Source organism: Anopheles gambiae, chromosome X, assembly GCF_943734735.2.
Source record: "Anopheles gambiae chromosome X, idAnoGambNW_F1_1, whole genome shotgun sequence".
NCBI lineage: Eukaryota > Metazoa > Arthropoda > Insecta > Diptera > Culicidae > Anopheles > Anopheles gambiae.
In genome coordinates, this window is record NC_064600.1 from 18,450,126 (window position 1) to 18,594,304 (window position 144,179).

A 144,179-nucleotide genomic window follows, 5' to 3' on the forward strand; every position below is an offset into this window, starting at 1 on the left:
CCTGCTTTGGGTTACATACTGTTCCTGCTTATGTTGTGCGTTTCGGTTGTTTTTGATAAGTGTGTCACATCTGTTATTTGTTTGAATGGACGGCCTGAACTCTTCCGGTTGCGTTGCTATGGTATGATCTGATTTGCTGAATGAGTTATAATGAATGTGTTACAATGGTGTGGTTTGGCTTTCCAAAGTGTGTTACAATGTGTCTATAGCTGATAGTGTGTATTATAATAAGTTTTGTATAGCAGATATGCTACAAGTGTTTTTATGCACGGGTGATTCAGTTGCTCACAGTGGCGGATCAAACGGAACGCGGACTAGGCGGTCGCCTGGGGTCCCGCCGATTTAGGGGCCCGGCTGGCGATTCATTAGCAACCCAACCCCCCCCCCCCCCCTCCGTCAGCCCAAATTTTTGAGCCTGTGACTGATGCTCTGCAATGGGATGGGATCCGAAGCCCTCCGAGGGATAATAAAGGCTCTCCCATCCAACTCCTATTCCGACACGTCCTCGTCGTGCTGAGTGGTAACATGTGCCTCCATATATCCTAGCTTGGGTACACGGGCTAGATCCAAACCCTTGGGCGGATGGTGGCATATGGCGAACCAGGAGGGGGGTGGGTATCCCGGGAAACTGGATGCCTGAACGTCGGGGGGGGGGGGGGGGGCAACCCGACGCTAAATAAAACGGCCACGCGAGCGCAGGGCCAGTCACCCAGTCTCACGGAACAATCGACTACGGAAAGCAACATGAAGTTATGAAACGGACCTAACGATACCGACCCAACGCAATGCCCCCGGACAACGATCAAAATGGGCTCATGGAACGTACGCACTCTTAGCAAAGCCGGAGCCTTGAAACAACTTGATAAAGCCCTAGCCACACTGAGCATGGACCTCGTAGCTCTAAAAGAGATTCGGTGGCTAGGGAACGGTGTGCAGAACAGGCATTGCTACGACATTTACTATAGCTGCCACGACCGCCACCGCGTGCTCGGAACGTGTTTCGCCGTAGGTCCTAGGGTGAAATCCATAATCATAGATTTCAAGGCTATAATCGATAGGCTATGCACCCTGCGCATGCGAGGCAAATTCTTTAATATAAGCCTCATAAACTTTCACGCCCCTACCGAAGAGAAAGAGGAAGAGGAGAAGGACCTTTTTTACGGCCGCCTCGCTAGAATCGTTGATGCGTGTCCCAGGCATGACCTCATAATCATCCTGGGGGACTTCAACGCAAAAGTCGGTAGGGAGCCAATGTACCGCCAATACACACAGGCTGTCACAGTCTGCATGAGCACAGTAACGATAATGGTTTGGTTGGTCCAGTTCGCCGCAGCGAACAATCTGGTTGTAGGAAGTACCAAATTTGCGCGAAGGGACATCCACAAAATGACGTGGGCGCACCCGGATGGCGAGTCCTTCAACCAGGTCGATCACGTGTTAATAAGCCACCGACGACAGTCGAGCCTGTTAAACGTCAGAACTTATCGAGGAGCCAATATCGATTCCGATCACTACTTGGTTGGCTTAGTGATACGTTCTAGAATCGCCCGCCACCACGACGATGGGGGCGGAGAAAACACGCAGCCTCGGCTCAACACGGACTCTCTAAGGGACATTACTGTCCAACAGGAATTCAAAGCCGCTTTAGAAGAGTCCCTACTACCAGAAAACAGATATGAAACTACGAGCGAGAGGTGGAACGCTCTAAAACAAAAATAATAAACTGTGCAAGAAACATACTCCCACCACGTCGTGGCAACACCAAATCTGGCTGGTTCGACGATGAATACAGACAAGTGACCGAACGTAAGAATACTGCATACCGAGCAATGCAGCAACGGCATAGAACGCGGGCATGCGCAGAGGAATATTCACGGCTCAGACGCGAAGAGAAACGTGTTCACCGCTCCATGAAGCATGCTTTGGAAGAGCAAAACATGCGGGAACTCGAGCAAACCAGAGAGGCGTACGGACCGACACGAAAGTTTTACCAAACGATAGCAGGTCACCGAAACAACGTTGTACCTAAGGTTACCTGCTGTCGCAACAAGGATGGAGATCTGGTCAGTAACCAGCCAGAGGTCCACTCGCGGTGGGCTCAGTACTTTGATGAATTACTCAATGACCAGTTAAACGAACAGCTAGAAGCGCCACTAGCAGATAGTGTCATGCTACTGACACCTAGCATAGAAGAAACACGGAAAGGCTATCCGTCGGCTGAAAAATAACAAGGCACCCAGAACCGACGGAATTGCAGCCGAACTGGTCAAGAATGGAGGTGCACGACTAGAAAACGAGATTCATCAAATTGTTACTGAGGTGTGGGATAGCGAATCGATACCTTGTAATTGGAATCTCGGCATCACCTACCCCATATACAAGAAGGGAGATAGGTTGGACTGCAACAACTACAGGGGTATTACGGTGTTGAATACCGTCTATAAAATTCTCCCTGATCCTTCAAGATCGCCTTGTCCCGCACGTCGAAGAGATCTCTTCATTGACTTCAAAGCCGCATACGATAGCATAGCCAGGGTAAAACTGTACGACGCCATGAGCTCATTTGGAATCCCGGCCAAACTGATAAGGCTAGTTAGAATGACTATGACCAACGTCACATGCCAGGTGAGGGTGGATGGAAAACTCTCAGGACCTTTTGCTACCACCAAAGGTCTGCGCCAGGGAGACGGGCTTGCCTGTCTCCTATTCAACCTGGCACTAGAGAGGGCCATCCGCAAGGGATCGAGCAGGCGGCAGAGAGCCTTGGATTGCAGATAAACGAGGCAAAGACCAAACTGATGGTGGCAACATCAGCGAGCCTACCAATAAATAATCAGAATCTACGTAGGCGTGATGTACAGATAGGTGAACGCACGTTTGAAGTCGTCCCACAATTCACCTATCTTGGATCAAAGGTCAGCAACGACAATAGCATGGAAGCTGAGTTGCGCGTGATGCTGGCTGCCAACCGGTCATTCTACAGCCTGAAAAAGCAGTTCACCTTAAAGAACCTGTCGCGACGGACGAAACTGGGACTATATAGTACCTATATAGTTCTGGTACTCACATACGCCTCTGAGACATGGACACTGTCCAAATCTGACGAAACCCTCCTAGCCGCGTTCGAGAGGAAGATGCTCAGAAGGATACTTGGTCCCGTATGTGTGGAAGGACAATGGAGGAGCCGCTATAATGACGAGCTATTGTACGCATGGAAACGGACGACCCAGCTCGTAAATTCTTTTTAGGCCGTTCACAAGGACAGAGGAGGCGTGGTAGGCCCAAACTGAGGTGGCAAGATGGCGTGGAGGCGTCCGCCATTAAGGCGAGATGCACGGTTAATGGGGACTGAAAACGGCCGCTAAATACCGCGTATCTTTAATTTTCCCGTAAGTCGAATCTCGTGATTTCCTGCTAAAATATCACTAATTTTCGTGTAATTTTGCAAGAAGTGGGCGGTTTTAGTCACTTTGTTAACAATTTGATATGATTCTGGCTGAATATAACAGTTTTAAACCTTTTGAAATAGTTTTTAACATTCTATCAAAACGGAAATTATTCGGCAATTTACAATGGATGTGTCAAATCAGTAAAATTTTCTCAAAGAGCTGTCATATTTGGAAAACCGCGTATCTCCGTATCTGCGTATAAGAGGTACAGTGTATCTCGAGGACCGCCTGTATATATTAATAATATTGCCGAAGTTATGCTCTGATGTAAGTGAATGTGTTAAAGTAATCGATGTGTTAAAATCATGTTCAGCATGTTGACCTTAGTCCACACTTGATCCATCTTTTTCTCGTCAACATGTTTCGAAAAGGTGGGGCAAGCGTGGGCAAGGTCAATACATCTTATTAGAACTGACAGCTCCAATTTTTCTAAAATTTGGTGGGTTAACGACTGAATCGACCACCACTAACCCACGTGGGTTTGAAGTGGCTTTACAGTGAGTTAAGGCCGATTTGGTTATTTGGGATAGTTTTCATTTTATTGACCTAACTTCCCTAAGCTTAATAAAACCACGAAATTCGGATACAATCAAAACTACTTCATTCGTTTGTTTTGAGTTTAAAACTTTATTTGTAATAAAATTGTCTCTGTTAGCATAGTTCAAACTGCACGAAACTAGCTATTACTGTTTATTTTGCTTCATAAACTGCGATCTGGACAAACTGTGTGTGTTTGATGCGAAAAAGAATGTGTATGTGTTTGTTTTTGTGAGTGTGTATGCGTGTGTATGTGTGTGCGATCGAAGGTGTTCAATGGGAGGCTGCATACAACAGTCCTGCGCTGCTAATATGATTTTGTTCTATTTCCGCTATGTAAGTGTTGGTATGGAATTTGATATCTCAATACAGTTCAGTGATGGGATACGAATTTATCCCTAAGAAGATGATTCCATCAGCAGGGTTTGTAAACATAAATTGATAGTGTTTCAGTATAGTAATTTATATTCATACTGCCGTTCTATCATAAACAATGCGAAACGCCTGCTTTATATTCGTGCTAAAGTGGCACCTGGATGGTCCTGCTCGAAACGAAAGTCACCAGATCGCATTAATAAATTTGCCCGCGGTCGGCTGTCGTCGCTTAGCATTACTTTTTCTATCCAGCGATCGTGTTTGCTTCGTGTATTCTTGTAGCTTAATTTTAAAACACCATTATTAAACCCTTTTGGTAATCCTTTCATGAAACATGGAATTGCACCCTGAACTGCAGACCGCTTCTGGACGATCCGAACGACTGTGTGAAGAGGTTGTTTAATAGCTCCTGCTGTCCAAAATCGGTATTTTCTTTTCGTGCTTCTCGGTTTGTAAACACTAAATACAAATTTGCAACGTTCAAACTTTCTTAATTTAACACAGCAATGGTATGAAACTGCCCGCAATGCTCGTCTGCAGATGAGAAGGACCTTTTACTCACTAGGCTATAGCATAGAGTTGTTGCATTTAGAAATGAGGTCCCATTTTGCTGAATGCCCTTTATGCCTTTGCAATCTTGGTTGTCGGTAGGTGTTGATTCCTGCATCTACTCAGTTTCTATTTCTAGTTATCAAACTACGACTACGTTTATGTTTGACATTGATCTATTGCCTATCTTGTGTTTGTTTGTGTTTGTGTTAGAGATGGAGTTAATCAATCTGGTGCGGTAACGGAACTGCGCCTTTAGGCAAACATTATTGATATTTGGCAAACATTTGTCCGAAGGAAGATAACCCAGGAGACAGCACTAGGAGGTTGGGGTACGATCCAATAAATCCTTACGTACTCGTCTGCAATTTTAGATATTCACTGCTTGAACTTCGCCCACTTACATACTCAATCAGCAGTTCCGTTCGACTTGGCCTTGCTATATTCTCTGGGACACTGATGCCTTTATATTCATACTGCCTCTGCAACACTCTCTTGAAGACCGTTTTTAAAACATACCAGTAGACACATACCAAGCAGATATGCGGAGGGTGACGAACCCGCTACTAGAAGTGCCATCTTTAGCCAAGAATTTTCTTAATGTACGCCCCATGGTTGTTGTGCACCTCAGGTTTGGTTAGCGCACGGTGACGGTTCGGTTTGTAGGGCTGATAATTTTCTACGTTGGAGAAGCTATTGTGCAGCTCGGAGTGCTCCTCGTGCTCGTCTTCTTCCTCTTCATGCTCCTCGTGCGTACGGTCGTTGTGGTGGTCTTCTATCCCATCCATCTGCTGCTTCACTCCCGAAGCCTCTCCAGCAGGCTGTTCTGAAGGTTCAAGTTTTGGACTAGTGGATGGCATCGCCGTTGTCACATCGTGCGATGAACTGTCTTCCACTCCCGGTGTTGTATTTGGATCGCTTGAGCTTGAAAAAAATTCCTGATCGGGCGTGGATACCATCGTAGATGGAGCAACGGTTGCTGGAGGCGACACAGAGGGATTGGTTTTACTGCTCACATTTGCTTCCACTGTTTCTGGCGCGACGGTTGTAATGTCTAGATCTTCCGTACTCGAAGTAAACGACATCTTCGGAGCTGCTGAAGAGTGCACAATTGTATCCAGCTCTGGAACGGCCGTACTGGTGATGGAGTCCGAATACTGCGTTAACTGTATGGTTGCCACTAGCGCAGCCGACTGAGGTGCAGAAGGATCCACCACCAGCGGTGCATGTGTCGTGTCCACCGCTGAGAACGGCCGGGTAGTTATGGTGAGCGATCCGGCCGATTCGGAACGTCCCGATTCACTCGATTCAAATACAACCTGAACAACGTGATGCGCGTCTGTAGAAGCAATGGGCGTTGTCTCTGCAGCGCTTTCAGTTGCAATTGAAGCTGACGATGGGGATGGTTCCAGCTTCGTTTCATCCTCCGTGAGCGACAATTCCGACGTGACAAGCCCGGTTATTGTTGGGTCAGATACATCCAGATCCACTGGCAGGCTGGTGGAGGATGCAGTTGGCAGTACCGTCGTCGGGGGTGCCTCGGTTTGTGGCCGAGCAGAGATGAACCGGGCCTTGACGAGCAGCATTGGAGGAATGAAGTGGTCCCCAGTAATGACTTCCTTCTTGGGTGTCGTTGGCAGGATGTGACTGGCGGCCGTAGTGCGGGTAGTTAGCAGTGCCGCCGGTGTGCTAGTAACTGTCGGTGACAGAGAAGGCACTGCAGTTGGAGCAGCGGTCGATGACGTTGTCGTTACTTCGGTAACGCCAGATGCAGTACTGCTGCTTGAAACTGATTCTGTCATCTTAGTCACCGTATCTTCCTCCCGGTCCGAATCGGTTCCACGTCGCAAGCGTGAATCGGGCGTGGTACCTGTTTCCGGGGTCGTCACACCAACAACACCCGCCGGCTCCTCATTTCCTATTTTTGCTCCACCGCTCACCACTGCCGAGTCAGCATAGTCTCCGTCCGATGTCGGTTTCACCGCTTGCTGAATGATGTCGATCGGTTGCGTCTCCGTCTCGTCCGGCAGCGGTTGATCTCCAAGCATCGGTTCGTCTTCATCCTCCTCCTCCTCATCGGCGCTCTCGTTCCGTTCCGATCCGTTGACATTCTTCTTCGCGTAATGGTTCTTCTTCTCATACAAGGGTGAGTACTTCTTGGCGTAGACTGACTTACGCACACTCTCAGCACCGTGACCGTCCACCTCTTCGCTGTGCAAGGCGGCCGCCTGCTCGCTGCGCATCAGGTCCTGCAGGTTAAACTTGTTGATCACGTTCTTTACCGTGTCCTCGATTTGGTTCGGGTTGACCTCGATCTTGTTGTTGCTTTCTTCGTCGTTGTTCGACACTACCGTCAGTATATCATGCTCCAGTATAGGCTGCTGTTGCGGGCGACGCGTCGAGCTAGCCGTGGCCGCACTTTCGACACCCGGCAGCTGGTTGTTGTTCTCGGTCGCGAGCACCGACGCCAGGTCCTCCTCATCGCTACACTGCAGTTGCTCGATAATGCTGTCCCGGTCCTGTTTCCCCTGGCAGGAGATGTGTTTCGTGCCTGATTCGCCACAGTCCCGTGACAGCTGCACGGTACCACTGTCCGACATATACTGCACAGTCAGTGATGGAATTGACGTGACGGTACAGTCCACCGCCCACGTTGGAACTGCGCGGATGAGAGGAAACAAAACACACATTACATGACATTATTGCCGGAAGGTTCAGCTCAGGGTTAACAAACTCCAATGTCTTACCCGGTAGTTCACACAGAAAAGCGGCCGTTTCCGGACCACCGCAACGGAGTGCATGCCAGCGGAAGTCACGCACTGGGTCCACTACCGCGCACAGGGGCTGCTCCATGGCTGGAATTGCCTCCGCCCAATATCCGCTCGATGGATCCAGTGCCTTGGAGCTCCTGCGCAAAGGAAAGGAATATTTAATAGAATGTATCTTGAAGTCCCACTAAAGTCTGCCATCTGGAGGTCTACCACAGTGGGTCACATTTTAAACCTCTCCCAAAATTGTAGAACAACAAGGCACTTTGGAAGAGTAGGTTAGAAAACGGTAACAGTTGTAAGCAAAACAAAGCAGCCGCTCGTTTGGGCGAACGTGAAGTTCCAGTTTCAACTCACGTTTCTCTCCCCAGAAAGGCTCGAGCAAAGGTACCCGCGATGTCCTACAGACAACAGGAGACCACTGCATCTGACATCGCCTAGTAGAGCATAAAAACACCCAAACCCTCCCAAAACACCGAAAGGTCCTCTCCTACCACTGGCTGCGTTTAACTTTGCTGGTTTTGCCGTGCAAATGTTGACACAACAAATACGGAAAAGGACAACAGTCCGACGGGTCTCCGGGCCTGGATCTGGGAAGTCTACTGGAAGAATATGTACATCATGCTTTGCATGCTGGCCCTGGAATACCCTGCCCAGAGTTGACTTTGAAAAAAGGGGGTTAGAGAATTTCGGAAAAATCTAAACCAGACCCTTTTTTGTATTTGAAGGATAGCATCAGGTTCCTGATGCCTTCCGGGTCGGGGTAAATGCGGAACAAACAGAGCGTTTAGGGTAAACGGCAAACTTTTGTCATAGCTACTCCCGCCTTAGGCGTAACTGGCCACAGCAGGCCGCAGGGTGGTGGCGAAACACTTGTGTAAAATTCAGGACAGAGAGTTTCCATTAGACAAACGAGTTGCAACTTACGTCCAGGTGAAGCGGGCTGAGTTTTCGGGACGCATCAGTCCGATCCATACTGCGCTGGTGACATCCAGCTCCTTCAGGAAGGCCCGCGTCGCATCGAATTGTACACCATTGTCCACTGTCGAACAAAAAGGGAGAAAAGAACGAAATATCGTAACATTAAACCATTTTTCTTAGGCGTAATTGATTAATGCGTTTCCTTATTAAAACCTAATTGCCATTTCATTTAAATGTCCAATAGAGGCAGTAGTTCATTTATATCATTTATATCGTCGACTACAACTGTCAAACCAAAGGACACACAAACAATTACAAATCACTTAAACCCTATTTCCGCGGGCCGCATCTTCGGGAAGAAAGGCTGAGAAATAAATCCTTCCTTTTTTGCACTTATTAAATTTAAAGCGAGAGATAATGTGTCATAAATCTTCATCCCGTTTCAGCAACATTGAAGTATCTCCACAAGCATTTGACAGGGAATATTCATTACCTCGGCTGATAGCCGGTCGCACGAGCGGCATCTAACATTTCCATAACGCCTTCCATGCCCGACACGCCTATTCATCACCTTACCAAGATAGATATATTTTTTTGCTCAGCCTGTCAACAAGACGGTTAAACTTGATTGTCTTTGGTAACAACAGCAGAGCGATACGTCATTGATTTGGATTTTAACCGTTTCAATTTTGAAGCTGTTTTCCTGAACAACGTTTAAACAACCGGGTTTTCCAGCATTCCTGGACAGACTAACAGTCGATTAGATCACAGATAGCTAAACTTGAGACAATCCTTTCGTGTGCCATCTTTGCTTCAGGCATTTTGGATTCTAAAGAGCAGCTTTTGGATTTTTTTGGAAGATCTGTTTAACGTACTTTAATGTTTCTACAGCACTAGAACTGGCAACTGGGCCAGTTTGACAATGGATACGAAAATATTAGGAAGCTTGTCAGAGAAGCAACCCACACTAGTTTGACTGCACCCTTTCAATCTATTGTCACCATCCAGGTAGTCGTATCACAATGTGCATCCAGCTATTCTTTATGTGCTCGGGTCCGCTTTCCTACCGACTTCCAGCTAGCATCAGTAGCCTACCCTAAAGTGCCGTTGCCATTGACTCAACCAAAACTATTCTAGAATAGAATATTGCAGTATCGTTGGCGTGTGCTGGGTAACCCAACGCTCGAAAATAAGCCGATAAGACCGCAACCGCGCGCGCCTAGCCGAGAACTAATTAATGATGGAAGGTAATTAAAATCTATAATTATCGTACCGCAGCGCGTCCGGCGCACAGGACATCACACGCTACTTGTTTTACCACCCCTTTCCCACAAAATGGAGGCCAGTATTTTTGGCTATTACGGTTGTTGATGCGCGTGTGTGCGTTTGAGTTTTTAGGTCTTCTACAAATGGGATTTCGTTTGATCAAGCATTTCAAATCAAAGCGCACTCGAAGCTCGCAATCCCTTTTCGAACACTGATTGATGTACGTACGATGGCCAATTGGAAAATGTGTTTTCCTTTTGTTCCTCTTTTTTTCATTTTTAAGGAGAAAATAAAAATGTTATCGTTTGGTCGCTGAAATTTCATACTAAATTTATTCCCTGCGCGTGTGTGTATGTGTTTTTTTTGCTTTCCAAGAGCACACAAAAAATACACCCTCTAGCTGTAGCCAGAGCAACGTACCGTTTAATCCTGGATAATATCCAATTTGTAGTGATTATGCAAATCAATTCAGCATCCTGAGGCGTTGATTGGGCGCATGATGGAAATGATAATGGCGACCTGCTAAATGTTTGCCATCAAAAGCACTAGTGGGAATGGTGGACACAATATTACTTGCAAAAAACTGGATCACCCTATATGTTTTTTGTTTGTTGCGACGTGTTGGGTCATGATAATGCGTCAATTAGGTATGTGGAAAATAGTGTGCGAAGGATCATAAACAATTGAAATATTAAATTACCACCAGATTCAGTAGTTTGGGGCCGTATGTTGAAGCATCAAACCGACAGTAAAACCATGTGCTTCCCTGAGCATTTTAGTGATGTGCTTGCTGACTAAAAATAAGTGAGCGAATGCCATATTTTCTATGAACGCGTTTTGTATTAGTCAAGAATACTCGTTTACGATTTATTTCTTCATCCCGTCTCATAACTCACTCGCTACGATCATTCCTACGTTAAATAAGCTTTCCAAGCGTTAAATATGAATGAATATTCTTGACAGATAGTAATTCACAGTTATATCATTTATAAGTATTTATAAGAGTTATTTTTCTTTCGGAAGATACATTTCCAATTTTTGATTCACATTAATATCTAACTCGCTCAAAGTTAATTGAATAATTAATGAGTTAAATAAGTTTACCGAACGCTACACCTTTATTAGTGATGTGCTGGTCGGGTCGGAGCCAACCATAAGCGACTTGGAGTTGTTCGGATCGACTCGTAAGGTGCAAGTAGGTTCCGTAGGTGCAATAAATCATAAGCTATTCCGACCTGTTGGTGCAGATAGTACGCCAAAGTAGGTTCAGGCCCCGAACTCGCGTCATCAACGGGCCTGAGTCGCTGGCACGCACGAGTCGATCTGAACCTACTGTAGCCCGACCTGATTCGAACTCGTTGCACCACCATGTCACTTATTCTTTCCTGCATCTACTGATCTTCTTCTATTTGGGGTAACGTCCTACGCGGTCATACTGGCCTATAAAGGCTTTCGAGACTTATAGAGGTTTTGAGAATTTTAGCTCAATTTAGGCATCAATTTGTGCCTCTAAGGCAGCGATCGGTAAAGTCCGGCCCGCGGGCCAAATGCGGCCCGCCGCAACATTCAATCCAGCCCGCGAAAGGTTTTGACTGATTTTGAAAGATGCAAAGTACCTATTCATATACAAATTACTGAATATCTTTTAGAATAACATTTTATACCATCGTACTCTTTCAACTTTAATTAAAGAACTATGGAATGACGGATCGTTTGGTATGTTCGAACTCGTGATCAACATCCCCGTAACGTTTACATGGAAACAATTTACTTTTTTTCGGCTGGCTGTAAACTAGGAGACATAATCTCTCCAAAAACTAGGAGAGATAATTTCTTTACATGTACATCATTTGAAAGGTAATTATTTAAGCTTCCTTGGACAAATAAATCTAAGAAATTGGGAGCTGCTTTTCATCAGTTATTCGGAATTTTGGCCACGATGGACGAAGACATTCCTATAACCATCCTAAGTTTTCGCGACAAAATTGTTAGAGTAGAGCTTTTGGATCATGTTGAACCAGAAAAAACCGATGGAACACGTGTGACGGATGTTGTATCAGTTTGCGGACTGTCATGTCGAAATTTTGCTGAAACTCGCCTAATATGAACGCATTGAGTTTTGGCGTCATTGTTTGTCATTGCGAAACCAGTGGACGCGATTTCTGCTTCCTGATATATGTGTTTATGTTTCCCAAGTACTATTTCATTGTTTTGCGGATTGCATCGATCTCCCGGCCCAGATAACCCAGTAATGTAGCCACTTGTACCTCTGTCTTCATTTTTGCTTTTTTGGAACCTCAAAAATGAACCTGGGATCTCTTGCGATGCTTTGATGGTTGCCAAATAGTGTCAAGATGTTGGTGACCAAAATGCAAAAACGTTCTCATGCGACGCAAAACGTCTGTACGCAGTCCATTTAAGACGCTACGGGGTGTCAATCGTTGATCGCGCACGCTTCTAAGTTGGTTGGTTTACTTGTTTGGTCGTCATGGTTAGAGTTTGACTGATAGAGGTGTCAAGGTGAAGTGACTGATAGAGGTTGCCTGTTGTCTCATGGGATACTACTATTCAAAGTGCAATTAACGATTTGTTAGCACGGGTGAAGATAATCCTATGATAAACCCATGAATTTGTCAATTTTGTAAATGCAACCGTTAATTACATAACGGTTAACATTGTTTCAACACGACAATAAGACCTTCAGAATGAAGGAAATCGCACACGAAATTTTATATTGATGAGATGCACTAAAGACTGGTTGCAATAAATTTATTTTAGGTTTTGCATGCGACTTTACGATGGGAGAGCATTTGACTTACGCCAACGCAAAACATGCAATAAAATGGTTCAAATATAGTGAAACAGCTCCATACATTTTCACGAGATTTTTTTTGTTATGTTTTAATCGTTCATCTTAATTTCACACAAATCAGTTGGTTTCCCTATAAATTTGTTTACGGATATTTTCGATCGTATTTGAAAGCAAAAACAAATATTAAAGAAACCCTTGTTGTTTTAACGAGAACGGCGATTCCACACTGTTGCTGTTTACGAGTACAACGATTGTCAATGTGCTTTTTCATAAGGAATCAGTTATCAATTTTTCTGACATGGCATGTCCATAAAGCATTTTTATAATTACTGAATCTATGTTTGCTTCGATAATTTTTCAGCCTTTCAGATTTTTGTATCATTCCCGGAATATCTTCAATATTTTTTTATGGCGTTAGAGAATGGGGTTATCAAGAAACGATATTGATCCCTTTTTGTAGTTTATTGACTTTTCAAATGTTTGGCCATCTATTGCTGATTCTCAAATGATTGAAGATTAGTTAGACCGACCCGCTAGAAACCAGACTGCAAGCTGGCATTCCACACCGGCTACGAGCAGACGAAGATGTAACGCTACACCGGCCACGAGCGGACAACGGCGACATGCGCAAGTAATGCGACACGCAGACCGATCGTGAGAACGGACCAATGCAGCCAGCAACCAGCGGCTTCGTTAGAACATTAGCTCGTTAGGTTTAGTCAGTCGAAGTCGAAGTCTAGAGTCAGCCAGATATAGATCATAGTTTAGCTTTAGTCAGGAGTAATCCTGTTTGTGTAAAATAAAAATCTTTTTTTATGGCCAACCGGCCTAGATAAAGATTAACTGGCGCCCGAATAGGGACCTCTAGTGAAGTGAAAATCAAGTGACGAGTAGTGATCACGAAAGAGTGTAATCACACCGTGCTTAGAACATCTCCCGATCGCAGATTGCAGCCGTGTGTATGAGCACCTAAGTAGCCGGTAGCAGCCAATAACTCGTTGCCGGAGGAAAGGGACAACGCCGACACACCGAGAAGGAAAAATTCACCGGAGGCCCGAGCAACAGAAACCAACCCCGTCAGAGGAGGCGAAGCAACCAGCCCCGTAAGAAGGGTGAAGCATGAATTTATTAATGTAAGTAAAACTTTCAATCATAGTAAGTATAAACATTTATTAAAGCGACAAAAAATATTAAAACATTATAATCAGTGTTAAAGTGAGTGATTAGTGAGTGAAAAGAAAATTATTATCATAAAAGTTAAGTCAAACTGGAGGAATTAGTTCAATCACTACGACAATTCTCAGTCGCAGTAAAATCTATAGATAACGAAGAAAAACTAACAAACAAAGATATGGAGGCACTAGCTGGCAGAATTGTAGCTTTAGAAGCACGTTTTAGTGAAAGCAATGTTACAGATGATTTTCAAGACCCACCACTTTTTTTTACAAAACAAGATGGTAGTGCAGTAGATCCCGAATCTTTCGAAAAAAATCCCTGGAGTTGTAAAAGATCTCCCAATTTTCTGCGGTGACCCAAGTGAACTTAATAGCTGGATCAATGACGTAGATGGGATAATCCGACTATACCAAACTATATCTAGCCATAGTTTGGAAAAGCAAAATAAATTCCACATGATTTGTAAATTCATACGTAGAAAAATTAGAGGTGAAGCCAACGATGCTTTAGTAGCATCTAACGTAGGGATAAATTGGAATATGATGAGAAAAACTCTCATAACTTATTATGGAGAGAAGCGAGATTTGGAAACTCTCGATTTTCAACTTATGAGTGTCTACCAAAAAGGTCGAACTTTGGAAGTTTATTACGACGAGGTTAATAGACTTCTTTCACTTATTGCAAATCAGATACAGACAGACGATAGATTTAACCATCCGGAAGCTTCGAAAGCTATGATTGGAACATACAACAAGAAAGCAATCGATGCTTTTATCAGAGGTCTCGATGGGGACGTTTATAAATTTATTCGTAACTACGAACCAACATCCTTAGCAGCAGCCTACAGCTATTGCATTTCTTTTCAAAACCTAGAGTGCCGTAAGATGCTAACAAAACCAAAACATTTTAACACACCCCCGTCAGCCCCCAGAAACCAAATACCATTGCCCACACCTCATCTACCACCAAGAGTGTTCCAACACCAGCAAAGACCAATGATAGCGAACAACGTAAGACCTCATTTTGCGCACCACCCACCGATTCAAAATTTTGCAGGAAATTTTACGCAACGTTTTGTTTGGAATCAACCAAATCAGCAAAGACCAATTTTTCAGCGTTCAAATTTTAATCAACCAAATCAGATGAAAAATTTTACACAGCAGAGAAACAATTTTCGCCAAAATGGACCTGAACCGATGGAAATAGACCCATCAATTAGGTCACATCAAGTTAATTATGCGAACAGGCCGAACTCCTCAAACATTCGTCCATTGAAAAGACAAAGAGCTTTCAATATTGAAGCAGTTCCGCGACGTGAAATAGAACCGACTTCATATGAAGATAATCTCTACGATGATGATGTCGAAAGTCAGGCGTCATACGAACGATATATGAGAAATGTAGAAAAGCAAGAAAAACTAAATGAAAATTCTCATTACGACGAAATTTCTCGCGAAGCAGAATTAAATTTTTTAGGTTAAAATCAGCTTTACCATATTTTATATACCATGGTAAGGCAGGTCAACAAATTAAAATTCTAATCGACACTGGATCTAATAAAAATTTCATCAACCCTTTACATGCGAAAATTTCTCACGACGTTATAAAACCATTTTTTGTATCATCTGTGGGAGGAGATTTACTCATCACAAAATATTCACAAGCTCAAATATTTGCCCCTTATTCCGATGTAAATGTCAAATTTTATCATTTGCAGGGACTAAAATCATTCGACGCCATAATAGGTTATGATACCATCAAAGAAATGGGAGCATTTGTAGACGCTAAAAGAGACAATCTAGTTCTTGAAAATTTTATAATACCTCTCTCACTTCATCCATTACAGGAAGTTAACAGAATTGAAATAAGAGACACACATCTTAACCACCAAGAAAAAGAAAAATTACATTTATTTCTTAACAAGTTTCAAGATTTATTCCAGCCACCCGACGAAAAGTTGCCCTTTACAACAAAGGTAGAAGCAACCATAGCCACGAATGATACGGAACCAATTTACTGTAAGTCATACCCATACCCTTTGTCCCTCAAACAGGAAGTGGAAACACAGATAAAAAAATTATTAAATAATGGTATAATTCGACCATCTAGGTCACCATATAATTCACCTGTGTGGATAGTTCCCAAAAAGGTTGACGCATCTAACGAAAAAAAATATCGACTTGTGATCGATTACAGAAAAATAAACCTGAAAACTAAAAGCGATAGATATCCCATTCCCGATACTTCAACAGTACTTGCCAATCTAGGAAATAATAAATATTTTACAACACTCGATCTAGCATCGGGATTTCACCAGATTCGTTTAGCAGAAAAAGATATCGAAAAAACCGCCTTTTCCATCAATAATGGAAAATACGAATTTTTAAGATTACCTTTCGGTCTGAAAAATGCACCTTCGATTTTTCAGAGAGTCATGGACGATGTTCTTAGAGAACATATTGGAAAAATTTGTCACGTATACATAGACGATATAATAGTCTTTGGAAAAACATTCGACGAACATCTGAAAAACTTGGAAATTGTTTTGAATACATTACGAGAAGCCAATTTTAAAATACAGCCAGACAAATCAGAGTTTTTAAGAACAGAAGTTGAATTCTTAGGATTCATTGTTTCAGAATATGGCTTGAAACCAAATGAGAAAAAGATAGAAAGTATCTTAAAATACCCCGAACCTCAAACTATTCGAGAACTTAGATCATTTTTAGGATTGTCTGGATATTACAGAAGATTTGTTAAAAATTATGCAGCTTTAGCAAAACCTTTAACAAAACTTTTAAGAGGGGAGGATGGCCAAGGCCACTGCAAAATTACAAAAAATCAATCTAAAAATTTTCCGATAAAATTAGATGATGATGCCAAACGCGCTTTCAAAACTCTTAAAGAAGTTTTATCATCTGATGATGTTTTAGCATACCCCGATTTTGATCATGATTTTATTTTAACTACCGACGCTTCTGACAAAGCAATCGGAGCTGTTCTTTCCCAGAACGTTAATGGTGTTGAAAAACCAATAACATTCATATCTAGAACACTATCAAAAACAGAAGAGAATTATGCTACAAACGAAAAAGAAATGCTTGCTATAGTTTGGGCTTTACATTCTCTACGTAATTACATTTACGGTGCAAAAATAATAATATTAACAGATCACCAACCTTTAACATATGCAATGTCACCAAAAAATAACAATGCAAAATTAAAGCGATGGAAAGCATTCATAGAGGAACATAACTATGAGCTAAGTTACAAACCTGGAAAAACCAACGTGGTAGCTGATGCTCTTTCACGCATACAAATTAACTCACTAACTCCTACACAACACTCTGCCGAAGAAGATGATCTTTCTTTTATCCCTTCTACCGAAGCTCCAATTAATGTTTTCCGAAACCAATTAATTTTTCAAAAAGGTACTATTAGTTCCTACGAGTTTGTAAACCCCTTTCCTAAGTTTAAAAGGCACACTTTCATAGAACCACAATTTTCAATCGATTTTATAAAAGACAAACTTAAGAGATTCATGATACCTGGTATAATAAATGGCATATTCACTGATGAGCCAACTATGGGGATCATTCAAGAAACCTTTAAAAATCTATTCAATATATCAACCATGAAAGCAAGATTTTCACAAACTCAAGTTCAAGACATTTGTGATCAAGAACAACAGATAGAAGAAATTCGTAAAATACATAACTTTGCCCATAGAAACGCTAAGGAAAATTCATTACAAGCTATAAAAAAATTCTATTTCCCTTCCATGAGAAACAAGATAGAACAATATGTTAAAAACTGCGAAACTTGCAAAGTAGAAAAATACGAAAGAAGACCCCCTGAATACATACCAGTTAAAACACCAATCCCAAAATATCCAGGAGAAATTGTTCATGTTGATATATTTGCGTATAATGCAAATTTTTTATTTATCTCGTCAATGGACAAATTTTCGAAATATTTGAAATTAAAACCAATTAAATCAAAATCCATAGCAGACGTTAAGGAAGTACTGCTACAACTATTATACGATTGGAATTTGCCTAGACAAATTATATTTGATAACGAATGTACATTTGTATCGAACGTCATAGAGCAGTCCATACTAAATTTAGGTGTATCAATTTTTAAGACACCAGTGAATAGATCAGAGTCAAATGGACAAGTGGAACGTTGTCACTCCACGATCAGAGAAATCGCAAGATGTACAAAAGGTTTGAATCCAGACATGAGCTTAATTACCTTAATACAACAAGCCGTGTATAAGTATAATAATACTATTCATTCTTTTACAAAAGAGACTCCCAGAAAAGTATATATTGGAGAGCAATCAGAAGAACTTTCATTTAGAGATAGATCAAAATTAAAAGAAAAAATTGAGAGTAAAATTATAAAAATATTTGAAGAAAAAAATGAAAAGATTAAAGATGATAAGTACCAAGATTACGAACCGAATCAATTTGCATATGAAAAAAATAAAACTATGAATAAGCGTGACAGTCGTTATAAGACAGTGGTAGTTAAGGAAAATCATCCAACGTATATAATAGATTCGAACAATCGAAAAATCCACAAAATAAATTTAAGAAAAAATTAATGATATAATTATGATTTAATTAATTTTCTATTACAGAATCGCGTTTTTCACACTATATGGTGTTCTACAAGCTAGCATAAACATTTTCGACATAACAAACAACCCATTGGCTATTGTTCCGTTAGGACAAGCAAAAATTAGGATCGGATACTTGAGGACGATTCATCCAATTGATCTTACCGAGCTAGAAGAGATAATTTCTCGAGTTTTAGAAAATAGCACAAACAGTACAGGAAAATCCCCATTGCAAAGTTTAATTAATTTGAAGCTCGAAAAACTTAACGCCACAATTTCTAAGATTAGGCCACGTAGACTTCGAACGAAAAGATGGAACAGTATAGGTACCGCCTGGAAGTGGATAGCTGGCAGTCCCGACGCAGAAGATCTAACGATAATCAACACCACCCTGAATTCGCTCATCCTACAAAACAACGAGCAGCTATTAATCAATAATGGTCTCAGCAGAAGATTCCAAGAAACAACCAATATTGCTAATCATGTTATCGACCTTCAGAATAGGATCCAAAGGGAACATCAAACTGAGATACAACAGATCATTAAGATAGCAAACCTAGACGCATTACAAGCCCATATAAAAACACTCCAAGAAGCCATACTAGCCGCTAAGCATGGGATACCGAATAGCGAGCTACTATCAATAGAAGACTTAAACACCGTTGCAGAATTTCTGGCACAAAATGGCATTTACTATACATCAGTTGAAGAAATGTTAACACAAGCCACAGCACAAGTTACCATGAATTCAACACACGTGATATTTATGCTAAAGTTTCCACGTCTATCCTATGAAACTTATGAGTACAACTATATCGACTCTATCATACAAAATGATAAGAGAATCTTAATCAAGCATAACTACATAATCCGGAATCTAACACATATGTTCGAATTACCGCAGCCCTGTATCGATCAGAGCAGCCACCAGCTTTGCGAAAGTAAAGATCTGGAAGAGCCTTCACGCTGCATACGACAACTCGTACAAGGGGAGCATACAGAATGTATGTACGAAAAGGTGTATTCAACGGGATTAGTTAAACACATTAACAATGCGAATATTCTATTGAATGATGCCACTGCCGAAATTTCATCAAACTGCAGCAATATAAACCACATTCTTAATGGATCATATCTCATACAATTTCACAACTGCAATATCTTTATTAACGGAGAACTCTTTCCCAGCACAGAAGTTTCGATAACCGGTAAACCATATATATCAACCCTTGGCCTCATCGCTAAAGAAGACGGCATCAGAGACGAACCTTCAATTGAACATCTTCGAAACATAACATTGCAGCACAGAGAGAAACTACATACCATCAGCCTGGTTAATAATTCCCTCACATGGAAACTTCATATCTTTGGGTCAATTGGGCTAACGACAATTGTTCTGATAACAATAGCAATTTTATATTTCATTACCAGTATAAGAAGAACGAAAATAAGCCTCAACATTCCAACGAACAACACCAACCGACAGGATGTCCACCACATAGAAACCTTCGTGAAAAAACCCACAACATTCCATGCTCTCGGCAGACTTTGAGGGCAAAGTCATCTAAGAAGGGAGGAGTTAGACCGACCCGCTAGAAACCAGACTGCAAGCTGGCATTCCACACCGGCTACGAGCAGACGAAGATGTAACGCTACACCGGCCACGAGCGGACAACGGCGACATGCGCAAGTAATGCGACACGCAGACCGATCGTGAGAACGGACCAATGCAGCCAGCAACCAGCGGCTTCGTTAGAACATTAGCTCGTTAGGTTTAGTCAGTCGAAGTCGAAGTCTAGAGTCAGCCAGATATAGATTATAGTTTAGCTTTAGTCAGGAGTAATCCTGTTTGTGTAAAATAAAAATCTTTTTTTATGGCCAACCGGCCTAGATAAAGATTAACTGATTACAATCAGTTTTTAAAGAAGGTATCTTTAATTTTGAACTATGTTTGGATGATATAATTACAGAAAAACAACAATAATACCTGAAATGTTTCTAAAAGATTAAAATTATTACAGCATTAATAAAAAAACCGCATTCTCCTGGCCCGCGGCACTCGATCATTAACTAAAGTTGGCCCATTGCCTCAAAAGTTTGCCGACCGCTGCTCTAAGGTATTAATTTTTGACCGTGCGCATCAATTGTTGACTCTAACGCACCTATTTTTGTCTGTAAGTCATCAATTTTTTACTCTTGTCGGAATCATGATAATTTTTTAAGGTATTTGAGCATATTTTTGCCAATTGTAATTTTAAATCACATAAACAATATAAAAACCATGTAGTTTGATTGATTTGTGAGAAAAAATACAAAATTCTATAAATTCTAAAGCCATTGTTTACACGAGAAAATACATGCCAATTTGTTTCACTCCATTAAAACTTCTAAAATTGGCATCATTTTTGTTTTATTTCAATTTCTCTCAATCAAATTATTCACTACTAAATTTGGTTTCAATAATTTCAGGACACACAGTTTCAGTAATTACGTTAAATTGAGACAAAAATTGATGCCTTTGCGGCAAAAATTGTGACACGCTGTCAAAAATTGGTGCCTTTGAGACAAACGTTGGTGAGTTAGAGTCAAAATTTAGCGGCAACGACTATAAGTCATGCAAATCGACCACTGTACTCGAAACCGTTTGGGTCGACTCGAACTCGTTGCACCGGCGGGTCAGATTTGATTCCAACTCCGACCTAGCGCACCCGTTGTTGGACACATGGGTTGAAATCGGGTCGTGAAATGAATCATATGACCATCCCATAATCACCCTCATTTATATAACACTTCACGCCAACCAACAAAACAACTCTTTCTTATTACGTCTCGATTCATTGTTACCCTCTCCTCTGAGAATTTGTTTTTTATTCATTAGATGAAAACCAGATTATTATTCTTGTTAGTTTAATAACTATTACAAGAGTTAAATATCGACGAGCTAATTATTATTCCGTGTCAATTATTAGCCTATTAGCTATTCACTATTCACTAATTCAAGCTGTTGGATGGTTACTCCCATCACTACTGGTATTCAGCGCTACCCTTTTCGTTTTTGCTTCAGGGGAGATTAATTTAATCACCGTCCATCCACTCCGGGTTGTGGCACCAGCGAAGCAGCAGCAGCTAACAAATATTGACCAATTTAAATTCAATCAATTGATTTCATATCTCTCGGTTTAGTGAGGTGAGAAACAGGCGCGGTTTCTTCACCCAGTGGGAGTGAAATGTATTGAAATAGCCATTAAAGCACATAAAAAACTACATCCAGGTACATTGATTTGATCTCTAATGAAAACGTAAACCTTTAGCCAAAATCCCCTTCCCTCTAGCCCTTCTCTTTCCCTATCTTTCTCTCATTCTCTCTCTCTCTATATTTCATTCACTCTTGCTTTAACGCTCTGCCAATCGGATGAGTTGCAATTCGCAAACGAATCAAACGAGGAAACCGATACACTCGTCCGGAAATGGCGCAAAAAAAACCTGCGTTGCATCGGTGATAGCGCTTTTGCGAGATGCACACATACACACATACACACTGCACAAAAAAATAAACATCAAAGGATATGCTGATTGTCCGTGTGCACCGCCGGTGCAAAAGAAGCGATAACAATCAATGCGGCGCAAACCGGACGGTGCCACCACGGACATTGGTTCAATCTAGTACACCCCGCCTAGAACTTTAAAAGCGATTTTGCGGATTTTCTGCACCGCTGTTATTTGCGTTTGGAAATCGGCCCGTTCGTGAATACCTGAACACTCACATACAGCAACCGTAGATATTTATTTATTTAACACCAAACCCTTCCAGCAAGCTACTGCTGCGTTTATGATGCGACACCGGAGCAGGAAATGCGAAAAACGCCCTTGCTTAATGCAACTACAGCATCAAGATGATAGCTACTGCAATCCGGTCAGGTGCCGTTTTTTCCTTACCCTTTTATACCATCAATCAATCAGTTGCGTTTTGTGTGAGTGTGTCGACAGTAAATGGGTCCAAAAACCTATTGAATGTTCGAAGGGATTCGTGTCCGGCCCGTTCCGATGCACCGTTCGATCAATTGGAAATGTTTGCAAATCATTGAACTCCCGCTTCTCCCTTTTAGTGGGGAGCTATTAAACTCTTAACTCTGCAATATTGCTGTGGGCAAGTGCTTAGAGACTTGATTTATTTATTTTAGCTTTTTTGTGCTGCTGCTGCTGCTGCTGCTGCTTAGTGCCCCTACGCTCACTAGAAAACGTGAGCGGGAAAGCATTATGTAGCTTAGATAACCGTCCAGATTGTGAAGGGATGGGGGTTAGGAAGAGCTGGAAGCGTTGCCGAGCGCTCCTTTGGCGCAGAAATCTCAATGTTTTAAAAATACCCAGTAACCGCCCGGTAAGGCATGCCGGCTTCGCAATAGACGGTACTTGATCGTTAAATATTTATACAATTCCTCTCTCCACCTCGACCTCCTCTACTCCACTGGTTCCGATGTTGTAGCGGAATCAATATTGTGCCTTCGTCTCGCTTTCACCCAGCCGCGCACAGGAATCAGCGAGGTCTGGACAGGTTTCGTCGCTCAATGCTTCGATCAATATTGATACTGCTCCTACCCATCCCATGACCAGTACTTCCGGTTCGTCCCCTTCCGGAGCAGGCACCAGCTGGCACTACAACACGGTCACACGGGCTAAACGCGGGTCTAAGCGCGGTTGTCCTCCAGCCCTAACAGTTCCACCTTGGTGCCGGAAATCGAACGCCCGGCCGAAAGGTACCGCGCGCAAAGAATCCTTTTCGCCCCCACCTGCCCTTTTGCTCATCTGTCTTGAGAAGCCCGGCAGCTGTCGTTGTCGAAATTATGCGAAATAAATGAAGCCGGTTCGGTGGTATGGGGTTTCGGTGTTGCTGGTGGAAGAACGGAAGGCAATAAACGCACAAACCGAACATCGCGCTGTAAATGTAAATTACATCATTTAACCGTATCATTTTCAGCGTACACGTTTTGTCCCACTCCCTCCCCTCTCCCTCCTCTTCCGACATTAGAAGCGATATTAAACTTCATCTTGTTTTAATTGGGATGAACACACACATCGTTGCTGGTCACAGTCGTGCGACGCATGTCGGTTGTATTCCGCTGAGAGTTATCAGGCAAGCTTTAATTAAATTGCTCAACGTTGGCAGAACGAAAAGCGCCAAATTCTATCTCCTTACAAAAGGGTACACCATGCATCGATGGCAGCCCTAAAGAAGAGGGCTATTAGTGCGTCGTAGTCATAGTCGAGCATTATTAGAAACCACTGGACAAACTAAGACGACACAATAATAAGCTCGGGAAAATCAACGCCCATCTGGTCAGTAGATGTCAGCTTCCACGTGTTACATCGAGAAGCGGATAGTTGTTGTTCCTTCTCCCATTCGCATTCGCTTGATCCCTTCCGAGATAGATTCTGATGTCCGTTGCAACCACGTCTCCTCCTGGCACAACAAATCGTCTCGGGTAGTTGCGTCTCTCAGCAGATTCTTAGCATATTAACCGTCGTGTGCCGTCTGTACTAAAAGTTGTGCTACTGCTGGCGAGTTGCGAGCTTCGGCTGGGTAGCGGTGAGCTGCTTATATTCTTTATCATTCCATCCCGCATGAGTGATGATGATGGGCAACTCGTCTAATGAACTTCTTGGAACACTCAGAAACCAACTTTCCAGAAGCTTGAGGGCGTTACTACTTAAGGAAAGCGCACTTGCAAACGCATCACATCATGTGGGATTTATTTAAGAGCTAAGAATAAGAGCTCTAAGAAATAAATCATTCAAAGAATTCTATTGCAATTTTTTTTTCATATTCATATTAAATATTCATATTCATATTAAATACCATTAAAATCGTAGCCACTACCACCTTCGACAAAAAGTTCCCGCAACGGGGCTATGGCACGAAAAGTCGTTGCGTTTATTCCACAACCTCAGCAAATCGGCTGTGCGTCTCGCTCTTGTCTTTACCTGTTTAGAGGCGTATCCCTTGGCTAATAATTGGAAAGAGATGATAGGTAGGAAAAACAGCCGACATCAATTTACTGGTTCACTTGCAGTTCCGCTCAGGCATGTGGCAAAGCGAAGCAGCAAAAGCATAGTTATTGATCCAGTTCAAGCAATCAAGCTTGCGGAAGATCCGAAATTCAAAGAAAAAAAACAAATATTTTCAAATACTTGAAGCACTCCATTGCCGGGAGGTAAACCCATTTCTGCTATTGTGCTAAGCAATTTCTTTAATTACACCTTTCCCTGCCTGTTACCATGCTCCTTCCTTCGAATGGTTGAATTCTGGCTGCTTTTTTTGTGGTGCTCCATTTGCTCCGAAAACACGATTCCTTCATTGCTTGGCACTTTGACTACCCTGGGCTGCGCATACAGACCCATTCGATGCAATCTGTACAATAGAACAGTTCCCCTGACTCTTGAACTCCACCGGGCACCCCTAGCCCAAAATGAAACGGGACTCATAGCGACAACCCCGAAGATCGATTGGTTTTAATTGAAAAATCATTGCCTGTCCCTGGCCCGGGCATGTCGCCCGATGTCTAGCAAGCATCCCACCGTTGTACCGACATTGTTATGCTGATTGCGGCGTTTTTAGAGGCACGCCAAGGAAACCCATCAGACGATGCAATGAATAATGCACACTGTATGTGTGGGTGTATGTAAGTGTGTGTATGTAAGGGTGCGATGGTGCACAATTACAGAGCACCCGGACGACGGAGCAAACACCAGTAAATTACGACCGTGTCCACCGTTCCCCTGCCGGATACTGCCGGTTGCTCAACAACTTCGAGAGCTTTCGGAGGTTTTTGCGGAGATTCGCCCCGCTAGGGATGAATATTAATTGAAAGGATGCTCGAACTTACCTCGACCGACGGAACTATGTTCGCATCAGATTGCCGTAGATGCGCTTACCGCATGAACGGGATGCGTTGAGCAAAATAGTGAGGGACCCGTGTTTCATTTAATAATTTTACACACAAAGACTATTTGCGTTCAGCAACATTGAAGACCAGGAGGAGGTTATGTTTTCCAACAATAGAAATACTTCAGCCGGGTCGAAAAGGCAGAACCTTTGGGCAAGGCTCCGAATAAGTAATCGTAAGCGCTCAGAAAATGGCTGATGTCAATTGGCTTTGGCTTACAATGTACCGCAAACATTTTGGTAACGATTCACTATGCGTTCCTAGCTTTCACCAACATTCAACCCAAACCAAGTATCGCTAAAAGCTAAATTGCCAGCTGTCGACGGCGATAACATTATGCTACGGGTCGAGAAATTAGACGCCTAGCGTTCGACCACACCACAGCACAGTAAACGAGCCTTCTGAGTTTTGGCTCCGGTGGAAAGATGGAATGAAGCAAACTCTTCATTAATTTTTTGCACCGTGTCTTGGGCATGCTCGGCGATAAAAAAAACTTTATACTGAACCATGCCCCACACCTGTAGCACTTTGAAACTCTGAAAACAAAACCAGGCGAGAATTAAATCATTGCCAGTATGGCTTAGATGGCTATGTAAAGAGAGAGATATACAGAAAGAGAGCAAAAGCATATTACAAGAGAGAGAGAGAGAGAGAGAGAGAGACGAAACTCCAACGAAACGAAGGAATAACGGTTACACTTACCGGTGACTAGATTGGCGTGATGGAACTGACAGACGGCATCCGCTTCAAACCAGGAAATTTTGTCGCGAAAGTAGCGGTAGAACACGGAGAAGCCTTCCTGCGGTAGCGTCCACGTGTTGCTGATGTTTACCTGTAAATGAGGATGGAAAGAGCAGACAGATGTTGCAGGATTGAATAGTTGAGGCAGAGACTTTCAATTTCGCTAAGTAACGCCGGGTGTCCCGTAGAAGTTTACTGGCCCGGCTTTGGCTTTGGCGCTCGAGGACCTTGAGTCTACTGCTGAAGCGATTTGTGGATCAATTTTTGGGCTGGAGGATTATGGATTTGGATAACTGCCGGCGCACGCCAGTACAGTTCCTCAATTTGATTAGATTGCTACCAGCACGAAGCGACGAAACGATTGCTGGCAAGTTCTTGCTCGCGTAAGTGATTGTTTCAGTAGATTGAAATATGAACAAAATGTGCAAACATGTTACCTGCCGTGTGCTACCGTGCTTTGCCCGCTTTTATAGACTTGTGCTCCGGCCATCACATAGCACATTGTTTTCCCATTTCTTTTTTCTCTTTCCATCTCCACAAATAAACCTCGCTAGTTGTCACCATAAGGCACTTACAAGCACACCAGTAAGAGTTTGCGCGGATCCTATACACTTTATGTGGGGCTGTTCGTTTTCACCCGCATCGGGTTATTTCTCTGTTTCCAACTGGAATGCGCTAAGGGGTTTTAGAAATAGTTCAGGGAAAGCTATTTTTATACTTCTTTTGCTGTTGCTCCCTCGGGTTTCGCTCGAACCTGCTTTTACACGCTTATTGCTGAATAGTGCGATTGGTGTGGTGTGGCACCAGGGGTGAGCAAACTAATGCCATGTATGCCAACATACGGCTTTTAGAAAGGAACAGTAAAAAAAAACCTCAACTTCTTCAAAGCATTTCAGCATTCCGGAGCTCGTAGCTTCCGGTCTAGGATGGAAGCGTGTCCCCTAATGATTCATTATCACAGCTTAGCATCGTAAAAGTGTTACCTTTAACGGTGAAAAAAAGCAACCAGGTACCAACCGTGGGTACCTTACATTGCTTAAGCGACTATACTTTCTTTATGTACCTTCTTTTTTCTATTTAAAGCACGATTCTGTTTATCTCGGTACGTTTGGGTACCTTTCACCTGGCCAGAGCCATTCTGTTTTATACAAACAGAGCCGAACAGGGGGCCTCACTTTCATTTGCATGTCATTATCCTTAAACATTCTAAACTGCGCTCGAGCGCTAAGCGACAGTGAAGTGAAAGAAATAGCTTTTAATTTATCTCGTCCCGGGTCGACTAGGAAGGTGAGCACCTGCAAATAATACATGAGCGAAGGTAAGATAAACAAATAAATGCCCTCCACTCACATCAGCTTACAGCTGTAAATTATGTTTGTATTTATTTACTTTGTTCTATTCAACGGTGCTAGTAAGCGTACAGCGAACAATTGTAAAGAAGGAGAATTCGCAGTAAAAAATTGTGTGAAAAGTGTAACTAAAAGATGTCAACATTGCCATGTAAGGAGAACAAATGGGTTTGTATAGCTTTTATACAGATTTCCTCACTTATTACCTAGAATATTGACACATATTTTTAAGTGTCTAAGATCTGCTCTAGAATCTTTGAAGCCTAAATATCACACTTTACGAAGACTCAGAAACTGAAACGTCCTTCTCTTAGATAATGATTGTGTGAACTTTATTGGCACCCCTACGAATGCTATAAAGCTTTCCCATATCGTCGCGATATACAGGAAACAACCTAATTATGCGTGCTATGCCATTCCGGGTCCTGTTTAGTGAGCGAAATAACCCATCAAGCTCCAAAAAAAAAACCTTCAAGTGTAAAAGTTTGCCAACCTGACCGTTCCAACCGTCTGCCGAATGGTAGTTGAGCCATCCACAGCGTCCAGACAAAACTTGGCAGGAAAATGGCGAGAAGGACAGAGAGAAAGAGGGAAGGGGAGCGGGTGAAGTTTGCAATAAAATTGTAAAATATACACCACATTTGCTCATCTCTGATGCACGGGCTTGGGCACACAGTGCACCTCCCTTTTTTGTGGCGGGCGTACGGGCCGAGGGTAGCAAATAAACTTCTTTACGATAATCGTAGCACCACATGGTGCGGGTGCCCAGAAGTTTGCCAATTTTGTATGGAGCGCTGCCAACGAGGTATGGGTGGGTTGCGATACACCGAGGTCAGGAAGTGCCCCATAGATCGTCCGTACACCGACCGCGGTGAATCGGTGGTTTTTGGGGTTTTTGCCGCCAACCAGGGCTGTAAATAAACCACTACCGTGCCTCCGTCGCACGGACTCCCTGATACGTTTCGGGAAGCAATGCTGGCATAGTAAAGGATCCAGCACTCACACGACAACACTCTACCGCGTGGCTGTGTACACATAAAGCGACAAGGAGGGCTACGGTACGGTGAAAATATTTACTGTCCATTAAAATGATTGAACCGCGCGCATCCCTTTTTGCCACCTTTGGCAACCATCCCTACACGATACATGCACACACACACACATACCCGTATGGGCGAGTGCACCGTCGAAGATATGGGACGGGTGAGTGTATTTGCTTGGGATATTTTTATTCTCCCAGCAGCAGCGTCAACGTGTAAGTTTAGCCATTTTCAATCGATCGACCACAAATTTGCTGACCAACTGAGCAGTCGGCGGAACCGGAATCGAAGGCGAAACTGGCGAGCAGGTGGAATCTGATTGAAAACTATGTCTGGTGTGTCGGGTGCCCTTCTCTTGCTCTCTCTCTCTCTCTCTCTCTCTCTCTCTCTCTCTCTCTCTCTCTCTCTCTCTCTCGCACGCACTTGCAATCAAAGCACGTAACAAACCCTGCAAACTGTCGGGCGGGCATGTGGTAGTGAATGGAAGTGTGCTCGCCACGCTCGTTCGACAACATCCGCTCGAGATAGGGAAAGTGGAATTTTAATATTACGACGGGCGACATTGACATTTTCTTCTTGTTGCCAATGGTTTCCACCAAACCCACTCGACAGCATTGCCTTTTGATAGTCCTTGTACTGTCAATTTATCCGGGTTGGTTTGCACCGTACTGTTTTCTTTTCTTACTGTGTGAGCTTTCAAAAATCAACTCAACAAAATGCCAAATCTAGAGATTTTTGGGATTCTACGACCAGCTGGACCTTGGGCCTCGCACCAAAAATTAAGACACTTCTGGGTGCCACTCAGAACGATGCCCTTTTGTATTCAATCCGTTCTGCCTCATTCTTACCAAAAAGGGGCTTCGCTTTTGAATACCTACGCCACGGGTGTTCATACTCACATAAACACACACACACACACACACACACACACACACACACACACACACACACACACACACACACACACACACACACACACACACACACACACACACACATCTCTCATTCCGCTGCGCTGTTATGCGCACTTCCGACACAGCCACAAAGGATTTGTGTTGGTTTTCCGGACGGGCTTACTACCAATGAGGCCCAAAATCACGTTCCATACACACACATACACACACAAGCACACTCCGTTCTGACCGTTTTGTGTGTGGATAGGTGCTAAAGTGTAGATCGATTTGCCGAGATGAAGCTCGAGAGCAAACCAAACCAAGTTACCAATCAACTTCCTCTAGCAGCAGATGTGGAAGTCCTTCCACGCCAGCAGGAGGCAGACGGCAGAAAGGTTCGCAAATCGTATGATAACTTTTTATCATCGCTTCCAAATCGGCCTGATTTTTTCCCGCACGAGATTCCTGATTCTTTTAGAACCACTTTACGGGTACGCCGACGTGACTGACCCGCACCGGGAGGGAGTTGCCTGCATCCTTGCCCGTGATCGAACCGGCCCTGCAGTGGAATATCCGAAGCATCCTGAATAAATTGTTCTCGAAAATCCTCCTGCACCTCCTTTTCCAGCGCCATTATTCCGGCGCTTTTTTTTTTTTTTTGGTTAGTTTGATTCGTTTCGTTTGCTTCATTTGCCCTTTGCTCTAAATCGACCAAAATTAATCAGCCTTCGATCATTGTCGTTCGCACCTTCTTTTTTTTCGATTCATTCCTTCATCGGGATCGGTTTCATGTTCTACTTAGGAAATAGGATGAATGAAAAAGTTAGTGTGCAAAAAACATGCTGAAGTAAAAGCAGCACTAGAGCAGAACACATTCTGTTAGCCAACTTTTACGACAACCCAAAGACCCGGCCATCCAGCCGCCCCACCTCATTCTAATCAATGGGACTAATGTGAGCTTCCGACAGACTGTTTGCTTCATCGGAGGAAAAAGATATCCTTAATTGGATTCTTATTACATGCACGGCTGAGCATTTCGGAACAGTGCTCGCGTTTGCACGAAGAATGGATACAGTTTTTCCCCGCTTTTAGCAAACATTTTCGGTAGCGAAGGAAGTTGAAGTGGATTTATTCTTTTATTTGCTGATTAGTGTAATTTGTATTTCGCTCACGCACCGGTCACGGAGCACCAGCTTCGTGCTGATTTAGTACACATCACTATGAGCTGTTTAATTTAAATCGATTCGATCAAGGTTCGCTACTTAAGTGGTTGGATTGTTGATTGGTTGATACTTGTATCGAGACGAATGTCAATAGTGACGTCCAGTGGCGGGTTTAATGGTGGGCGGTCTGGGCGGACCGCCAGGGAATCCGTCAGCTTGGGGACCCCGTGGATGGTTAGTCCAGCATATATAATAGTAGGTAGAGTAGTCCCATGAGAGGCTCCGAGACCGAGAAGCCCTGAGACCTCACTCCCCCCCCCCCCTTCTATTAAAAAACCCTCGACTCGTCTAAACGCTTAGAGCTCCTGACATCCTGGATTCGCCACGCTGGGCATTTGCCGGGATGAAATTCAATAAACCTACTTTGTAATGTCGAGTCGAGACTTTCATTGTTTTGGAAAACTTTAAGCTTTTGTATTTTTTTTTATTTTGATGAATATATGCAATTTGAAAAGGATATTTAATCAAATCTATGAGCATATTTTTGTTTTTAGACATTTAGAAATTCTACAAAAACATATGAAAAAAAATTAAAAAAAAAACTCCTGAAAACTTTCATTTCGACTCAATGCCATCATGGAAGAGTCGTCGAGATGCGTCGTCTCATACATATCACATAATTGTGCTATATATAGATACTGTTTGTTGTTGAGCCAAAAGAAAAAGAATATACTATCAATCTGCGAAGGAACATTCGGCGAAAGGCAAACGCGAATTTTATTGAAGTTTTTTGATAGCAACTTTATCTAAAAACAGGCACGTACGTAACTGGGCGGCTCCATAGTTGACAACATGAGGACATCAGTAGCAAAACATAGAACATCAGTATTTTAGTTTTAATACCCGATTTTTAATAATAGAAGGCAGTAGAGGACTTTGAAAAGTTTTGAATGAACATCGGATGGTATCAATGTCTAAGAAAATGTGTAAGTCTTATCTTTTGAAAACAACAAATAAAAAAAAATGTCTTCCAGGACAAACAACGTGTACTGCGTTTCAGTGCGCTACATTTGGGAACAACTTTTTTTGAATGTACCTGCGCTATCTAATTATTTACATGCTGTTAATTTTTCTGACGATCAATGGGCGAAAATTCAATACCGTGAAACTATACTGGCGAAATTCAAATTTATTCTTTTGTCGTCAAATTGTTTTCACACATGCCTTTAGAAACAAGAACTAGACGTCAGGAGCTTGTAATAGCGTCCATCTAAAGTACGTATGTGTATTTTTAATATTCGTACTATCTGTAAGTAAAAGTGGTGAAAATTTGCTACAGTTATCCTATACAAAAGTAGAAAATGTTGTGTTTTTCAAATTTATTACATTTTTTTCTTATATTCTGTTAGATTACTGAAGAAGTTTTTAAATAGTATGTGCCATTATAAAAATGAAATATAAGAAAAAACATAAAAAAAATATAAAACTATTGGAAACTCCCTTTAAACGCTATCTTATGTACCTGCTGCTATGGATGCAAACTACATATCAAATGTAATGTACTATGACACTAGATTACAAGCAATAAAAACTAACAATTTCGGGGAAAAGACTGTTATCTCATTTTTTTTTTAAACTGCGCATTGTCCACTGGTGATGTATGCGAGTGAAAACATCGTGGTTCGTTTGCCCGAAAAATCGCTCAATGCCATTGATTGCTTGCTCTAGAACCGCGCTCACGTATTGGTCTTTTTTATGCATAGTGAAAGCTTCTTTCCAATGGTTGCACTAAACCTTGCGTACGTAAAATTTTATTTGCCAATTACCATTGTGCATGGTGCATCACGACTGATGTATGTCTGGTCCACTCTCGGTTACTACCAGAATGAAAGATCTTTGACATAAATTGCATTATTCCTGCACATCGTACCTATTTCCTCCTGTACCGGGTGATGCTCGCCAAGCAACAACTTAAACAAAATATGAAAGAACTAGTCATCTAGCGAGACAAAGTACTTTACAGAAGAAATGTTTGACCCGTCCACAAAGCGAACTAGAGGCATCGGCAAAGGTACGAGCGAAGCTCATATATCTTTGAGGAAAAAAGGGATCTGTGAGTGCCCGATCTAGGAAGGTGGAATTTTACACTACACCGTACATCCCTGCATCCCTTTTGGCAATAGGACAAAAAAGACCCACCCCTCAGACGTACAGACAAAGAACCACCGCCAAGTCCGAGCGTCCGCGCGGGAGTGCATATGCTTTTAACCGATCGACTGCACACGGCGACTGATTTTGAACTATTTTCTTTGCTGTTTTATTCATGCCCTTGCTCGCTCCCTCTCGTTCCCCTGCACAGTATTACAAAGCAAAATCGTCACAAGTAGGACGAGCAGGGGGGAGGGGGAAGTTGCCCATTTGTGCCACGTGAGGATCGACGTGCGCCACGTAAAACCGGAACCAGAAGAAACACACAAAGTGCAGCCCAACGCAAAAGCGTTGGCGCTCAGCAAAATAACTGCACATACACACAGGACCTTTCCAATAGAGACGGCACGACTGAGCGAAGCAGCGAGGGGTAAAACGGGATGAAAATTTATGTTTCCTTTTAAGGGCCGGAATTTATTTCCGGTTACAGTCGAAATTGCGCTGCTCCGTGCCCGTTCTGGAAATTATTCGTGGAATAAGTTTTCAATTTGCCTAATTGAAAGCCATTCGGTCAGCCCGTGTGGGGCTAGGAATTTCCCCCAGCGCACTTTACATTGTGTGTGTGTGTGTGTTTTTTTTTCCTTGAATCCCTTTTGGTACAGATTTTTGTTGGCGTACTTTTTCTACCCTTTCACTTTTTATTTGCCCTTAAATGTAAAAGCGTTCTTCTGCGTATTGAATTGAAGGATCGAGAGATGAAGGGCCTTGAGGATAAAGCGAGAGCATCTCGGCGTGGGTGGCTAAATTGGCAAATGTTATGCGCATAATTTACGATTCTGTTTTGCACACCCGAAAACCCTCCCCACTGCCAACGGCTAGTTTGGCTCGGTACAAATCGCTTTATTTATTTGGTTGCCTTTTTTCCGCAGCTTTCTGCAATTTACTTTTTTTTTGTTCTCCCTCCAGAAATCCATAGCCCAGAACGATCGGGTTCGGCAGCAGTGGTTTCGGTTAGGTTGATTTCAATTTGCGATGGCGAATTAAATGCACGAACAAAAAAAAACATCCGACCGCTTGAACAAACCATCTAATCACACATCCAGTAGGGAGGAGAAAAAGGGGAACGCTTCGGCTTCGCTGGTCACATACATCAATCAATTTTTTAGCAGCTTCTAAAACTTTCATCCCCGGGGCGCTCCGGACTGGGCGCATGTGGGGAAAAGGATTTAGTTTTTTTGTCCCGTCTATCTTGTGCATGGCTGGTCTGTGGTTTGCCATCGGCCGTTTGAATGCTGCTAGAGGAATTACGCTAGTGCACTATGGGAAAAATAGGTTCAAACGATGGTCACTAGGCCTTTGTACGCAGGAACTGCGCATACCGGGCCAAAAGGAGGTTGAGCTAAAATACGTCTCGGTTCTGTTTGCATATTTTGTTGGGCAAACGATTCTTCTAAGGACAGTTCCAACAGCGATAGCTTAGTAGTCGAACACAAGAATTGCCCCAAAAGCATCACAGATGTCCTCGTAAAACGTTGGGTAGAGCTGTTAGAGCTTATTCCCGAGTAGGCAGCGTCTATACTCTTCACTCTTCGGTACAGCAGTTATCAATTGCATCAAAGCGAGTGATAAAATATCCGTTTCTCAGCATACGACAAAAAAAATCCCCCCCGACCCCCCACCTCCAAAACCACTATCTATATGCAGTCCAAAGGCAGTTTCTTTCGCTGGTTTCACCGCAGAAAGAGCCGGGAATCGGGCGTCCGATTTGCCGGAGCGGGGTCGGGCTTTGATCGCACCACAATTGTGTCCATTATTTATCCTACTCCAAGCTGAGCTAACTCCGAACGGAGCGCACGGTTGGTTCGCGTTTGCGGTCGTGTCGACACCCAGCACATCCAGGACCAGACTGCTGCACGTGACGAGGCGATGTGTCATCGCGTTCTATTTCCAGAAAGCTTTTGCTTTCAAAGCCGACGATAAATTCATTTCGTATTTTGTACTTTTTTGTGAGCTTTCCGTTTTGCCAGGAGTTCCATAGACGACGAACGTAAAAATACCGCCAGGTCGGTGAATAGTTCGAGCGCACGCTCATCACGGCTATGTGTAAATAGAAAAACTGGCGTGTGTGTGTGTGTGTGTGTGCATGTGATTGTGTGTGCGTGTGTGTGTTTTTTTGTATGCGTTCTTGTCACATTTAGCTGCTGTATCCCAACGCTAGGCCTCATGTGGTCTCTGGGAGTGCTGTGGCACTTTGCAGATTGAATTGCAGCCGGTGGCCGCTTGCGACATATCAACCGATACGCCGGATAAAGCATTAATGTCGAATGTGGCAATGGTTTAGGGTTAAGAGCGGCCTGTGTTCGTCGCGCGTTTCAGCTTCGATAGGTAAATATTTACGCTCGGCAGCGAGGCCATCCTCCCGGTTAAACTGTTCGCCGTTGTACCTTTGCGTGTGATGCACCAAAATTATTGTCTAGCGATGTTTAGATGGTGCAAATGATGATATTGCTTTCTATTTTTCCCGAAAACATATTTCCTACCTTGTTTTTTTTCGTATTTGAACATTATTGCACCATTTCCACCTGCACCTTTGTGGGCCACGTGTAAATAATGTGCTTATGCATCGAGCAGCCTCACCACCCACCGGCTCCAAATTTCCAATCAGTTGTGATATTCAAATTATCAAAACAGCATACGGTAGGCTGTGCACACTGACACACACACACACACACACACACACTAGATCGAAACCGACGACTTGCCTGTTTTGCCCAAAGACCAATAAAACAGATGCTCTAACGAACCAGCCCAGCAGGGAGAGCAGGGATTAGTTGGGTGGGGATGGGAGGAGGGATTGAAGCGATAGATTAAATAGATCCGTTGGCACCGAAACAAAACAAACACATACGCACTGCGCCGCTCGCACCTGGTAAATGGCACTGTCCCTTTTGCCAAGGATTATCATTTCCGGCTGGCACAATACTGGAAATGCAATCAACGGAATCGTATCGGGCTAGCGCGTTAAACGTTTGTGCTGTAATAGGCACACACGCGTACTGTTGGTGCCCATAACATTTCTATTAATCTTTCCTCTCTTCTCACCCCTACCCCTCTCGCTCTCGTTCGTTTGTTTTCACCCCCTGTATGTTTTTGTGTGTGCGTGTGTGTGTGTGTGTGAGAGAGAGAGCCATTCTTCGACGAGTGCTATTTATTTATAAACCACTACCGCCTCCGATCGATAAATATGATTTTAATTTATTTATGTTTTATTCGCTGAGCCGCGTGAGACAAGGTGGAAGGGGTGCGCTCTCCGATCATCCTCTACCCCTGGCCGTTTGCGCCCAATGCAAGTATAAACTTGTCCGTTCGCATGGCACTGTTTGCGGTACACTCCTGTTCGCTACCTAAACATCCCGTGAGCTTGTGGAAAATGGCACAGGTAATTAACATAGAAACGATTCCCTCCCCCTTTGATGCTCCCCATTTGGTGGGTGAGCGAATGGGCCAGCCGCTATCGATCCGGAATCGGGCGCATCTCGTCGCTTTTGCAAGTGCATCCCCGAAATCGGGCTCGGAACATTGGCACAATCGCATAAATCATGCACCAATGTGTGTAGCGCGGAATGGAGTAGCATTAATCGGTCAATTTGCTTCGCTTGCGCATCATTAGCCATTTCGACAGTGTGACAGCCAGGACAAAAACAACAATAGCCACAGTAATGGAAAGTGGATAAAAATTTGTTTTCGCGGCATAATACTAACGCCTAACATTATTTAATACATGCGTTATACGCCTAAATTGCTGCAATTTTGTGCATTTGAGGGGTGAATGCACTACAGAAAATTTTAAATAAAATGACAGCATTCGATCATTTGTTAATAAATTAGTATAGAGTTGGCTGCCGATAAGGGCACCAATATAAATAAAATCGTTATAGTACAAGAGCCATTTTGAACGGCACTGAACATAAATATCTTATCCTTTTTTGGCACAACAACCGATGGCGGTCAAGGCCTGTCTGTATCACACACAAGTTTAGTGACTTATATATTACCCATGGCAGGATAGACAGTACAACGTATGGGAAACGTTCCTTTCGGGGCTTGAACCCATGACGGGTGTGTTGTTAAGTCGTGCGAGTTGACGACTGTATTACTGGAACATACATATAGTAATTCGAGAATAATATACGTATACGTTCAAAAACTTATCAGTAAACAAATTACACTCGGGAAAGTAAAAACAACATGTAAACTGTGTGGCTGGGTTATTTCAAATTTAGCGCTGGAAAGAAACGTCAAAATTTTACTAATGAAAACTATGGAAAACGTTAAATTTGGTCCTAGCGCGACAAAAGTGAAGACGAATCGTAATGAAGATGTGCTGGCTGAAATTATACAGCATTGGATTAAAATGTTTAACTAATGATCTTATTTATTTATGACTTGCAGATAAGATCATCCTCCCACTCCAATATGAAAAAAAATATTTAGAAAGATCGATAAAAAGTGTCGAATAGGTAGAATAAAAATGAAGAAAATAATTAAAAGTAAATAAAAGTAAAAGAAGAGCAATATTCATACAGAACATATCGCCAATTTAGCATTTGAAGAGGGCATAAGGTCGAGAATCATGGATAATTTAAATCCATTTCTATCTCGCCGTTTAGTTATTTTTATGAGTACCTGGGTATCTGAGAAACGCGATTACTACTTAAAATACTACTTACAAACCTAAGAACCATGCTAAGGCTCCGTGTATGCATCTAAAGCAACGACACATCCAATTCGTTTCCCAAACAGTATCGAATAGAGAACGATTGAAGTCATTCGGCCTCAGCACCATTTTTCGATCGAAAAAATTCGATAGGCGCTCACGTAAAACTGACAGTATAACTATTTCTTTCATACTCCTGCATGAAGTCGATTCCCATCGAGTTCAGTACTTAGTGTAGGCAAACCATTTTTTAAAATATTTAATAAATGATTTTTTATCACCTAAAATATTGAAAAAGAACCAGAACAATTACCAACTTGCTTTTACATAATGTTTTTCAAAACCATTAACCTTGATTTATGGCATTTTTCTGATATTCGAAAATTTCCGCAGCTCAATGAGTTGCAGATTTTTCGCCATACAAAGCGGAACGATTGAATTTTTGTAGCATAGTTCATTTTGCTCGTGAGTGTCATGGTATACCAGTTTTCAAAAAGACCAGTAAAATGAACACCTTGGCGGCGAAATGAGTGTCAAATGACACCAAAATGACAGCCGGATCGATCGAATTTTTTCGATCGAAAAATTGTGCTGAGGCCGATTATCATTCATTGAATTCCAATTTTATGGTTGAACGTTCAGTACTTAGAAATATATTTGATTTTTGGTTAGAGCAATTGAGTTTTAGTGTACTCAATTGTAAACCGATATTCGATCGAAAATCGATAGAACTACATATGGTCACTCTGAAAAAACTTGCTCAATCTAGTTTATGGTTAGGTCATGCCTGTGAAAATCTGTCAGATAAATTATCTCTTCTATCTTATTTTGTGAAAGATATATAGCAATAAAACAAATGCTTTAAACTAATGGGCGGATGAAATTAAATATTATCCACAGATTATTATTCAAGTCGATCTGTCACACCGAGTGTTATGAACGCGACGTTGTTAGGCTGTCATGCAGGAACCTGGTGAAATCAATTGCTCTTAGTCAATAAGTTCGTAATCAAAAATAGAGGATGCTAGTCAAGAATCTATTGCGACTATTCAAAAAAAGTATGCTGCTAGTCTAAAATCAATTAAAAAACCCTGTAAGAATACAGGACACTTTGGCACGGGCAATACATTTTGCAGCCGTTCCTCTTCGATCGCTTTTGGTAAACTAGGCAGACCCCAAGGCCGTCAATGAACGGCTGTTGAATTCAATTTTCACATCAAAATCACTTTAGGACAGTTAGAAACATGGGACATCGTCGAAACATGTCAAAAGAGATGCATACTGCGCAACCACTCTTATTAGTATTACAGTGGAACCCCGCATAACGACTTTAATCCGATTCAGTGAATCAAATGTTATACGCGAGACACTTTTCCATAGAATGTCTTTTGAAAGTAAAATAATAAGTACCAGGCATCGCAAGTGCGCTCGTTTGAAGACATATACTTATCTTACCAAAATTGAAAAAAAGTCTTTATAATACTAATACATTCGAAGATATGTGTTGGTCACTATTTTTTAAATTATTAATTATCAAACTTCTTGTATTATTGTTTCATTCACGTGGTTTGCATATAGACCGATAGCATAACCCATGACAGCAAGCATCAGATCATAAGAGGAAACATTTTCAGGTCAACGCTTTCATTGCTGCAAAATAAAAAGGATACACGATATTTTATAGCTATTTGTCTAGAAAAAGTTTGTTATTCAGCTGTTAGATATGTACTGTTAGGTTTTTCTCCCAAAATAAGCCAGTTTCATCGTAATTGAAAATTCGTTAGTGATATCCGAATTAAGATTCGCTAACTTTGTTGGGATCTAATCTACACCAGATCATGCGTTAATAAAATCTGAGTATCGAAAAGCAAAAAACACTCGTCAATGTACCACACACTTGTGTACATGACACATGTACATGTGTATATGACACTTCTCATTCTGGCAGTAGTTTATTGCTTGTTATACGAGATTATACTTGTTACGAGAGGTACTTATTGAGCATTTAGATATGCTTCACACACAAAGATATTCGTTAAACGCAGAGGTGGATTTCAGTCAATTTTTATTTATCTGTGAAACAGGAAATTACACAAACTTTGTGCAGTGGCTTTCACCTCTCATGTACATGATTGAGCAAATAAATTAATTGCAAAATCTTCTTTGCGCCTTGTAAAGAACAAATGAGTAAAATTCAGTTTATTGTTAGGCTTTCCAAATCTGCATTTTTAAGTGTCCAATTGTCAGGTTGTTACAGTGGTCAAATTGGTCAAGATCAGAGCCACTGAATCAAGGTAGACCAAATAGATTAATACTGAAATTTTGAATGTCTGGAGATTCAATAACGACAGTTTATCACTTCATTGTTTGATTCATTTCCATATAAAAGAGTCTTAGCCTAGAAAAATGACCAAATAAAACGACCAAATTGTTTTAAAGACATTTTTAGATAATGCAAATTCTATGATATCAAACACTGATAAGTATTTAAATATAGTTTTGACAAATTTGCGCTACTGCAAACCACGCTGATGCACAATAAAACATGTATGCCTGATTTCACGAAGACTATACATACCATTAAAAAAAAGTCATAACTACCATATAAAAGGACAGAAGAAAATTAATCCTTAAAGAATTCAGTATTATGTTTTCGGTATTTGTAACAGGATATTCATAAAAATACAAACAGTGTAATGTTTGTTGCTATTGTTACATTTAAGGGACTTTTAAGGATGCTAGGGGCCCCATTTCAATCCCCCGCTTAGGACACCGAGATAGATAAATCCGCCTCTGGTTGTACGGGATCCTCAGTATTAGGGATGTCAGTGTATTTGTCTACGGTGCTGTTGTCAAAACATTCAGCATAAACCCATCAGTATGTAAAAAACTTTTTGGGTTAACGCTTGTAAAGCGTAACGAAGCAGGCAATTTATTGCAGATAATTGTACCGTTCATCAAATTATAATTCATGCACAGACACTAGTTAGTATTTTTCAGTTTTGTTCACTTTTATTTAATTATCAAAAATGTTGACGAGCCAACCAAAGCAATGGCGCGGCAAGCTTAAATGGCTTCGATTGCAAAAGCAAAAAATAAATCTATGCTTTTAGCGGTAAATACACAAACGTATTTATAGGAAGAGGAAGAGTAACAGCAGAATCGAAAAGAACCTCTTTCCATTCGCTGAGCCAAACGGAACCAATTTAACATTTTAAAAAAATATGAAACATAAGTAGCGGCCTTATTTCTCGTCCGACGGGATTTTAATTTCAAAATCAGTTATCATTCCCAACCTCCGCCGCAGGGAATCGTGTCTTGCTTGCAAGCAAACTAAAAAATCTGCAGCAGCTACATTGAAGTACTGGTGCTCAACCCCGCTGGCCGTCGGAAACTAGGCCAACCCTGGGAGCCAACTGGGAGTGTCACATGCAGCTCATCGGTGCTTCATACATTTTGACGCAGTGGCTTCCAGTTTCGCTTCCACCGGGTGACTTGATCCTTTATCTATGTTTATCTATGACGAAAAAAAAAACGAACGGAAGCAGACAACGCAACCTTAGTAGCCTTGTGCCGTCTCTTCCCTAGCAGTGCTAAACTCAACTCAACGCAGCAAACGATGGAAATGGGGTCGAGTCGTAAAGGGGTTTTTCCCCTTTCAATTTTGCTATGAATCGGTAATGCTTGCACACGGCACGAATGTGGGGCAATGGGGTGAAGGGGGGAACGAACGAGACGCTACCGAAATGACGGACTGGTCGGGTGCCGGAGGTCCCCGAGATCAAACGCTGCAGCAGACGCTTGAAACGTTGGCGAAGCTTAAGTATTTGGTATTCACTCCGTGCAAGATCTGCGAGTTTTGCTTGAGTGTTGGTTGGTCTTGGATGCTGATTATCTGTGCAGTTTTGGATGAAAGAAGCATACCCAAAAGCAAGCTCACCTTTCGCCTCCATCCTCCCCGAAGCGTTCTCTTGGTTCTGTTAGTTTATTTCTCTTTAATCGTACCTCATACAGCAACTAAAACAATCTGTATGAAGAAACTCTTCTGAAGAAACGCATCCGTACCACCGTGCAGTTTGTTGTGTTGTTACGGACTTTTTTTTTGCGTGAATATGTAGCAACAGCAACGACAGTATGGTTTAACTGCATTTTAATGCTTCGTTTCTCAAACCGCTCCGAAATTTCACCAGATACCACAAAGACCTGCAATTAATTTCACTACAATTTCTTTTCACTTACACTCCTTCTCTTAGCAAATACACATACACACAAGGATTTAACTGTTCATCCCTTGAAATTTGCACAACGCTGTTTGGGGAATGGGCGAGGGAAACGCCCCAAATACACAAATTCACAACAAAAAAAGGTGAACGAGGAGAACAAACTTCCCAGGTCATCAACTACCGCACGCAACAAAAGCACACCGAGCTTGTTTTGTTGTTACTATCGTCAAACTTTTTGCCCCCCCCCCCCCCATACCCTGCAGCGAAATCACAACAGATGTGCTTTTCGGTCTCGTTTGATCGTGGACATGTTTTGTGTGTGTGCGTGTGTCTTCGTGTGGTGTGTCGCTCTTCTTTTTTCTTTAATCCCATTTCTTCTATTTTATCGATCGCTTCGGCTTTTGTCACGGGTTGCGGTTGCGAGACATCCATTCGAGCGTTCGGTTCAAGGACGAAAAGGATAATCGTTTCGGGGTCTTCAGGCACCCGACAATCCCAACCGTGAAGTCAAACACTGTACACACCCCACACCACTGTTCCCTCGCCCACTCTCCTTCATTCTCTCAACCTCACCCAGCATCATGACTATGTTGGTTTGGCAATTCGGGGAAAGTGTTGAGCCGAACGCTTTTTCGATACAAGTAAAGATTAAGTAGTTGAACTGATTTTGATGAGGGTCCATGGAGCTGCTATCTTCTCTTGCCCTGTCATTTGCGTCACAAAACAATACTCGTCCATACTTTTCCCCATCGACGAAACGCTTACGAAACCGGTGCAAGTGACCCAGGCGGGCAAAAAGCTAGCGTCACAGAACCGGCCAATGGCGATCGGATGGTTCGGGAACTACCAAGTTGTTGGCCCCCTAGCCGTAGCCCCACACGGTGGCTGCTGTTGGTGAAAGGTTAAGATGAGTTGCTGTTCGTAGGATTTATGGGCGTTTTTTGTTGCTTTTGAGTTCACCAAATCGGAGCCGATGTACAACAGCCGGAGGCTCAAATGTACGATCACCAATAGCAACCCTCCCGATGTTAAAAAGGGGCCCGATACTTTTTCCCGACGACAAAAAGTTTAGGTGCAGAAATATTAGCTACATTCTACTGGCTATACGAACTCCGAATAAAACCCGTATCCTTTCGTTACAGACACCTTTGAATTTCTCTGACGCGTGCCATCTTCACTAGTGGCGTGTTGGTGGGGTTGTGAAGAGCGACCACTGCAATCTCCAAAATTCCTCGTGAACCCTTTTTATAATTCCTAATAGCACTTCTACCATTCCGCTTGCTCTTTATCTATGAGCACAAAAACGGGACATTATGTCCCAGCTGTTGCGAGCCTTTCGGCGATGCTATATTTTAAACAGCGCAAATGCATTTACGTAAACATCATGCGAAGAGCAATGGCAAAGAGGCTATGTTTATACGGAGCGAAGCAGATACGCTTCTGATGACGCCCGAGGATGGGGTCGGTTTTAAACAGGGTTGCGGTCCAACAACTGCTCACGCCAGAAAACGCAAGCCGAGATATAGTCGTGTACCGTTGGTGAGCGACACGTTGCTACTACAAATGAGCCAGCAGCACGAACGGTTCGCTGTGGTACTTCTCGGCACGACCTCCTCGGATCCTGGTGACAATTCGTGGATTACTACAGCGATAACGCTTCCACTAGGCTCAGCTGGGAATCAAACCAAATGGTGTGTATTCAAATCGAAGCGATCACTATTACAAAAACCACTACTACTATCGGTACTGTGCTGTTGTGGTGCGAGTATAAGCATAAAATGAAGATAGAGCATTTGTTTATAAGCACCCGCAATGGAGAATCAATACCATCTTTCGTCGTGAGGGCCATGACCAGGATGCAACATTGAAATTTCACTGTAGCGGAGCAATGTTTTGCAATATGAATAATGCATAGCTGCCGATAATGTTAACACGAAAACCATTACAAATTCCCCACCCTGAGGAAATACGTACAATTCCTGCTGCTTATTTTCGTAAAAGCCTAACTGAACTCCTCGCCGTTGAGGGCTTTGATCCCGTGGGAAGGTGGGGTATTATTTCAGGTCCGTAGGAAAGCGCCGTTCATACTAATCTAATTCCACACCATCTTTATCCATGCTTGTGTTTCCCGACCCCCTATACCAAGAACAACACTCAACGCATTCCTCTCAACATCTTAAGAACACTCACATACACATACACACACACTTGAACGTATGCCACTTCTCAAGAGCTTGATCCTCATCCTAACACACCCGACCATGATGGAACGCTGCAAAACTGTTTATAATGCACTCAATAATAATTAGCAAGAAATAACAACACGGAAGACAAATTCACTACCCTTCGCCTTGTTCGCACACATACGCACGCTACACAATGGACAAGAGATGTCTCCCCAGCAAGAGCAGGGGCCAACTAGTAACAATAAATTTCCTCCCCATCCTCCATTTTCCTCGCGACGACACGGCTTTACGGAGCTCTGCTCTTTCCGGGTCCGATCTCGCTAATGAAACGTTACATCGGTACCACACACACACACGCATACAGATGATACACCCTCAGGACAAACACACATACACACACACATAGCTGGACTTCTATGTGGTTTCTCTCGGTTTGTCAACCGCTTTGTAGCACCAGATTGCAAACATCGCCCATTGAGGTTGACTAGTGTCAATTCCCCAGGAAAACCCCTTTTGTTTTGAGCGCGTTGATGAGCCTGGACCTGTGGGGAATGGGTTGAAGACAACAGTAAGCCTTCTTCACCCACCCACACACAAGCACACTTACGTCCTCGATGAAGATTAATGCGATTCGGGAGGTGATTTGTTGACGGAACGAATTGAAATGGATGCCGCTTGGCGCAGTGTGTGCTGGGGCTTAATATCTATCACCATTTCGGAGGCGAGACCGCGGGCTCGCCAAAAACCGCCCCCTAGCACTGCGGTAATGCCGCTGGCTCTGGTGACGTTAATCTTTCTGCACTCGTCGGCAACTGCTCGTCCGCCTGTAGCTCAGGGCGATCGATTTATGAAGGCGCTTCAGCTTGAATGCGAACCCAGCACAGGAGGTGTCGGTAATAACCGGAATCTGCTGACGAATGATGAAGGCAAGAGTGGCTTTGGTGTCGTCCGGTCTTCTCGGGCGCATCCCTCGGACGTGTTGTCAACTTCAGCAAAAGGTGTCGATACGGCGAAGCGCCAGTAAAGGACCGTTGGTTTTAGGTCGCTCTGGGCTTGCACATTAACACCTACACCGACACCGGCGGAAGTAGTATTCCTCTTGTTCATACCGTGAATCTATTTACGATACCAATCTTTCAACTCTGGACGACGTTTCCAAGAATAGGCTTTCCGTAGCGGTTTTGCAAAGAGTAATATGATAACCGCAAACGCTATGCCTGTGCGAGGAGCGCTCAAGATACTTGAGTGGTTTGGGGGTGTTAGGGGAGTGCCAACCCCATCCCCACCGCCAACGAATTTTTGGAGAGAGGGAAGTGTCTCCAGAAAATCCGTTGGCGGCGTGCGCCAGAAACGTGTAGATAACAGATTAATTATGCAATTTGCCTTTTTCTGTCTGTTCCCACACAGTCCAACTTTTTGCCCATTAGTAGTGAACTGCTCCATTCAATGAACATGATAATACATCGTTTCCGGGCCAGTCTGGCTAGACATTGTTTCGAACCCGGAGCTCTCTTTGCCAAATCAAACGACAGGTTTCAGTACCTGAAACGGACGCTTCAAGTCGCTAAAGTAAAGTCATTCGCTCCGACATCAAATCCGGCAGCCCACCGATAGCGGCAATACACTGCCCGGAGGTGTTTTGGGTTCGCATGAGAATTCCACGGAACAGGTTTACACTACCCGCGTTTGGAAGTTGGCCTCACAAACTGGGTTTATAACACCTTCTGCATCCAAAATCTAACCCGAACCAAACTGGGCAGTGTTGCATTGACCGTGCGTAATCTGATTTCCGGTAGCCTCATTGCATGGTGGCGCATTCCAAACGACAACCCAGAGCATTCCAGCGAGCTGGCAGTCAGTGGGGGAGGTTACTACTAATGTACTGGATTTTGGTTTTGGCTACTTCGCCGGCAACTAACACGCGAACTTTTCCTTCCCATGACGGCCACTGCTTTACTGACCATCGTTTGCGGTCAGCACCAGCTGCAGATTAACCCTCGCGCACTCGCCCCGCACGGCCCGCGGGACACCCGCCAAAACCCGTCCGCTCATGAAAACTCGTTAAAGCACCACCGGCCGGCGGTCTAGTGTTTTCATCTCATTGGACGACTCAGCCATCCCAATCGCTTTCGGGTAAAACGTGAGCAAAAACGAAACACATACACACATCTCGACTCTGGAGATAGCCACAGTTGAGGGTTTTCGTCCGAAACGATGAAACGAAAAAGTTGTCACTAATGCAGGCAGGCGGGAGCTATTCCGACAGCACATCCGCGTTCCGTCGCTACCGCTTTTCGTTCCAACTTTGTTTCACTATTTTCCGCCCGGTTCTCCTTGCGCCGAGCTTGGACTGGGGATTTGCTTTGTTTTGTTCACTGCACAATCGCATTATCCTGCACGACGCGCACGAACACTGACACTGCAGCCCGGCTGCATTGCATTGCCACTATGGGATCGTGCGCGGACACGAAATTCGGTCGTAAGCGCGATTCAGTTTCCAATAAATTATATTACTGCATCGTTTATGGAGTTCGGGGAGCAGTTTTTACTCTCCTGAACGCTTACACATTTTCGCCTGACTGTCTGAAAACGAATCAACATCATCAGTTTATTTTATTGCTAGATGACGGTTCTTTTTATTTGTTGTGTTTTTTTTCTTTTTTTTTGCGCTAAACGACGAAACGCTGTCGATTGCAATTTGAAACACACATAAAAATAAAATGATCTCGTCGTGCACGACAGGCAAGGGATGGAATGAACAATAAACAAGCTTGTGAAACATCATCGCAGCGGCTCACAATGGCGAGCGGTTGCACATAAAAATTCCCAACCAATGGGTACAAAGGCAACACACTGTCAGCTCTCTGCTCGCTTCCACATTCGCTGTCGCGTCCCACCATTAAAGATCGCTTTTTTCTATGTAACGATAGTTAGAAATGAAACGATTGAACATTGCACTAGGACAAAATTGGTTTCAACCTGTGCTCGACAATTTGCACGTATTTTATCAAGCCATCACCAAAAGTGCATTAAACTTGCTCTCACCATATTATGGTGCTGCTTTTTTTATTTTATTTCTATTTTTTTTCTTGTTTGTTTGCACAATCATGTTTTCAAAAGCAATTTTCTACATCACAACAGCATCACGATTGTAGCAAATTAAACGTATAAAACGTGTGTGTACGTGTGTCCTTTTTTTGCACAAGCACACATTCGCAAGCGACAGGCAAGCTGCATAATCATGGTGCATGCGTGAGCTAGTGAATAGGTTTAATTAAAAACGTAAATCCTTTGAGACCGCACTGTTATTGACTGCGCGCGATTGTCCTGCATAACATGGTTTAGACAATTTATTTACGGGTTGCTTAATTTCAATAACTGCCTTTAGTCCCGCCAGAACTGGAATAGTGTGCTTGATAGTGATGCACCTTGGTGGGCCAGTCCCGACCAACATATGCTGTGTCCAATTAGTGATTACAGGTTCGTGACATTCGAAATGATGCCGCGGTGGAAATTATTTGCAAAGCGTAATTTGCTTCCCATACTACTGCTGCGTGTTAAAATGTGGTAGAAAGGTGAAAAAAACAATACTTTTACGAGCATAAATGACACAACGCATTAGCGAAACCTCCAAAGACGATGACAATCGAACCGAAAGCGACCGAATACACTCTCCTGTTCCGTGGTTCTTAGTACACTATAAAGAAACACGAGCAACAAAACATCCTTATCAACAAAATGATTTGCGATGTCTGACAGAGTCCAGCCGATGACAGGCTGTCTGTATGACAGGCGGCAGACACAAAAAATAACTTACACACAATGGAAGCTTTCGAGCTGAATACCGAGCGGGAGGACACACATATCTATCCGAATAATCTACCGCAAAACCTCTCCGTGTGTGTGTGTCACATTTTTGCTTTGTCACGGATTCCCGATAGGGGATGTAGAAGACGCTCTCCGACCTCTGGCAGCATTGCGCCATTTCATCGTCCCTGGTGCGCGACCAGTGGCACCAGCACGAGATGCAAATTAAATCGTAAGATATTAATGAAACTTAATGAGTTTCATACGCTCGAATGAGCGGTACCGGTTCGATGTGCTACCGGTGGTTGGTGTCACACACCCACACCACCGACTGCTAGTATTGCAGGGGCGCGCGAACCATTACACAGCCACAGCTGCCTGCTCACTCTAACACTCTCTAACAGTGTGCCGACGCATATCTTCCGATACAACGGTCGCACGGCAACTTCCGAAACGAGGCAAAGACGTTTTCCAACTTCAGACGTAGTGGCTGAACGTCAGACGGGGGCAAAAACTTCCCATTCGAAAGGTGATCCTTTGCGGGCACCGCAGCTCGGAAAGATGATGAGCGATGGCAACTCGGCGAGGATAGTTATTAAAATTTTACACCTTCATTTGTGTTCGCTTTAATGGAGTTCACCGATGACTTCCGCTCGTCCCGTACGGCAAATCTTTCGGACGAGCTGCGTTGCCCGGTTTGATTGATTGCGCAACGCTCCGGCCCTGTTACGGAACGGACAAGAACACGTACGGCTCATGGTGAGGAACACTGGGCAAATATGGGAGCAAAATTGCAACCGAGCATTCTTCATTTAATTAAGCAACCAACAAACTGACACAACGCTCTGTCAGACTACGTGCCCAAAGACAACGCTCTGCGTAGCCGGCTGTACCGCAGTACGATCCCAATCCTGCTCGTTTGTATTCAGCACGTTGTATGTATGTGTGTGTGTGTTTGAAACCCATGCGGGAGTTAACGAGCTCACACACACGCAGCCCTTATAATTACATTTCCTGCATAAGTTCTGTTTGGTCAGGCATGCGAGCGTTACCTTTGTGCTTGTCGGCAGGGGGCGCTCCGACGCCTGGAAAGGTCGAAATCGAATCGGATTAGTGGACGGGTTTTCGCTGCACATGCACAGATGGCACAAGTGCCACGAATGCGGTGCCGATACCGTTTCGTTTTTCTCTGGCACATTGTTTTCCGGGCTCTCATCCACGGAGAAAGATGACACATTGGCGCAACCGGCACGGAGCGTGAAAATCAAATTCAAAAACATCCTACCGCTAATCTGGCAGATTAGAGCGTGTTCCGTACCTACTGAAACGCCCCGTGGGGCTTGTGTGGGATTAGCGCTGCCTTTGGAATTGCTTGCCAGTGGGCATTCGGAGCAATTTACTGCGCTGGAATGGAGTTAAAATTGGTAGAGAGACCTAGGAGACAACCGAAGGTTAGCAACCTAGCTGAACTGGATGAGGTACACATTTACCCACAAATCGTCGGACGACTTCTGAGAATCATCGCTTCGTGGTCGAATGCTTAGTTTAGAATGCTGGGAAGAAGGAGATAAAAAAAACTATTGGAGAGAGCAACTCTTCGTACTATTCCTTCTTTTTTTCATCCTCCACAGTCCCTTGTGATACTAGTTAGCGCAAGCCATGTTACTATGTTTCAGCAAGTACAAAACAGAACAATGTCATTCGACACACGCACCTACCTACGAACAACGGTGACAAATCTCTGGGCACGCAAACGCGCGTGTTTTACATCGTCCTGCCAATTCCATCCAGTGCCGGCCGGATTGCACCGAATCAAACAAACAAAAAACCAAACAAACATGTTGTCGCAAAAGTCATTGCAGCGACGGCACAAACAGTATCATAATAGGAAATGCGACACCACTTATCACCACAATTCTCTTTTGGGGAGGGACACTATTCCCTTCTCACCCCTCACCAAGGCAAATGGGGCAGGTTTAGGTATTGATTCACAAATGTAATTTATTCCTCTCCGACGTTGCGCTTGAACTGGTTGTTCCTATTCCCGGTTACGGTTGTACCGGCCACACCAGAAGCTGTACGCGGGCAAAACAGTGTCGATCAAAACACACATATGCACACAACTGCATCAGATCATCAGGTGGAGCACCACTTGACAGTGTCGGCTCGTCTACTGGGAAACCGTACGGTACGGCAGCGATGGTTTCTCGATGGCGCAGCGCTATGACCAGAAACGTGTCCGTGTCCTAGCGCCATTTGCATTCGCACCGTTGCTACTGTTACAAAACAGCACACAAGTCAGAGTGCGTGCCGGAACAAAACGCACTGGCTAGAAGAATTGTCCAGCGTTTGTGTATCTATAGCAACTCGCAGCAACTCACATGCCTGACAGCTGAAATTCTATCGCAGCAGTAACGCAGCAACCATATTACAGCGACGGTTTCTCACCGACCTCGGATGCTCAACGCAGCTCAGCGGTATGAGAATAATTTAATTAATTTATATCTTAGCAAAGCCATTCCCTTCCTCTTCCTCAGAATAACAGTGCATCGCTAGCGCACCAGCCAGCAACTCTACGAGGAGTCGTTGGCTAGTTTAGACTATCAGCTTCAAACTATGTTTTTTGATATTTTAAGTTTAACGCAGCACATATCACTCACTTAATCTGCACACACATACACTTTTTGAAAACTTATTACAATCTTTCAAAAATCGGCTCTCGGAACGAGTTTTTAAGATGACTCATGAATTTGAATTTAAAACATAAGACTAGACTTAAGGACATTTAAAGGAATCATTTGTATTCATTTAACGAGAAATAAATAACAATCAACAATCCATCAAAAATTCATATTCGATGTGAAATGATTATTACGCGTAAAAAAAAAACAAGTTGTTTAAGATAATTTTTCAACGATTTGTTTTTCTTCAGTTTACTTATTATCTTTCTATCTTTATCTTAAATCAATATCTTTCAAATTTTTGCGCTCAGTGGACTACTGTGTCTATTTTTATTATCCAGTTCACCCAGTTGAATTAGTTCACGAACAATCTGATCGTGGTATCAAATGTTTGCGCATGGATATCCATTAGGTCCCGGTTGGGTTCACTTCCAACCAGATCGACCATGTGTTGGTAAGCCACGTACGGCAGTTGAGTCTGTTAAACGTTAGAGCATATCGCAACATCGTTTCCGATCACTGTTTGATTGGTCTAGTGCAGGGACCTCCAAACTGTTCAGCTCGCGGGCCGCATTACTTCAAACATAACTATGTTGAGGGCCATTTGATGCTACCTATAACTGATGAGTGAACGTTTAAGTCTCGTTTTTACAACAAAATACTAACGATATTTGTACAGTTTCGTGTTACCAAAGCTTGATTTTTGTCTAAGAAAAGTAAAATATACATTTTTATTTTACATTTTTAAAAAGTCAAAATAACGTAATATTTATAATAACTCTGGCAAAGTCATCTTGGGCCGCATTATAAGCTCTTGAGGGCCGCATGCGGCCCGCGGGCCGTAGTTTGGAGACCCCTGGTCTAGTGGTACGTTAAGGCGGTCTCGTGGTACAGTCGTCAACTTGTACGATTTAACAACATGCCCGTCATGTGTTTAAACCCCAAACAGACCGTGCCGCCATACGTAGGACTGACTATCCTGCTATGGGTCCATGGGAGGTTATCCAAAAGTCATTGAAATCCAACCCGACTAGTGGTACAGGCAGGCCTTGACCGACACCGGTTGTTGAGCCAAAAGAAGAAGAAGAAGAAGTAATACGTTGTAGAATAACCCGTATCTGTTGCTGTAGAATGTGAATGTCTTTTTTTTATTTCGTCGGACGCCGCATCCGATTTTATCTGTCAAACTAAATGTGTGGTGTTTTGTAGGAACAATCTCAACTTAATTTTTCATAATCGTTATATTATTAAAATCATCCAAATAATCGCAATATTAAACAAAAAAGCGTTTGACAGCACGTGTGATAAAATCGCATGCGATGAAGCACAGACACGGCCCTAAGAGAGAGCACAGGCGAAATATCGAGAGTAGACACGGTTCATCCCGAAGGAGCTTCGTGTGCAACGGTTGAACCTGCGCAAGTTGTTTATTTATTTTAAGAAGAGCTAATGGTATTATAAGTTTTACACAAGGAACAGATGTCCGTGTATCACGATATTGTTATGCAGACGAGAAGGCTGGACTAACATACACGGTATGGTAAAGACGCATAACAAACACACACATAACACATCGCACGTAACTGTAGCACTCACTCACTCACTAACACCAATAATAACAAAAATTACACATCTACAATTACATATTAGACTATAATTACATATTGTGTTAGAAATAAAATTATTATTCGAGTGACCACCAAGCGAGCAACAATCGCTCAAACCAATTCATTACGCACTACCCGAAAGTAGTGAAAGTAGCTAAAACAACCCCATAACTGGTGACTCCGATGGAACAAATATCCAAACCATTTGCCCGAAACGTAAAATAACATTCGCGAGTGATTATTTCACAGTGACCGTATTTCATTCGCATTTCGCTCGCCGCGTTTTTAAGTTCAATAATCGAACATTGACCATCAAGGTTCAACCGCGTGCGAAACAAAATGATGACCAACAACGAAGAGGAACAAAATGGTGCGCTGTTTGTGAAAAGTGAGGCAACTACAGTGATTGCCAAAATAATTTTCCCAGACTTCGACCAAGAGGATATTGAAATTTGGTTCATATGCCGCGAATCCTCTTTTCACGTCAACGGCATAAAACTGGACAAGTTTAAGTTTAACTCAGTGATCGTCGCTCTTGGTTCACGAGAATAATACATGCATTCGGTCATCAAGCAGTGGCAAACCGAAAATAACAGCAACAAGTACGAAACACTGAAGGAAGCTGTTATTGCTCATTTCTAACCATCGGAAACACAGTGACTGAGCAGTTTGCTGTCCTGCATGTTCCTTGGAGACCAGAAACCCAGCGTCTTGCTATCCGAGATGCACCGCTTAGGAGGAGCAGGTTGTACCGACAACGTTCTGACGAACTTATGGTTGCGAACCCTGCCCAACACAACTCGTGCCATCATCGCTGCCATGCCAACCACCAAGCAAAAGTTGCTGACAAGTTTCTGAAGGCACCTCGCGAGTAGATTTCTTCTATTCAGCATCGAGGAGAAGGAGCTACGTTAAATTCGCTGGAACAACGTATCGAAGCCCTTACGCAACGCTTAGATGAAGCACTAACAGGTAACCCCCACTGACGGAACCGTTTTACTCAAATACGTTCTCGATCTTGCAGCCGATGGGATGGAACGCCAGCCAGAAACAAACGTGGCTGGATCTGCTGGTTTCATTTCCAACACGGTTCTCATGCTCGCAAGTGTGAAAAACATAAATCTGACAACCCGAACGAACCGTGTATTTTTTTTTTTTTTTTTCGACGGGAAGATCGAAGGGTATTCTCCACCGCGACCGATGTAAACGCAGCTCCGGAAACCGCTCATGCCGCTGCTGCGAAGAACAAAGAACATAGAACTACATAAAAGGCACCTTCGTGAAGCTTTTCAACGCTTGAAACAGAATGGTCTCGTCATAAACGCAGCTAAACGCCGAATAGGCCAACAATCTGTCGATTTTCTCGGACACAGAGTCACAGCCGCGGGTATACAACCGAAACTGTTCAAAGTTCAAGCCATTATTCACATACCCAGACCCATTAACGCGAAGGAAATTAACCCCATAGCTCTTTCGTAATATGCATGAAAATTAACATAATAACAATGCCATAACACAGTGTGAGATTTTAGAAGTTCTAAATCAGAGATGTCAAACAAGTGGCTCGCGGCTCAAATGTGGTTTTACAGTGTGGCCCGCGACCGCTTGAAATTTGAAATAAATCCAAATTTATTTAACGATTTATTTGTCAATCCATTGTCGTGGAAAGAGGTGGGACTCATCATGCTCATTTGTAGAAGCATGTCAGTAAATTCCGAACGCCTGAAATATAAAAAAGATGTTCAACTTTAGTGTGTATCTACTAATTATCAGATCATGCAACGTTATAAAACCTTGTCGGTGTTCTATCGTACTTTCTTTCTAGGGATGCATGCAAAAAAATAAGAATTCCAAAAACTGTTTCTTTTGATAAAAATGAGCGTTCAATTCCAGACAATGTTATAGTCAAATGGTTAAAAAATGAATAAAATTCTGTTATACCCTTTCCTATGAAAAAATTTGTTAGCAACAAATATTTGATTCATAATTTTTAAAGAAACAACTCGCATTTTAGCTTCAATCTCATATACATATAACCCGGAATGTCCGGAAGTAAGTATCGGACATAATAATAGGGCGTTGGTTTTTTCAATGCACCATGCACCCGTTGGGCCAGCTTAATGTGTGGTTTGTATGTGTTTGTGTTTGTGTGTGTGTGTGTGTGTGTGCATGTGTGTGTATGTGTGTGTGCATGTGTGTGTGTGTGTATATGTATGTTTGAGTGTGTATTGGTGTGTGTGTTTGTTTCACAAGTATGTCGTTTCGAATAGATTTGTTAGTAGTTTTTTGTGTTTTGGGTAAGGTTTTTGATGTAATAAGCAGGACCTCCGCCCTCGCGATCAGTGTTTCTTCGATATATTAACAATTTTACGGTCTTCTTTCGCCGTGGTCTTCTAAGGACGTCCGGTTGACTTGCGCGTTTCGGTTGTCCAAGCGCGTTTCGGTTGTCCAAGCGCGTTTCGGTTGTCCAAGCACGTTTCGGTTGTCCGAAGCGCGTTTGCCACAAAAGTGCGCGATCGTTCCATCACGAACCCGATCGTTTTGCGCTTAATGCCAGCAGCCGCCATTCGCTTAATGATATGGCGCTGATAATCGGTACAATGTTTACCTCGACCCATTGTAATAAAAATTGCTTGCTTAGATCGTCAAGAACACACTGGTTAAAAACTTGGACACGACTGATGCCGTGCACTGCCTGCGTTCTGCTTTTATACGCCATGAATCACACCGTTGTCGAGCAGCAAAAAAGCGTATGGATAAAAACTATCAATGAGTAAGCGAGTGAGCATCTACCCATTCAAAACGAGAACAGAATACTGCCGCGCTCATGAAACAAAACGCCCATTTAAAAGAACACCTGCGCGCTTGCTCAATGCACACACAAAGTTTCCCATGCGCACACAACGTTCAACGCAGAGATGCACGGACCAATTGCATAATAATAACCTTTTTTAAAAATCACATCTTTCGCGGACCACGCTTGTTCACGCCACGGACCACAGGTTGGAGACCGCTGACCGAACTGACTTGAATCTAAAGAATGATTCGCTACGTTACGAAAATTAAATGTATTTATTTTTTCTGTATCTCATAAATAGTAAGTAAAACATTTGGCTTCCATTGGCCACTTTCCTATTCTGATTGAACTCCATTGAGTTCAGTAAAAGTGTGATTATACTCTACTGACCAACGTCCAGAGCAGTGCTTTGCGTGGCGTCATAAAACCACCCTCCAACGATTGGATACACTTTGTTAACCTGATGGTAAGCCATTATATAAAGATCGAGCCCCTTTTTCTCGCCCTAAACCATTCTTTTCTGCAGCTAACCGTTATCTAAACGCTACGCACTTAGTGCCACCTAGCATAGCTACATCTAATGCATTAGCTACTAAGCAACAGTAGAACCTGGAAAATACACCTACATTATGTCAAGTGGTGCTGCTGTGCGGCGCATCTTCACCGTTACCATTTAATATCGGTTTAGAGGCAGCCTCAAAACGCTAACGAGCTTTCACGATGGATGGCATACATGTGTGTGTGTGTGTGTGTGTGTGTGTGTGTGTGTGTGTGTGTGTGTGTGTGTGTGTGTGTGTGTGTGTGTGTGTGTGTGTGTGTGTGTGTGTGTGTGTGTGTGTGTGTGTGTGTGTGTGTGTGCGTGCAAGCACTCTCGGGTTCCTCGCAATCGTGCATCTGTGCCACCTTTTTAGGATCAACGGAAAGGGTGCTGCGCCGTCTTGAGATCCTGAAGCATCATTAAAAGTCTGCACATTCACACTTCCATACAAAAACACACACCACGTGGTGTGGGGGGGGGGGGGGTGTTGGTTACATCACTTCACGAAGGCGAAGCACAGCTTGGCAGGAAAAAAGGCACATACACTCACTATCTGTAAACACGCCGCGTGGCAGCAAGCGCGCTCCCAAAGCAAACGTTAAATGAAATGGGCGCTCGACGGAGGCGAATGAGTTGGAATAAATGGTTGATGTGCTTTTGATGCGATTATAATACCGCCAGTATTAATGAGTCGTAATAGTCCTGCGGTGGTAAGGTCGTGGTAGCGAGATGTGGCAATGGGATCATGAATACCCAAAAAAAAGCGAGAAGACGAAGACATTCGTTCTTTACAAGGCCGAAGGAACCGAGCAGCCTGAAAGCATGTGTGAATGGGGTGTAAAAGGTAGCCGCCCAACAGTCATCTGAGTGTGTTCTAGGGTATCCTTAGGTTGCACCATCTCCGACACAGCCGTAAAGATGCGGGCTGTGCATACATTTGGGCTAATTGATGAAAAAGTAGAGCAGCCGCAAAATGCTCGGGAACAGTTGTGCGAAAGGAGCGTCCTTGTGTATTAAAGCGTTAACCCGCTTCCAACCACCAGTCGCTGCAAGATAAAAGGATTATTTCCAGCAGTATGCCGATAAGAGGTTCACGCCCTCCTCGTGACCTTAGCTCGGGAGAACCGACCTTAGGCGAGCATTTACAACGGACAAGGGATGAGGAGAGAGGAAAGGAATTGGCAAGAAACCTTAACCACTACCGCCCGCAAAGCTCTAACCTACGCACACCAATTTGGTTTTTTATGCTCCCGTTTACTCCATTCAAAGAATCAACAAGAATTTTTCATCCGAACCCGACCCGTTCACCTCCGAGAGAAAGAAATAGAGAATGAGAGGGAAAGTAAGTTAGAGAGAGAGAAAGAGAGAGAGAGAGAGAGAGCGAGAGCGAGAGAAGAAGAGAGTTGAAACAGTTTCCAGCATAAAACACTATTACCGTAGCTGTTAGCGCTAATTAAAAAGGGACGCTCGCTTGCAATAACCTTTTCCCACATTATGCGGCCGAAAGGCGGCGGAGCAGGGTGTCGGTTGTTTTCGCTTAATTTTTGTTTTTTTTTACCCACCAACGACTCTCCACCACACCACGCAGCGCATGTACAAACCCGCTAGCTCAATCGCCGCTGCTCCACGATGCTGAGCGCGCCTACTCTAACAGCGAGATTACTCGTTCGTAATTAATTCATCAAGTGTGCCTTGCCTGCGGTGTGTGGCGTTCCTTTACAGTCTATATGGTATGAGGGAGGAAGGGAGGGGGTGGGTAGGGGTAGCCTGTTGGTAGCACCGAAGTGAGGCAGCGCCGTGTTGGCTTCATTCGTTTTAACATAAATTTAAAGTGCGAAAGTGTGCTGGCAACATTGCCCTCCAACGCGCAGCGCCTTCATCATCATCAACGTCCTCATCATGAAACTGCTCGTCAACGTTCGCCACTCATCACGGTAATGGAAAGAGCAAGCGATGACTAACAAAGAGGACAAGCAAAGCGAAAGAATGAAAAAGACTGGCAACTTCTAACAATTTTACCCCGGTGCCCTAATCCCTTTGCCCACCTGTAACACACGGGAAGTACCTTGGCGAATCAAACTTTGCATCCCAATTGGAAAGCATGTAACGGAAACGAAACCCCGCGCCAATTTGGTTTGTAGCTTTTGTTTTGTTTTGTGTTTTCTTTTCTTTTCTACTCGTTTCTGTTCTACTGTGTCGCTTTTCAGCTTCACACTCTACACAACCATTATTTTTTGAGAAACCATACGTGCTCACATGTATTCTCCAGGGAGCCTAAAGAGGATGATTGTTTATCTTGAAATGTTTTCTTGTCTTTTTTTTGCTTTTCTGTGTTAGCGACGTACGTTTGAGACTGTTAGTGATGAAATTATTCGCTTACATGTAAGTACTTAGTTCCCGCTGATCAGCTTGCTTTGCCAAATATTTCGTTTTCATCCTAAAGTTTTATTGACTTGTTCCAAGACGAATATTTACTCATTCTTCGAACCAGTAATTTCAAACCACTTACTTACTCCAATAATTGACGGGTTGTTTTGAGATACGTTACACTTTAAAAACAATAGAAATTGCCATGTTGTGCAATTAGGTACGAAGGTTTCAATAAATCCCAATGCCGATTGTGTGTAAGGAAGCTTAAATATTATCGTAATAGCAACACACACAGACACACACAAGAGAAAAAGTTTCCTAACCTTGCTAACGGCCGTCAGTCATTATCTGTATATGTATGCGAGTGTGTTGCTGCACGACAAAACTTTTGGATATTGAGGGACCCATCGGCCATGACATCTTTGCTCGAGTGATTGCGCAAACACTCCCAGCTGGAATCTGGTTCGCAGGACCAATACTTAAATACTTTTAACACTGCAGCACACAAAGGGAGACACGGAGTGATAGTGATGGAAGAAAGGTTCTTGCTTAGGACACGGTTGGCCGCCTGCCGAGCACTTACTTTTCCGCTCGTATAAAATTCATTTCAATTGTCTGCTAGTCATGCTTACTTTGTAATTCCGATTGCCTAACTTTGGGCGTCGGAACCTCCACTGCCTTGTCTGGCTTTGCCCTGCACAAGCTGGTGTATTTCGCTCACACGCACACCCTGCTTAGTATCGAAAGGTAAAGAAACTCGTTACCCGCAAAATGTCGAAGGTGTCAAAGTCAATCCACCTCCCGAACTTCAATCCAACCAACCAGTCCAACCAATTTGCACCACCTCCAGCGCCGATTCGTGCGAAATTACTTCCCGGCACAGCGTCCGTGGAGGGAATTGTGCGCAGATGATAAATAGCTTTTTCGGAAGCATCTTGGCTGGTAAATTCGATTTGTCGCCCGACCGCTCCGGCTATGGGTCGTCCCGGGGTAAAGCGCGACCCGGCGATAAGCGACGAACCCGACCGAAAAGGGAGGGCGCATAATGAGCTGCACAGGCTTCCCGGGGCGGAGCGGTATCCCCTAATCACGTATCGATTGATGGGAAAGTTTCACCTTCCCCGTTACCGATCGATTAGTTGCCGCTAATGAAACAATTTTAAAAGAACGGGTCCCGCGCAAATCGGGCGAAGAAGTAGAAGAATCTGTATTGTAATGGATGGTGGCATCGGCGGTTCCATCCCGCACGCAAACTCGCCTTCCTGTTTGCGGAGCGGAAGTAAGGAAGTATTAAATTTCAAACTCATTAACGTATCATGCTTACCCATGCTAGGTCGACAAAACCGCACGAGCGTTTCAGCAGAATAGTCCTAGCCGTTACGAATCCGCTCGGGTACGTGTGGGAAACCATGCTGTTCCACCTTGTGCGCGTTCAACGCTAAACGTCGGGTGTGATTAAAATTAATGTTTAATGAGCAATCCTCGGCTACCCCGGGAGCCGAAGAAACTTCACGCTTTCACGCCTTTCACCGTGCGGGCATTGTGTCCAAGGCCAGCAGGATGGGGCAAAACTTTCCGGTAGCCAGAGCCTGCAGCTGAAGGACTCCTTGACAGGAGTCTCTAAATCTTCCGACCCCCTCCCCCCCCCCTCCCATGATTCTGCTTTCACCTTACCCGCCACGCCAACTGTCACCTGCTGCCCGGAGGATTGTGCGAGTCCGGAATAATACAGACCGGAGCGGGTTTCTATCCGAAAAACCACAACACGGTACACGTAGTAGCCGATGTGTCGGTTTCCTTTTGCACACCTCGCCAAAAGAAAAACAACCCGGCCGGAAAGCGTGATATATAGATATGCTTATTTATGGATAAACTCACTACCATACCGTGGTACCCGGACACTGCCGAAAAACCGCAGCCCGGATTTCGCGAACGTTTCTTTACTTGAGGAATTATTCTCTGCTGACGCCTGTGTTTCGTTGGAATCGTTTGACAGTGGGGCAGACCATTCTGGAGTCATTGCTTTGGTACAATGCGCCGAAATCCTCGCCCGGTAAATGTTCTTCTGCTGTGATGGGGACTCAGCACATCTGTAATGTAAAATATACTTCACCGCGGGCAGGCACCGCAACTGCTTTGCCGAGGCTTCTTGTGTACACTTTTAAGTATGAGCTCATCAATTGAAACTTTACCTTACCTTCCCTTTCGGCAGCTCCGTAATGTATTAATAAAGAGCACACAGCCCACCCAGTCGGAACAATAAACAACTTTCCAACGGAGCGAGCGCAACGACCAGCCCCAACTGCAAAGTTGTGCTCTTGATGTGAACGATTCTTAAAACTTCTTGCAGCACGCAAAACGGCAAGTATTTAGCATCTCTCGCTCTCTACTGACTCCCACTGGAATTGTACACACACACACACACACACATTCGTAACTGCTGTGCTAAAAATTTAATTCCTGTTCCAACTCCACACGGCACAGTTCAAGTTGGTGCAACTCGTGCCGTTATTTCATTGGGCATTATTTTAAGGTCCTGCCGGTATGGAAAACTTCGACATCTTCTTACAGTAAATTGCTTTCACATTTCGGGCGAAGTTCTCACTGCCGAGGTAACTCATAGCTTGAACCTTCAAGTGCCCACGGAGGACGAGAAAGGAATGTAAAAGGAAGACACAAAGAGAGGGCGACAAAGCAGCTCCTGGTATCGCATCCCATGCACGCGAGCGATCCAATTACCACCCCTTTGGACTCGTACTTACACACACACACACTCACAGTCGCAGTCCAATAGAACTTTTCTCCGAGAACCAAGGTATGAGTGCGGAGTTCCTGCTGCAGCAAAGCTGCTTTATCATAAACTTCCTCTAACATGGTCCCGATTGGAAGCGTTATCCCCCACGCAGTCCAAACTTGGCTAACATTGCTTAGGTAGGTGTCAGCTCTTCCTGAGCAACGGTGCGGATCTACAGCGTCTTCCAAGCAATTACTTTACTACGCTGCTAGGCCGGACAGGGCCATCCCATAAATCGTAAAAGTGCCGAAACACCCCGAACCCAAAACCAAAACCTGAGGCACGCAATCAACCTGAGATTGGTCTCGCGTGGCATTTCTCATGCATGATATCTCACCCATCTCATCCCACCCCGCCCTCCACTCGTGGACTGATTGATGCCGGCCAGCAAGCCAAGCGGGGCTAACATTATGCTCCAATACCTTACCTTGGCTTAGCGTTTAGCTAGACGAGAATGAAATACTTGCTGGGAAGGAGACGCGAAACTACGTTAAAGTGGCTTAAGTGAGTCTCATGTCCCGTGTGGCATCCATCGTCAAAAGTTACTTTGCGCTGCTGCTGTGTCTGGATGTGTCTTGAAGACACATCCTCTATTCGCTTCTGGGCATATCCGGGAATTCAGGCACGATGCCGTGCCTACCCACCATGCCGGAACTTACGCGCCCAATGCTTCCGGTCCGAGCACGTGCCATACCGTCCCGACGGATGAGAAACGCCCGTACGGAGAGCAGCACAGACAATGTGCTACCGGAGCGCTCTCGCGTTTCCCAGCGTTCATCCTTTAATGCATTCCCCAACTCTTCAGACTCATACAACCAAACCCTCCCGGGTAAAATGATACCACACAAAAGCGCGTGTCGTGCAAACAAAGTTGATGGAAAAATAATGTACCACCCGGTTGCTGCCGTACACCTACGAGCGGAGGGAGCGAGTGAAAGATAGATAATGGTGGAGCGCCTAATGAAACGTCCAACCTACTGCACCAAAAAAAAGAAGAAAAAAAAACAATATAAAAGTAGTGTAAGTAGGGTACGGTGAGGTGATACGGTGCCAGCGTCAGTTTCACAGTGTTACAGATTCGGTAGCATGTAACATTTCGAAGGATATATGCCAACGATCGACACACAGACTGTCACGGCACTTCCGGCGTGGTACCCGTGTGTTGGGGCATGAGCCAAATCGCTAGAGTGAAGCAATGCCGAGGCAGCTGGGGTCAAAGAATACAGTCATGTAAGCACTTTCTCAGCTCAGTACCTCTTATTTTCCTGCCTGCTTTGCTCGCCGATAACAACGATCTCTCTCTCTCTCTCTCTCTCTCTCTCTCTCTCTCTCTCTCTCTCTCTCTCTCTCTCTCTCTCTCTCTCTATATCTCTCTCCGGTAGCCGTTAAATCCTTTCACCTCTCCCTGACGAAGAAACAATGTGCCGAATCTACCGATGCTGCGTGTATGTGTATTTCCGTCAGCCTTTTGTTGTCGCAGCTTAATGCTACACTCCATTTCTCTGAGTGTGTGAGTGTGAGTGTGTTTTTTTCTCTTTCATTATATTTTTTTATTAAAATAACTCGTAAGAAGCTTAGCATTTATTTTTTAAGTTTGCTGAAATGGACAAAGCATAGAAAGCAGCAATAGAACATGTCGCTCGAAAGAGCTTTTTCGTCCAATATGCCTTGTGAATTGATGATCTTGATAGGGTACCAGCAACGCTACATGGCAAGTACTGTAACTTGCACAACTAGTGACTACTTCTTTGGACCGCATCGAAAGTCAACGCAGGATCCTTTTTGTAGCGTAAACCTTCAATCCAAACAGACTCAGAAATTGATTAAAAAAAAACAATGCTATGTCGCTAAACTCCCCAAATTTACATGTTAGTAGGTTGGATTGTGTGTTTTCGCCACAACCGAAGCATGTATACGTTGTACCGCTAACCGCTAAAACACACGTGCACAACCAAATCGGTACCAAAAATTGTCACACTCTCTTATCGCCTTTTGTTTGGTTTCCCCTTCCAATGCTTTCAATACAGTCTGCCCGGTCCGTTTGGCAATTGACCTCTTCTCCTGCCTAAACCCCGCGCTCCTAAGTCAAGATGGAAAATTGTCCCTCGAAATTGCAAGCAACGCATAAAAATGAAATTGCTCGCCATGGAAAAAGACGAGCGAACTACAGCGAAAACATCGCAAACCCACGCAATATCACATACTAGTGTGTTTTTGCGTGCGTGTGTACTTCCTTATCAATCTAGTGGAATGGAATAGTGTATGTTCTTACTCCTGGCCAATGACCCGGAAAGGGACACGACCCTCGCCTTTAGATACACAAACACAGCGTAGCAGATTTGGAAACCGAAAGCGAAAGCAAAGGGTATCAACCGAGAGAAAGAGAGAGAACTTAGTTTCGGTCAAGCGGGAGAATTCACATACAAGTTGTCCAGATCCCTTTGCGGTCCAGGGGGACTATATGTGTCTTCAACGAACACTGGGCAACCAAGAACACTCTTCGTTTCCCAGTAGAGTGCAATTCGAGCATAAGTTCCTCCCACCGGAAAAAAAATATGTGCGTTCGTGTGTCACACAATTGAAATATTAGCGGGCAGAAAGAGGGATCGTTAGAGAAAGAAAGATTCGTTTAAAGAACCTGCAAATTCTTTACACATACATACTTACACATACTTTAAAATACTATTCTCCTCAGACCAAGGGTTATGAAAGCCGGAACGGAATAAGCCGTACAAAACGGTGCGGAGCGAAGAGCAGTGCCAACCCCGAAAGCATTGTCAAGTGGGTGAAGTTAAACGCATTTTCCCTCTCGTTCGCTCCCACTCGAGTGTGGCAAGATGAGCTGCAGCTAAAAGTGGAACAACGAAGAATGTTGATACCCCCTCCAGCATGCTCCTTCCCGGATCAAACTATATAGGTGGCAGTAGGGTTTGGCCTCTACAGCAAACAGTGGAACGTCGTCATGCCACTCCGTTTGAATCGGCCGAATGACAGGCTTTGATGGTGATCGCATTCGTCTCCAGTGTCGGATGGAATTTCGCCCAGCGAACGGTCATTTTACTTCGCTGCACGTCACGATTGTTAAAAAACAAAGCAATTTTCTGTTGTTGTTTTTTATGCTGTTTTGCCAGTCCCGAGAAAAACACTTCAGGAAAGGAAAGGTTCAAAGACTAAAAGCTACAGCGGGGATTGTATTGCGTTCGCCTTTTTCATGTCGCTTGGACATCCTTAGTCTCGTATCGGTTATGATTTTTGTTCCATTTTCGTTCTTTTACTTAGAACCAATCCCATTCCGTAGTGGTTAATGTTGCTTTTTTTTAAGAGTTTCCCGCTCTCTTTCTTTCTTGCTTTCAAAGCCTTTTTTCGCGTTTTTGATTATGACATCTCGAAGGCATCAACAATTATAACAGGAAAGAAAACGACCCCAAGGGTAAAAAGGCTTTGCCCTACTATTCCCTGCAAGAAGGTCTGTCTACCTGTTTTTTTCACCTCAAACTCTCTGTGCCTGCACAATATGTTGCAATATCCAGTGTTACACCAGCAAACAGCACAAAAAAAATATATTCCGTGATAATTCGTGACTTTCGTTAACCGTAACCCATCACGCAATGGTACGCTTTCGATCCTTTTTATCCAATTCTTTTTAAAGCATTTTTTTATTTCCTTTCATGTCCTGTTTCAAAGCTTGCTCGGTAGCCTTAACGCAAAAGTCGTTTATCTTTTCCTTTTCTTCCTGTTTCACCCAGACAAACGCACATAAACGGGATGTTTTTTTTTTTGTACTGCAAAAACTGTGACATTGGTGATGATATTCCACCTGCTTTTACTCCTGCCAAAGGGGCCCACAATGGGGAAAATTGCGCTTTTCGACACAAACACGCCACCTTGTCGCCGTGTCTGCCTATCTGGAAGGCCACTAGCTTGGTGTAGGTAGAGAGGAAACGGGATAGGGTAAAACATACACTCGCTTTTCAACCTCCGAACCCGGAAGGTCGAAGCAGGCACATAAAAAATAGATCCCGATACACATACATCAGCAAAAAAAATATAATCTAAAATAGCTACCAGCAACAGCGACAACCGAAAAAGCTTGTTCCGGTCTATGACTTGGTTGGAAACTCTTTTTCACCCCTCCGTGTATTTTTGTTTTCTTCTTCCCAGAACGTTTGAGTACCCGTGTACTTGTATCTGCGGGACAATGTGTGTGCTATCGCGATTCCTGATTTTTTTTGTTCCTTTTTCTCCTATTTCATCGTTACCCGTTTGCTCCGCCATTTGAGAAAAATAAATAACCACCACCCGGTTTTGTGCCACAACGCAGAGATGGCAAGCAGTTCGCGTCACAAAAAAAAAAGTTGCAAACCTCCCGGTAAACGTGTACCTTTTGTGTGAAACAGACAACCGTGAAGCTTAGAGGCATGTGTAAGCGTGTGTGTGTGTGTCGGTGTCCTACATGCGACACGGTAGGATTTTTCAACTCATCCCTTTTGCCTGCCAAAAAGGATTGCGGATGTGGGCGAAGGTTACGTTTTTTTGTCATTTTCCCTTACCCTAGCTCACACATTTTTGTTGTTGTCACTTGCGAGACGTTGTGATGTGCCACTTATAACGTTCTGCTAAAGAATACAAAAAAAACTGTCCCCGACCTTCTCCCACAACCAACCCGGTACAAGGTACCAGGCGTCTCCATGAGGGTGAGCGGGGAAAAGACATGACAGCAGAAAATGGCAAAGCGAAAAAACACACACATACAAGAAAGTATCTTTGAAATGACCTTTTAATGATGATGTTTTTCTGACTACTAAATTGTTGTCTTTTTTTACGTTCCGAGAACAACCGATGTTAAAGTGTTGGCGCGTATCAAATCGGAAGGAAGATCTCACCTGTATGTTTCACGGGGGCAAGATGTGTTTATGTGCATGCACTCACACGGTAAGTGTAGTATCATCTTAGATAATGGCTCAGTGTGCAAGCACACATACAAAAAAAAACTGCTATATTATCGACGTAAAAACCTATAGAGGCGCTAACGTCGACTCAGACCTGGTCTCCTGGTCATGGTAAAGCTGCGCCAGAAACTCTCCGTGGTTAACAACCAACAGAGTCAGCCAACCCCAAGGCTTCTTCAACGAAGAGTGCAGGCGAACACTGATTGCTCATACGAGAAGATTGCAGCGTGCGCACTCATGCTACGGCATAAAACACGTCAGAACGTCAGAATAGAGACGTCAGACGTCAGACGATTGAGGAACCTTGCTCTTCCAGATCAAGAAGCGCCGTTTTGAAGAATCAGAGTTAGAGCTTTCCCAGTCGGAGGACACGGGAATTTCTCCTGACAGACGTAGACAAAGGTGATCAAAAGGTGGAAGTGCTTCTTCGAAGAGCACCTTAATGGAAGAAGGCAAGGCAACCACCAGAGCAGCAGCACAGTAGTACAAACAGCAACTGTACAGACGATTAGATACCCCCGCCATCCATGAATGAGATTGCCAGCACTATCAAGCGGCTTAATAGCAATAAGTCTGGCTTATCGATCTCTTCAAGATGGGGCCAGAGAGGCTTACCGTCGAAAGGCATAAGCTGATCGTTAAAATCTGGGAGTGAGAAGCTACCAAGCTGAGTTTGTGATAATCCAGCAACGACCAAATTTTCGCTCTGCGGAATATCCTCCAGAAGTGTGGAGACCGCCAGATCTATATGAACCACCTGTTCCCTGGGAAGTTGATCCGGCTGTTATAGGCCACCATGAACGGGGTGCAGTGCAAGGTGAGAGTGTCGAAGTTGACGTCAGAATCGTTCGAACCTCACAGGGGTCTGAGGCAAGGTAACGGACTCTCCTGTCTGCTCTTCAACATCGCCCTGGAAGGTGTCATTCGAAGCGCGGGGTTGGACAACGACATCCGTGGCACGGTCCTCTACCGGTCTCTCTAATTTCTTGGTTTCGCGGATGACATCGACATCATCGACAGGACAACAGCGCAGGTGTGTGAGGCGTACATCCGACTCAAACGCGAAGCAGCAACATGTAGATTGAGAATCAATGCGACGAAGACGAACTACCTGCTTGCTGGAGGTTCAGTCCATCTGGGAAGCAGTGTATTATTCTACTATCTTGGGACGGTCGTTACTTCGTCGGTCGTTATCAACTGCGAAATACGGTAGCGCATTGTACAGAAAAATCGTGCATACTATTGGCTTCGCCATCTCCTGAGAGCCAGAAGACTTCAAGACCGCGCGAAATGTCAGATATATCGCACATTGATTCGCCCGATGGTCCTGTACAGACATGAGTCTTGGACCATCCGAACGGAGAATGCAAACGCTCTGGGCGTATTTGAGCGACGTCATCTTTGGCGGTCTGTTCGCGCATGGAGTGTGGAGGAGAAGGATGAACCACGAGATTGTCCAAGGAACATTTTTAATCTTATCATAGTTGTTGTTACAGTTACTCCATTAAGTCTTCATTTTTCATTTGAATGTCTTGTATGACCAAATACGACTATAATAAAACTTACTTAAGACAGAAAAAGCCCATCTATAACTCTGTTAAGACTAATAATGAAAACTATTTCTAGAACTTTAAGATGTGAGGCGCAAATTAATTATCAAAATTGCAGCTTATTGATATGGATCTGTTCTTGAGACGGCAATTTAATAATGCATATGAAGTCATAATAAAGGTTGCGAATTATTTAAGAATTATTATGCTGTCTTAATAATTTTTCTGATAAAATTGCTCGCGTTTGAACAGAAATCCATGCGAAGAAAATCCCATTGTTGAAATACATTATCATAATTTGAAAACTATCGAAGCGCCTATAGATCTTTTCAATTTAAAAATAAATGATTTAAAAAATATCTATTTGTTTAAAACGCTCTCAATTTGCACCGAAAGCTATTTCAAGGCTGTGCCATAATATACATGGCGCGAAAAGGGTTTTGAAAAGTGCCATTTTCTATTTGTCTTGTAAATGATTGAATTTGTTTATCGCAATATCAACATGGCTGACACATATTGCACACACAAATGAACAATCATATAAATAAAAATGGATTCCATTGGTTTAAGATCAGAAGGATTTTCCTGATCACAAGTGCAGTCGATTTGTAGTGCTATCTGTGTGGGTAAGAAAGTTTTAAACAGCACATTGCTTTAGGAAACACTTGTGCAGACTAACAAATTTTAAAACTCTCCACGTACAGATAGTGTCAGAGATACGCGGAACCTGGAATACGCATATTTATCCTATCGCAGTTTTCTGATTTGATACAATATCACTGCAAGCTAAAGGAAAAGAAACTTAAATAGGGTAAATGTACCAATAGTGGTGGAATTTGTAGTGGTACAGATGTGTTTTAATGGATTTAAAGTGTCAGGAAGGACAATTTCTGAATATTTTACACATAACATTTGGAATATGTTTTATCTTCGCAATCACATCATTTTTACCATAAAGCACATCAAATTTACGAAAAAATACATATTTTTGTGACTGATTCGTTGTACCTATAATAGTGGTATGGTTCCTATAGTCGTCTTATTGTGTTCCAATAGTGGTGGTAAACAAAAATACCACCAAAACCAATTGTATGTGTGCAATGTGTATAATATCAATGAAATGTAGTTTCGAAACTGTTTTTGTATGAATAGCAAGGATTACTGCCATTAGATTGATTTCTTGCGTAATTTAACCGTAAAAAATTTATAAATTTGATCGATGAAACTATTGACTAAAGTGTGATGCAGTACCTGTCGTTAACCCTCACCCAGAAGAGTACGCTTGATTTGAAGTCAATTTTTCATTCAGCCATATAAACGAATTTTGGCCTTTTTTGGTTAATGACCTTCATGAAACTCATTTCTGTTGCTTATTTTAGTGAAAACAGTACGACATGTCAAAAATATTCTCCACAAAAATCCAAAAAGGCCTGTTTTTATTGATTTTATAACTATAACCACTGTAGGAACATGCCTGTTTTGTGTACCTATAATGGCACTATGATAAAAAAACACTTAAAAATGTATAAATATGGTCAAAAGGCAAATAATTTTGGTAAAACAATAACATTTCATTACAGTTATGTTTGAAAAACTAGTAATTGTGTGGTTATATGGTCGTTTAGAACGTTAGCAGAAATATGAGTTTCGTTATGAATTTCTAAGGATTTTGGAAAAATGTTGGCACATTTCACAAAATAATGGGTTTTTCGGTCTCTAAGTAACGAAATGTACCCCATTTAACTTTCAAACCCTTTGTAAAAGGCTAAAGAACATTTCACACTAACATAAAAAAAACTTAATTACTTTAAATTTTCCGTATGTACCGCATTTTAGTACAATACCACCACTATTGGTACTACCACCACTATAGGTACATTTACCCTATATGATGGCAGAAAATAGCTTCTCTACGTTTAGCTTTAACAGCGTATCTCAGGTAAAGCCGGTACAGTTTTTTTCCAAGTTCCCTTCATCCAAGACATGCTATGCTTTCAATAAGATCAGTTGATCTTGGTGCCTCAGTCTCCAATAAGAAGTCTAGAAACGTATTTAAGAATGCGTTTACATATTGATTAAAGCTAGCCATCTTATAAGTCTTATAGGCCAGTCTTGTAAGTGAATCAGAACATTTCAAAGGTTTTAAAACTTTAAAAGCTGTTTAGCTTCTTCAAAACACACGTTAAAACTATGTGGCTTTGTACATTCATAGTTAAGCATTCTTTAGACACGTTTAAGTGTAAAAGGTATAGGAAATGTTTCTTGGGTGGTGATCTGACGGTGTATGAGGCGAAGCACTACCTTACGGAGATCAAGTGTCGGCATGGACTGCATGCAGGGACTAAGCATCCTATCGAATTATTGTTGTCAAGGCCATATCACGATAACGTGCTCATTTGTGATCAGACCCACGAGAGAGAGAGAGAGAGCGGGAGAGAGATAGAGAGAGAGAGAGAGATAGAGAGAGAGAGAGAGAGAGAGAGAGAGAGAGAGTATTTTCCTTTTACAACGTCGTAACGATACATATCAACCACGATTGAAAACGTTGGACAAAATGGGCATTGTACTAATCCATCGACAATTCTACTATGCAACGACCATTCTTACTTCAAAGCTAGCGGACAAGCAAAGGCGCAATGTTAAACAAACTTACTATTTTACAGAACAACTCCCAGCACACCATGTGTGTTGCAAAAGTTTTTCGGTCAGATCAAATAATAATTACAAAACACTTTTTCTTGGCTAAAGCAAACCTCTCCCCATCCACAAGTTCGCTTTGAAACTTCTTATCAGAACTAGCTGCAGGCAGGTTTCCCAATTTCTTGGGCTACTTCCTTCCACGTACCACACCAACAATGAACAAAACACAAAACACGCCCCGTGCGGAATTTATAACCCACATGCTGCTTGGGGGCAAACGGCGTCCCCAAGAGGATGTCCCACCGGGCTAGTGCCCTTCATCATCGGTAAAGCATTTGCTTTACCCTGTGTGGGTGTACCAGTTTCGAAAAAGATGAAATCCCTAGCGTGTGCACGGGTGTAGCCCTCGGGGCCTTCTTGGGGTAGATGGAAAAAATCTGGCAACTTCTACACGCTGGCCAATTTTCTTCTGCTCGGTCCCACAAAACTTCAACGCCCAATCTGGACCCCTTTTGGGAGCAGCCCTTCGCATCGCGAACCTCCGAGAAAGGGTTTCTGTAACAGCTACCGGCAACGGTGAAAATTTCAAACCAAAGCATGTTGTCAGTGTGTGCTACTGCTGTGTGGCGTGTTAGGAATTATTTAGCTAATCAGTTGAGCTGTTGAGCATCATCCATCATATGCAGCAACTTCATTAGCAACTTTGACTGGCCGAATGGAATGGTTGGCCGAACGCAAGCATTACAAAGGCCTCCCATTATCCCCGTAAGGGTTATTAAAATACGATTCCAAGTGAGAATGGGAGTTTTCAAATCTACCTTTTATCGTTTTCCAAACAAAAGAAGTGCGTGGCCCGCGGTAAACACCGAACATAAAACTCAAAACACAAACCTTTCCGCAAATTGACTTCTCTATGTGTGCTCGCTCAAAACGCCGACGAGACGTTGATGATGCCCCACGCGTGTAACAAACATCATCATTCACCTTTGACCCTGCCGCTCGCTTAGCATCGGTACGGGGTTCGTCCATCATGTGCGTACACCATTGGCAGTGACTTGATTAGCGTAACGATTCATCCCGCCGTGTCGTTAACCCTTGGGATGCAAACGAGCCTGAGATTAGCTGGATAGCGGGAAAGAGGTTCAACTAACGCAATTATCTCTTAATATCTATTGCTCTCAACATGACACTTTATTAATAAATTCAGACTCCCAGCAAGGGCACACGCTGTGCACTGAAGGGTTCAACGAGCATCCCATCCCCATTCGTGCGTAAAATATCCAATCATACGTTCCCTTCTACACACCCATTTTCCGGGTTTCCTGCCAAACCCGTCCCACCAAGCCGAGGTTTGTGCATCAATCTTTGACGTCGTTACGCTGCGTCTGGAAAATTGGGCAATCAACCGACGATACGATCCGATCCGGTCACACACACACACACTGTTGTTGATCTTTGATTGCGAATGGTTTGTGCTGTTTTCCATCGCGAAACAATCCGGGCTGAAGGTCTGCGTTTTTTTTCCTATTTGAAGCAAAAATTTCATTTTCGTTTTGCGAAAGCATTTGCATTGCCTACATTCATGCGTGCGTGAGCAATTGGCAATCGCCGAAGCGGACCAAGGGTGCAAACCAATGCCGAAAGTAGAGCGGAGTCTCTACGATTGCCAAATTCACCCTTTTCCGTACCTTGCTCAGTCCGCCAGCATTCCCGGTTTCTCACAACATACTTAAAAAGTTCGTAACATAAAGCGAACACAATGACGCAATGTGTGAGTGCGACAATCAGAGGCGCGGTGCGTGACAAATTAAGTTTTGACAGCGCGACACAAACAGTTAAAACGCATTACACAAATCATCGAAAATAAAACGTTCTTGCTCGCACCATTCCTCAGCTTCCATCCACCAGACCACCAGTTAAAGCGAAATTCATTTTCCCATACCCACTCCCCTTTTTTTTTTGTTAAGAAAAGAAAAACAGTCACCATCGACAATCGAGCATGAGCAAAAACAAATAAATGGTGTTTGTTCACATGTGTGCGGGTGTGAGTGTCTTGTCGCCGTTAAAACAGGTCCTGTGTTTTTGTTTTTTTTTCTTTTTTTTTCGTAACTTGCTTTCCCTTTTTTGGCTGCTGACTTTTCCAATTTTCGAAACATCCATACGCATCTCCCCCAAGCGGTTTCACGACGCGAATATGCCGAAAGCACATAAAAATAAACCATCAACCACCGTTGTGTTATACCCCCTGCACAGGTCCTCGACATTTCCCGGTTGCCCTGTTAAACGTCACATAAAAGACACTAACCCACATACTCACACTTATTTGGAAAATCTCGTCCTTAGGCTTCTGTGAATGCCTACTATATTACTAAGCGTTTTCGTTGTTTTTTTCTTCTTTTTCGCAGCACCAGATTACTCCTGTCCTACCCACTCCAGTTACCACTGTTTTGTTCGTTCGTGATTTTCGACGTACTCTGGCACTCCGAATCTGCCGCCCGCACGGAAAACAATAACAGCAGGTTTGGGAGAAGCAAAAACAGCACCAAGAAAGAAAAGACGACGCCCCACCTACAACCCTTAGGCGCGTCGTTATCAATTTAACCAACCCCCTAATGAACTTCTGGAAATTGATGCTACCGGTTGTTGTTTCCGCGCGCCTTTGTGCGTTCGCTTCCTTGTGCTTCATTACGTTGTGTATGTGTTTTTCATTTCCGTTTACAGGCCGCTCCTCACTCGGTGTCGACATTATTAACTGCTTCATTTTCACAAATTTTTATTCAATTTCCTGCGCCCGGACACACACACGTCTGTAGGATCCTGTCTGCTGCTTTCTCTCTCTCTCTCTCTCTCTCTCTCTCTCTCTCTCTCTTTCTCTCGCTCTCTCTCTTTCTCTCTTTCTCTCTGTTTCTCTTTCAATCTATATGTATATTTATTTCCCGCACTCCACTGCTCCGAGCCACCAAAATCTGTTTATATGGCCGCTTATAGACGCTAAATTTTGATGGCCTGCGTCTATTGCCATTGAGCAAACGCTTCACAAACACTTATCACAACAGCTCAACAGCGCTCTCTGTGTTTGCGCTCAACTGTTCTGCGAATATTTGCCGATTTTCAGCTTTCATCCCAGCTAATGAAGTTGGGAGGACCGAAAATTGCCATTTAACGCTCGCCGCAAGCATTGATCCCATGCACCTTACCCCCTGGCCAAGATGATCAGCTCTCTTCCTTTCCCCATGTCAAAGCAGGCGTACAGTTTGCCTAATGGACACGCCATAATGGCCCTGTTTCGTGTGTGTGTGTTTTTTTTTCTTCCTATACCAATCCTCATGAACTGTCCTAAACAAGTATATTACAGCGGTACGGAAATAGAACGCAGCACAGAGAAGGACACACACATATACGCGTGCAAAAAAACATTGCGCTTCATTAGACTAATTATGCTGTTGTTTCCCTCCGCCCTCGATACCCGCAGAATAAACACTGAAGGCGGTAAGAAAGTTTTCTTTTCTTTTTTTAACCTGCCACGCAAATGGTACCCACGTCCGTCGTCAAACTGATGGCGTGTTGAGGTATTGAAACGAAAGGAAAACTAAAAAACAAGCAACCCACTGCCCTGTCGGGCCGTTATTCCTTAAGGAGTATACGAATAATGCGCAGAAAGACTCGTGCTGCTATCACGGCGAAAATAATAAAAATCCATAGAGATTGTCTTTACAGGGTTCTCAAGAACCAGAGCGTACTGTAAGCACTTTTTTTTAATGTTTAGCGAGTTGGGTTTACTTTTTTCAAGCAGTACGGCCGATGCCTTCTTAATAAATAAAAAATCCTACTTTGAGAGCTATGTGTGCTGTAAGTAAATTTCTATCTCACGTTTAACTCCACTGGCAGCCCCTGCTTTGGTATAGTCCCGGTGGTAGAGAATCGAAAAATTAAACGCTATAATTTCCCACTCCACCCTACAATAACTAGGAGCTGCTGGATCGCGCGCTAGAAACTATGAACCGTAGCAAGCAACGGACGCAATGCAATAGGACGGTGACAGCTACCGACTGTTTGACTAATGGCAATCAATTAGCAATTGCAATTCGGTTGCCTCGTGGCGAAACCAGTGTGCTAGATATGTTTTGTTTAGTTTCGCAAAATACTATCACCGAGCCAAAACAAAACAAAAAAACACCATATTGATATTCCAACAAACGCTTACACCTAAAGGTAGACTACCTTTCAGGCAAAAATGCTCCTGGTGCCATTTAGATGGGGCTTTCGCTCGATTTATTTGCACTCAATGCAGCTTACCGGTGGTGCATGATACCAACAAGCTTTTCCTGTGTATATCTGTGGTTTGAAATCAAAATGGATGATCAAGTAGATCTTGCCACATTTCTATGTGTGTGTACGTAGGTGTGACCTGCGTACCACTGGAAAGAAGGGACGACAATCTCCCGAAAGCCAGTTACGAAAAGAGCGACAACGTTGATTATAAGCTGTCTGCGCTCCCGAATGGACATCGGACAAGAGAAGAAGAAAAAAAAGAAGAAGAAGAAAAAGAAGAAGAAATGAGCAGAGGGAAAACGTTCCCTCTGTCCTGGTTACGTGAGGCACTCGAGCGGCAGCTCGAAACAGGGGTAGGAACATGAATAAATCAATTCAATTTCTACGCCGAGAGAATCCTAACGATGTCAATTTTCCTGCCATTTCGCCACCGACAAACATTTCATGACAGATTTCCCTTCCTGTTATCCTTCCTCTTCGGTCCCGTTTCGATGGTTGGTCCCTTGCCAACGTATCGATGGATACGATGGAAGATAGTGACGCATTTCGGTTCCTCGGTGGATTACCGGAAAAATAAGTTACCTCATCAGCCGTCGTGTGCCGGATGTGTGTGTGTGTGTTCGGTTAAGATTGTCAGAGCATTCGTTACTGCTTCGACGAAGCACAGAATCACACCTGAGGAAGTGGAACCGCTGAGGAGAACCTTGGAAGACCGCAACCGACAAACACATCCACACCCAACGATAGCTGGCAATTCTTGCATCCTCAGGCACGTCTTGGGTCCGCGAAGCTTTTAGCAGATTTAGCAGGCAGCGCATTGGAATACAGAAAAAAAACACACCAACACTCTCTCGGGCCGAGAGATGTTCCCCGAGGAGCGCTAAAGAGCGGACATTCCGCACCGATCCATCATTACTTGCCATTCTGTGCCAAGAGCGCCAGCGAAACGCCACGTTCGGTTCCTCGTAGTACACAAAAAACCGCAATGAGGATAAGATAAAGGCACCCTAAAGCTAACCTAATCCTGTCCTCACCCTCTCGCGCCATCTCGTATATTTGCCAGCCTTAGCCATTCCTAGACAGTTGGCAACCTCGACAGCGGCTCGTAAAACTGGCGCAACCATCGCGTATTTGTCCTTGGAACGGGCGTGACTTCACCAAGCGCAACGTCCACCACCCCCGGCCATGACTTTGCAACGTGTCAGTCGAAGTTGGAGTCTTATTTATTTGATTCTACTGTTCGCTCCTGTTCTTTTCACCGTACCTTTTTGCGTTTTCTTCTTTTTTTCTGCAAATCGAGCAACACACTTCAAGAATTGTGCACACCAAACTGGAAATGAGAATCTCGTTTCATTTTTCCGATGGCCCACTTGCGCGATTGCTGATTGCATGTGTATGTGTGTATCCGGCCAGATTGCTTCGGGACTGGAATTGACAATCGTTTCTATTTCCCGAACGTTGTCACACGTCCACCACGTGTGTAAAATACTACGTGACAGAAAGCAAACAATACAGGGAGAAGGAAAGAGATAGAGCCAACTCGCGTGACTTGCCCAGAAAAGTGCATCCGATAGTGCAGCGAAATTCATTTTTATCACACATAATAAAATTTCGTGCACACATGTTGATCCCTCGACTAGTGTTGGACGCTTTCAAATGAATAGTAGACAGAAGTAGTTAGCGATGAGGGGGGTGTGATGGAACGGAGTTCTATTTCCAGCTAATGTAATTTTGCATTTCCGTGCTCCGCGTAGAAGAGCTGTGAGCATCTACACTTACAAGTATCTCTAAAATGGGTAGATAATCGGATTAAGAAATTTGTTGATAGAAGCTTTACGAACAGCTCTTGTGGGATCTACACAAAAAATGAAAGCAACACAAAAAAGAACCAACCCCAAGAGGATTATAAAAGCATCGCATCCTAGAACAAGGAAGTACATAGCAACAACACACAGACACTCCACGCCAGAAAGTCCGAAAAAAACACAGCATGATCGCGAAGAGTTTATGCTGAAACGATGATTTTACAATAATTTTCTAGCGCACACTCCACTAGCTTATAAATCCTTAACCATTCGCCAGAGCAAGCGGTGTTCCGGCGTCGTACCTGGCACAGCGAGCATGGCAACGCTTGCACGACACATCTTCTTTCATGGCGCCGGTAACATCTTTAAACAGCCGATTCGGCGAAAACAAAACAAAACTGCAAAAAAACATATACACACACAAACCTGCCGCGACAGGTTGTACATAAATTCGCCGCTTGTGCTCGAATCTGTTTTCCTGCTTTTCCTGCTGTTCGTCTCGTTTCATCTTCGTCAGCAGGTGCCACCCAGCCACCAGCCCTGGAAGGCATCCTTAGCACGCGCGACCACCCGGCGCAAAAGATGGCGATGCAATCGCAAATTCAATTCCGCCCTCAATCATCACCTCAAATCAAGCGTGCAGAATAATAAAAAGATTGCCACGGAATCATCGCCACCTCTCGCTACCCCATACACCCTGCCTAACCCTCGGTCAGCTCTGCGCATTTTGTCACTTTCCGGGCGTTTGATTGGGACGGCTGCATGAAGTGGATGGATGGCATCAGCCTGGAACGTTGATTGCACAACAATATCGGGGCGATGAACGGGCAAATGACGCTTTCCTTCGTCTTCTTCTTCTTTTTTTGTGTGCAAACAACGCAAACAGATAAGCGAAAGAAGCGTTAGCGCTGCAAGCTATTCCCATGTACGGCTATCAATAAAGTGTAAATCGTACGTCGATTTTGTTTTTGTTTACTCTGCAGCCGCAAATGCTAGCAATGGAGAGAAAGAATACCAGCTTTTATGCAAATACATACATACATCCGGAGATACAATGTTGCCCACTGTTTATCCATTGAGCAGCGCTATGTGAAACAAAGCACAAGATGGTGTGTATATGACAGCGACCATCTCTAGGGAGCGCTGATCAAATACAATGTTGACAAGTGTTGCCACACATCAAGAGCAAAATGTAATACACAGCACTCGGTCCGCAGGAAAGGGACACATTCAAGCCGTAACAGATTCGCCAGTGTTTGTCCATGTTTGTGTGTCAAAATGAACACACCTTACCTTTTATCACATGGTTGTCCTGCATCACACGCAAACATGGTGACGGCTGCAGGACATTGACCATAAGCAGGAAGTGCTCTTCAGGCGAAGAAGCACCAATTGAGGTGGAAACATCCGTTACCGATAAGATAACTGTAAGCAATGAGTTCTGCAGTGAGAACGAAAGAAATTGTAATCAAAATCGAAACACTGTTACTGCCTTAAGAAAAAACTAAAACTTAAAAAGCAAATTATATGACAGGTCCGTGCTTCCGATTGAATATTGTTAGCCTACTAGTATTAAAGGGTTTTCCAGGAGTTCTCATAGTTGTGGAACACTTTACAGGGATTTCCTATAGAACTCAAGACCGCGGGACACTTTGATGAATCGGCGTGAGTCAATCGCAAGACTACGGAACGATACGTGAAAACGTTGACGAAACCGGGATCTGCGGATTTGTATCGCAAGACTGCGGCACTTTTTTTCGGGCACACTATCGCACCCCAGGACATATAACTTGAGAGCCTAAATTTTTATTTAAGTTTTATTTTGAGCTCCCACTGTTTGGGGGTTGGAAAAATAATCTGTAATGGCTTTATAATTGTGTGTAAGCGAATCAATTAATGATGCACACTCTTAACATGTAAAATTTGAAATTTAAAAATTTTGGCTTTCAAGTTATACTTCCCTGGGGTGCGATAGTGTTGACTCTTTCTTACGTGAAATGAACTCAATTTAATAAGAATGGGACTCTTGTTGGACAATTCCCATAGGAATTTTCAAGTAGCCTGTCCAAAAAGGGTGCCATAGAGTCCAATTTGGTAAGAAAGAATTCAAGAATTGACCCACAACTATAAGATCGCCTGAAAACCCCTTTATCATTGAGAAAACGCTTTTATTACGTCAAATAATCGATAGGTACACTGGTTTAAACGCTTCGGTTTTCGGATGTATTAACAGTACATAAAGTGTCAAGCGTTTTGCCCGACTACACCACAGCTTGAGTGCGTTCGAGTCCTGCCTGTAGCGATTACAAAGAGCATTCTTGTTAAATTTAACTTTTTAATGTCAAAGTCAAATATTTTCAAACCTTGTTTCTGTGATCTATCAGTAAAATTCTCCAGTAACACACGCTCTTTACACACACCAACTCGCTGATCCTTCCGCCGATGTTCGCTAGACACTTTTACATTTCCCATTGAAAACGATGTGGAAATATTACGGACTGCAGAAATAACAGCATGCTCAACTTCTAGACAAGCTGACGCGCCAACTGCCAACGAGAAATGTCAAAGGTGAAACGTTTTACTTTACACACTCGGATACTGTGGCGCACAAAAAAAAAAGACGAATTGGTTGTTTACTCTATGTGCCTGCGAACGTGGAATCGCGATGCAGTCACACGCACATGATACTAAAAAAAAGTACATACACATAGAGTAAAAGGGTTTTGTTTCGGACTTTCCAACGTTGTTCGCATAGCTACTGACGAGCAACAGCGCATACTGCAGCCGTAGCAGATTGCAGATTGCGGCAGCGCTGTTCGTGCAATACTTCCTGCACCATCAGCCAGTGAAGTAAGGGAAGAATTCAGGTCACGGTCAGAGGTCGGTCAGGATGAGTGTAGCGAGAATCGACCAAGAATCGATTTTCTGTTGCATACCGCTGCAAACACGAACGAGAACCCCATTCGGCCCATCGTTCGAGGTGCTTTTATTTTATTGTATTTTATTTTGTAGTGAAGGCATCCAAGGAGAACGGAACACTCAACAACAACAACAACAACAACAACAACAGCAAATGTAACATAATAAATTATAGTAAATGTGTGCCCTTCTTGACGTGTAATATAATTTGCAAATCGCTCCTCTTGTGGTCGGCTCCCGGCGGCTCCCACCAATTCCGACGGCAGCCGTCGAAAATGGCGGCGACCGACCGAGAGGAAGAGTCGGAAATAGAATCGCCATCATTATTAACCTTACCGCTGCCAGCAGCGAACGAAAAAAAAAGAGCGAAAAAACTCCTCTCCCGGCTGCGTTAACGCAGTGACAAATACGAGATCGACCTTCTTATCTCGTGCCGCTAACGATGACACAAGCAAGCATAAACGAATAAATAAATATTCTTCGCCCGCATCTTCCGCCATGTTGCGAAGCAGAAAAACGGGCAAATGATGATGCAAAATAAATGCGAACGGCACCCGCTCCCGATAAATCGCTCGTCCCTATTGCTCCCCGTTTGTGACAAACCGACGATCGTTTCGGACGACGGTCCGGTTCGGCTTCGAATTTCCATTTCCAGTGGCTCTTCAGCATAGTTGCGCAATTCCCCTTGCCACCGACCGCCGCCCGACATTCATCTAGCATAATGCGTAATATTGCTTAGGTGAGTGCGGGAGCGTTCGGCCCTTTTTCGAAGCAGGAAGTCTAGAGCACACGCACACATACACACACACACACATCTACACACGCACACGGTGAAATTGTGACAAACGAAAACCATGGACATACTGACCCATCCATCCCCAAACCTTGCGCAGTGTCCCCGCAGAAGCACCTTCCGCTTTGTGGGGACAATTTTGCAGGCAAGGGACGGGCGGATATCCTCAGTGACACTGCAGACAAATGGGCAGAGCAAAAGCGACAACACGGAAAAAGCACACACTCATCATTCCACCTGGGAAGCCACCAACCCAGGCAAACATAAGCTAGGGAAGGAAAGAATCACTGCCTGGTACGGTTTCGTAGCCCTCCCGACTCCCGATCCAGTTGCTCGGAACCTTATGATTAATGGTCAAGCAGGTACAGAAATCGAGGACGTCTCCTTTGCCTCGGTACCCGTCCACCGTCACCCATACACGAGGGCGGAAAAGCCAACAGCCTACACAAATCACGGATCACAGCATGGAAGACGCAGTGACAGAGGAGGATGAATAAATCTCCGCCCAAGGGCAACAGACACAGCAGCAGAAGAAGAAAAAAAAACAAATGAAGAAAATGTTGTTCCCAGGTGCAGAAGGATAACGATTAAAAGCGACGCATTGGAAGAGCGTACGACTTGTCCACGTTCACCTAACCGACGCAATGTTGATTTATTATTTCCATCATGCTTTTGGATTTTATTATTTTTTTTTGTGCATGTTTGTGAAGCTCGTCCGACGCATCCAAAACATGTTGGCATAAAGTATGTATGTGTGTGTGTCCGCTTTTGTTGAAGGAAAAAGAAGTGATAAGAAACCCCAAAACGCTTATCTCGTAAATAAGTTAAGTTACAATCAAGCGTGGCAAATAGGCAGCGGAAAAAACGACTGAAAGAATGGCTGGAATTTAATTACGACTTTCCTGCACCGCTCGCAATATCCCAGGCTCGCGTGTCGATGTCGTGTTTTTGACTGGGTGCCACATCAAAACAACGGGCAGCCAACATCAAACGCGAGCGCCGTACGCTGCCACTGCTGCTGCTGATTGTTGTTCATCTGACCGAGGGGCGATGATGAGATGGATAATCATCGGGCCCTTTATTACTGGCCGTGCTGCACTGGACGCTATTATTATTTATCTCAGGTCAAAGCACCATCAAAAACGGCCCGCAGACCGGCGTTTATTCGCTCTCTCCCCCCCCCCCCCCCACCCCCTCCCTCTTTCTCTGTCCTTCTGCCACTATCTCGCTTCACTTGAAGTTTATGCCCCGCAGGTTGGAAATCAAACTTTAATAAACTGCCTAACGATCGTACCCCGCACCCACCGAATTGGGTTTTTTTTGGCGGAAAATGTTGATAGATGAAAAGCGAACAAAAACGGAACGGAAAAATTAAGAGAGAGCAATGAAGAGATGGTAGTCATGGGTAGAAAAAAAAAGGGTGGTAAAGAGGGAGGGTGTATAATTTTCGTGCAGCGCTCAATTTTTATGCGTCGCGTGGAAAATTGTTAGCCAAAAATCCATGTGCCCTCGCTATTATCGCTTTTGTGCGTTCGGAAAAGTTTGTGCATGTGTGGTGCTTTCTGTATTAATCATTCCCTTCCGTTTTTTCTATCTCGCTCTTTCTTTCTCTCGTTATCTTTACCCTTGGCTCTTTCTCTCTTTCTCTCTCTCTCTCTCTCTCTCTCTCTCTCTCTCTCACTCTCTCTGTTGTTCAAATTATGACCATAAGTTTTTTTTTTAACGGTGCACAGCACGGAAATCCAACGCCTTATTACCAGCGAGAGATAAAATAACAAAACCGGGCCCAGGTCAACGGTTTCCTTTCGCATCGTTCTATTTTATCCCTAACAAATCCTCCACACCTACCAACACACCCACACACTACTGCTTGAACGGAACGCACATAAAGCTTCTCCCTTTCGACCGAAGGCTCATCTCGGGTTTTTTTGTGTGTTTTGTCTCATCTTTGTATGTGTCACTCTTATCCGACACAGCTTGGTCACACTTTCCATACGGGGGCGATCCCCTCGGGGGGGAGAATAACTTAATTTGTGAACCATAAATTATATAATAAAATTTTCCAGCCCCCTTCCCCATTCTCCTTCCCATGCTCCTACACATGCCGAGCGAAAGATAAACGTTGCCAAATTTATGGGAACAAAACCTTTCTACGCTACACGAGCGCTTGGAGTAATCATACAAAACCCCCACAGCATATGCGCAGCGGTGCGTGAAAACGGGTGGCCCATCCAAAAAATATGACCCAGGAACAAAAACGAGATTTTTCCTTCTTTTTTTGGGCAGCATACCGCTGGTGAGAAAAAAAACATGACAAAATTACTCCCTTTTCCCGTCCTCTATTCAGCCTCAAAACAGCCGACAGGCTGCACCAATGCAATGCTATTTAATGGAGTACATAATTAGCCGTCAGGCACCATATTGAAATGGTGATTTAAATTGATACCGAAACTGTTCAATTGCATTATTGAATTTAATTTAAATGTTTCGGTCGTTTTACTGCACTTTAGGTTTTCTTTGTGTGTGTGTGTGTGTGTGTGTGTGTTTTTTCTCTTACTCTTCTTTGTCCGCCTTTGCACAAGGTAATTGAATTTTGTTCGATTTTTGATTGGTTCTGTGTGTTCCATTCATGGCTACTTCATTGTATTTTTTTTTCATTCTTTTCCCAGGCACCTTCTGCGCCACGGTGAGGTTTTGGTTTAAAATTTTAATATGCTTTATGAAACTTTAATTTGCCTCGGGAAAACATAACAACATTAAACCGGTCCAATAATGAAGGACGTTCACACCTTGCCCCGCTTCCGCCGTTAGCGCACCCGGTTGAAACGCTCCATACTCAGCACACATAACGGATGGTCACACGCATGGACATCAAATTTACATTTGATCAATCGCAAAAGCATTTCAGTGTAACACGGTGTGGCTTCAATTTTCCTTTCGGCACCACACCGGAACCGGTTTATTACCCTCTCAGGCTAGCCAAAGATTTTGTTTTTGCTATTTTCTTTTGGTTACCTTCCCTTTTTCACTTCCGAAATCCAATCGGCATCGATTTTGACCTCCCTCCAGATCGCATTCCACCACCGGCGCAAGGAGGAACGAGAAAAGGTGGGGTTCTGAAAAATTCACTACCTCTCATGCATCCTCACACGTTTTCCCAGGATCGTTAACGGCCCTGTTGCTGTTCGCGTATTTCGAAAATTCAGGGTTCTTGAGTGGGAACTCACCCTGGGAAGCATCATTTGTATCAACAGCTTCTCTTCGGCTCGCTTTCTCCACATCCACGTAGCTCCACGGTGCCGGCTATTTGGGGATGATGAATATATGTGTACACATTGGGGGATAAAAAACAGGAAAAACAGCTAAGGTAATAAAAAGAAATCCCTCTCGTCCCGTTGGTTAGAAAAGAGTGTGTAAAGTTATGTTGAAAAAAAAAACACGCACACACACAAAATACAAAAACCAAATTTACACACACTCATGGCTTACCTTTGATTTTTGTTTTTTTTTTTTCATTTTCGGTGGTGTGGTAACTGGAAATTTTTACGTTCAATACGTGACCTAACATCGCAAATGAAGTCATCAAAAATTAATCCCAAGCAAGCTGCGCCTGCTTGCAAACCCCGCTGGTAGCATCGAACAGTACCGTTTTCCAGTACTTTTGCTGCTATTTATACGCCCTTACTTTGCGAGAGGTACCATGGTGTAAAGCAAAGCGATCGGTCTACTACCTTCTGCAACGCTGTTTCGACTCTCGTAATGAATCGAGTACTTTTCATACAAAGATTATTTGACCAACGAATGTTTTTCTTGGTATCGATCGAGAGTAAAATTTTAAAGTCTCGTCCGTGTGAATATAGCGTATAATAATCGTGTATACATCAATTTATGTAGCTGGACAAACCCATATTTTCACTCAGTCAACCAGAGATTTGCTGTTCTGTTGCAGAAGCCCAAAAATTCAGGAAAGCATAAGATTTTTTATGCCCATGCGTCTTTTTTCTTCTCTTCATGTTTTCTTCCAGTTTAGATTTTTTTTTTTCATTCACGTCGTTATTATTGTGTTATGAATATTGTTTTTAATTTAGGTTTAAGATACAATATCAAGCCTTAATGGCAGATTTATGAATTGAATTAATGAAATGACATGATTGAAAAGAAATGAAATAAAAGTACAAATACCTCTTAGCAAAATGCAACTTCTTCTTCACCTTCTCCTTTTTTGGCAAAGCCTGTCTGTACACCACTAGAGGACTTCGCTTTCAGTGACTTATTAATTACCCATAGCAGGATAGTCAGTCCTACGGATGGGGACACGGGCCGTTTAGGGCTAGAACCCACGACTGTACCACGAGACCGGCACAGCAAATAAACATCTAACTGTGGCAAATGCACTATTTAGAACTACTTAAAGTTTAGTTCTTGGAGGAGAAATGCGTATTCATTGGACGTAATGAACAAATAAATTTATAAAAAAATATCTCTTACTAAATACAGGTTAAAATGTCCAGTTAGTTTTGACTTAGCGCATTAGTAATATGTTAAGATTAGCAAAAACGGAACAATTTCATAGAATAAAAATAACAAACTCATATACTAACAATTAACTCATCAAAGACATATACGTATAAAGTAATACTTGCTTAAAAATTTTAGGTCGATGAACATCCCTGTTCGTAACACTAAATCCTTAGAAAGAAGAATTATGATAAAACGTACTCAAATGAAAATAAAAGTAAACTATAATATATAAAGTGATACTTGCTTAAAAAATTTAGGTCGATGAACATCCCTGTTCGTAACACTAAATCCTGAGAAAGAAGAATTATGATAAAACGTATTCAAATGAAAATAAAAGTAAATGAAAAAAAGAAACAGCATAAAATAAAAACAGCAAGAAATAGCATCAAAATAATAGAGTGTAAATTGAATAAACAAATGAATAAATAAATAGCCACAAAATGGTAAAGCTGTATAAAGCATTCAAAATACTTTAAATAATCGATGTTGCTCGATAAAATTGTGATTTTATTAAGCGCTGTAAACATCGTAGAATCAAAACAACAAATGACTTTAAGGAAAGTCAACACAACATTTAAGGTAAGCATTTACACACCTTCGCACTTCTTCCCGGTTAACTTCTTTGCAAGTGCGTTGCAGAATGGGCAAACTGCTGCATTCTCACCGGAAGCACCGAAACACGATTGGCTGCTAGACGGAGGGGCATAAGAAAACGCTCAGAAATAAAATCCGGAAACCTAAAGTTAGCACCACCGTAGTAAGAACCAAAAAGCACCCTGACACGGGAAAGTTTCCTTTCCACCAGTGCAAGCGTGTAAAATGCCTGCCTTTTTGTGGAGCGAAGCGAAAGCATAGCCTCCTCAAGTCAGGTTTATCCCTACTGACTTAGGCACTGCGAACCTCGAATCCCGAATCGTTCCCACAAGATGGCACGTGAAGAACAACAGCAAACGCCATCGGGAAGCCTCAGTACCATCTCTCGAAAGTTTGGATACCTATCCTGGTGCAGTTCCGTTGGCAAAAATGGGAAAACGAAGACTCCTGTGCGCAAAAGCTCAACTTTACCTTTTCCTTACCAGCGAGGGCTCATAACAAAGAGTAAGCATGAGAAAAAGAATGGAATAGGAGAGTTTCCCAGTGCAATGCTGCATCAATCCGTTTCCCATTTCCCACCGTACTATTTCCAGGATGCGGAGTGGGACAAAAAAAAACAAAAGATATCGTTCGGGAAATTCGTTCTACCCGTTGTAACTTGTTGCGGAAAAGCTAGAAAAGGCTAGCTTGGAAAGGAGGTGTGAGATGAGGGTAACGGTTTGCTTTTGTTTTCTGCAGCGCGGATCGATACCGATGCCGGGTAGAGGTAACCGAACTCGGTGTACATTACACCAGGGTCGAAGTGTTTGTTGTTCTAAGCAATGAACCCGTCAAACGGATATACATCAATCGATCTTTTCGTGAGCTTTTATATATGTGTTTATGTATGTATATATGTATTATATTGTAGCCGTTTGTTAGTTCTTGCCAAATAAACCACACCGCTGCCGAATGCGAGAGCCTGTGCCTCTCGGTGAACATTGAGGGAAAACCATTCTCGTGATAATGGTTTTCCCTCAATGTTAAGGTCCACACAGTGTTTACCAACACGTTCACCCACAATAATGATTGGCTTCTCTAACGACTTGATTACGACACGAGGCACACGAGCGTTTCAAAACATTAAAACATTTCTGTAAGCTTAAATTGTGAGCTTGCCACTGGAACAATATTCATCATCCAGGTTATATCCATTCGACAGTCATGTTCCACCATATTGGATTTCACCATTTTTGTACAAACAAGAATGCATTTTCAAATCGTTTCGCTTTATTTTTTTTCTGTTCGAAATGGGTTTTTTACTTATAAAAAATAACATCATCGAATCGAACATCTTTTAACATTTATCAAATATTTATGCTTCGGCAAAAAAAAATACAATCATTCATGAGCTAACCTAAGCAAACCTGCGATAAATCTTCGTTTGTTTACATATTTCACTGGCTGAAATAATCTAGGCTGAAAATCTAAGACTAGTGTTGAGTGTAGTTTTGTATGGATTGTTGAAATAATTTCAGCTGCCAAGTGTCAAACTTCATATAAAAAGCTAGCTAGAATCGTAAAACCCCTCGTTAAAAGTTTAGCTTTATGTGGCAAACACACAGATTATTTATGTATTATGTGAGCGTGTTCTTAATTTATTTTAGCTGCGTTTGAAACGTTTGATTTATTGGTTACACTTATACATACTATGGCGGCAAAAGGTGAGAGGAAGGGACTCTATGTTATGTGAAACAATCAGAAAAGAAAAACCTGTCAAAATCCTCGGTTCCACTGCAGAAAAAGCAGACAGCTAGTCTAAACTCCATCGTAAAACCTTGTAACGGCAACCGGGCAAAGGTAAAGTAATGTACTTCGTACTTCGAAACAACAACAGAAAAATGAGAACATTGGCAATAAATTACCTCCTGCCTCACCCTTCTCACCACCTGTTCCCTTTCATTCATCAACCGAGCAGATCAGTTTTGCTCGACTTGGTTTGACTTTTTTTTAATACGCATACCCGCTACCACACTGCCAGCAGACAAGTGTCGGTCAGCATCTCTCCCCAGCTGCTCCGCTTCAAGATTTCTTCCCCTCTCGTAGTACTACGACCACTTCCGTCGTCTATCATGCCGGAAACGACATTAACGAGAGGAAAATTCGAAACGCTGGAAATTGCACGACGCACAGCGCACAACCGACACGCTCGTTAGAAGCTGCAGCCATTTAGCAGTCATTTAGGAGGCAGCAGGAAACCCAGCGACGAGGTTTCACACCAAGAAGAGTCCTCGAGATCGAAAGAGAAGGGCACAGAGAGGGAAGGAGATAAAGATGCCCAACTCCGTACCAAACCCACAGGAAAACGTCCGTGTTCCACAAAACTTTATGCTCCTTGGTTCTGCTGCCCGTCCTTCTGTCTTGCCAGTTTTCTTTCCCTGTCGACGCCCAAAGCACCGGAATCGGTTTGACCGTCGCAACAAATCGAATTGAACCACCAGTCCTGCTGTTATCGGGCGAACAAGCAGGAGAGAGAAGAAAATAGGTAGAGCTTGTACCAACATTGTGCGATAAGGATGGTTCCCCGGTCGCACATTAGTACAAGGCGGCTACGGGTAGCGAGCTTCTTCAAGATTCCACTGTCCGAAAAAAACATCGACCACCAGAACCCATTTTACTTCCGGGTGTGTGTCTTTGTGTGTGTGTGTGCATGTATGTGTGATAGGATCTCCATTACCTCCTATCGCAAATGCGAACGACATCGTTCCGAGCACGATGAATAACAATGAAGTTTTACAGCAAACCGCGCCCCTCCGCAACATTCGAGCTGAGTCCTGCGAGCAACAACCAAAAAAAAAACTATTACCTCGAATGCGTAATAAGCGTCCAGGGAGCAGCGGGCAAGGTGTGGAGCGGTCGTTTTGATATCAAGATGTCCACCGGTCACTAATGGGGAACCATTTTACTTTTTACGTATATTGCATATTTGAGCACACGGAGCTAGTTAAACATTGGAATCATCAGGTTCCATGAAGAAGCATTCCAACCAAAGGATTAGGAGCCTGCATCGAGCTTCAGGTAAATGGAAAAGTTTGCTCGAATGGTTTGCAGCAGTACTGTCACTGAACATGTCTCAAAGCATCACGTACTCCATTCCACAAAATCATAATTCCATCAGTTTTGTTTTTCTTCTTTTTTGGCACGATGATACTACTCCTTCTAGCGTAATTCTCGTTCTTGGTCGGCTTGGTCGAGATGAATTATTTGCATTCCACACATTTTTGCAGTAAATTCCTACCTTAGCTCCCTATGGAAATTTGGAGGGTACTCAACAAGACCTAACAAAAAAACTGCTCAACCCGCTTAGTTTCTTTGCGAGATGGCACCGTCAGCATGAAATATGAAACGACAGTGAGGTGCGCTTTGGTTCATCGCTGGGAAAGCGCTTTGGCCAAACAAATTCATTTTTTTTACTTTCTCCTTCCTTTCTTCGCACAAGTATGTGGTAGCGACTTACTTACACACCTCGCTGTACGCTTTTGATCTCGGCAACGGAACTCCTTCGTACGGTGGTGGAATTTTCAAAGATTCATACACGATGTTGTGCACTGATATGATCGACAAGGCGGCAGTTCTAGCCTGTTGAATTTCAAAGAGAAATGTAATCCTTTTTTCACTGGAAAGGGTTAAATCCTACCCCGGAATTATTCCACAATAATATGTAGCATTCCACAATATAGCTTTAATGACACCCAACGCATTGTCGTTCTGAGTACTTATCGCATTTGAGAATATGTTTTAAATTTCAAAAGCAACTTCCAGAGCAACTAAACAGTACAGGACTACTTTTGCACTGCTTTTGCTTTCAGTCACTGAATAAAAGCTAGGCAACAACCCTCTCTTAAAAATTCGAAAATTTGCTCTTTTTTTGTCAAATAATCTGTAAAAACAAAAACAACCTCCTAACCCAAAAACGAGCGCTCAATGTCGAACGTAAAGAACATTCTCAAGGGAAATATTTCACCCTTCCCTGAGTGCAGTAATCGTCCTCACTGTACAAACGAGTGCAAATGAAAAATGTGCTCTTTGTTTCATTGAATTTTTGCCAACGTTTGTCTTTCCCTAGCCTTTCTTTTTAGCTTCAATACGTTATGCGTACCAGAGACTGCAGGAGCAAGGTTTTTCCTTTGGTTCTTGCCGGCTTTTTTAGAACATTAAGCCGTCTCCCCGACTGATTTGGCAGGTGCGCACCGATGAGGCGCGCGGGACAAGCATGTACCACTCTACACCTATTTCACGTGATTAATGGCTAACATTCATTGCCACCTTCCTTTTGGAGAAAGCACCTAGAGCAGCAGAACACTCCAGCTGAAATGTTTGAATGGTAGAATGATATCAAAAGGAGAGAGAGAGAGATAGAGATAGAGAGCGAGAGAGTCAAGAGATTCAAAATGCTTCCGCTGTGATCGGTATTCACGAATCGGATTGGCGTTCAATAAAGCGACCAGGTCCAGCCCCGGATCGAATTTTGGATACGGGGCCGAAACAGATGAACGCACGCCACCACCCAACTCTCATTTGGCAGCAAAGTGTGTTTCACTAAAACAAAAAAAAAATACGAACCTTCGCACTAACCGCAACAACTGGAATGTGCGGAAGAGGAGGAAAAAAGAACGGCTGACAGAAACACAGACTGAAGATGAAATTTATTCGATAGATCTTCTTTTGCAAGCTTGGTTCCGTTTTTTTGTTTCCTTGTGTGCCTGTGGTACACCAAATCTGCCCTGTCCACCCCCACCTGTCTGCAACGGCTTTTGTGACCACATGCCCTCAGCATAGCGGCAGTTTGCCAAAAATAGCACCGGACGGCGAAGGGGCAGCAGCACCCCTGAAAGGAAACTCAGTGAAATCGGCATCGAGAGGCAGACTGGAGGCAAAATTAGAACGACAACATACACAGCAACAGCATGCACACACACGCAAAAAAGCCCTCCGGTTTCCCTCGAACGCACACCGAGGGTGGAACATCACGCCTGGAGGACGTTGGCACGCTGCGGCACGACTGTCATCTACCCAATTTGCATGTTAGATACATTGCGCTTCTGCAACTTCATGGTTTCATCCCTCGCTTCGCCCAGAGCGCGGGTGCCACCCGGAAGTGGGCCCCAAGGCCCCCTCTAACTCTCATCCCCTTCCCCCCCCCCCCTCCATCGGCTTGACAAATCCGGTGTGTCTCGCAATTTCGAGTGACGGTCGAATTCATGAATACAGAATGGTCCTACAGCAACTAAAGCGCTCTAACCGACCGGGCGTGCGGGGCGCAAATGTGTTGAAAGACGAATGTGTGTGTGTGTGTATGTGGTTTGAGCCGTTCACTTATACCTTTTTTCGCTTATTTTTTGTGGCCCAATGAAAATGGTTGCATTCGAGATGGGTTTCATCTGCCTGGAAAAATCAACCGAACCCTGGTGAGGACATCGGGATTCCGTGTGCATTCACTCTCTCTCTCTCTATCTCTCTCTCTTTATCTTCTTCTTTCTCTCTTTCTCACTCTCTTTATGGAGTTTCCGTTTTTCCTCCCGTTTGGTTTGTCCTGTGCGTTCTCTCCCTGTGGTTCACTTGCGCATTTTTGCCACGCCATTGAAGCCCATTTGTCACCAGACTTCCTTCCTTTGGTGCGCTTCGGTTGCAACGGTGCGAACGTGGTGCGTTGCGCGGACAAAAGCGCGATGCCAACAGCGTACCGATGGGGTGTTCGTACGTACATGGTTGCGCGAACATGTATCATCGGCTTCTCGCGTTCGTCATCCGCTTGATCAAAGTTCTGAAAACGGGAATATGTGTGTGTGTGTTTTTTTTTGCTACTCCTTCTTCAACTTCCATTTGGTGTCCGTCGGCTGATGAGCAAGTACAAAAAAACACCAACTCACGTAAACCATTCACGCATGAAAACCCATTGTAAGGCGTAATAATAACCATTGTTTGGGCGCTCGACACCGAGATGCTTTGTTGAATGAGTCATTTATTCAATAGGCTTGTTCTCTCACACACGTATTTTCCTACTCGCGGGCTCTTCATATAACTTCATACATACATTCAATAACAAAAAAACGTTTACATTTTTTGGATAGACCCTTTTGGCTGACATTCACCTATTTATTGTAATTCTTATTTGCTTATTGTGACTTAGGACTATGTATAATGTTCCTGTTTTATAAATATCAAACACTTTCAAGAAATTCAATAAATTAATTTCATTTTTTTTCTTTGTTTGCTAACATTTCATCGATATTGTCCCATCCAAGTTCTAGTGAGAATCGTTTGCTCATGGTGTTTTTGTTTTTAATCATATAAGGTGTTACTGTACTTTTTACTAATCTAAGTTTGTTTTCTTTTAAATTCATTTGCCAGGTTTGATAGATGGTTTTCTCTGCCCAATTTACCATATCCTTTCTCGATAAAGACAAGTCTTCTTGTCTATGGCCCTGTTTGGGTCCATCATTTGCTGCCTTGTATGCGTCTTCATTCTCTTTTATTCCACAGTGGCCTGAGACCCAACAAAAGGTTGTTCGTGTAGATGCCGGCAGCTTTTCCAGGATCTGAATATACGGATCTTCAGAACTAAAGGTGTAACCCAATAACCAAAATCGTATGATTTATTCAGTTCATTCTAAAGTACGAAAGACTTACGTTCATACGTTCATATCATAATGAGCTGAGTGGTTCATTAAAAGAAAGTCCTACTCGCCGAAATAAAGAACGTCCTATCAGAACGTTCATTTCAAATATGAGTGTGAACCATATGCCCAGGACGTGCACAAAAAAAGTACGCCAAGTCGTTCATTTCATCCAATACAAATATGAACGTGAACCGTACGACCAGGACGTTCAGGAACGACCTGTTTGTCGAAATGAAGAACGTCCTGGTCTACCATATAATTTTCATGGCGCATCAACTAAACCCAATCAGTTTATCTAAATCAGTGGTCTCCAACCTGTGGTCCGTGGCGTGAACAGAAGTGGTCAGCGAAAAAATGATTTTTTAAAAGAAAAGCTCATTACAATATATATCGTGCAGAATGTTTTCTCATCATCAAGAATACATTTTCAACAGCCACGTCTAGAATAAGATTTAAACAAAATTTGGATTAAAAACTGTTAAGTAAGTCAATAAAATGTATGCCCTCAATAGATGTTTGCCCCAACAAATATCCTGGTGTTATACAGGAGTTTAACGGAACTTGTATCAATTAATGATTCCATATTCCACATCCTGCCCTATTTTCGGCGATAGATCCATCGGTGTCGATATGATGGTGATTATAGTATCTACTAATTACCGCCTGCTTAAAGATTTTGCTAGATATTTCCGATTTGACATCTTTTTGGATTGTATTTTGCATTCCCCAATCAACAACATGCCCGTCATGGGTTCAAGCTCCAAATGGACCGTGCCTCCATACGACTGACTATCTTGCTATGGTAATCAATAAGTCAATAAAGTCAAGCCCATTCGTGGTACAGGCAGGCCTTGACCGATACCGGTTGTTGTGCCAAAGAAGAAGAAGAATCAACTTAGGGGCTGTTTTGGTTCCATAGCCTATCTCCATTTCATGATTCTTTTGCAATTTGCGCTATCAGTTCTCCTGTCAGCTCCATGAATGCATTTTTAGCTCAATTAAAGTTGTAACCGATCTATGTGTGATGATATGTGAGAAAGGAAGCTGACCGCTTTCGCAGATCAGTGATGGAATATCCGTTACGAACGAATAGCTTATAAAGACCTCGATATGAATTTAGATTAGTTAATCGGCACTATTTCAATGCCACATAGGATTTTTGGAATAACTCAAGCTTTAAGAATCCGCAAAAGCACTTCTCGATTAGCACGATGTTTTCCGAGCCCCAACATTTTAAAGAGGTTCAATAGGGTTTTAGTGGTTTGTTTGGTGTGGGCACAATGAGCAACAAATGATAATTTTGAGTCAAAAATGACTCCTAAAATTGAGGCTTTTCTTACATTTGGTTTCCCAGTTTTGTTGTGTTTGATGAGGGATAGTTGTTTTGGGCGATGTTTATGGCAAATATGTAAAGTTTTACATTTCCCTAGTGATATATCATATTCCGTTTTAGGTGTTCATTTTTGTAGCCCATTCATTCCGCATTGGAGATCTTTTCTACACTCAGTTGCAGATTTGGACATGGCTACTAATGTGACATCAATTCCATATAGTAATGTTTTTTTTATATATTTTTGGGATTTACACTGATAAGCTCATTTACATATTGGTTGAAAAAGTTGGTTTTAATTCACACTTTGCATACCTTTAGGCGTAGTAACCATTCATTTACTCTCATAGGCGGCTGTGCTGGAGATCCCCGCTTTGCTCTTCGCATCATTAAAAGACGCTTGCATTACATACCGCAAACAATTGGCACTCCTAACAAGATTGTCCATCCAGCGTACCAAAAAATCTGCCCCAGTAAATGGTCGTGCTGGGAAATTCGAAAGTGTAAAGTTTGCGACCCCCACCCTCCTCACTCCCCCACACATTGCACCGGAACTCAGCATGCTTCCCAAGCTGAAACCCATGGTTGACATGTTGAATTATCTTTCGCTTCAATCGTCACCCTAACCCTTTAGGCAGCTTGCAAAGTAACGGATACTCGGCCGGATGAGCTAACAAAATTACGCAAAGAAAAGAAGAACCGATCACAACTCTCCCCTTGCCGGGTACGACAGCACGCTGCCACGAACTTCCGGTGCGAACAAGGACCCACTCGTGCAACACTGTCAACTCCAAAGCTCACTTTAGTTTCACACACACATACACACACACACACACACACTAACCTAGGACTCTCTTCTAAAGCCCAGAAAGTTTTGCCACCCGACATCAGCAAAACTTGCGGTTCATGGCACCGCAAGTAAAAAAAGGAAGAAGGAAAAAGAACAGTAATGGGAAGTGCTGAATGAGGTTGATTGCAATTTGTGTCTTTTCTCGCAAAAAGGAAAGTTGTAAAATCATTCAAGTTTGTTTTATGAGCCCGTGTTCTAAAATATTCAAATCATTCACCGAAATTATACTTCCCCTTTCCGGGCACTTTTGGTGCCTCCGCGACAATGCTGGGTGGCTGGGTGAAAACTTTACCTTCTTCTGTGTCAACAAGACGTCAGCCAACGTTTTGGAAGCGCTGCCGAAAGGCTGACTTGCGCCCGCTTACAGAGCGCGCGCGCGCGTCCGCCCGACGCTTGCGGAGAATAATTGCAAACGGGCTCAATCTTATAAGGGGTAGAAGCGCACCACACCTTACTTTTCCAGATAACTACAGTTTGAAATATTTGATGTGGGAAGTTTGGAATGATTGTGTACCCGAGGGCGTACAGCACCTCCTATCAGTGCCGTTGTCGTTCGTACGCTCAATTAGCCCGCTCCGAAAACGCACAAGACAGCATTGATTATCTGCCCTCCCCTGCTCCGGCAGTGCATCGGGTGCTCAGCAGATGCACCAGGAAGATGTTTACAACTCGCTGACATCTTTCTCAAAGTTTTCGAGTGCACGGGAGAAAGTGTTTTCCGGAGGGAAGGTTTGGGAACAGCACATCAACTTTCAAACATTCCGGGAGCTTTCGGAAACGTAATGACCTGTGCATTTAGGATGGGAGGGAAGCTAGTAACGCTTTGAGAATGGAACGTGGCAACATATTTCCCAAGGCACTTCCCAGACACAGGAAACTTCTTAACGACAACACACACTCACACACACTGGGCTGTAATTCTGACAGCTCTCTAGTTGCTTCTGCTCGTTCCGTTTCGTCCGGACTATCGACGGTTCCAGTATGGGTACAAGGATTAAAAGCGTTACCTCGGCGTTTGTTTCCAGGAACCAGGGCGCCCACTCAGCTTCTTAATTGCATACTTTCAGACATCGCTCGTTGAGTTGAACGCTGTACAATCACCTTCCATTGAACTCGCCCACCTTCTAGTTGTGCTGTTTTACGAAGCTTGGAACAGCGAGTACTAGGAGCCCTGAGTCAAATGGCGGCCGACAGTACGCTGATTTTTTACTTCGCTATTCCAGTTTTCCCAGCATGCCAGGCTCTAAAAATGCTCAAGTGCTTGACCTTCTCGGGAAGACGGGAGGACGGAAAACACTTCGTCAATCAATGGTTTGTTGCAAGCTCGTCAGTCAACTCAGTTGCCATTGAGAGCGCGTGAGTGTATGTGCGTGTTTGAACCATAAATATACGCATCTAATGCATCATAAAAACGAGATTTATTTCAAAAATTCCGAACACCCATGAACGTTTGCTGTACGATTTTGAATCGTTCCCGACCTCTACGAGGCACCACCGTGTAATGACGTGCGCGGCGACATCAATGTTCGAACCAAGAGCATCCAACCACTTCCACTGATTGCTTGCAACGTCTGTTATCCTCCTGACAGAGGGGAGATTTCAACGACAACAGCTAGCCAAAGAACTTTTTCAACTTTTCCAGTAAGTGACCAAACAAAACACATGGCAAACGCTATTGAAGTAACAGTGTCGCCAGTATGATACAGCGCAACAACAAAAAAAGAGAAGCAAACAACCCTGCCCAATGTATATGGGTGCGAGGAGCAACAACGCGAGGACAGCGCTGCGCACGGCACGGCGACCTGTCACCAAACCGTCACCGTGCGACATATTATGAAAAGCGACTGCTTCGTCGTCACAAGACACACACATATAAACTGTTGATAGGCTCCGTCACTTCTACCGTTATCCACCTGTCACACAATACGATCTCACTAAAGTGAATTAAGTACACATGGGAAACAGGACGATACAAGCCCCGTTTGAAACAGGATACCGTATAATGTGTGAACCCTCTTTGTCGGCGCGGCTGAATGTAGGATACTAAAACCATGCCGGGAATGGATTGTCACTATTGCCACCCCCAAGACTCCGCCGCTACATTTGACCTCAATGGGACACACACACGCTAGCGGTCGTAAAATGGCTCAACACTTGCAGCGAAGCTGTTGTTTTGTAAAGCTGCTAGGAACAGGGGAAGCTGTTAAAGATTAGGCAATGGTCGAGCACAAGACAAATGGGAGTGCCCTGGCAAGGTAGGCCACGCGCAAAGCAACCCCCGCGTGTGTTACATAAATTATCATTAAAATTAGTGAGAATGCATTTCACTTAACAGTTCTCGACTTGGTATCCATCATGCCCCGAGCGATAAGTCTGTTACGTCTACGTTTGCGATTTGACGTTCACAGTTCGTTCCAGCTCGTCATCCTTTGAGGTGCGAAAGCTCTCAAAAAAATAGGAAAATAAACCCCGCTGGGATGAGTGAAGATGGATCGACATCTAGCTAAAAGCTTTCTACACATTCTTTGCATTCGGCAACGCAGAATTCGAGCCCGTTTACTATAAACACCCGGGTGAAGAGACGAGTGCTACTATGTAGGCTCTGCCGGAGCGCGCCCGAAAGGTAGGCACGCCGCATTTCATCGCTCGTGCACTGGCTCATTCCGACAAAGCATCTCCAGTTGCTGCCTGCTTAGACAGAAAAGACGTCCCATTTATCCCACCACTTACAGTGTTTTGTTGTTTTGTGTGCCCCACCCTCCCAACCGCCATCCCCTACCTGTCGATTCCTGCGGGCCTACTGGGTTTGAGCGCTGCCTTTGTGTATGCATGGGCGGCCGCTCCGCAAAAACAGACGCCGTGTATTCTCATTAACTGCCAACAGGGCCAACCGTCCGGTTAGATGGAAAGGAACACACGCGGATTTGGCATTCACCAAAGCAGGGCGCATATTATCATGTGAACTTTCGCCTCCGGCTGCACCTGCTTCCTTTTTAATGTATTCTCCGTTGTGTTTGCTCAAATTGCGCAGGGTTTGTGTGGAACGCAGCATACAGATAAATAGCGTCACGCATACAGAAGGAGGGACAACAGAGTGGAGTGTAGTGGTGGTAGTGGTTCTTCTTGCTTATTTTCTTTTATGGTTGGGTTGCACTTTCCAGTCGAATAATTTTCAGTTGCTGCGGGGCTGGCGAAAGCTCCGATTGATTTGGCTCATTTTCTGGGAGATGTTTTTCATAGATGTTATAGTTCATTGGCGGAGCGCTTGGGAATGAGGCTAATTCAACTAAAGGTAACAATTACCGCTGGTGTATTTTTCGAGTAAAAAGTTAATTTGAGCGCTTCAGTTTTTTACTATTACCGGAATAGCTCCATTATGTTCATGATAGAAAATCAAAACATCGATAAATTATCAGTGAACATATCGCATATCACGTAGCCTGTAGCGTCAAAAAAGTATGGAGTATTGTCCCATTGCTTGTGCCCTATTTTCAATATGTTTTCGACAGTTGTTCGTTTAGGAGTGTAACTTCTGCTATGGGCAAATGATCGCGCACAATTTTCGAAAAAAAATCAAGAGCAGTTCAGAGTTAATTCTATTTTTTAAATGTAGTTTCGAGATGAGATTATTGCATAAATTGCATATTGTAGGCGCTGTATGCATGGCTACATAGCATACATTTAGGTGCTTGGATACTATGTGTAATAAGCGTGATGCTTACTATTCCCTGTCATGGTTTTCCCTAGTACAACAAAACATCATGTTGCTTATCTAAGCATCGAAACTACACCAATCGATCGTTGATAGTCAGACCAACCATAAGTATAAAACTATGTTGCCAATAAACGCTACAAACTTGCGGCTTCTATTAAAACAATTAAAAAAGCAGCTTCTCTGTTTTTCTTACAACCCAAGATGCTTTGTGACTTCTTCATTAGGAGCACCCCTAACGAAAATAAAAGCTAAACGAAAGCAAAGAAGACAGACAAAGAGCACCGCCGCGGTCACCGTGCTTTCAGAATGGTTGAAGCTTCCTGTAACAAAAAAATACAACTACAACACCAACAATCCGAACCGTTTCATGAAAAATACATAACGATGTAAAAAAGGGCATTGCCTCCTCCACAACTTACATGCTCGTGCCGACACCGCAGTTTGCCGCCAAGAAACTGTTCTGCCTATTGCCAGGAAAGCAGCAGGCAGAATTTTGCTCTTTGCCACGGAAAAAAGGGCAAGTCTCTAAAAAAAGCTCCCTCGCGCTCGCACACACACACAAGCCGGCTTGCCGAAAAGCGGAAAAGTTTCCTTTCTTTTGAGGCTACGTAAGGCACGGAGAAAGTAGGAGGGATGAATGGAGGGGGAGGGTAGAAGATGGCCCGCGCTTTTACAAAGCCGCCCGACCGCATCTAATATTTTCCGCCTGATCCGAAACGCCAACATGGGGGCCCTTCCGCCCGCTTGTTCGCATCCGCGGCGTCATCTGCTGGCGCCTAAAAGTCTGCCACCAGCCAAGGTTTTTGGCCGGGCGCTGCCTTTCCTTCTTTTGCATCGGTTAACCTTGTGAAAAGCGCTAAGCAAACAGGCGCCAGACGCACGGCCTTTTGCTCCTTCTTTCCACTGTGCTTCCGCTTTGTACACATCCCACACACCGCCCTTCCGCAATTGAAAACAAAAAAAAAGCCGGAAACGAAATTCGAATAGCACAACGAAAGAGAGAAAAGAAAAGCAAAAATCGCAAAGTTGTAATCTACTTCCGAAAAGCAAGCTGCAAGCGGAGGGGTTTTTTTGTATTCGTCCTTCACCGCCAACTTGTCAGGCAGCGTCACAGTGTGGGCCTTCTTCAACTCCCTCCCTGTACCTGGCGCTTCATGCACGAGCGAATAGGCACAACGCCGGGGCTCACCCCTGTCGGGTAGGCAACCGACAAAACTAGGCAGGCGCAAAAAAATCTAAACCGGCACCAGAGTACAAACGCAAAGTCGGAAGGCAAAACTTTTATTTCAATAAAACTCGGGAAGTAATTTTCCAAACTCCCTCCCACTTTTGAGCTTCGTATGTATAGGCTTGTGTACCCTTTGGCATTTGAAGCAAAAAAAGTAAACGCACATGCTGCTTTTGCGTATCTGAATTTTAGAGTGACCACGTTACCAGCCACCGCAGATCGGAGCGGTCAACGAAGCCAAGAAGGCATAGGGGAAAGCATTTTGCCAATGGTTAGGTGAGGCGAAACGGTCAACTGCAATATTCGCAATTTAACACGTTTAAAATTACTTCTGATGATTGAAAAACATCAAATACAATGCTAGATGCACACCATGAACATTTCATATCCTAAAGGTCGGTGTACATTGTCCGTATTCGCTAAAGGCCGGTGTACATTGATCATTTGAGTGTTATTTCGATTTTCACTAGCGCATCTGGCAGCGACTGACCGAAGAATGTTGCCAAACAATTTAGAGCCGCTTCAAAAAATATGTTATTTTTCCATGTTTTTTACCTTAACTGGACTGGAAAAGCTTTGTAATTCATAGGTGAATTTATTGTGCAAGTATTTTAGTTATTTTCACATCAAAAAACGGTGGAAAAAAAACTATTTCAATCTGAGATCCGGCACAACCCCTTTGATCTCGATGATCAAAATAAACTTCCACCAGCCGCCGCCAGATGCGCTATTGAAATTCGAAATTACACTAGCGAGTAAGGACAATGTACCCCGGCCTTAATGTATTGCTTATTGGTACGGTCTTAAGGCCGGGCTACATTGATCGTACTCTCTGCTGTAATTTTGATTTTCACTAGCGCACCTGGCGGCGGCTGACCGAAGCATTTTTCCAAACAATTTGGAGCTGCTCCAGAAATTTGTTATTGTTCCATGTTTTTTACCTTAACTGGACTGGAAAAGTTTTGTAATTGATAGATGAATATGTTGTGCAAGTATTTCAGCCGTTTTCGCATCAAAAAACGGTGAAAAAACAACTTAAATTTGAGATCCGGCACGACCATTCCCTTGATGACCAAAAAAAGCTTCGACCAGCCGTCGCCAGATGCGCTAGTGAAAATCGAAATTACGCTACGGAGTACGATCAATTTAGCCCGGCCTTTATATACCCCGGCGAACAGTGCAAGCCCATCAAATTTTCGACTCATCTCATCTGTTTGCTATTTGAAATGTTTATCAACGTCCATAAATTGTTATAAATCAGGCCGTCTAGTGTTCGATTGTTGTCACTTTTTGACAAATAAATTATTCCAGCCTCTAGCTTTCACCCTCCGCCGCTAGGCGTTAGCTTAAATTACACTAGCGAGTACGATCGATATAGCCAGTCCTTAAGGCCATTTTGCCCCGCTTTCCCTTACAGAAAACGGGCAATGGGACGTTGAAATGGTTCATTTCCAAAGGCAATCGAAAGGTGAAGCCCACACTCACCCACAACACTACGGCCGTGTAAATTACAATCTTTACTGGCCATAGTGGCACACAGTTTAGCTACAAGTTGTATGTACAAATTTTATATGATATTGGTACGCCTGGGTAAGAGATAAGAGAAATAGAGAGAGAAAGAGGCAGGTAATAAGAAAGGAGGAGAATAATTTTAAATACAACCAAATTACGAGCTCGGTAATTGTGCGCTAAAGTTTACGCTTAAAGCTTGCTTCAAAAGCGCTTGAGAAAGGGGGAGAGAGAAAAAATCTTTTCCAACAAGTACACATGAAGGCAAAACATGAAAGGGTTTTCCTCCCCTTCTTTTTCTCGAAGCAAAATCCACTAATAATGGAATGCTATGGCGGAAGCAAAGGGTGGTTTTAGGTTGGGCTCATACAACATAAATAGAGTGAGAGAGAGAGAAAGAAGAAAGAAAAAGAGAAAACGGAATCAGTTGGAACCAGCTGCACGGTGAGAAACTAACGACTGCCATTTCCATTAAGAAAGCGTGCCTCCTATTTGCATTTCGATCGTGTTCCTTCTCTTACCCAGCTTTCTATCTTCCCACAACCTTTTCCACCTCCTTTTTTTCTGCACAAAACAGCGCGATTCAGCTGCAACTATTTGCATGGCCCGTTTTTCGGGGGCACACGAGCACGTTTCCGGCAGACTGGCAAACAGGCAGGCTTTTATTCGCCTTGTAGGAGAGCTTTTTTATTAGTTTCCACCATCATCCACCCATGCAGGGGTAAGCTTTCCTGCATTTCCGTTTTGTGGAGGGGTACACCGAGGAAAGAAGTAATAAAAGGAGGGAAAGAATCATGAGGTACATTCTATTCGTGCTTTCTTGCTGTTTAGCACGGTCCGGGGAGGCACTGGAACCGTTGTTCTCTGTTTCATTTTTTTTTTTGTTTAACCACTTTTATTTCCTTTGCCCATCCCCATAGTCTCGCTGTCAATTTTTGTGAAGCATTACCACTTTGGCGGCGTAGTTGGAAAGGATGCTTGAAATGAATTGCACATACACGCACACCGCTGCTGCTGCTGCTAGTGGAAGCACAGGATGCATTCAAAATTGGTGCACAGCGATCAAGCGCACTGTTTAGCTTTTTTGTGTTGCAGGCAAAGGAAACAACGACACGAGAAAATGGGAAATAATCTTCACAGAGTGTGGAAGAAAATGAGTTTCCCCCGTAAGTTTTGCGGTTTGTGGGGTGACGGCAAGGGCTATGCTCTTGCTGTTTCTTCGCCCATAGGCACATTTCGTTTGATGCTCAAGAGACCGAACTCGCCATCCTGCTCGCGAACAAAGAAGTACACACACAGCGCGTGCAAACCCATATCGCTGAAAATGAGCTACATAAAAACACACTACTGGGCACGCTGTTGGGATGTTTTCGTTTCATTTCCCGTACGTGTGTTTCGGCACGTTTTTATTACATTCTGCTCGTTCATGGAAAACTCTTTTCTACCCACTAACTCCTAATGGGGGTTCGGGGCAGCCACGGCTGCAGTTATTTGAGCAAAACCGAGGTAAGACAGCTCATCTTTGAGGCTACCTGTGCACGGTGGCTGTTTATGGTTTGCTGTTTCGACTTTGCTCGCACATTGACGCACAAGGCCGGGCGGGCAGGGAGGCGTCCAAGGAAATTGCAAACTATTTGAACGCTCCCTTAATGTAAGGCGAAGGTAGTTCGTCCCTCGGCAATAAACGGTTCGGACTATTACACCACGGCTCGGCATAATTTCAGATGAATCTACAAAATAACTCATGATCCGTCAACAATTCATCAAGCATTAAATAATAAGATTTAGAAAAACCACCTTTTTGGACTCTTTCTACTGAATAAAAAGAAGAGTTAGCGTAGAGTCAAACATTCGTGAATATTTGCAGATTTCGAAATTGTTATCCTACAGTTTTCAGAAAACCATAAATAATCTATGCGTCTTCAGCAACAAATGAACCATAAACCAAAACCAATAAAAGATTCAAGATCATCGTGAGGATTACCTGGGAGCAGGTCAACAAGAGAGAGCGAGTAAGAAAGAGAGAGATAGATAGAGAGAGAGGGGATTGGTCGCGTTCAATTTGTATGTGTAATTAAAACAAGTTTTAATTTTTGCACACATATTTCCGTTAAATCATTATCAATATTAAAGGATTAATCTCTCTCTCTCTCTCTCTATTGTTGGCCTGCTCACGATAGAGCAGGTCGTCATAACCTGGTCCGGTCAACAATTATTCTCCAGGATGTTCGGTCCTTGGCTGCAGCCTGCCATCCATTTAGTTCGATCTGCAACAGGTCTCGCTTCCCCTGATCCAGCCATCGAATTCGCTGCGCTCCCCTGCGCCTCGTGCCGAACTGGGGATCGCTGTCGAACACCTTCTTGGTGGGGCATGAGTCCGGCATCACCATTGCATGTGCCAGCTATAGAATCCTGCTAGCCTTCGCCACCGTCAGGATGTTCGGTTCGCCGTTCTGCTCGGCAGGCTCGTGATTCATTCTTCTCCTCCACACTCCATGTTCGAACACACCGCCAAAGATGGCCCGTGGATGCGTCACTAAGGCCCGTGTCTGTGCTTCATCGGATGCGATTTTATCGGAAGGCCTGTCCAAATTTTATATGGGATTTGACAGATAACGTCGGACGTGCGATTTCGTCGTACGACGGAATCAAAATTTTTTGATTTCGTCGGACGCCGCATCCGATTTTATCTGTCAAACTAAATGTGTGGTGTTTTGTAGGAACAATCTCAAATTAATTTTTTACAATCGTTATATTATTAAAATCATCCAAATAATCGCAATATTATACGAAAAAGCGTTTGACAGCACGTGCGATAGAATCGCATGCGATGAAGCACAGACACGGGCCTAAAACACGCCCAGAGTGTTTTCATTAGTGATGGGGCAAATGAAGTTTTCGTCGGAATCGATTCTGGCTAGCTCTGAAATTTTCTGGAATCGATTCCAGATAATAGTTTCCAGTTTCCCGAATCGATTCCGGAATCGGTTCCGGAATTTGTTCCAGAGACGGCTTCGGAATCGGAATTGGTTTCGGTATTTCCATAAAAATATGCGTTTGAGTCCAATGATGCTACGTATTGATAGCCACAAAGAATCAAAATTTACTTGTAAACAATGAATTCTCATGGAGATTCCCGGACTGATTTCACTTTAGAAACTTCTTATTTGAATTCAAAAACTAATTCTCATTCCAGAGTCAATTCAAATTCTGGAGTTAATTCTGAATCTATTGCCGGAGCAAATAACGATTCCTAGATCGATTCTGATTCCAGAGCCGATTACGGGCCGATTCATTACGGAGCCAATTTAGATTCCAGAGCTGGAAGAGCTAGAATGTTAACTCAGGAATCGGAATTGATTCCAGCATCGGAATTGGCTCCGGAATGGATTCCGATCACGGAATCGGAATCGGGTAGGTCCGATTCTGAGCTCCCACCACTAGTTAGCATCCTCCGCTCGAATGATCCAAGACTCATGACCATAGAGGACTACCGGGCTAATCATATATCATATAAGAAACATTAAGGATTAATATTCTCTTTTGATGAATCGATTCGAGACTCATTTGACTCTTTTTTAAATATTCATATGTTCTTCTTTTCTTGTAGATCTCTCTCTCTCTCTCTCTCTCTCTCTCTCTCTCTTTCTCTGTTTCTCTCTTGCATAAATATTTTGCAATAGTTTGCAATATTTTTACATTTGATTCGTGATTCGTTCTTCTTCTTCTATTTGGTATAACGTCCTCCGCGGACATGCCGGCCTATACAAGCTTTCGATACTAAATTAATTACCACACAATCAATCTTTGCTACGGTGATAGTCAATCCTTGCTACGGGGAGACAGTCCATTGTAGGTTTGAACCCATGACGGGCATGTAATTGATTCGTACACCGCTGGACATAAAAATAGGAAAAAAATTGCTGCGCTAGATGTGTCATCGGCAAGAGTGCGAGGCGTACTGAAGTTGCAATCGCCGATTTTTGCCTTTTATACTCCCATTTTTGGTGTGCTACTAACCTGAGTAACGGGTGCCGATGACGTGTCGCGGCAGTATAAAAGGAGAGCCAAATCGTTTTGCACTTCATTCTTCAGTCAGTTTAGGCGAAAGAACTCCGCAGGAGCCAAAGCCTCTCTAAACCATACTAACAACAACAATTCTTCAGTCAGTTTAGAGGCGAAAGAACTCCGTTGGAGCCAAAGCCTCTATAAACTATGCAAACAACAACATTCTTCAGTCAGTGTAAGACGTGAAAGAACTCAGTTGGAGCCAAAGCCTCTATAAACTATTCAAATAACAACATTCTTCAGTCAGTGGTCAAGGTGTAAGGTTGCTGTTAAAAAATTCCACAAAATCATCATGGGTCGCGGTAAGCACTGCACACCAGAGGAGCAGAAACACATTCAGGGGCTGTTTTGTGAGAAAGTCCCAATAAAGACAATCTGCAAGGCGTTCGGCCGTTCGCGGACGTTTGTGGACAACGCCATTCGTAGTGAGGCTACGGGTAAGTCGACCGGTCGTCCGCAAAAAACTACGGCTGACGTTGACGCGCAGATTGTTGAAAAGGTCAGTGCGGACCCTTTCACAACTTGCACTCGCATCAAGCAGGAGCTTGGATTGCAAGTTTCGTCGAAGACGGTGTCTCGCCGTTTACGCAAGGCTGGGTTCTGTGCCCGGCGACCACGGAAGGTTCGAAAGCTGCAGCCGCACCACGTAGAAGCGCGCATTCGGTTTGCCCAAGAACATCTAACTGCATCCATCACTTGGTGGATGAAAATAATTTTTTGGATGAGTCTAGAATCAATCTGGATGGTTCGGACGGCATAAAATACGTCTGGCGCCTTCCCAATCAGGCGTATCATCCGAAAAACACGATAAAAACCCTTAGTCACGGAGGCGGCCACGTAATGGTGTGAAGTTGCTTCTCCTGGCACGGCCCGGGTCCTTTGGTCCGTATCATCGGGACACTGAACTCGGAAGGGTACAGAAAAATACTTAGTCGTTAGATGTTTCCATATGCTCGAAAAAAAATCGGCGATGAAGAGCATTACATCTTTCAGAATGATAACAACTCGAAGCACACATCACGAACAGTTAGATGTTATTTGGCAAACCAGGATATGCAAGTTCTACCGTGGCCTGCGTTGAGTCCTGACCTCAATCTGATTGAAAATCTGTGGTCAATTGTTAAGGACAAGCTCAAGAACCAGCATGCATCCTCAGCCGATGAGCTATGGAAACGCTGCGAGGAATTGTGGAAACGCATGCCTCCAGAAACCTGCCAGAAGCTCATCCGCGATATGGCGCTGCCAGGCAGTGAAAGACAATAATGGTCAACACATTGACCATTAGAATGTGTTTTCGCTCTGTGGAACACCGCAATACCACCTCCGAACCACCACTTAATCAGCTCTTTTCAGGGCTACCAAAAAATTATGAAAAGAACTATGTCTTTTGGTCAGAAAAAAAGTTCCTATTTTTATGTTCACAGGTGTACGAGTTGACGACTGTACCACGGAATCGCCCCCGTGATTCGTATGACTCTTATGTGATTATATGCATCGGTTTTGCACTCTAACTCTATCTCAATCACTCTATCTGTCTCTCTGTACCCCCTTTCTCTCTCTCTCTCTCTCTCTCTCTCTCGCTCTCTCTCTCTCACTCACACACACACATTTACACATTTTTTGCTCTTATTGTAATAAACAACCGTTTCGTAAAAAGGGTGCGCTTCAATTACCGCCACATATAAGATGTCGTAACCTTCGTACGAACCACCTACATAGCGCAAGTAGATCCAAAAGCGTTTTTCTTTGCTACAATCATCACCAGCTTCATCCATCAAATGAACATACTCGGGCACATGCTCTTCCCCTGGTGGTTATAACAGATTGAGCACGGCTATACTGGAAGATGAGGCGCGGCCAGGAGAACCTTTACACCCAGTAGTGGCACTAAATGAGAACGACCACCATTGTACAGTAATTAGTTTTTCCCCATTTCTATCACAACTCATCTTGTCTGGTGCTTCCACGGCTTGCATATACACGCCGGCCACACCGCACGTGAACATTTATTACATTTATGATTTATGCAGCAGTGTAAATCGTCCACACACAAACACAACCCGCATATCTCACACATACGTACACACATACATATGTACGTATGAGATGTCGGCTAGTTGGTTAGATTTTTCGTATTTTTTCCTATTTCTCATACACAGATCCTGTTGAAGAAAGGCGCGTCGTGCATGATAAAAGACGCAGAGCAAGATTGTAATTTAATTGAGATCATATACCGTACCAGTTCGACCGAGGACGAGGCTAAATATGATCAACAGCTAGCAACTTCATTTGGATGAATTGTGGACGGCACCAAACGAAACTGCTCATTCAAACCGGAAATGTAATTGGTATGGTATCTGCGTTGTTTTTTTCAGCTATACGAACTAAAATATTATCCTCCGTGTGCGGTTTTCGTCTTCTGCTTACTGTTCCATGGCAAATTAAGTATCCTTTTGTTTGGCCATTCCGTTTTACGTCAGCTTAGCAAGTAACAAGCATATTTTTCTTTGTTTTTCCTCCTGTGCTTGTAGCTTCCTGCAATTTAATTTCTTTCTCCAATTTTAATCACAGAGCATCACAAAACCACGGCAGCCATTTTGCCACTTGCTGTTGCAAAGGGCATTTTCGCCAAACCATGGATGGTGTCACAAAGCGAGTCAAGAGCAGTTCATCGCTTATTTCCCTTCAGTTATGCAGAACCTGGTGAACTAACACTCCACAACATCGACAAACCCGGCGGCGAGTTAAAAATCCTTTACAACTCTTCCCTTTTCCGCTTCGGTTCCTCGATTCGGGATTGTGACCTTTCATCAGAAGCGCGTCCACCGCTGTATGACCATACACAGACACACATATGCGCGGCTACGGTGGACATTCGATTGCCCATTCCATCACGATCCTTTCTCGCACAGGTCCCAAAGGAAAGGAGGGGAAATTAGACTATCACACACGTAGTCGAGCCAGTAGCAGCACGAAACAGTGCTCGAAGAAATGGATTTTGTGCCATTTTTCTACACTCTCTCTGTTTCTGTCTTTTTCTCTCTTTCACACACACACACACACATACACACTCACTCTTTCAAATCACATGCTGCTAGTGGGGACTTCAAAATGAAAAGCAGACTTTTAATTAAAAACTTGCTCGCATTCTCCAGGGTTATCAAAAGGAAAGGAAAGAGGAAGGAGAGAGCTTCGAAAAGCCGATGTGACAGAAGGATAGGTGCGTGTATATTTTTTCCGCCCGTTAGGGTTAGATCCCTCTTAAAATATTTGTGTTGTAGCTGTAAAGGATAGAGGATGGCAGATAGGAAAGTAAAGCTGTTGCGAAATAGTAGCTAGCGCAAAGCATAAGGCACACTGAAGACGCGAGGTGGTGATTTTAATTTGGATATATTATTGTTAGTTGTAGAAAACACTCAGTACTAATTCTGGTTTTCGAGCTACTGGGATAATTTTGGCTCAATGTCTACAATGTCTGAGTCGGTGTCTAGTTTAGCGAGGCTTTTCTTAGCTATCCGACAAAACTGCTTTGGAGCGTATGGGGAAAGGTAATTCCTATACAGTCTTTTAACGAGCTACGCGAATAATGCGTTCCGGAGACATTCGCGTAACTCGGAGTTTCGTATAAGTCGAATATCACGTTTTACAGCCAAAATATACGTGATTAATAATGATTTTTCATTGAATTTAGTACATGAATGTAGTACGTATTGGATGCAATTGGTGTAGAAAAATTGTTTTTTGCTTTTTTGTTAGTGATTAAAAACTTTTGAAAAATTTGCAAACTTTTTTTCATTTGACAATTGATAGCGAAAATTGTGCTGATTTGACATCTGAACTGTCTAAAATAAAAATTCGCGTAACTCGGAGAAAGGCTGCACTTGATTGAATCCATAATGAACATCTATTGTTTAGCTTTATGACTGGACGTCTGTACCACGGGATCTGCTGCAAAGCGTCTACGTTAATACGCGAATAAAAACAACCAATTAACAATAAAAATAATAAGCTGTTGTGCTCATATGCCAAGTACTTTATAACAAAATTTCCACAGCATACTCTTTTTTCCCCTACATTTACGTTCCCTATGGAGCGATGTTGGTATTAATGTCATGTTCTTTGTTCAGCCTTTATATACATCCTTCTGCACCCGTGGTGCTGAATATGACCTAAGCAATAATTACTGTGCCCGAGTACTATACTGCCCGAGCGAAAAAGAACGATTCAAAAGCCCTGCCAATACGATGGTGACAGCAGGAAACCCTCTTGCGAATGCTCTGCACTGGGACATGAACGAGGTTAAAATTTGCTCCCTTTTCCATTCATGGGAAGTTAGTTTACGTTAGCTTAAGCTAAAACCTAGACCTATACATAGTTTCAAAAATGAAATAAAATTTAAACACACCAAATAAATGAGCCAATATGTGGGTGGGTGTGTTTGATCGTGATGAACCACGAAACGATGATGTTTTCCTCGAGTTTTCATGTACACACACATATACACACACACACACAAGTAAGAGAATCGCAATGTCCGGAACCATCCTCCAAGCACCCTTGAAAGAGAAAACGTTAAGCAGGGACTCATTAGCCGGCCTGGAAAATTAAACCGACCGAAAGCTCGTATTTTCACACTTTAATTGGAACGGATTTTCCATTGTTCCGTCGTCGTCCGTGTAGCAAGCGTGCTCGTGGAAGACAGAGTAAGCGAATGATTCAAAGAAGGAGAGGAAGAGTAAACAGCGACCTGTCCATGAGAGGGATGAATTACAAATTATGTGCGAGGGTGGCTGCTGTCCGATTCGATAATGGTTACAACAACGGAAAATTCGGAACTCATAAAAAAATACGGGCATGAAAAGCATAGATCCCCAAAGGAAAGAGAGAGAGAGAGAGGAAGATAATGAGAGAGAAAAATAGAGCAAAAAGGAAACAATGTTTCTACTTGAGAAGATTCCCAAACCGTACATTGACTCCGCTTTTGATAGAATAACTGGGGAGTGTTTTTCTTTTCCACCAACCCTCGATTCCAACTCGTTGCGTTTGTAAGCTCCGGCAGGGAAAGATAATAGCATTTCCATCGCTGCCTGTCCGCTGCTAGCTGACGGTGGGAGTGTGTTTATGTGTGTGTTTGTGTGCACATACATTCAGTGCGTGCGGCCGAAGCTACTAAAGTCATTCACTCTCTCCCGGATTTCCTTTAAAGGGCTTTATGCGAGGGTGGTTAATTTGCAATGGCATAATTTTTATCTACCTTCTCGTTCGCCCCGTGGGAGCCCAACTAGGGAGATCAATTCCATTTTGAACTAGAAGCCCGTGCTAGTACTTTAAATCAATCACTGGCACAGTGTCGACCAGGTTTATTTTTGCCGTTTCGCCCAACTAAACGCGAAGCAGACGTCGCAGTTGATTACAATCCTGTTCGGAATTTACTAAGATAATGTAATCAACTGATGTACTGCGACATCTGTGTGTGTGTGTGTGTGTGTGTGTGTGTGTGTGTGTGTGAAAGTTAAGAAAAGCTTCTGTGCTATATTCTGTGCTTTATGTGCATGTTTGTAAAGGTTTCTGGTTTTCCCCGAAACATGTAGCAAAGCCACCTCTGTTTATTTTTTCACCTTCATCTTCGTCTTCTAATGAAACAAGAGAGCAACAGGAAAGGAAAAATAAAAGCGTTGATGAAACGTAACGCCAACGTAACAAAGCAGCACTTAAAACGCGAAGCGATCCTGCCCGCAGCTAAATGTCAGGAACATGTCGAGAAAATATGTTGCTCGCTACACGATTGCCTTCTCGTCGTGATACATTACTCCAGTTAAAATGCTGCTATGTTGCTTTTCTAATTTTGGGTGTATGTGTGTGTGTGCTTTTATTTTAAAGCTGTGCATTGCTCTACCGGCTGAACGGGGGTGCATAAACTTCCCATTGCGAAATGAAAAGCTTTCGCGGAGCACTACGCCAAGCGTGAACTTTTATTTTCCAAACCCTTGTGCAGGTCCTTTCCGTACTAAATTACATTAGCTGGCACCAGTGCTGCAAAATGTCATAAGTATCACGAGATTTTCACCTACGAAAACAATGAACATATCCGTGGTAGCTTGATGCTCATTGCTGATAGTCAATAAAAGTGCGTCATGACGTGCTGAACACGACATGTGAATTCTTGAGTTCAACGCGATACTATGATTGACAAGCTTAGCTTAATGCCGGCGCAAGCATAATCATGATTTTTTCTGGCTGTGAACAGTGCTGCCAAATGCCACTGTTTCAGTCATCAACACTAATGACTGAAACGAAACTCAAATCAGATCACGTACACAACTGAGATGATCAGTGACGATACTCAGACAGTTGGAGAATCAATCACATGCTTGGTGACATTTAGTTTAGCACCCAACTTTTGCTCACTCACTTGGTCACGACATTTTTGTCGGTGATAGTCACGACATTCTTGGAATATACATGGCGCGTGGGATCTAGCAACAAAATGAGCATGCTTTCTCCCTCTATCTGTTTTGATTATCTGACGGGTCAAACAGAGCGAGAAAACATACTCATTTTGTTTCTTGGAACCACTCGCATGCACCGCATATCTCATGACCATCGCGACGATCACCGACTGAAAATGTCGCGACCAAGTGACTGACCAAGAGTTGGTTGCACACAATGTCACCAAGCATGTGATGGTCGCACCAACTGTTTGAGGCTCGCCTCTGTACATCACAGTAGAGCTCGTGACGCTGAGATGATTTTGTTTCAGTCGGAATTGGTCATAACTATGTCAGTGACATTTTGCAAAACTGATCACAGTAAAAAAAAACGTGACATAGTGACTGACCAAGCGATGGTCGCAAACATGTCATGAGTATGTATTGGTCCCACCAACCGTTCTGAGTATCACCTCTGATTATCACAATTGAGTACGTGACGCTGATATGGATTTTGTTTCAGTCAGATTTTTTATGACATCGACAGTGACATTTTGCAGCATTGGCTGGCACACTTGCTGCTAGAATGTCCAGGTAGGTGTATCGAGAAACACGGGAAAATGTAAAGCAACACGCTGAGGCGAGGAAAACGCAACAAAAAACACATGCATACAACTGCTGGACAGATTATTGTGGTCCGGTGTAGTCAGAGAATGGCGAACGTTAAAGTTAAGATTAACGAAGCCTTGGCAAGACCAGCGCAGAGCAATTCAACAACCTTCGCCGTTAATACTCACATAAAACAATCATTATGTTATTAATGTGCTACGTCAAACTAATCCTAAGCTAGCTAGTTACCTTTTTTATTTTATTTCAACCTTACAGGAATGAAAATCAATCCCACCACCCACCGCGAGTAGAGTTGTACAACAAACCAGGAATAAAGCATCATCGCCAATGATTACTTTGCGCGCGCACGGCACGGTTCGCCAAACATTCCTGGGCATGGTTGGTGGTGCACGAATATCGGGTGAATAAATTTGCGAAACTTACTCCCGCTTCTAATTGGATTTCCCTTTCTACGGACAATGAAGGCGATCTTTGTCGAGTGCTATCGAATCGGGTATGGCACCAACGATGAAAATCGGCATGAAACAGGAAAACGGGAAACTTTACGCTCAGCTAAAGTATTTCAAGCAGGACAAGCGGTGATTTCCGAATGACGGATTGTTGAAGATATTTTCTGCAAATATTGTCTTTTGCACTTGCATTCAGGGAATCATTTTGCAACCGTAAGCTACTTTAAAATTGTGTAGGAGATGTGGTTGTAAACGCCCGGAATCCGTAAGAATGACTCGTCCGTAGCCTGATGTGAATATGGTGATATGATAAACCACATTGTCAAGGTTTTGTGTATAATGATTAATTCTTATAGATTTCGTGGAGTCAGATATCTCACCGATTCCGAAGAGCATAACATATCCCATGGGTAATGTAACTGAAGAAGATTTTAATATCTTACGAAATTCGATTTATTCATCCTCGGGTATTCTCAGATATCCCTAACAAATATATCAGTGGTAGCTAGCTTAGAATAGGTTCAGAACATTAATTAATATTTTTTAGCATACTAAAAACCCATATAAAGTAATGTGTTAGATATACAACCTCATACACATACTTCTAGCATAAACCTAGCAGATTCATGCCATAGGATCCTAGAGCCCCAGACAAATCGTCGTCTATTTATTCCGATCGCTGAAATCTGTGTCCAGAGAGATTTTTATAACCCTGCCTCAAATCAAATTCTGCCTCTATAAAATGTACCAATGACAGTATAATCAATAAAAGTTTCCTGTCTACATTAAACTACACTAGACACGATCTGTCCAGTAAATTATGTTCACGGTATACAACAACCGCTTTAACTTACCTGACATCCAAGCGCGAGTACATGTTACCGGCCAACCATCCCGGCCAAAACATCCTTTCGATCAACGGCACGAAAATTATGTCCAACCGATCATAATCAAAATTTATCGCCCGTAACCTTTCCGCTACCGGATGCACACACATGCCAACAGGCTTGATGGCGGTTGCAACACGGCCTAGCACGGGTCATGACATTTGGGCGAAACCACCAGCCGCGTGTTCCGGTGCCGGTTGGCATCGGTCAGATAATGCGAATAGGCTACACACCTTGGTGGAAGTAATTAACCGGCATCCATTTCGCGAGCATCCCACAACCAGGGCGTAAATAACCCGATGGGCTGATGTTCGGAAGGATGGGCCTGAATCGACCGAGGTGTGGCATAAAAATTGGATGTGTCCACCGGTCGCCCAGGCAAACACGGCATTGCGTGCCGTGGGTCGTCGAGCGGAAAGGTGACAAAACGGTAATCAAACGTGATGACACATCCGAAAGATCTAGAATGACTGGCACACATACACGGACACACACACGTTTTCATTCCTGGTAGTAAGGCACTTGGCTTTGAATTATTGAGCAACACCTTTATGGGTTGTTTGCCGGAGCAGGCAAAAAGGTATGAGAACCATAATGTTTCATCTCTGCTTTTTTTGCTAATAAAGCGCCACCAAACCCGACTACCCTCATAAGGAATCAGGTGCAAATTGACTTTTGATCGAGCTTGATTTTGCCAGTGGCAATCTATGGATGAGAACCTTTTCCTCTAGAGTAACCAGACCCTACCTAACCTGGAGTATCCTCCAGAAGGTGGGTTCTAAATTTATCTAAATCCGATGAAATTTCGTCTTCGCCAAGTTTGTGTTGTGTGTATTTTGTTGTTCGCCGAGTAAAAGGTTCTTGGTTGCATAATGGAATCCGAAAAAAAGCGCAGCAAAGTACCTTAGCTTTGGGCCAACATTCAGTATTCTGTTACAAGATCCTCTCTCTGACTCCGTCAGTCTCTCTCTCTCTCTCTCTCTCTCTCTCTCTCTCTCTCTCTCTCTCTCTCTCTCTCTCTCTCTATCTATCTCTCTCTCTCTGTATCTCACTCTCTCTCTCTCTCTCTCTCTCACATTACTCTCTCTCTCTCTCTCTCTCTCATGGGAGCCTTTAATCGATAATAGCCCAAAAGGCCACCGAAGCCGTACAGCTCTTAGATGTAATCCTCACAAAAGACTCCATTATTAATACATCCTACCAAAGGCGTGTTCCACTTACACCAACACTCCACAAATAAGGCAGATATGTAGCCCGATCCACTTCTGAGATTTGTAAATTATTCCAACGCTCCAAAACGCTCCCCACAACACACTGTTTTACACTATTCCCATAGCATTACCAGTAAAATTGGTGCGCCTCAGCCTCAGTTTCGTTAGCAACCGATGCGATTGACGAGTAATCTGTACAAACGAAGAGGTTTACCACACTTGCCCCTTGTCTTCGTTTGCTACTGTAACGGAGTTTCTGTAACGGGTTAAGGGAAGCTACAACCCCAAGCCTGTAGCTGATAGAACTTAAGTCTGGTAGTAATAAAAAACCACATCGCTCCGAAGCGCTTATCATTTATAGAAGCCATCGTACGGGGGGTGACAAGCTGAGTCTTGTCACCAGTCCACCGGGAAAGCAAAAAATGAAACAAATGAAAAGCGCCAAATGAAAAAAGGACCCATTGGCAGACGATACGATTGGCAGGATGAAAGCATTTTAATCCACTCTAAAAACTCACCCTGCAACCACTTTCTAACCCTCGCTAGAACTGTGTCGCTAGTGGCTCTAATGAAACTAAATAAAACATTACAAACATAGGCGCTTATTTAGAGCGATGCGTGGTGGTACGGTATCTTGCGGCTGTGTATGTATAAGGCAGCACATGAAACATGAACGAGTTGTAGTGCTCGATGCTTTGAGCAAATTTGCTTCATCGGTTGAGTTTTTTTTTTGTTTTACAAAATGCTAGAGCTTCGATCGGATTTTGCTGGAATAGTACACACGGGAAAGGTGAGATAAGTTGCTGCCGTTACCGGATTTCACACGGAGAAACACAATTTCCTCAAGAGGGGGAGGGTTCCGGATGCCCGACCCGACCCCGGGTAAGGTCAGGTCAGGTGAAATATAAATTGTGTACCATGAGAAGAGAGAAAAAAGCCCCAAAAGGGATCCCATATGACCGCACTAACTTCATAATCTAGCCCACACGTATCCTAAAATGATCGATCTACATCGATTCCTGAACTTCACCTCAACCCTAACCAAATGCAGAGAAGGAAGGAGCACGCGAACCGTGGCAGATAGATAGCAAGAAAGATGACGGAAGGGTGGTAGCTGGTAGGTTATCTCGAGCTGTTTTGCTCGGCTTCTCGGAGGTCGTCCAAGCCGTCAAGGTTTTGGAATCTTGGCGAAGGGATGGGGAGAGGAAGAGATGGGGGGGGGGGGCCGAGAATACGAGAAAAGTTCAACCCCCTGTCCGGAAAATGCCCCGAAAACCCAAAGGGTCGTAAATATCGTTCGGCTGTGTTTTAATCTTTCCAATCTTTCACGCCCTTCGGGACTGTAACTTCCCCTGCCGAAGCCGCTCCGCACAACATACGGGTCCGTTGTTGCCCCAGTTGACGCCAGCACGGAGGTCCGGGAGCCATCGACGATTACATCGATGGAAATTTTTCGGTTACTTTACTATGCAATCATAAATAATCCTACCCGCCAGTCACCCTGTCGCTAGTGGTAGTGCCGTCCCCACTCCCACTCCTGGGTGGAAGTGGCTGTGACGTTAGGGGGTTGGGCGAGCGGTCCCTTTTGACAACGCACCTTCTCGCTCGCTCGCTGGCTCTCCCTATTTGGTGCGAATATTTTCACCTGTGACTTTTTTGCGTTTGGTGTGTTTGATATTTTTACCGTTTGGTGCTCGGGTATGATCGTACGAAAAATTGTCCAAAACTTTCAGCCTTTTATCCGACCCTGGTAAACACATCCATAAAGCTGCCAAACTAGCCGGCTTCACGAACGCAAAAAAAACACATGCGCACACACAAACTGGAAATTATTATATATTTTTATATATATATATATATATATATATATATATATTTATATATAATTATATATATATATTTTTTATGAAACTACCCCAAAAGCTCATCCCACCTGTGAGTGTATCGAAACGTGATCGATTTCAATCCGTGTAGTACCTGTCCCGGACGGTTTGACCATCATACGATTGTCAAACTGTCACGCAACAGCCAAAACAAACGGATAATACCGATACTCCAAGCGATGAAATGTATTTCTTGCATGTTCAAGCTCCGACAGTCAAAATGTCATTTCAATCAGCTTCGGCGTGTGACGACGGCCGCACAGGTACTGTAACAACCGGTCGCTCGAAGGTAAATCGATTTACTGTACATATTTTACTTAATGCGAGCGAAACAATTCAATTTGGTACTTCTAATACTTACCGCCCGTGACTCGACCGAATCGATGCTGCCGACGGTGAGGATCGCGAGCACGAAACTAAGGAGTAGCTTCGCCATGCCGGATGGTGACGGTGTTGCGGGTCTGCTGCAACGTCCTTGACACGCGAGTTTTGCCTTTCCGGAGCGGAGGTTGAAAGAAGCGAGCACGCTGGGGCACCCCGGCAAGGGACTGGTGTTGTATTAATCTAGAGATCTAGGGAGAGTGTATGGGAATCGTTGCGTTACTGGCCGGTGTTTAGAAACAAATCTATTTTTTTACAGTGCGGAAGTGTCTCAGATATCCAACCGAACATCAGTTTCCGCTGGAAGTTAGGATGATACACGTACATAAACGTCCAACGGCCAAGAAATGTTACTTAATTAAAATTGTGCATAGAGAGCAGGGGCAGTAGCGGTACCACCAATAACAAAACGAAGGGTCATAACCCTATTACCAAAGCTCCTGTGGGTGTGCTGTACACTCATGGTATCGCAGGACCATGCGATTAGCAACAACTCTGCTGCAACAACGCTCTGCGATGGAAACCATTCAATTGACTCTTTTCTTTTCGATTCCTTTTTTCCGCTATCAGCACAATCAGTCCTGTTCGGTTTTATCTGCACACGTTTCGCCCTTTTTTGTTTGTTCTTGCGACCATGGCTCACACAAAATGGCTGCCACCCTAGTGCCGTGTAATGAATGAGCTTTCGGGCGAACGAAGAAATGGTTCTTCCAATCAACCACATCCTGTTTTTTCCCCCCGGCTCTTGTGCTCCGTCCTTCTACCCAATCACTAGAATGCTGTAAGAGAAAGCAGGCAAAACAACTCGGAGACCGGAAACATCAAAAGGCACAAAGCAGTGTAGACCACCTTCAAAACGGATCTAAAGGGTCGCACTGGACGGACATAGAAAGAAGTAAACACAGCAAAACGAACAGCGGCACCGATAGTGGATAACGGGTGACATATCGAGCGTCTTATCGTGAACGCAGGTTTTGGATATAGCGTCGCTTGGTGGCGTGCCAACTGTGCCGGTTAATGTGTCATGGGGCAACCAGTCTGGTCGGGCCGATTGGAGGCGTGAACACGATAATGGCTAACAATGTCACATAACTCGACCATTAGAGCCTGGTCAAAGATCCTAGAACCTGGTCAGTGTACGCATCACACGCAAGGACAACGTGGCGTTCCAGCACGGCAAGTGTGCTCTTTTACGCGTGACGCAGCCAAAGCTGCTTAAGCTGCAGGGCCGAGACCTGAAGATTATCGGTTGCCAAATGACTTAAGTGCTCGAGCACCCTTCACCGAACAACAAGCTGCCTCAATTGGTACAATTAATTTACGTAACGCCCTCAATGTCGCTCTCCTATACACACACACGCACACACAAGACACTGGAACGATCCTGTGGATACGCTGGTCTTTTTGAATCGTTCGTTTGAGGCATGCCGGAGTGTACTTCCAAAGTGTTCCTCCGCCGGTCTAGCGCCTCGGGTTGATTGGTGTATTGAACTGACGAGCGGCGTGTATATGTGTGTACAGCTGGTCATACAATCGGCCCAACAAAGGGAAAATAACGCGGAGGCGTAAATGGCGCATCTTTGGAGCACCTTTTACGAGAAGCAATTACGCACCGTCACTAAACTGCGGCACCGGAAACACTGAACCGTGCGTACACGGTAAACGTTCGAACCTTAAGGATACTGGTTACCACTGGAACCTAAACATATAGCACACACATGCACACATCCACACAATACAAGAGTGATACAGGAGTTTACTGTTCCGTACCGTACCGAACGCTCCGATAGAGTGAAGTCCTTGCCGACACGGCCGTATCCTTTTTGCTGCGGTGTCCGCTGTGTCGGAACGTTCGGCTTGTTAGCGATGAGACACGAAGCAACATCCCCGCAGGCCGATGATTGCGATTGCAGAATTGTTGCTCCTGCTCCGGCCTGAATGTGCTAGTGCGATTGTGCAGGTGCGAGCAAAACAGCCGCCCTTGCTATATAGCTCGTCTCGCTCTCTGTACACTACAACGACAGACTGTGCAGCTAAACACAGCATTTACATTTTTATTCAGAAAGAACGAACACGTACTACACTTGATAGAATATAAAAGAGAGAATAGAGTACAAAATAATAGAATAAAAAGATAGTATGTGGAATATTATTTATTATTTATAGCATATTATATTATTTATTATTTGCCAATAAATTTGAAACTGTGAAAATAAATTTGCTAAAGAAACTATTTTCTATTGGTATTTAGACCTTAACTTCTTTCGTTCTATGAACGTCGTTGCTTGAGCAATTTATGTCACAGTCATGTAATTAAGCCGGTCTCCTGGTACAGTCGTCAACTCGTACGACTTAGCAACATGCCCGTCATGGGTTCAAGCCACGAATAGATCGTGCAGCCATGCGTAGGACTGTCTATCCTGCCATGGGTAATAAATAAGTCACTGAAATCCAAGCTCAAAAGTGGTACAGGCAGGTCTTGACCGGCAACGGTTGTTGAGCCAAAGAATAAGAATGTAATAATTATCTATGTATGAACATCTAGTATCAAAATGTATCAAACTACTTCCACTTGATCATCTTTAAAGAAACTTTGCACGTATTTTTTATACAAAAAATCTTTTAAAATCCATCTCATATCATTGCTAATCATCTGTTTTTTGTTGATTTATCAGTTTAGTATTTAAGCAACATATTAAGCGGTTGTCCTTACTTAAAATCAACAACATAAAAAAAAACATTAGTGTTCCAATACACTCCGACAATGGAATGACTTCGTTCCTAGAATACAAACGAAGTTAAGGTCTAAATACCAAAAAAAATAGTGGCTTTAGCAACTTTGTTTTCTATTCAGTTTAATCCCTTGAAAAATACAGCGTATTTTTATTACACCCGTTTTCTGATAAAATGCAGCTATTGCACTAGTTCGACATAAATGCATTTAATGTGCTACATTTTTGTGTTTGATCTGCACAATTTACAAGATCAAATTTAGAATATTGCATATCACCAAATACACGAACAATGAAATCCGCGCAACTGCGGAACCGACGTTGTATTTCTACATATTATCAAAACAACAAGAACAACAAGATACAAGAAAAATAAAAACCTAATTTGAACAAAAAATTCCCAAGCTTTCTAGCGGCGCCTTCTCCATAGTTTCTTGCTTTATATAAAAAAAATAATACAACAGTCAAATGTCAAGATAATTTCAAACGGTCCAAAACGACACATCCGTTCGAATTACTGTCGCCAAAGCACGAGTGTGAACGCGTGAGGATAACGTGCTCCGTCGGGATACGAACGCGTCCGAAGGGATCCACCGACATTGTACGATTACACTGGACCGCTTCAGGTGCGAAAGTGGTGGAGCAAAATTCGTAAAATATTCAAACACACGAAAATTACGCTAACTTCGCAGCTTCTTCCAAAGCTAACATCATCATGCTAAGTTTTAGAAAAAGAAAAGACAGAAATCCAGAACAGTCCGCTTTAATGTGTTAATAGCCATTCGCATGTTTATTGAAGCGAAAATATTTTTTTGCAAATTACAGAAGTTTAAGTAGCAGGATAAAAGACGCGAAACCAAATAAATAGTCATATATAGGCCAAAATCCACGCTCTCTTTCTCTTTCTTTCATAGATCATTGGGTACGTAATTTGTTTTTGTGTAGAGGTTTCCCATTTTTAAAAGCCGTTACAAATTTGAGCCAGTCCCTTGGTACAGTCATTAACTTGTATATTTTAACAACATGCCCGTCGTGGGTTCAAGCCTTGTATGGACCGTGACCCCCAATGACTATCCTACTATGAGAAGTGACTGATAAGTGACTGCTAGCCAAACCGATTAGTGGTACAGGTAGGTCTTGATCGACAACGGTTGTTGCGCCAAGAGAGAAAAAGTTACACAATTTTAAAAGCAAAAGCGTTCTAAACCGGACAAGGAGAAGCAAAGTGAGTACAACTGATGCGAAGCAAGGCGCCGGAGTAATGCCGGCGGGCTGCCCGATCTATGGCGGCGTTTGGTTGGCAGGAAAAGCCCACACACCTATATCTATTGGTACTTATTTAACCTGATCTATTAATAATCGAATTTCGAATTCGCTAAACCTCCACAAAAAGGGTGCGTGTGTGATGTATGTGTTCGTTGTCCTGGAGATTGTTGGCCGTCTCTTTCGCACCCCTTTCTGCGGAGGATCTAGCAAGCAGTGACACACCAAAAGGCTACGAAATCTTTTTCATCCTTAGTACACTAGTAGCTGTGGCCGTTTCTCCCCTCCTCTACATGCATGTGAGCATTGCGTCAGCAAACAAAAATTCTAACACAACAACAAAAAAATACGCAAAAGCTATTGCCTTTCCTTTCCTGTTGCCTATCTCATTTGCTTTCTCGCTATCATTTACCCCGCTCCTCCGGCACCATAGTGCACATAACGTAATATCACACCGCCGGCCTACGGACGGTGTTGGATTTGGAGTTGCGGTGCGATTGAATATCTTTCGGAGTTCGGCGTACGTCCTCCTAACTGTTTTTCGTCCAACCAGAGAGGCGTTACACTGCTGAGAACATTAATTTTGGGTGTTGGAGCTGCTTTTTACGCCGGCAGAACACGATTGATAGCGGGATCGCGGGGACGAATAGACATAATCGGAACAATTAAATTAAATGGCGATTGCAGAAAATGCTTGCGTACGTGCCCTCCGCAAAAGCAAACCGCGACTAGCACGATCTTTCCAGCCCCCATGCGCCAGCGGGTAGTAGCATACGAATGTATACATCTCGATGGTTTGTTTGTTTCTGTTTGTTTGTTTGTTTGTTGTTTTTTGTTTGAGGCACAGGAAATCGAACGTGAGGTTTGGTGGTCGCGGCAAGCGTAGTTCTTCGCCAAAACGGAGCTTAGTTGTGCGCGATCGGCACCATCGTTTCACCCGCGAGCAGGGCCTCCGGCTGGATCGGAGCGTCCACCGTCAGCACGCCGTCCTTGCTGAGCGACGACTTGATGTTCTCGGGCAGGCAGCCCTTCGGCAGCATAAACTCCCGGTTGTACTCCCGGTACACCGACTTGGTGTCGGACTTTTCCGCGTGCTCAGCGTGCACCAGCAGCTTGTTGTCGACCGTCTTCACCACGATCTCTTCCGGCGCGTACTGACTGACGTCGAAGCGCAGCTTCAGCACCTTACCGTCGCCATCGTCCTAACGAGAAGAAAGAGGTGCGTACATTAGTTCCGTGAGTAGAAAGGATACGGATCATTTAGGATTTCAGTTTTCCTGGCGACTTACCTGAATCAGCGGCGAGCAAATGTCCGAACCGCTCTGGGACTGTGGGAGCTTCATTGAGGTAGCGGCGTTGGAGGTAGTCGAGCTGAAAAACGAAACGTTTTGTCGGAAAGCAGAAAACAAAATTAGTGTTTATTGCGTACACGCAGCTAATCCCAGTGCGCACGTCCCAGGAAGTCGCGACCAATAAATGCGCTTCCGATTAGGGACTCGCCCTGACAGGGACACTCAACACGCACGCACAGAATGTAAGGGATAAGAGTGAGAGCGTAAACGTAAACCAAAAATGATACTCGGTACATGCTAGGAACTTACACCAGGAGCCACCCACCACGCACATCACACATGACCTCCCTATTACCATCCATGTAAGTTTTTTTTTTTTTTTTGTTCAATCTTACCACAGTGTGCGAGGATATACAAACACAATGTGCGACTGCGTGAGTGACTGCGGGTGTGTGTGTGTTTGTGAACGTGAGCAAATTAAAAAGATCAAAATGGAAAACATAATCCGTTGATCTGACTACCAAGATCAGTGCGTGGAGGAAGTTATATGACTCGAGCGTGCCAAACGCATGATAATAATATTCTAGTCTAGCTATTTTTTTTCTTACACATGCAACAGACCCATCACATGCACGTAAATCAGCAATCCAGCATGTGTGACTTTGAATGTATTAAAGCGACCTCCTACTAGTAACGTATGGAACATGCAAATGAGTGACGCTATGAAGAGTAATTAATGCAAATGAGTGACTAATCAAAGCGGTCGAGGTCCCTTCGCCCACTCCTACATCCGCTTCTGATCTAAGCTTCATCAGGCTCAATATGAGTGCGCCAGATTCTTTCCTTTTATGGACATTTTAAGTCCAACTTGTTCGACGGCTCCAACAGCTTCTGCCACAGATCAACTGATGACGAATGCGCGTTCGTCGGGATTGAAATAGGTTACGAGAAGAATTTCCCATACGGTTTTGTCGGTTCGGAATCCGATACGATCTTTTAAATGGTGCCAACGAATGGATAACTTAGCCAAGAACGAGAAGAATATAAAGCCAAAACAGTGCGGATGCTTACCAGATATGATCTAACCTCCACTCAGGATCAGCTCGGAAGAGTTCCAACACGGTACATTTCCATCTAATTTAACACATGAAAGATTTTCAAGACCGTGAACGAATCGCGTCAAGATGGCGTCAACAGTGACAAACCAAATCAACACCAAGGCAGCGTCAAATCGTGAAAAGACAGCTCGGAGGCGTCCCGAGCGACCTTAGCTGCGCAGAGGCACATTCCGAACGCTGTTGGGTCAATATTTACTCACTAGAGCAAACGGAACAACAGCGGCAGGTGCTCAACAACACACGCTCAACCACTCATTTTTACGATCGTTGGGCAGTAACGTGGGCTGCCGGGCGCACCGGTTGTGGTGCCCAGTGGGTGTACGCAGCGATATTTTCACAACAAATTCAACGATGACGATTTTTATGACATCATGACGACACTGTGCGTGTGTGTGTGGGATCGCTCAAGTCTCGAATTCGATCTAATTCACCACAGCTTAGTCACGCCGTCCGCACGGATTGCCGTAGAAGGAATGAAAATCGTTACAACAACCACAACAAAACAAGCCAAGGAAATCAAGCCAACTCGTGATGGGTGGGAGGAGATGGCGCGTAGTACCGCGGATGTAAAAGCACTACACCCCCTCGTGAAGGTATGCAAACGAAGTATCAGGGCCACTCATGTGATGGACGGATAAGGTAGTGTTGTACGGGATAGTGGAAGTGGGAAGTGTAGAGGGGGTGTATCGCTTCCAATCATCGCCCACGGGCGAATCGCTAGTTCTCGACAAAAATAGTGAGAGTGGGTCGGGGGAGTTTATTTCTATTGGACGAGCAAGGTGTGACATCATCACCAGTGCCCATAAGTGTTCCTAATTGTTTGCTGTGTACACAGTGGCTATGTGCACAAATACACGTGGGAAGGAAATACACGAACAAATATCATAGACTGACGAGATCATTGTGTTTTATTTTTGTTTACGACAATGCAAGTGCAATCGCCTAATGACTTTTTCTCAGTATAAAAACGATATTAATCCATTACCCGAGAGCAGGGAATTAAAATAACACAGCACTGTACGTAGCAATTAATTATTTACCACTTTTTTTTAATAAAACGCTTCCTTACAGCCATGTGGAACTTTTTGTAAAGAAATTAATTGACCCTGCCCGGCATAGTGTCCAATATCCACGCTCTACCGTACATTAAGCAATTGGTTCATTTCTCGCGTGGGATTACTTTGGTGCAACAAAATGAAAAACTAAATCTATACAGGGGTTTACAAGTCGTTTTGCAATGTGTGCTGCATATTTTGTCGAGCACGAAATTTACTTTGACTGCTAGTGCGTACTTGGACTAGTGCAAAGTTAATTTCATCCCGCCCAAGTTTAATTTTGACAGCCCTATCGAGGTGCTGATTTTCCGAGGTGCAGGTATAGCTGCGCCTGCCATATACTGCTATCTGTGCTATTCACAAGAAGAAATGCGTTGAGCCTATCAACAGGCAACAAACACAAAAACAAAGTGTATTTCACCGAAAGAGATTATCGTTATCGTTCCCGGCACCGTCGTAGCAGCAACACCCCTGCACATGTGAAGGTTTCTTCTCTTTTTTAATGCATTGGAGCAAAACAAAAAGCGCCTCCAATCTGCGATAACGATATTACACTCTTCGTCCTTGCCTTCACCTTATTGCTCTTGCAACCTTTCGCACAAATCACACGTTGCTGGCGCCGAAAAATTTAAAATCCATTTAAAAATCCATTTAAAACCTAACCACGTTTCAGTGTCTCTGATTTTCTAATTCTCTGGCGCTTTAATGATCCGCTGTTTACCGGCAGAATGGCTGATGAGAGAAAATGGTGTCGAATGAAGCATGAATCTTATGTTGTGTGTTTGTGTTTTCTTATGTATGAGCGTGTGTGTGTTTTTTATTTGTGTCAAACGTAAGTAGTCATAAAATACGTTCTTGCGAAGAATGTGTTAGTTACTCAGCGCCGTCTAGCGCCAACCATGCAACGTGCTACTAAAGAGAGAAAAAACATGCAATTACTAACTATACGATTTCAATATTAGTTACGCCAAAAAGAGACAGAAAGAGAAAGAGAGGTTTAAAGGTAGGAACGAAAATACAACTTGCCTACTATTTGGTAAGTTTGGTTAAATCTTAAATACCTGGACGATGTGGCAACCTTCTTGGAGGAGAAGCTGCACACACGCAACGCGAATCGGACACAGTCAGAGACAGTCCGAGGGATGACATTTCGTCATTTCGGCATCCGCAGGGGACGGTGGGGGAGGATGGGTTGGGAGGTTGAAGGTTTTTACGGGGGGGGGGGGAAGGGAAAGGGAGGTGGAGGAGAACAAAATATAAATATATATAAATTGCGAAAGAAAGCACAAACATGGTACAGGATGCCGAACCGGTGCGGGTCACCGGAATAGGGGATGAGTGAAGACACCCACCGTTGGGCCCAACGGGGTTCGGGATTTTTATGTTGCGTTGCGTGTTAAAAAAGAGAGGGAAAGAGAGAGAGCAGACGGGGAAGAAAGCAGAGAAGGAAGAAGAAAAAAAAACATCACGGTCAGTTTTATGTTAACTTCAAAAGTACACGGTGGAGCATAAGACGGGAGTTTCTGGCGTTGTTTTGTATTATACTGCGTTGTACAGGCCACACGATAGCGCGCTCCGAGCGCGCTTCTGATGCCACAGATTAAAAGGGGCGTTGTGACAGAAAGTGGGAAGTGGGAAAAAGGTTCATTAGGCTGTGAAGCGCAAGTCGGACAGTATTGTAGTATATAGTTTTTTTTTTTGCTTCGCCGCTCGCATGTAAAATTCAATTAGTAGCCCATTAGGGTTCGAACACATTCCATTCGTCCGAAAGCATTGCTGAAGAACAAAATAAGTTATTTCTATTTTATTGTTATTGTTAGAGTTTTTAATCCTATTCTAAAACAACACATCCAATCTACCAAGCTACACGCGTTACGCGGTGTTATATTGCGCTTTTGCTGGGCGACATGGGCGACATTGCGACCATGTAACGTATTTTATATTAATGGCTTTTTCTTACAATTAAGCTTGTAACGCAGGCAATATCCCAAACCCTAATTAAAGACGCTTAATATATTGAAAAATTTAAATCATATATATTCCAATAGGAATAGGTCCAATAGACCCAATACACGAAAAGTCAAATCCATTAAACTTAACCATTCAGTCAATGACTTTTCCAAAACAAGGATACACAGTATCAATATCATAACATTTGTTTACCTTTTGCTGTAAAATGGTTAAAATACTATTAAATATTCCCTTCTAAGTGAACGATTTCAACAACACGACTTTGATTGGTTTATTGTTTCAGGAAACTTAAAACCTTCACTGTAAAACCGTAAATAATCTTACTGGATCCAGTTGGACGCCCTCTTAAAAGGGTGACAAATTACGGCCTCCCAATATTGCCCCATGTTTAAAAAAACTAAATCACAAACCGGCCTGGTGCACGCACACTCTTCCCAGCCCTACCCAAATGCATTTTCATGCAACAGTGTGTAAGATTGCATCTGGGCGTGTTTTTTTGTTGTTGTGTTTTTACTTCTTCTTGCTTCTATTGCTGGCTAAAGAATGTTCGCGTTTCTTGCTGTTTGGTATCACCCTCCCACCTACCCGCCAACACCGTGCGCGAGAAAATTCCAACTTCAGCGCAGGACGTTATTTCGGTGTTTGGCGCGGCCACATGCGACGAGAACGTTCCCGGCGCACACGCATGGAGCTGCTGCTAGCTGTGCGCGCGCCAAACCGCGCTTCCCTCTTTTCCGTGACCATCTCGCCCATCTCCTCCCTTTCGCTGCCCACGGCAAAACATATCCATATTTATTTCAGCCTGCACCTCATCGTCTATTAATATCCTCCTCCGCGTTTGTAATACACAATATATCGCATCTCTCATTCTCTTTTGTGGCGGCGGCAACGGTCTTTGCACGGTTTGGTGCCCGAAGACAGCTCGATGGCCGCCGTTCGAAGTGTTTGTTTGTTTGCCTGAGTGTGTGCCGTCCCCTTCGGCAGCGAGTGAGCGGAGAAACGAAAACGAAGAGACAAAAAAAAATACCGCACACAGAAAGGCACACGGACAGATCTTTGGGAAAAGGAAACGCACGGGCCGCCCTTGGATGCCCGAAGAAGGAAGAAAGGCCGCGCGCTCGGTTGGCGTGACTCATGGCCGCGCGGTGCCAACACACTTCACCGATGTGGACGGCCTTCTAATAATGGTAGCCTTTTCTCCCGCCCTGCTGTCTGTGTGCGTGTGTTTTTATGCGCGCCATACACCCAAACAGAACCACAGCTAGGGAAAAATCGGTGGAAAATGCGGACAGGATTACTGGCACGCCGCCGCCGAAGTATATGTGGCGATTTATTTTTAGAACCGACGAAACCCCATCCACATTAATACCAGACGGTCACCCGCTACGTTTCGTACGAAATCTGAATTTCCGAAATTCCGGCGAAAAACGTTCCACGGTTGCTACTCCCTGCTTTTTTTTTATTTTCTTTTCGTTGTAAAAAAAGAAAGGAAAACCCCATTCAAAATTAAGCGCGTTAAAGGGCAAAGTGCCCTTTAAACCTTCCTACCCCGCTGGAGGAGTCCTGGGCGCCATTCTGACGGCGCCGATCCACCATTTATCGCCCGCCCACCTCCCCCACCCACACAGACGCACGGAGTTCCCCCCGTTCTCCCCGTTCCCGGCACCAACCTGGACGTGGTCTCGAAGAAGTTGGGCTCGCGGTGCATCAGATCCGAGCGGAACCGGGCCATCTCCTCCTCCATCTTCTTCATCTCCGAGTCGAACCGCTCGCGGATGCTGGAAAACTCCGTATCAATCACGCTGAAGTCGCCGAGTTTGATTGGGATGTTGCGTTTGTTTGCGTTATCGGCCATGATGCTGCTGCTGAGCTTGCTGTGATATTTCTCTAGCGAGCACGATTCAACAGTTGACTGCAAACTGCACTTGCTAGGACGCTGCCCACGGAAAACAACACTGTGTCGCACACGCACACACACACGCGCGCGAGAGATAATGGAAAAAGTTGCAAACAATAACACTGCCCTTCCGCGGCTGGAGACGGGGATGGTAAGGATGCGAGGGAAAAGGCAAAAAGGATGCTCGCTGGGTTATGTGTTTAGTCCCTTCGGGGCCTTGCCTGCGAATGTGTAACCTTAGCGGGGTTGTAAATTGCAAGTGGGCGGCTTTGCTGCTGCTGCTTCTTCCTTTCTTTCTCACTATTTCTTTCCCTCACACACACACACTCTCTCTCTCTCTCTCTCTTTCGCTCTCTGTCTTGCGCGGCTGCGTCGTGTTTCACGAATCGAAAATACTGTGTAACTGGCGTGCTTTGCCGGAATTGTGTCAGTATTTATTGTGCGAGATTCGACAACGCTCGCTCTCTCTCTCTCCTACCCTTTCTCTCTCTTTCTCTCTCTTGCTCGCTTGCACCATGAGAGGGTGTGTGCGATTTCGACCAGCGGGCCGGACATCTGGTCGATCGAATGGTAAAAATGGCCACCGATCGGAATCGGCTGGAAAGCCCCTCCCAAGGGGGAACCCATTTTCATCGCGATACTGCCAGAGGGCAACTTTTTCGAGGCAGAAATGGCGTGCAAAATGGAGAAAATTGGTATTTTTTAACCGCACCTCGGGTAAAAAGGGATGACGTTTACGGTATACAGAGCGGGCTGTCAATTTGCCGAAATGCTGTCAGCAGATTGCTGTGGGAGATTTTTATTTATTTATTTTTTCTAAAATAAATTATTTTAGATTTTGAAACGTTTGTTAAACAATGTACAAAATAATGGATATTTTTATTCGGCAAAAGTTTGATGCTATAATTCGTTAATTTAGATGAAAGTTATTTGCACTCACAGCATCACGCTGCTGTCAACGTTTTCTGACAGCAAGTTGAGCGGACAATGTCCGCCCTTTTTGCCCCTTTGAATCTTTGATTTTGAAATCCATACCTCCTTTTTGTGTGTTATATTATTTTATTCTTTGCCAATGTCGCATTTATCGCTGTGTTGCAGAACCCGTTCAATTTCCTATTGTTTTATACACAAGTACGCACCGAATGGTATAAACACGTTTCACAACATTTGACAAATCAAGCAACACTCAAACATCAATGTAAACAAACCCTCTTCTAACAACGGTACATAAAAAAAAATCAACCCTCGCAATAGTGATTTCTTGTCTGTGTCCGGTGTGTGCCTGAATGTCTTGCTAAACTTTAAGCTAGTCTTTTATAGAAATTAACAACATACCCTAGCCCGAATCGTGCACGTTCATCGTAATGCTTCTGCGAAAACCATTCATTTGCCTTCCACATGCTAAATTAAGGTTTATGTCACAAACAGTTTCCCATTCCCGGGTCGAAGGGTACAAAAAAGACGAAAGGGTAAATTGGTGTTGTCGTTGTTGTACCGTCTGTTTGTAGCAACTGGTAAACGAACTTGAAAGAACTTATTGTAAGGTCATCGGCGTAACTGACGCAAACAAATCGTACAAGTTGTTTCTTTCAAACGGCTTCTTCCGGTTGCCCCCGCTGGTCTACAAGGCATTAAGTGAAAGTTACATAACTTTTAAGCCATGTAAAATCATTACAGTTTGACGAGAGCAGGCATCATTCATCTCCTGGCTCAATGTTCACGCAAGTCACCTTTAAAGGCCTCTTTACACTACTCAATAGAGCGGAACAGATGGTGCTAGCGATAAACGCGTCGTGTCTTACACGAGCGGACGTAGGTTCATTGCTGAACCAGGGCCCGGCGCCTCCTCTTCGTAACAAGGATAGACTTAAAAAAACACGTTACCATTTTCGTACCCTGCTGCATATGATATTTCATCTACGTTGTTTTACTAAGACAATCTGCCATAAAGTCCTTTCCCGCAATGTGTGGTTCTATCTTTGTGTTTCATATTTACAGATATTGCACATTTACATTCGCATGGGGTTTATAAGCTGATAATCATACCGTTCCCGCTTACTGCCCTGGTCCCAACACAATGCTGAAGAAGGTTTCCGAGTTGCTGCATCCCGCACTGCTGGCAAACGTCAAGCAGCAGCAGCAAGTCGTCGCCCGCTTTCAAGCGCTTCCCAAGCTACGTTTAAGCAAGGAACCGGCCAAGAAGGAAGCGGCAATCCTGATTCCGCTCTGTCTGGTCGACGGCAAACTCAGCCTCCTGTACACGCTCCGGTCTAACAAGTTGCGAAACCACCGCGGCCAGGTTTCCTTTCCCGGTTGGTGCACGGTTCAGGCCGAGCTGCCCGCGAGTTGTCCTGTTTTACGCTAATACTAAACGCATCCTCCTCGTTACACAGGCGGCATGAAGGATGCGCGCGATGCCAGCTACGAAACCTGTGCGGTGCGTGAGTTTGTGGAGGAAACCGGCCTGCCGAGCGAGTCGGTACGCGTTTGGGGCCGAGGTAATACCATCATTCCATACTTTGGCCCGTCGATCACGCCGATCGTGGGCCACGTCACGGACTTTGCCCCGGGCCAGCTGCGGCTGAGCACGGACGAGGTGGCCAAAGTGTTTACCGTGCCGGTGGAGCTGTTTGCCAGTGCGGCAAACCGACGACACACGCAGTACCGGGCCAACTACACCATGCCGGTGTTTGTGAACGGAGACGAGACCGTCTGGGGCATAACGGCCATCATTACGCATCTGTTTCTAACGGCATTGCTGCCGGGAGCGTACAGTGCCTCGTTACCGTTTGTGAGAAAATACGAAGCATTAAAGTCCTAGAAGTGAACGATGGTCGGTTTTACGTTGTGTTTTGCATTTTCGGCTTTGTAACATCTGACTGTCATTTTAATAAAGTTTCCTTGCAATGCGTGTTAAAATTGATTCAGTTTTTTTTTTTTTGTATTTTCAATTCGAAAAAATGTTGCCGTGTTCACATTTTATATGTTCATTCTTTTATTTCTTTAAGATATTTTGAAGTGCCAATAATCATAAGAGGGGAGAGAGGGGGGGATAAACGTATCGTTAAAATGAAGAAAAACAGCTGTCTAGTCACCGGGCGCACATGTTCCCGTACAAGCGCTTGCCGATACTTCATCACGCGGGGTCATTCTTTTCTCACAATAAAAAACAAAACAAACCGTGGCAAATGTGCTTCCTGTTGCTTAAGCCAGCATACTAACACCCTACTTCTCACCAACCAAGAACTTCTTGATTCTTCCACACCCGCTCCCAATCTCACCATTTTTTTTTTTTTTTTTCGCATCATTTGGGACTCATGAATATATCGGTTGTATTTATTTTATGCTTATCGATTTAAAAAAAATTATAAGGCAGCAGATAGGAGTGTGAAGGACAACTGTAATGCCTTCGACAAAGTGGGATTGGTAAGTAAAACTTAACATGCAAAAACCCTAAATAGTGGTGTAAAAGCCTACATATATTAATTCAAAATTCAACCCCCTTTTACGACTATCACCTGTGAAGTTCATGCTTACTTGCTGCTTTGATTGCTCTCTACTCTCCTCCTGTTTTGTTTGATTTGTTTTGTTTTGCTTATATGCAAATATAGAAAAAAAACTGGTCGTTTCGTTGTTGGCATTTTTTTTCAGTTTCCATCAAATTGCTGTTTGCTTTCTTTTGCTTCGGGGTCTTTTTCTCTAGTCTAATTTTGATATCGCATACATGTTGCATAGTACAATTCATCGCTTCACGGTGTGGTGGGTGGATAGTGTTTGCTGCTGGTGCTTGGCTGGATCGGCACACATTAAGTTGTGTGCAGCTTAAAACAAAAAAAAACCGGCCCACACACAACCGCCCCACACACCGAACATTTCGATTGCTACCTATTATATTTCGCACGCGTGAAGTACATTTGTAAAACAGACTAAAATTCATGCTTGATTCCCTTTTCACGCATGATCCCATGGAAGTTCTAGCTTACACTGGAAGTTCTATATTGTTTGCAAGGCAGATGATTTTATTACGAATGTAGAAAATAGATAAGCCGGACCCGCTCGGTCCCACCTAGAACAAGTACAAGTTTCACAAGCTGTACACGATACATCGAAACACAAAAAATCTCCTTCTAAAAAGCGACGTGAAGTGATAAGATTACTCAAAAATAAGAAAGACAAAAACAATTAGCGTAATTGAAGCGGAAAGAAGTTGTGGTGGTTCAATGTGTGTTGATTGTGTTTCTCTCCCGCTGGACGTGATTCAAAATCGATGCCCCACCAGTGCATCATGCTGGTAGATAGTAGACTTTGGAATCATTCGTCTAAAACTATTCGTAATTCCTACCCTCTTTTCTACTGCTACAATTTTGTGTGGTGTTCTGTTTTTTTTATATTGTTGCATGGATTTTTTTTTTCGTTTTCACTGTTGCTGTTTTTTCACCGCCGTGTGTAGCGCGCTAAAACCTAAATAGAAGCGCACTTACTGCTCGTTCAAATCAACGGGAATCGATGTGGTGAAAGTTGGCGTCTCCAGCTCTTCGTGCTTTTTCATTTTCAGCATCTATAAAAACGGTCAAAGAGTGGAGTTATTATGCTGGAATAATCCAAGGGCATGTTTTCACACTGACAACGGGGGTTAAGGGTTCGAGTGATGTATGAAAAATTACGTGCTCTAATTTTCTATTGTACAAACACTATAATACAAACGTACTTATTGTTACAGGTTATGAGATTCTAATGCAATATTGGTGTTATGGTATATTTATAACGCATGCCGTTAATGCTACATCGATACAACTTCAGTGTTGGCACAATAATTGTACGAGACGCTATAATGGTAGTGTGCTATTAAAATCAAATGTTATTACATGAAACAACCGAACTCAGAGAGAAGAAGAGAACGAAACAAAACATACCAAAGAATATAAAGAAACATAGTCTAAAAGGGAAACTCTTATTCGTAAAGCTTATTTGCTATTTGCACTGAGTGGGTAATATAAAAAGATGGAAATAGTGCAAGAATAAATATTGCCGTCCTCATCGAGAGTAAGGACGCGTAAAAAGCACAAAACACCAAATGAAACAACAACAAGAACAACAAAAACCCAGAAACACACGTCACAACGTGGATACAGAAATACATATTGTACACGATACAACACCATCAACAAACACAAAGAAAAGGGACAGTGACACAGTTGTTTACGACACACGACGTGGCGGATCTTTACAAGAAAACACGTACCTTAATGTCACCTTTTGCCTACATTATAGGGCAGGCAGGCGCGGATCAGAACGAACAAACACAGTGGGAGGACGTTTAATGTTATTAATCACATCAAAGGTAGTTATTAGCGCGAATGTGAGAGGTTATTCAACACGAGAAGAAAAAAGATTGCACCATCATATGGCCAAAATGACGTGAGCGAGATGAAGAAAGAAAAAAAGGAAAGATACAGACAATGTTTAATTATTTATCCTTTTTTTGTAACACATACTAGGGATGGGATAGGCTTGCAAAAAATAAAAACGGAATAAACTGATGGGAAGGGAATGGAGGTTCTACGGATGAAATTATGTAGAAAGGATGATTGTTTTCTTCTCAAACAAACTATCGCTTTCAATGGTAGTTGCAAGCACTTGCAGGTAATGAATCGATTAAAGGCATCTTAAATATATAGATATCTATATCGTACCTGCTGCAGTTTGTAATGGTTGATGATATCCTGATCGGCTGGACAGGACTGCGTGAACGCGTCTAGCTGATACATATGGTACATGTACCGCCACAACGCCGTTAAATGTTTCTGCAAAAAAAAACAAAGCGTTACAAACCCACATTTCATTTCCACCACCCCACCATGATCGCCAAATTCGCTTACTGGTATATCGAAGTCAACGAAGTATTTGCCGGCCACTCTGATGTGCTGCAGGCGCGGCATCAGCTCACAGTCGAAGCAGCACATCGTGTCGCCGGTGAGGAAGCGGGTGCCGCGGGCCGCCAGATGATCGTTGATCTTTTGCAGATGCACCAGCAGCGCGTTGTTCTTGTTCTCGTCCTTTTTCACCAGCATCAGCTTTAGCTTCGAGTACAGATTTTCTATCAGCGTGGCCACCTCTTTGTCCTGCGGGGGGAGGAAAGGGATGTAAACGTTAGCGATCTCTGGAAGGATGCAAAATGCAAGTGCGGGTTTTCCCCCCTCCCCCCATCCATTACCTGCACGAAAAGATTGTATCCACCGGGCACCGATTTCATGATGTGCCGCTCGATCTTCTCGTTCTCCAGTATGGCAAGCCCATTGTCTATGAGAATAGGCGGATGTGTGGCCTCAAAGTTGGTGCGAAAATCTGGCGGAGGTTTCTGCATGCACACTGTCGTCACCTGCAACAAGGGAGAGCACCACCACGTGGGGAGATAAAATAAAGGATTAGGTAAATACTATTGCCATGTACGCCATTCATGCCGTTAATCACAATCGTTTCATCGCACGCCAAGCCCCAATTCAAGAAACTGTTTTCCGTACCAATACAGCTTTTATCCATTATTTATGTGATGGCGTTTGATTGCTCTGTTACTAAATATAACCTATTTAATCGATTCAGTAATGTCTAAATTGCGGCAACGTCCGACTACACGCTTTTCCGTGCCCTGACTCATCAGCATCATCATCATCCGCGTGACCTCAGCACAACGTATGATCCGTACCGTTTGCAACCAACCGTCTTAAACCCACCGCCTTCCTCCCCAATCGATGCCACCAACCGGTGATTGGGTAACGATTACAAATAAATTTAAATGTACAACTTTTCTCATCGCTTTTCACGGCCGCTCGCTAACGATTTGAACCAACACGCACGCAATGCACGCGCAGGGCGGCCCGGGGCGAACCAGTGGGCGGCATTTATTAACATGCTGTGTGTCTGTGTGTATCAGTAAATAAAGCTACATTACAGCACCCGTTTTAAAAACATACAACAAACGCACACATGCCGCTCTCGAACAGGGAGCAAGAAACGAACCAACAACAACAAAAAACAAGGGAGAAAAACAACATACCTTAGCGGTGTTATTCATAAAAAACAGTCCGTGGCAAGACCCACTGGATGAAGTAAAACTGAAAACAACTGGACCTTCAGATACGCGGGGATTCGGTACCGTGAGCATGAAAATGAAATGTGTACTACCCTGCCCACACAAAGAGTAGTTCGATGCGAGTGCTGCATTTTCTTTTGTGTGTTATGATTTTTTGTTGTTGCTGATCACTGTTACTTTTTTATTGTTGCCGTTGTTTCGGTGCAGTGCGCGCGCGCAATGTCTTTGGCTAAACTTTCGATCGGCGCGAATCGGTTGCTGTCGCCTTTTTCCGGTCGCCTGCCCCTCTCGGGGGGGGGGGGGGCGCTCGCGGAGTTTCATTTATTTATTATTGAACGGACTGTTGTTGATTCTGTGCCAAATACAGCCGAAAGCGTCGCGGAGCGGGAGGTGGTTGAACCGAGACGGGGCTGTGTTTACACTTCCGTCCACACGTCGTCTTCTTTTTTGCCCCCTCTATTCCCCCGCATTGCGTACGTACACAACACACTCGTGAAATCCCGTCCTCGTTGGTACCAACCAGCGCAACAACGAAAAAAAACGCAACACCGAAACATGCGAACAAAAAAAGCAAACTAGTTAAAAGGAAGCTACGCCGGAGTTAAGCAAGTACGCGGTTTGGTGATTGCTTGCACGATTACATCATAGCTCGGGTGTGCACGATTGCTTGCGCTTCCGCCCGTCATCAAGCGCGTTCGGCTTTAAAATGCGTCAATGTCAGGCGCACGGTCAACACAGGGTTGCAATACCGCAGCAGCAGCAGCAGCAGTAAGGGTTGCAGGACCATCTGCTGGCAGAAAATGAATTTTCCTTCCCCGGGGGACACAAAAAATGGATAAAAATGAAGAGGGGGACTGTAAAATAGATGATATCATCCGCCCCAGCAGTGGTTTTGTTAACTCATTTACAGCGAAATTTAAAATAGCAGAGCACACGCAACGGGGGCAATGTGTTTTGTTTCGCAGAAAGTATACAAACCCCAGCCAGTTTTCTGTACGGACGGCGGTGGTGCAATAGCATCGTGCACCGTCAGCATCTAATGGACCGCGTTTTTAATCGCGTCTAAAATTAAACCAACGGACGCGGCCGTACGTCACACGCCGGTGAGGCAAACGGCTAAGCGGTCCAAATAATTGGATGCACGACTGGGGCGCGCGCGCGCGACAAGCGGGTTTTTCTCGATTTTCTCGTGCCCAGTGTTGCTGGAGAAGGGCGCTCCAGCTTTTCAGCGTTTTGTTTTTAATTGTTGAACAACCGAGCGGCCCCTGTACTTTTCCACTGTTCCATTATGCATTGGAGCGTGACCGCCCAGCCGTCCCGTTCTCCGACCTGCTTGGGGACGGTGGAGAGACACTCGCCGATGTTTGGACCCACAGCGCGGGTTGATACTGGATGATGGTAAGCGGAAAAGATAGACACTAGAGCTTGTGTGTTTGTGTATGTGTGTGTTTACCTTCAAGCTGATCGTCTTTAGCTCTGCCAGCAGATACAGATCCATGAAGTACTCCTGACAAAATAGACATGCTCCCTTTCTTCTGCCATCGATGGTTGATGCCTGCAACAACAAAAAACGAAATTAAAGTAATTGAGAGTTAGTTTATTTGGAACGTTAATTTAAAAGTAGAATTAACAACATCATGATAAAGTAGATGAAGGCAAATTTTGAAATGCTTCAAAGATTTCTCATCCACTTTTTCGTACGTCGATATGCATTTTCTTCCTCGACTTCGTTTGGATGCGAACAGATCAATCAAAAGAATTGAGGCACGTGTGAAAAGCTAACGTTCAGATAGCATCGAAACTCAGGAAGGCAGTGGCCACAGCGCCCCTCGACATTGGCGAGACGTTCTAAGTTCTCTCCGGCTTGCCGCGAGGTTCCCCTTTGGCAGCCATACGCTGCCTAATATATTCCAAGGCAACCGCAGCCCCACTGCGCGAACGCTTATCCGGAAAGAATAATTGGTGTTTGTGGAACCGTTTGGAAAATCAATTGCATTCCCATCGACTCCCTCCACCACTGCCCTCCAATCTATCATCCTCCTCCAAGTGCAGCTAGTGTGACCTGAAAAACTACGCTCGTATGAGACTGCGCTACCCCTTTCCACCCTACGCTCTCCGTTGCGATAACAGCTTTGACCGACAAGCGAACACGGGGGACACACCACTCACACGGGGGCAGTGATGTGCACGTGTAAATTGCCACATTAGAAGAAAATGGCCTTCCATGTGATGGCGGGTTCCCAGCGCTTGAAATAATAAAAAAACACGTGCTGTAAGAGCGAAACAGTGACTAGGCGATCCAGAGAGGGAGCAAAGGAAGGGAGACAAAAGGCACATCCGTCAACGGACATCATTTGGGGGGATTTGACGTGACCGGGCGCTTGGATCGATCGAGCTCTCTCTCCCTCCTTGGGTTGGAGTAAGTCAAAAGGGTGGGGAGGAGGAGTACACCCTCTGGATGTGTGCAGTTCATGTGCCGGAGAGAGAAAGAGCAAGCGAATAACAGATTGGTGCTGGTCACGTACATTCACCAGTGGTACAAACGCTGGTGGGGGGAGAGGCAGGAATAAAAGGTGGGAACTAGAAGCCACGGGTGAGTGATGGGCGTGAAGGGTGAATAAGAAAGGGAAATAATGCCCATTGGGAAAACGTCCAACAGGGCAGATGACATCATCAGTCATCAAATGGGAGAGAGGTGAGTGACGGCACCATTCTTTCCTTTCGCATGTCGTGCTGCTATTACACACCCCCCGTCACACCCTTCGTTCGCGCCGTCACATACATATTTACAATGCTCTTCACCGCCGCGGGTCCCCACCCTGTCGCACGTAATGAGGCGAAGGGGTTACAGCGAGTAACCTTGGGCTGATCGGTTTCTCGGTGCCGTTACCGCTGGTTGCTGCTATTGGCCGTATATCTTGTGCGATTGACCAACTCTTTCCAAGTTCGAGTGTGTTTGTGCAACCGTTCGAGTCCGCGAGCGCGCAGTCATCTGTGTGGGCGTGTTTACGCCAAGCTGTCAACCGGAGATCCGATTCTTACCGCCAGAGGGATATCTTGGCGATCTTTTGGTTCAAAGGTTCTTGAGAATTTTGATGATCTTCAAAATCCTCTAAAATAAAGCTAATAAATAAAGCTAATATTCGAGGAACATCTAGGACCCTGCACATCCTTAATGCATAAGTTTTAAGGATCTTTAGAACAAGTTACCAGTAACCATAACTTTGAACATCTTGAATATCGTAAGATACTACTATTAGGGGATCTTAGGATCATTTATCAAAAAAAATCTTAAGAGCTATAGCGTCTAAACTTAAGTCTTGAGACCACCGGACTTGGAGATCCGAGGTCTTTAGAAATCCTAAGGATTCTAGTATTATGATGTTCTCAGAATCTTTGGAATCTTAAAATGTATACGATCTTATCATCTTAAGGAATGTGAAAATATACGAGAATATGAGCATGCATATCTTCCTCTAGATTGAGAGCTTATCGTGCCCAAATATACCTATTTCAGTTCCTGACCCACAATGATTTGGGAAAATACTGTTTGCATTTCAACAATATTTTTGTCTGCTTCAATGGTATATAAATGGTGTGTATAACCGTGGCGTTGAAAACAAAGTCCAACGCCCATTTTCCGTGCCAGTGTACATAGTACTTGCAACACACGTTGTTGAACATTGGTGCACACTCGGACGTCTCTCGCCTCTGACACAAGACTGCTTTCGGCTAGACCAAAATTGTGTTCCTGCAATGGTAAATGCTGTCCGCTTAGTGCGTTTGGGCGTACCAATTCCATTCCATGCTCCTCACTGCGATAGGGTGTTTAATGGTTGTAGTAGTTGTTTTTTTTTTTAACTCGCCAACGCCCGTCACCCCCAACATCCGCACCATCGACCGTACACAAGCGGGTGTCGTCATCCGGTGGTGAAGCATTAGACGTTTAAAGAGTGCCGTTTATGAACCTATTGAGCATGGCCAAGTGGAACAGCGTGGAAAAGATAAGATAAAACGAAGACGATTGCGCTACCCATCGGACACGACCCGTACATACATGGTCATCCAGTTTGGGACCGGGAGTCGGGAGGGGAAACATTCAAAATTCCCCGCGGATGCAATGCACGGCAGACGAGGAAACGACTTTTAAAAGCGATTTTAATTGAAGTGAATTGTTGTGTCGGAAGAAATTGTCTGTACCAAAGGGACACAGAGAGAGAGAGACAGAGAGGACGAGTGGGGAAAGAAATTCAATTAAACTGAAAACATCCAGCCACACACCGAGCACACGGTCTGTCCGGAAGATGCCCGGTTAGGTTTGAACAGGTGTTCGATTAGCAAATTTTTTTTAATTCTTCTTTTTGCACGTGTTTTCATTGAAGCTAGAAATAGATCTACAAGCTCACGTGTAATGTCCCTCGCGCATTCTTTTCGACGTGTGGTCCACCTGGTCCGCGGGACAAACAAACAAACAAAAATCAATAAAATGGCTAGCAGACCAGCCACGTGGGCTCTATGCTAGAGCATGAATCACCGCCCGGTTTCCGCGTTGCAATTGTACATGAATCTGTTCTCCACAAAGGCGGAGCCCCATGCCCTTTTAAGGCAACAAAGAATGCCTTCGGCAAGACACAACATCCACCGGTGAGCGCGCGCGCAATCCCAGCACCAACAGCATACAGCAGTTCCCCCCACCAACTCCAAACAGATTGGCATTTGGGGTTGAAAACAACTGAATCTTTTGAAGAAAAGAAAAAACCAACCATTTTGTTTGTGTCTCTGCGGTAACAGAAGGAAGCAAAAACGTGGAGTGTCCGCCTTGTGAGGCCGTTGGATTATCGTGTTTGACCGACGATGTTTTTTTTGCATTTATGATTCGCAACACGTATGTGGTGGTTGCGATGAGGAAAATGACAAGAGCGTAAGCGAAAGAGCAAGAGAGAGAGAGAGAGAGAGATAGGGAAGGACATGCTGAAGCGCATACGGAGGCGCATTAGGGTGGCAAACAAAAACAGGAAAAAAACATACGCCTCGACAGCGCACACACGCAGTGTAAATCACATAACCACGCAACCGAACAAGAATGCTGGTGGTGACGCGCATTGTGTGTAAAATATGTGTACTAAGGGTAAAGCTAAGAGATAGGTGGGGAGGGGGGGGTGAGAAGAGAGGAGGGAGGAGGGGCTACGATCAAGCTGACCAGCCAACGAACGGTCAACGTGTCTGTCCCATCAAGGAGATAAAAAAAAAGCATGTTGCAAACCACTTCTGACTAATCGTTCGTCTGACGGCAAGCGCCATAAAGGCGCGAATGATTGTCGGTGAACAAACAAACTGAAAGAATCTGTCATCAACCACCCTTCCCGCCAGCTTTAGAACGTTGTTTCGTGTGCAAATAATAGTTCGTTTGTGTCGCCCGTCTATCGATTGATAACGATAAGGAATCGGTCCGTCCCTCTACCGTTACCAATGAGGTACACTAACGGCCCCAACGGTTTGATGCACCAGGATTATTTGCTTGCCTTGCTTTCGCATTCTACCAAAAAGGCAGTTCCAGTGTCGTCTGTGTCGTACGAAATATAGACATAAATTTAGTTAGGGAATGTACCCAGCATCTTGAATGGTCCGAGCGCTGTGTAATTATGTCGTACGGTGGCGCAGGGAATAGAAACGTGTCCTCTCTCTACGAGTTGCATACATTTACAGACTCGAACGATTTTTTTTTTTTTGCTTTTCCATTCGGGAAGCTGTTCCCTCCCGGGTGTGTGTGTGTTTTAAGTCATAGGCAGGGCTAATGATAAGCAATGTAAACATTGACGCAGAAAGTCATAAACCGGCTTTGCTCCGCTACGATACCCGCAGCAGTGTGGGTGGAGTTGTCTCGAGCCTTCAAGGTGTTTAAACTTCTGGCGAAAGGGTGGCGCACACTACTTACTCAACAGTACGTCCCACCCCTAAGCTGTGTGTGTGAATATTCGTTTGTTTTTTTTTTTGTCTGCTGGTGCAACGTTTTGATGCTGACGCAATTATGACTTTTTTTTTATTGGGCTTTTTTTGCCTTGTGTACGCGTGAAAATGCTAAAAAGGAAAAGGAATGAAGGTATTAGTGTGCAGGCGATATTTATTGGCTTTTCCTTACAAGGCGGAGATTGTTTACCCGGTGTTTCAAGGGTAACTTCAGGAATGAGCAAACATCTTCGAGTCGAGGAATTTTTTTTTTTTTGTAGTTTGTCATCTAAAGCCGTATTGTCTTATGTCCATAATATGGAAGAGGTTCGGTTCATGTCAACTTTGTACCCCTGACGGGACGTGGATACCAAAGTATTTGCTGTAGTGGTGGTAGCTCGGAATCCGATGCTGGAATCGACCCCGATGCTGAAATCGATTCCGAGATGACTAATAGTAGGAATAGGATCCGGAATCAGAATCGGCTCCAGAATCGGAATCGACCTGGGAATCGCAATTTGCTCCGGTAACGTAATCAGAAATGACTCCAGAAATGGAATCAACACCGAAATGAGAATCAGTTCTTGAATTGAAACAAGCAGTTTCAGTAGCGAAATCAGTCCGGGAATCTCCATGATGATGGATCTTTTACAAGTAAATTTTGATTCTTTGCGACTATCAATACGTAGCATCATTGGATCCAAACGTCTCTTCTTATGGAGATGGCGAAACTGATAACGATTTCGAAGCCAATTCTGATTTTGGAGTCAATTCCAATCCGGCAAAAAGCCGGAACCGATTCCGATGAAAACTTCATTTTTACCATCACTAATTTGCTGCTCTTTAACCTCTCCTTCACTCCAAAGAAAAAAAAACCCAAATCCTTTAACCAAACAACAACAAAATCTAGAGAACGCTAAGTGGGCTCTTCGAAGTTACCGCCGAGGAACAAACTCCACCAATAACGCCCAAAGAGCTGCGGGGGGGGGGGAGGATCTGGCGGTTACGCAACATGCGACCCAGCGCAACTCCAAATCTTGCCAAAGATCGAAACCAAGAAAAAAATATATGCTCGTGACCGTTTTATCTCGCCTTTTCCCGGGGCGTTGATGCCAGCGAGCATTCGCTTTCCCGTCGCCCCGGGGAGAAGGGGTAAACGGGAGCGCCCATCTGGACACGATTTGGCGCACCTCGTTTTGTGTCTTTGGTTTGCGCTGGCCGGGGCTTTCGGTCGGTCGCCTGAGCGACTGCTGGAGAGCTGCGGGTGTTTGTGTGAGTGGGTATGTTTTTCACGTGGCAGTACGCTTTGCCCCTAGAACTGAAATGTCACTTACAAACGCAGTACAAACGGAGGGAAAAGGGAGGGGGGAACGCTATTTACCTTAATTATCAGCTCTATTTCGGGCACCGAACCATTCCGGCTGGCTCCATTATCTTGGCCTTCGTCCGACATCGCGCGCGGCAGCTAGGGGGTGTTGGTTGGTTGTTGTTTTATTTTGTACAGGCACTCTTGCACACACACACACACACACAGGCGCACGCACGCACGATCTGCAGCACTCCCCTTTGGATGATTCTGGCGAGTGTGCTCGCTGGGGAGAGGGAGGGACGACGACGACGACGACGTTGTAACCAACGCTGCTCGTTCGGGTGGCTCGTACAAAAAAGCAAGCAAAACTTTCTCAAAAAACCGCTGAGGGTTTATCGTTTTTGTTGTTGCTTTTTCCCTGCTGTCGATTGTGTTGTTGCGCTGAGCGGATGAAGATGGCTGAACGGAGAATGTTTGATAAAATTAGATGTTGATTGATTGAAGTTGTGTACTTTTAAATAAGAGCGGTCCAAGCTCGGCTGGCTTCGGCTGTGCCAAGGGCTGGGTCTGACTCCGGTGATTGCACTGGATGTGGCAAAAGGGGGAGCAGCGCGCGAAGGCTCGCTGTTTTGTATTTTTCACCACTAACACACACACACACACACACACACACACACACACACACACACACACACACACACACACACACACACACACACACACACACACACACACACACACACACACACACACACACACACACACACACACACACACACACACACACACACACACACACACACACACACAAACATATATATATACACTTTCTCTTCAAAAAAACGATCGTTTTTCGCTTTCACCCGTGGTGCCGCGCCTCTCGCCGCGGTTTCAGCGACCGGAATGTGTGCGGGCTAAACACCTTTGGGGTTTTGTGTTGTTTTAACTACTTGTCGATACCTAGCATTCATACGCATACCAACCGCACACGTACTGGACCGGTCGGTTAGTGCAGCCGTTAGCGCCACCGCTCCTCCGCAAGCAGCGCGTGGCATCGATCATCGCCCGGAGACAACCAGCGATCAAATCTCCACCCCACTCTTTTACACACAAAGAGGCGATATTCTTTCTACCTACATCCCCCTTCTACTTCCAGAATCTTTCAAGACGCAACATTTGAAAGCAGGGGGACCTCTCTGCCTCTCGCCCAGAAGAAGCCTAAATTATTAGCTATAATTGAAGTGCAAATAACTCGACCGGACTGGGACTGGATTTTCTTCCTCTTTTCCTTTCGCTCAAATCTTTCTACTTGCGGGACAGTTTCACAAAAAAAGTGTTTTGTGTATCCCTATATCTGTATAATTCAAATTCAATCCAAAACCACACAAAAACACGACTCCCTTGCGATCCGCTGCCACACTCTTCCCTCCCATTCCATCGTTGCGGATGTTGGAAAACAACACACGATTTTCGTGCCCGCCCTTCAAACCCCCCGCCAACAAATGGCTAGATGTATGCATGTGTGTGTGTGTGTGTGTGTGGGGGGGGGATGTGTTTTCCAGTTCAACGAGCCCAAAATGCACTTTAGCCAACAGCGCGCGCGCACACAACTTTCCGCTTGCGTGATCAATTTCTTCACTTCACTTCGAAAGGCACCGACTCGCGCGCGCACACACACATTCAGCAGACAGAACAGTTGTACACAAAAGAGAGAGAGAGAGAGAGAGAGAGAGAGAGAGAGAGAGAGAGAGAGAGAGAGAGAGAGAGAGAGAGAGAGAGAGAGAGAGAGAGAGAGAGAGAGAGAGAGAGAGAGAGAGAGAGAGATAGAGAGAGAGAGATAGAGAGAGAGAGAGAGAGAGAGAGAGAGAGAGAGAGAGAGAGAGAGAAATATAGGGGGAAGAGGTAGCGAAGAGTGAAGGGCAGAGAAAGGGCTGGAACCGGGCAGGTGGCGGAGGGACGGAGTATGCCCAATGGGTAGCGGGTGATTGTTTCGATGGTGCAGTTTTCGGTGTGAGTGGACCCACCAAAACCGAAGGGTGGTAGGGTGCCGGGGTGTCGTTGTTGTGTGTGGTAATGCACTGCTCTCTTCCCGCTTAAGTTCCTACGGGGGTCCCAAAAATGGTTGCCTGCTTTTCGCTGTTCAGTTTGCACGATGGCCTCTCTCTCTAGTGCGAGAAATTTAACTATGGCCGCCCTCGGTGGGATGCAAAACCGCAGCCACAGCCAGCCAGCCGGGTGGACACCATCGCACAGACACATGGAAACCGCCGCCCAGACACACTGGTACCAGTAAGAAAATGATATAAAAAAAAGAACAACAACGACGACGGGAATAGGAACCACAGCATCACATACAGGAGACGCACGGCAGACGGTTAACCGCGAGACAAATTCGCTTGGGCTGGCCAAAAAATTCCACCACATACAGTCGGAGACGAAGCGAAAAAGTTACACAAAAAAACAAATCACACATACAAACGCACACATACACACTCGTACCGAATGCTAAAACACACACACATACACACAGGACGGCGAGTACTGGGCTGGATTGCGGGAAGCGTCTCTGGGTGGTTGTTGGGCGCAACCTCTTCTGTGCTTGGAGTGCCGTACGCAATTAAATGGTCGTACGCTAGTCGGGCGCTAACAGAGACATACAAGCACACACACAAAACACACCGGGTGGTTGGTGGAAGCCCTTCTATTTTTTTCTATCTCCTTCTCTGCTTGGGCTCTGTAGGATCGGGAGAGTCGCGCGTA

General features: G+C 43.9%; 4 protein-coding genes across 25 annotated transcripts in view; 1 reads left to right on the plus strand and 3 right to left on the minus strand.

The window, feature by feature from the left end:
- Window positions 1-5,404: 5,404 nt before the first annotated feature.
- On the minus strand, window positions 5,405-117,555 carry LOC1270439 (integrator complex subunit 6 homolog). Of its 3 annotated transcripts, none has more exons than XM_061659936.1 (6): window positions 117,419-117,555; window positions 115,727-115,937; window positions 26,124-26,253; window positions 8,606-8,720; window positions 7,658-7,818; window positions 5,405-7,569 (listed from the first exon to the last, which is right to left on the minus strand). In XM_061659936.1, exons 2-6 carry the CDS (start codon window positions 115,799-115,801, stop codon window positions 5,492-5,494), a joined length of 2,559 nt encoding a protein of 852 aa, XP_061515920.1. In that variant the 5' UTR covers window positions 115,802-115,937; window positions 117,419-117,555; the 3' UTR covers window positions 5,405-5,491. The 3 variants fall into 3 exon arrangements, with proteins under 3 accessions (XP_061515920.1, XP_309125.5, XP_061515929.1); XM_309125.5 differs by having other exon boundaries at window positions 117,360-117,551; XM_061659945.1 differs by having other exon boundaries at window positions 117,517-117,540.
- A 1,685-nt stretch (window positions 117,556-119,240) lies between these two features.
- LOC1270438 (heat shock protein beta-1) lies at window positions 119,241-127,950 on the minus strand. 2 transcript variants are annotated; one of them, XM_003437095.2, is made up of 4 exons: window positions 126,848-127,638; window positions 124,268-124,300; window positions 121,031-121,112; window positions 119,241-120,943 (listed from the first exon to the last, which is right to left on the minus strand). In XM_003437095.2, exons 1-4 carry the CDS (start codon window positions 127,030-127,032, stop codon window positions 120,647-120,649), a joined length of 597 nt encoding a protein of 198 aa, XP_003437143.1. In that variant the 5' UTR covers window positions 127,033-127,638; the 3' UTR covers window positions 119,241-120,646. The 2 variants fall into 2 exon arrangements, with proteins under 2 accessions (XP_003437143.1, XP_560153.3); XM_560153.5 differs by lacking the exon at window positions 124,268-124,300 and having other exon boundaries at window positions 126,848-127,950.
- Window positions 127,951-128,066: 116 nt separating this feature from the next.
- On the plus strand, window positions 128,067-129,993 carry LOC1270426 (mitochondrial coenzyme A diphosphatase NUDT8). Of its 8 annotated transcripts, none has more exons than XM_061660085.1 (3): window positions 128,067-128,205; window positions 129,073-129,386; window positions 129,468-129,993. In XM_061660085.1, exons 2-3 carry the CDS (start codon window positions 129,152-129,154, stop codon window positions 129,893-129,895), a joined length of 663 nt encoding a protein of 220 aa, XP_061516069.1. In that variant the 5' UTR covers window positions 128,067-128,205; window positions 129,073-129,151; the 3' UTR covers window positions 129,896-129,993. The 8 variants fall into 8 exon arrangements, with proteins under 8 accessions (XP_061516069.1, XP_309129.3, XP_061516043.1 ...); XM_309129.4 differs by having other exon boundaries at window positions 128,159-128,297; XM_061660059.1 differs by lacking the exon at window positions 128,067-128,205 and adding an exon at window positions 128,229-128,348.
- Window positions 129,994-130,045: 52 nt separating this feature from the next.
- The window catches only part of LOC1270427 (chloride intracellular channel Clic), a 14,258-nt gene continuing 124 nt past the window's right edge, over window positions 130,046-144,179 (minus strand). Inside the window, exons 1-8 of one of the 12 annotated variants that reach the window (XM_061659966.1) lie at window positions 144,099-144,179; window positions 141,492-141,878; window positions 135,618-135,719; window positions 133,289-133,453; window positions 132,954-133,196; window positions 132,768-132,878; window positions 132,317-132,334; window positions 130,046-131,632 (exon numbers count right to left, since the gene is read on the minus strand). The exon at window positions 144,099-144,179 is cut by the window's right edge and continues 84 nt beyond it. In XM_061659966.1, the coding sequence (XP_061515950.1) occupies window positions 131,552-131,632; window positions 132,317-132,334; window positions 132,768-132,878; window positions 132,954-133,196; window positions 133,289-133,453; window positions 135,618-135,719; window positions 141,492-141,563 (792 nt within the window). In that variant the 5' untranslated portion in view covers window positions 141,564-141,878; window positions 144,099-144,179 and the 3' untranslated portion in view covers window positions 130,046-131,551. Of the gene's footprint in view, window positions 131,633-132,316; window positions 132,335-132,767; window positions 132,879-132,953; window positions 133,197-133,288; window positions 133,454-134,128; window positions 134,757-135,617; window positions 135,720-141,491; window positions 141,879-143,443; window positions 143,875-143,894 lie in introns of those variants that run through there. The other 11 variants (XM_003437102.2, XM_061659959.1, XM_061659979.1 and 8 more) reach the window with 11 other exon arrangements.

What these genes read in the sequence shown, in the direction of transcription:
- LOC1270439 (XM_061659936.1), bottom strand. Translation starts at nt 115,801, where the DNA reads ATGGCGAAGCTACTCCTTAGTTTCGTGCTCGCGATCCTCACCGTCGGC. An exon ending in ATTCGGTCGAGTCACGGGCG is followed by an intron (nt 26,254 to 115,726) that starts GTAAGTATTAGA and finishes CCTCATTTACAG; the next exon opens with GTAAACATCAGCAACACGTG. An exon ending in TCAGCCCGCTTCACCTGGAC is followed by an intron (nt 7,819 to 8,605) that starts GTAAGTTGCAAC and finishes TCCTTTGCGCAG; the next exon opens with GAGCTCCAAGGCACTGGATC.
- LOC1270438 (XM_003437095.2), bottom strand. Translation starts at nt 127,032, where the DNA reads ATGGCCGATAACGCAAACAAACGCAACATCCCAATCAAACTCGGCGAC. An exon ending in TTCTTCGAGACCACGTCCAG is followed by an intron (nt 124,301 to 126,847) that starts GTTGGTGCCGGG and finishes GCGTGTGTGCAG; the next exon opens with CTTCTCCTCCAAGAAGGTTG. An exon ending in AAGGTTGCCACATCGTCCAG is followed by an intron (nt 121,113 to 124,267) that starts GTATTTAAGATT and finishes TTCGTTTTTCAG; the next exon opens with CTCGACTACCTCCAACGCCG.
- LOC1270426 (XM_061660085.1), top strand. Translation starts at nt 129,152, where the DNA reads ATGCTGAAGAAGGTTTCCGAGTTGCTGCATCCCGCACTGCTGGCAAAC. An exon ending in CGGCCAGGTTTCCTTTCCCG is followed by an intron (nt 129,387 to 129,467) that starts GTTGGTGCACGG and finishes CTCGTTACACAG; the next exon opens with GCGGCATGAAGGATGCGCGC.